The 144,179-nt window shown below is 36.1% G+C and overlaps 10 protein-coding genes, 1 non-coding gene and 2 pseudogenes across 19 annotated transcripts; 10 read left to right on the forward strand and 3 right to left on the reverse strand.

The window, feature by feature from the left end:
* Nucleotides 1-6,991: 6,991 nt before the first annotated feature.
* LOC121251253 (GDSL esterase/lipase At2g23540) lies at nt 6,992-9,248 on the reverse strand. Its single transcript, XM_041150628.1, has 5 exons — nt 8,891-9,248; nt 8,566-8,696; nt 8,231-8,479; nt 7,856-8,111; nt 6,992-7,430 (listed from the first exon to the last, which is right to left on the reverse strand). Exons 1-5 carry the CDS (start codon nt 9,156-9,158, stop codon nt 7,207-7,209), a joined length of 1,128 nt encoding a protein of 375 aa, XP_041006562.1. The 5' UTR covers nt 9,159-9,248; the 3' UTR covers nt 6,992-7,206.
* Nucleotides 9,249-10,604: 1,356 nt separating this feature from the next.
* On the forward strand, nt 10,605-14,739 carry LOC121242709. Its single transcript, XM_041140648.1, has 5 exons — nt 10,605-11,017; nt 11,329-11,565; nt 12,771-12,854; nt 13,484-13,613; nt 13,710-14,739. Exons 1-5 carry the CDS (start codon nt 10,728-10,730, stop codon nt 14,514-14,516), a joined length of 1,548 nt encoding a protein of 515 aa, XP_040996582.1. The 5' UTR covers nt 10,605-10,727; the 3' UTR covers nt 14,517-14,739.
* A 3,604-nt stretch (nt 14,740-18,343) lies between these two features.
* LOC121238725 (dipeptidyl aminopeptidase BI) lies at nt 18,344-23,915 on the reverse strand. Its single transcript, XM_041135732.1, is given in 12 exon segments — nt 18,344-18,809; nt 18,964-19,154; nt 19,490-19,706; nt 19,937-20,355; nt 21,529-21,620; nt 21,623-21,656; nt 21,788-21,919; nt 22,282-22,482; nt 22,577-22,718; nt 22,833-23,055; nt 23,222-23,400; nt 23,481-23,915. Coding segments are annotated over 12 exon segments (2,352 nt in total). The 5' UTR covers nt 23,825-23,915; the 3' UTR covers nt 18,344-18,631.
* Nucleotides 23,916-29,337: 5,422 nt separating this feature from the next.
* On the forward strand, nt 29,338-29,616 carry LOC121235838 (calcium load-activated calcium channel homolog). The gene has a single exon (XM_041132266.1). The coding sequence runs from the start codon at nt 29,338-29,340 to the stop codon at nt 29,614-29,616; it is 279 nt and encodes a 92-aa protein (XP_040988200.1).
* A 2,544-nt stretch (nt 29,617-32,160) lies between these two features.
* Nucleotides 32,161-35,481, forward strand: LOC121235873 (B3 domain-containing transcription factor VRN1-like). The gene is made up of 6 exons (XM_041132307.1): nt 32,161-32,460; nt 32,938-33,505; nt 33,602-33,783; nt 33,908-34,157; nt 34,358-34,563; nt 34,857-35,481. The coding sequence occupies exons 1-6, from the start codon at nt 32,356-32,358 to the stop codon at nt 35,157-35,159; spliced, it is 1,614 nt and encodes a 537-aa protein (XP_040988241.1). The 5' UTR covers nt 32,161-32,355; the 3' UTR covers nt 35,160-35,481.
* Nucleotides 35,482-58,220: 22,739 nt separating this feature from the next.
* On the forward strand, nt 58,221-61,275 carry LOC121248786 (B3 domain-containing transcription factor VRN1-like). 2 transcript variants are annotated; one of them, XM_041147366.1, is made up of 7 exons: nt 58,221-58,369; nt 58,840-59,407; nt 59,507-59,688; nt 59,886-60,135; nt 60,334-60,539; nt 60,694-60,940; nt 61,157-61,275. In XM_041147366.1, the coding sequence occupies exons 1-7, from the start codon at nt 58,265-58,267 to the stop codon at nt 61,183-61,185; spliced, it is 1,587 nt and encodes a 528-aa protein (XP_041003300.1). In that variant the 5' UTR covers nt 58,221-58,264; the 3' UTR covers nt 61,186-61,275. The 2 variants fall into 2 exon arrangements, with proteins under 2 accessions (XP_041003300.1, XP_041003291.1); XM_041147357.1 differs by lacking the exon at nt 61,157-61,275 and having other exon boundaries at nt 60,694-61,107.
* Nucleotides 61,276-61,425: 150 nt separating this feature from the next.
* Nucleotides 61,426-66,097, forward strand: LOC121261899 (B3 domain-containing protein At1g49475-like). Of its 6 annotated transcripts, none has more exons than XM_041164468.1 (11): nt 61,426-62,092; nt 62,244-62,427; nt 63,119-63,188; nt 63,222-63,719; nt 63,808-63,977; nt 64,181-64,447; nt 64,593-64,796; nt 64,885-65,054; nt 65,259-65,526; nt 65,627-65,869; nt 65,963-66,097. In XM_041164468.1, exons 2-6 carry the CDS (start codon nt 62,332-62,334, stop codon nt 64,349-64,351), a joined length of 1,005 nt encoding a protein of 334 aa, XP_041020402.1. In that variant the 5' UTR covers nt 61,426-62,092; nt 62,244-62,331; the 3' UTR covers nt 64,352-64,447; nt 64,593-64,796; nt 64,885-65,054; nt 65,259-65,526; nt 65,627-65,869; nt 65,963-66,097. The 6 variants fall into 6 exon arrangements, with proteins under 6 accessions (XP_041020402.1, XP_041020438.1, XP_041020474.1 ...); XM_041164344.1 differs by having other exon boundaries at nt 61,428-62,092; nt 64,548-64,796; XM_041164423.1 differs by having other exon boundaries at nt 61,428-62,092; nt 64,548-64,796; nt 65,672-65,869.
* On the forward strand, nt 64,550-67,640 carry LOC121236072 (B3 domain-containing protein REM16-like). The gene is made up of 6 exons (XM_041132567.1): nt 64,550-64,796; nt 64,885-65,054; nt 65,259-65,526; nt 65,627-65,771; nt 65,922-66,093; nt 67,380-67,640. Exons 1-6 carry the CDS (start codon nt 64,550-64,552, stop codon nt 67,638-67,640), a joined length of 1,263 nt encoding a protein of 420 aa, XP_040988501.1.
* Nucleotides 67,641-76,892: 9,252 nt separating this feature from the next.
* Nucleotides 76,893-79,240, forward strand: LOC121236152 (putative B3 domain-containing protein At5g66980). The gene is made up of 3 exons (XM_041132673.1): nt 76,893-76,988; nt 78,396-78,795; nt 79,176-79,240. The coding sequence occupies exons 1-3, from the start codon at nt 76,893-76,895 to the stop codon at nt 79,238-79,240; spliced, it is 561 nt and encodes a 186-aa protein (XP_040988607.1).
* A 10,379-nt stretch (nt 79,241-89,619) lies between these two features.
* LOC121234374 (cytochrome P450 CYP82D47-like) lies at nt 89,620-94,779 on the forward strand. 3 transcript variants are annotated; one of them, XM_041130312.1, is made up of 3 exons: nt 89,620-90,667; nt 91,038-91,396; nt 94,483-94,779. In XM_041130312.1, exons 1-3 carry the CDS (start codon nt 89,705-89,707, stop codon nt 94,748-94,750), a joined length of 1,590 nt encoding a protein of 529 aa, XP_040986246.1. In that variant the 5' UTR covers nt 89,620-89,704; the 3' UTR covers nt 94,751-94,779. The 3 variants fall into 3 exon arrangements, with proteins under 3 accessions (XP_040986246.1, XP_040986252.1, XP_040986237.1); XM_041130318.1 differs by having other exon boundaries at nt 89,621-90,667; nt 91,038-91,418; nt 94,505-94,779; XM_041130303.1 differs by lacking the exon at nt 94,483-94,779 and having other exon boundaries at nt 89,621-90,667; nt 91,038-91,779.
* Nucleotides 94,780-97,622: 2,843 nt separating this feature from the next.
* Nucleotides 97,623-118,585, forward strand: LOC121236373 (annotated as a pseudogene).
* LOC121243840 lies at nt 113,680-113,786 on the reverse strand. Its single transcript, XR_005936304.1, has one exon. It is a non-coding gene; the product is annotated as a small nucleolar RNA R71 (small nucleolar RNA).
* A 9,820-nt stretch (nt 118,586-128,405) lies between the features above and the next one.
* LOC121234394 lies at nt 128,406-129,504 on the forward strand (annotated as a pseudogene).
* Nucleotides 129,505-144,179: the final 14,675 nt, after the last annotated feature.

The raw sequence follows: 144,179 nt of genomic DNA on the forward strand, positions 1-144,179 counted from the left end.
AGTATCCTACAAAAAAAGTTCGAATTAAGTGTACGGACAGTTCACTCTCTCTGCCTGTTTAACATATTCTAAATTATCGTTACCATTCATTGAATTATAAGTACGTATGTGCATATACATAGAGTAATTTTACATCGTAAACTATGAATACGAAAATGTCACATAATCGATTTGAAAAAAAAATAGAATTTACTTTTAAAAAATTAATTTTTTTTATGTAAATCTTATATTTTATTAATTTTTTTAAAATAATTACGCGATAATTATATAATTTTTTATTGTAAATATTTTTTTTCTTATAATATATTATATTATACATATATATATATATATATATATATGTATAAGTGTGGTGTGGTGGTAATATTTAAGACCACAGATTGATGGTACAAAAGATCAGATGCGATATTGTAATCCCAGCCATCGATTCACTTAGCTGTTGCAAGTACTTCATGACGCAGCTCAATTAGAATGATAATAAGTATTAATGAGTCTTGCATAACTATAAACTAAAGGTACTAATGCATGCATGCATTTATTAGTCTTTTAAATATACAGTACTCACAACCATAGCTAGCTAGTGCTTTAGGATTCTTCCAATACGGTATCATTACAGGTCATGTTTGGATAATAAAATGGTCTCATCTCATTTTATCTTATCTCGTCTTATTTTATTTTAATATTTAAATACTACTTAAACATAAATACTTTTTAAATTCAAATCTTATATTTTTTATCTAATCATTATAACTTTTTAAAACTTCTAAATAAAACTTTAAAAATAATTCAATATTTTCAAATTTCAAAACAAAAATTATATTATATCAATATTTAAACTTTATAATATTTTTTAAACTTGTTTTGATCTCTACTTTCTTAAAACTCTACAAAACACTTTAACTCGAATCATTTCATTATTACTTACAATATATTTTATTACTATTCATAAGTTTATCATTTCATCTTGATGCGGAACTGATCTTAATTCTTTTAATGCATTTTTTTTTTTTTAAGGTAAGTTAATGTGTATGGGGGTAGCTGCATGCATGCTCTTCTGGCTTATAATCATTAATTTCATGCAATTGATTGTCTCGTGCATTTCAAATTTCACGACTTCTTTTGACCCCCTGTTTTTAGCCATTATAATTTTAGCTAGGAAGGAAATGATGTTATTGATCAATCCAATTATATCATATTTTTTATTTTGTTAAAGGCTTTATATGCGCCATCTTTTTTATAAATAAGGAACCTCTTTATTTTAATTAAAATATAGAGCAATATTTTGATCCATTCACTTATGAAAATATTCTTTAAAAACAATAATGACCAAAATATCATATACAATTTACCTTAAAAATAATGATATATTTCCTTTCAACTAATCTTTGGAATAGCCCTTGTTGCATGGATTTTGTTGCTTTCAAGAGCTAAAAGAAGCATAAATAATTAAAGAGAAATGATAGTTGCAGACGTGAATATTCAAGTACTGTATAATCATTTTGAAAAAATTGAAAAAATAAAAATTAATTTTTTAATAGTAGACCCTACTCTTTTTTAAAGTGACTACACGATGCTTACGTACTCTACGACTATATATAACATTATTTATAATTAAAACATGTTTTAATGTGGCAAAACTATTTGTGTTAAAAAAGCACTAAATGAATTATTACATATGAAAAAGTAGGCAAGCAAGAAATATTTTTTTATTACAATATATGAACTCGCAACAAATGATGTTAACACTAATCTCGATTCTTGGCATCCTTCATGTTGCCAGAAATAGTTTTTCCGGTAAGGTAAGCACGTGGGAAAAACTTTTGATATGACAAGAAAAATAAGAATTTCTTGGCAAGTGATCTTGTCAAAAATAATTATTTATGGTGATATTATTAGCCGATAAATATCATTTTCGAAGGATTATGTATGTTGCAAGTAATTAATTCTTGCGATATTAACACGTGTAAAATAACTATTTCCTGCCAAATATTTAGCAAGAAATACTTTTTTGGTAAGGTATGAATGCAGGAAAAACTTTTGATATGCAAAAAATAAAGAAAAAAAAAAAAGAATTTCTTGTGATATGTTTTTGTCAAAAATAGTTATTTATGGTGATATTATTAGCCCGTAAATAGCATTTTCGAAAGAATTATGTATGTCGCAAGTATGTAATTCTTGCGATATTAACTTGCGGAAAATAACTATTTTCTGCCAAATGTTTAGTAAGAAATATATTTTTAGTAAGGTAAGCACACAGGAAAAACTTGTTATCAATGAACATTTTGCTGGGTAGAAAACATTTCTTGCCATATTTATTGCATAAAATAAGCATTTTCGATGACATCATTCACCACAATAAACTTTACCCATGTTGACCAAGCTACACTCATGTATGACATATATCCCACGAAAACTTTATAATTTCAACTATTGTCATATGTCATAAATAATAGTATTTTGGACAATAATTAAATTCTTGGCTACTAGTAGTATCTATTGCCAGTTATTTCTAGAGAGTCTCCTACGAGTTGAAATGACAGGAAAAAGTCATTTTTGACAATAATGCTGAATATTTTGGACAAAGACTCTCTCAGGAAAAATGTATTTTTGTTGTAGCGACATGATTCTCTAGCTTTTCCATTCGCATTAAATTAATTTTTTGTGTGATCATCGAAGACTTGCGTGTAATTTAATATTATATATGTGTTAAGGACGTGTTTCATACCACCAACCACATGGATGGCATCTGCAACAATGAATAAACGGCACTAGTCACCCTATATAAACTCGAATGCATAAGTCAGTAATAATATAATAACAAATATAAAAAGTAGATATCATGATTGGAGATGTTACCTCTACCGAGTTATTTATAGAAGGATGCGGCGTAGTGGCGAATAACTCTCATCGCCAATCTTTCGTGATACATCATTTAGACGGAGAGGATATCTCCTATTTTGCAGGAGTTATCTCATACAAGATATTCGTACTCTGCTTTAGGCCTCATTCCCCACTTGTCGGGATTATCTCACCCGTAATTGTGGTTGTGAATCCTTTACCTATAGGGCTCTTAGCCTCAAGCCATCTACAAGTCTTCTTAGGCTTCTAGATGGACTCGACATGGACTTGGCCTTAGACGGGTTCTTAGTCCAGGGTCTAAGGCTTTGTTTGATAACTAAAATCATCTCAACTCATCATTATAATTTTTTCCAATCTTAACATAAAATATAATAAACAATTAAATTTTTTCAAATCTTAAAATAATAATTATATTAAAAAATAATATTCTAACAATATTTTATCATCTCAACTCAACTCAATTCAATTCAACATCCAAATGCCGCCTAAATATCCCCTCCAATATGCATGCATGATGTCGATCGTTGGTTAATTGAGTTCTTAGAAAAACGTTAAAATGATTTTATTTGATTCGGGAAACTAACGCTGCAAGGACAGGAGTTTGTGTGCACGCTTGTGCTCGATCGCATGAGTTTGTATACAAATAATAGATATATAATAATTTTTTTATAATTATACTTTAAATAAGATGAATTTTTGTAAAATAATTTATAAAAATGATAGCACTTTAAATAAATATTTTAATTTAAAATATAATTATATAAAAGATTATAAAAAGAAATTGTGCTGATATCGTTATTTATAAATTAATATGGCAAATAATTATTTTTTTCACTTTTTCTTACTTTTCATAATAATGTTAAGTATAAGTTCTACATATATAATCTGTATAAATTTTTTTTGTAAAAATAGACTCCACTTAAAAAAATAAACTTTTTTACGATAAAATTCACTATTTTATAAAGAACTTATACATTGTATTTAAATGTTAAACTGAGTTGAGTTTAGATAATAAAATATTATTTTTTAATATTATTATTATTTTAAGATTTGAAAAAATTAAATTATTTATTATATTTTATATTAAAATTTAAAAAAATTTTAATAATAAATTAAGATGAATTAAAATGAGTTTAGATTCAAACTCACCAAATTTATGCATTTAAAATTTGTATACATCATTTCTCTCATTTTTAACTTGCCTGCTACTGTAGTAGTATTGAGCGGCTAGCCAGGCGTAGTACGTGCAGTGCTGCTTTTGTTTTCGTTTCATTTTTCTATGGCAGTTGAGTTTATTGGATCGTAATGTGTCCATTTAATTGTTTATAAAATATATACATCAGCCGATAGGCAGTATTTATTTTCACACTCCAACAGTTTTTTATTTTTTATTTTTTATTCTTTTGTTTTTACGTCAGACCCGTACCTTCAACCCCTCTCTCCTCCTCGACCTCTCTCCATTCTCAAACTCTCTTAGCCCCCCCCCCCCCCCCCCCCCCATCTCTCTCTCTCTCCCCTCAAGCTCTTCTTGGCTACTCTCCCCAAGTTCCCCTCGGCCTCTTTCTCTTCGACCTCTCTCTACTCGAGCTCTCCGTTAAAAGAATAGTAGCCACATAGGAGGTAGAGTATATGATAATGAATGGTGACCAATGAAAAAGACTTTTTTTATTTTTTAATTGAATAATGATAGGATTATTATTTTTTTATAATTATTTTAAAATTTATTTTATTTTATTTTTAATTTTTTTCTTAATGATTAAATAAGTGATTATTATTAAAATTATATACTTTTAATTTTTTATAATTAAAAATATTAAAAAAGTATTTTAAAAAATAATAATTTTAAATATATTATAAAATAATAAAAAAATGATAGAGGATAGCATTATCTTTTCCTGTTATATAATATAATTATTTGAGCAGAGAACAACTAGTAATAACAGTGTTTTCAATTGCGACGAAAAGTACTATATCTCGACACCCTTTTCCACGACAAGTTTTCTCACATGATTTAATTGCCTCGATTTTCTCGTTGAAAATAACTTCTATTTTAGACAAAATTTTCCACAGGCGTTTATGTGCATGCATGTATGCCTATTTGCAGCGAGTTTAGGTAGCGTGAATATTTAAGAAGTGTTGAGAATGTTTATAAATAGTAATAAAAAAATAATAAAAAAATAATAATAAAATAATAAATAATAAGTAAAAAGTAATGAATAATAAAAAATAAGTGAAAAATAATAATAAAATAAAGAATAATAGTGAAAATACTTGAAGTATTTTTAGTATCCAAACGATTTAGATGGTGAGAATACTTGAGAAATGTTGAGAATGTTTGTGAATAGTAATGAAAAAGTAATGAAAAAGTAAGAATAAAATATTGAATAGTAATAAAAAGTAAGTGAAAAGTAATAAATAGTAAAAAATTATGTAAAAAATAATAATAAAATAAAAAATAATAATGAGAGTATCTCAAACTACCCAAACACACCCTTAATCACACAAGTTCATAAAAGATTTTTATTACGTATAAATCAGCAGGCCAGTAATCATCACTTTTTTATGGCGCCCATATATAACAATTGAAAGAAAAAAAAAAACTAACAACACAATTTATTTAAATGTTTATTAATATAGTATGCTTACAGTTTGGTAAGTTAATAAATAAATTTGTAAATAATGTTTTTAATAAATAAATTAAACACACGTACGTACTAGCCAATGTTGGCCCATTAATTAGTAGCTGCAGGTGCATATCCTATAAACTTCCTTACCTTTTTTTTATCTACTTCTACTAGGGTTGGGCGGCGAGCTCCCACAACCCAGCCTGTTTGCCTAATCTGCTCGTCTCGCTAGGGGACTGGTGGGCCGCCCGTCCGCCTCGAGTGTGAGTGTGGCGAGTTCCTCAATCAGAAAGGCGTATACGAGTATGGGGTGGAACCTATCTGCCTTTATACTTAAAAAGATTCTAATCATGAATGAGAAGTACTACATTCATAAATAAATTATATAAAAATAAATTCATAAATTAACGTATATGATTACTTTTTTAACTTCTCATAAAAAATTAAAACTCATCCAAACTTACTGCATACATTCAAACACATATTAATGAGAGTCACAAAATATTACTATTTACATATCAACTCCGATCATATAAGATCATCTCAGCATTCAAATGCAACCTACTTCTTCTCTCTCCTCTCATTCCTCTCACTGTCCTCGACTCATCTCCTCTCTCTCGAGTCCCTTCATTTCCTCTTCTATTCTCTCCCTTCATTTCATGCCTTAGTGGCTTCATAATTTCACCATCCTCTCTTCTTTCTCATTTCTCTCCTCCTCCTCTCATTCTGGCTTCTCTCTTTGTTGTCTTGGGTAAGACCACAGCTTGGCTGTGGGTCTCCACGACCCAAGAACATGGTCATCGTTGTGGATCTGTATGTTAAAGACCCATGACTACGATTGTGGGTCTACGAGTTTTATGGCCCATGGTCGCGACTGTGGGCCCTTGAGTTTTATGCGTATAGATCTGTATTTTTTGTGCACAAATCTTCAGATCTATTCACAAATATGAAAATCTATGCGATTTTGTGCGATTTGTTGCGACTTTTTGTTGGATTTATGAGATTTTTCTAATATATATGCGACTTTTTTGGATTTTCTTGTAAAAAATGTATGGTCAAACAGACGGGGTGGCTAGATGGTGGCGACATTAATCCACCCATCTAACATGTGGATCATGCAGACGGTCAAAGATATGGATGGGGATGAGGTGCAGGGATATGGGTGGCTGCCTACCCATATAGGGCGAGTGGCACCCTAATTAACTTCTAGATGATATAATTTATGTAATTTAATTTCGAAAGGCATATTTCATATTTCATACATTAACATTGATATACATATATATATGATTGTCAGTGAGACTTCTTCTTATTCCTTCTCTATATATAATAATTAATCCAAAGCCCCATAAGCTATTTGTATCTCATGTAAAGACATGTACATCGATCTTCAAGCTAGCAGTACTACCTATTTAATTGACTTAAAATTAGCTGGAATATCAACCACCTGCCTCAACTAACTCAAATCTACACCGCATGCACATTCGTGACAGTTGGAGATATCCCTTTCTTCTCATTAATTTAAACTTACTTGGAGAAATATTAATATTGCAAACACAATATTGTAAGAAACCAACAACAAAACTAAAGAAGAGAAGTAAAAAAGAGAGATAATATTGCGTGAAGTTTGAACTTTGAAGGCCAGAGATACTGCATGCATGCAAAGAGATCGGGGGTGGACGGACATCATCGAATATTGTTAATTTTCATGAAAATGAAAATGTCAGTGGTCTCGAAGTTGTTTGAGATTCATGGGAGAGATGCATTTGGTGTCTCCATACAGCAATTTCTTGGCGATAATAAGGTTGGCAGCCTCGCTCGGATGATAAGGATCCCAGAACACATGCTTGGATCGCTCCGCGCACATACTCGATGTTGGCCCGCACGGAATTATTCCTGCAAACTGGCCCCCGTTTCCACAGCATGCTCTACTAGCAGTTATAAATCCTGCGCGCATGAACACAAATTAATGCTCTTAATCTTTTATATATATATATTATCCTTATTCTCTTTGAAATCTAACAATAATCAAGAGATCTATGTCGTCGACCTCCAAACATCAAATCTGGCTCATGTAACAATTCAAGAAGGCACAAGCTAGATATATAGCCTGCCCATAATTAAAAAGGGCCGGCTAACAGAGTTTCAATTCCGGTCATGATCATTTGGAATTCATTATAAAAAATAAGAACGTATTTTCGAAGGAACAATGTAAGATCTCGTTCACTACCTGCATCTTATTATATTGAATTCGGAGTACTATAGCAAATGACCAAAGTCTATGGAACTATTGAAGACCATCTAACCATTTATACCCATATATAAGTACTATATATATAATATTCATATGTGTGGCCCATAAACATAATTACCATGTTGTTTGTAATTTGTGATGAGATCCAAAACCAGATCATAGACATTTGCATGAACAAACGTGGCTCCGGGGAGGTTTTCATTCAGTTGGGCGAGCAAATCCTTCAACCTGGCATTGTATCGAAGTGCTAGCTTGTTTGGCAATTCCACACACTCGTCTTCCTTTAATTGATTTATTGTCTTTTGATATGGTATGCAGCCTATCGGGCCGACATTCCCGATGACAAATTTCCTAGCATCAAGCTGGTACAACCTCTGCAACATATGAATGTAGTAATCATGTTTTCGAGAAACCCTCATGACATATATTAATGTACCCCATAATTTATTAGCAAGTTTTGAATTAAGATGCATGGTTAATGTAATTTACGTACTGTTAGTTGAGTCCTGAAGTGGGAGAGCATGTCATCGATAAAGGCATCTGGGCTTTCAGAAAGTCTTGCTCCAACGGAGAGGACAGGAAGCAGATAATTGTTTAGAAAATCATTTGCTCCAATTGTGATTGAAAAGATGGATTTCTTCATTATGTAATCTCTAGCCTTTGATGGACCTAACAATTTGTCAAACTGTTTTCTTGTAATGTTGAAGTAATCAATCTGGATATCCATTCCAAGTCGATTAACCTGCAAACATGTATATTGTAAATGAATTAGCTGGGAAATATTGAAATTTCGACTCAAAGATCATGATCAGTGTTCTAAGGGCTAACAAATATTCTTCCAGTTGCATTCATGATTCCTCCTCCTCCTGATGCGTAATTTACACCATATAATATAGCTTTCCCAGTAGAATTTGGTGACAAAAAAGGGACAGCATAGTTTGGTGCTCCCAGTTCTTCTCCTGAAAATCATTAAAACCCAATAAATTATTAACACAAAATATATATCATGTGAAAGAGAAGGTTAAATATTGCTAGCAGTTGCATGCATTTAGCAGCAAAACCCAACCACCCCATTAAACAAATATAGACAGATTAATTAATAAATCATGATAACCCACATAAAGAGATCATCAGAGCTGCCTAGCTAGCTTACCAACAATATCACCTATGGTTCTCCCATTGGTATAACGCCCTGTAGGAGTTCCTTTAGATGCCTTGAAATCAATTCCATTAGGTGCGATATTTGCCTTGGACAAGGTTGGCAAGTAGTTGTTATTCCCAGCATCAACCAGAGAATCACCAAAGATAAAAGAAGCCCCCAAGCCTTCTTGATCTTGATGATCAGCAGCCTTTCCAAAACAACACAAATTGAATAACAAAACAATCACCAAGGTAATACTGCAAGATTTCATGGCTCCCATGGCTTTCTAATATTCTGATCAGTCAGGAAGGACTAAAACACTATTAATGGCAAGCCACCGGCCAGTTCAGTACTGCAGATTACAAACATATATATATATATATATATATATATATATAAATATACCTTGTTGCTGTTCAGAAGATCAGAATTAAGAAGGAGAATCCATTGATGAAACTTGTTGATGTAATAATTAGTTGCATTTGGTTTGACCCCTTTTTGTAGAGGAGAGGACCAGTAGTACATGATGATAAAAGCTTCCATGTGGTAGTTCATCAACATGGGCGGGATTTTCTCAACGCGTTGGCCTGGAATTTGTACATTGATTTTGCTTCTGCAATAAGCAAGTGCCCCAAGGGCGCGCCATACACACACACACATATGAGGGTCAAAGAATGTGTACTAAATTGAAGTTTTATACTCTACATTAAGAAATTTATTTGGAGAACTTAGGTCATTAGGTGGTGTTTAGTTGAGACGTCGGAACACCAATCAGGTTTCTACAATTTCAAGAAATTTAATTGTTAATTCAAGCTTTTTTGAGATTTCCATGCTAAAGTGGCTTTTTTTTTTTTTTTTGAAAAAGGGGCCCTAGAAGTTGATGATATTATTTGGAATCTTAAAATCTAAAAAGTAATCATCTATGTACAACTTTTTATACAATAATGTTTTAAATTGAGAATATTTTTATAAAAGGATGTTAATCTTATATAATATTTTATGAAAATACCATTGATTTAAAATATGATCGTATAAAATGTTGTGAAAACGGTTATATTTGTATCATTTTTTAAATTTAAATTGTTTGAGAAATGCATGATTAAGTAGAAATCTTATACAATAAAACTTATACATTAACGTAATTTAATGTGATCTATTGGATTATAATTTTTTTTTATTCTAAAATAGATTGACGTATTATATTAAACAATTTCAAGATTTAAATTTTCTTGTACAAAACTTGCACGTAAACGCAACAAAATGATTAACTTTATATCACGTTGGATGGGTAAGAATCCTAAAAGATTGCTTAATTTCTTAAATGATTGTCTATGATAATTTGAATTTCTTCCCAATTTCCTTTAAATGGAAATGTGAAATGTCAATTTTCATTATTTAAAAACAGTTTTTCAATTTTAATTCTCTTTTTATATTGTTAGAGTGCGTTTAGATGTTAAATTAAGTTGAGTTGAATTGATAAAATATTATTTGAATATTATTTTTAATATTATTATTATTTTAAAATTTAAAAAAATTAAATTATTTATTATATTTTATATTAAAATTTAAAAAAATTATAATAATAAGTTAAAATGAATTAAATTTGATTTAAAAACTAAACGAATCCTTATTCTTAAAGAAACTCTAAAAAAGCATTTTTGAATTGTATTATATATTAAAAAAAGAAATATATTAATTAATCCCTGTCACCGAGTTGACAGCATCCCCCTAACTTTACTTTCCAGTTTCCCTCCCTTCCCCTGCTTGCCATAGTTCAGGACCCTTCGCTGGGCTGCAAACTCGACCGTTGGGATATTCAAATCTTGAGAGACAGATACCTTCTTCCACCATGCCCACCATTAGAAACCGAGCTCAAACTCTAGAGTCCCCTGCAAACTCTAGCCACAACATCCTCAATGGCCAAGCCCAGACAACCGAGACCCAGAACGTCTCGCTGTACGAGCAGTCCAGAGAGGAAAGGATCAAAGAAAATCGTGAAAGAATGCAGAAGCTTGGAATTTTTGACCTCTCTCTCAAGGTCAGCTCCGTCATCTCCACAAAGCGCACACCCAAAAACCGCAATACCACTCCGAGGCCCTCCCCTGCGCGGTCATCTGGACCGATTCGCCGCTCTTCCCGGTAACTTTTCGTAGCCCCTTCATGATACGGGTTCTAAAACCGTTTCTTGTTTAGTTTGGGGGAGAATATTTTATGAAGTTTCACGTTGTTCTTTTTATTTACATGTTTGGTCCTAAAGAAACCATCTGCAATCGACTAGGTTTGGGTTCACTATTTGGCTAACCTGAAGAATCTTTTTCCCATTTATGTGAAGTTTTAATTTTTAATATGTTATTTGTTGGTGTTTCTGGATGCTAAATGGGTCTCTCCGACGCTTTGATATTACTTTTCATTGGTTATTGTCTGATCTTAATTTGTAATTGCGGGAATAGGTTGCAAAATGTGACGCCGGTCACGTATGCTGAAATGCGTGTGGTGAAGAAAGGTAAGTCTTTGAAAGACGAGGATATTGTGCTGGAAGAAGGCTCAAAGCCGGAGTTATATACAGAAGAGCATGAGAAGCTGTTGGGTAACACTGAAAGGAGTTGGACACTATTTGTGGATGGTTGTGGGAAGGATGGAAAGAGAATCTATGACCCAGTTAGTGGAAAGACTTGTCATCAGTGCAGGTCTGGTGGTTTTCTGCATTGTCGTATGATTTTTCCCTGTTAACAATGTTGGTGTGGTTTTGAAGTACCTGAAAATTAAGCGTTTTGTTGTGGATTTTATGCTTGAAATGGCTTAATAGAGCTTGTTACAGATAATTTAATCAAAAAGTTCATTTTTAAGGCTTTTTAACCTTAAAAAATTACTTATAAAAATGTGTTTCTTGAAAAACTAAGTTTGTTTCTTGAAAAACTAATTTCTTGAAAAACTAAGTACCTGGCTTTCGGTTTTTAGCAAGTACAGCAAATATTTTCTTTATATCTGGAGGATTATTTCACTTTGTGATTAAAATAGCCTTTTCTGGGTAAGGCAACATTTAAGGTGGATCACCAAACGTATAGACCTCTTAGATTCTCGCTGCTTAAATCTCAGAAGTATCATGGTAGTCCTTTCCTGCTTTAATACTATTGGCTAAACATAAAATAAATATATGTGAAATGCATTTTCTAAGTTCTCTTTCATTTTGATATCTCTTTGTAACTTCGGCAGTGCTTTTCTCGCCTGAAATTGGTTGTCTGAAAATGATTTTGTATTTTCTGGTGTTTGGTACGTGTGGAAAATGCTGGTCCACGAAAAAATGAAACTTCTAAGGTGGAAAATGGCTTAATTCTCTAAGGAGGCATAAGCCATTTTTTGGACGCAATGTGGAAATGCTATTATGGGAAGAAAATCCAGATAAGTTCATAGCCAAAGATAGAAGAAATTAGGTTTCCTAGCACAAAGATGGAGGGGGAGGAGGAAGGAGGAAGAGGAGGAGACTAAGTTTCAATCAATGGCAATTTTGCATATAAAAAAAAATCTTTTTAAGACATAATGAATGGTTGTGAAAATATAGTGTTTATGGAGTGTCGGTTTTCGATGGATTACCGGTGGTGGTATGCTAATGATTTTCGGTCCAACCAAAGGTTTGAAAATACTTTTCTTAACATTTTTCGGATTCCGCCAAACAACAGAAAATGAGTTGTTTTCCCTGAAAGTATTTTCTCCTTTTTATCATTTTACACTGAAACAAACACAGCCTTCAATTATCATTTTCCCATCTAGTTGTTTGATTTCCTCGTGCATTTAATGTTCTTGTATTAATATGATTGATTCAATTTCTACCCTTGGCCTGAAATAGAGTTTGTGACGTTTCACTTATTCCTAAGATGGAAATCTTGTTTTTCAGGCAGAAAACTCTTGGCTATCGGACTCACTGTAGCGATTGCAACATGGTCCAAGGACAGTTTTGTGGAGATTGTTTGTATATGAGGTATTCTCTATTCAGCCTTATTCTATGCTCTAGACGTACCATCAAATATCAATGCCACCACCAAGTTTGCTTGTTTGAGCTGGTTATCAAGGTTGATTAGGAAGGATATATACGTAAATAGGTTAACAAGTCAAACCTAAGTCTTAGCTTGTAGATTGGTTATCAACCCCAAAAGTCCAACCACGTCCTGCTCGGAAGTACAGTTAGGCTTTGTCATTGTCATACACGTAGGTTAATTGAACAGCTAATGATAGTACATTATCCCAGAGGAAAGTGTCAACTTCTGCTTTCTATTGTTCCATTTTAAACATTAAGCAAGAAAGGTAATGGAAACCACATTATAGTTCATTTATGTATTCTGACTCCAGTTGTGTCTGTCCGTTTACCAAGACTATAATATTTTAGTTATCTGCTTTCACAGTTTTCTTAGATATAGTCCGTCTCCATTTTTTCTGTTTGTGAAGACTTACTCCTAACTTAATGCTTCATATGAAGGCCTTTCAAGTTGTTATCACTGTGAAGTGAAGTATTATGTGCATGCTAGAGATAGAGCCCTGCAGATACCTGATCACTTGCATGCGTTGTAAAATTTTAAAATCTGACAAGGGGTCTCTGATCTTCTTCTGCAGGTATGGAGAGCACGTACTTGAAGCTATACAGAACCCTAGTTGGATTTGCCCTGTCTGTCGTGGAATCTGCAACTGCAGTTTGTGCCGGCAAGCAAAAGGATGGCCTCCCACTGGTTCTCTTTATAGGAAGGTTATTCTTACAACTCTCTCTCTCTCTCTCTCTCTCTCTCTCTCTCTCTCCCCAGAAGTTGATATGGAGCTGAATTCAATTTTTGCCATGTTCCAGATATCAAAACTCAGCTACAAATCAGTTGCACACTATCTCATTCAAACTCGACGGTTGCAGACAGATTTAGATGAAAATGCGGAGATAACCAATCAAGTGTCTGCGAAGAGGTCACTGCCATTCTCAGATATCGAAGTACAGTCTGAGGGATCTCTTGAAGTTGATAGTATTCCACTTGTATCACCAAAGCCTCAATCTGAAGACAAAACTCAGGATGAGTTCAAGATTGAGAAAGAGAACGAGATGCCAAGTAGCCCAAATCCAGGTCCTAACAATCAAGTTTCGGCAAGGAGGTCATTACCCTTTTTAGATATAGGATCGCAGGCTGGGAATATGCAGTCTCTAGTGGTTGACCATGAGGGTGATGAATTTGATGAATTATCAAAGCCACAATCTGGAGAAGAGATAGATGATCAGTTCCAAGGTGACAAAGAGAAGGAACCAATTCCTATGGATAAAGAACATGGTATTAGCAATATTGTGATGGAAAGACACCTGAATCTTAAGAAGCGTGCACTCCCCATTGACCAAAGCCCAGACAGTATTTCTGGAAGATTGAGGCAGAGGGGTAGGAAAGGCAATGACCACAATGACAATGGGTTAGGTCGGGCAAATGAGAAGATTTCAGATGTCAAGGTGGCTATTATTTCATCCAGAAGCCATGCGGAGCAAGAGAATGAAGTGCATTCTGAAGAAATATACAAGAATGGTGATGATATTATTTCACCAAAGAGAACTCCAAAACTCAAAAAGAAGCCTGCTGCTGAACCAAGCCTAGACAGTATTGGTGGAAGATTTGAGGTCTAGACGTATAACAACATGAAGATAAGAGTTCTCCCCCTTTTGCAGGAACCTCCTCTCTAAGTTTTCTCCTCTCATTGCTAGAGAGTACTGGAGTTTACCTAAAACTGTAAGAAACAGAATTTTGACGTCTCAGTTCCGTTTGAGACTGAATTCAGTCTCAATTCTTCCTGTGGGAAAAATTAGACCAAGTTCTGTTCTATCAATGATACACCTGCTTATTTTGTCAGTATTATCAACTTTGAGATTATGGTTTAAAAAAAACTTGAGCAGCATCAGTGTGTTGGTGGGATTATCAACTTTGAGATCATGATACACCTCTTTGTTGGATCACAAGAGGATGATTTATATCTTTGAAGCTGTATAAAACTCGTTAAACCCGTGTGCTCTTCTCTTGTCAGACAGACATAAAACAATGGTGATGAAAGTTGTTACACTTGGCGATTCAAACAGGCTAGACTCGCAAAAGTAAATAGAGCCCAGAATCAAGAAGCCCAACCTGGGCCATAAACTGCCTAGAAGAATTGCAGAAAAAAGATTTCTCTATTTAATTAGAAATGGATGGTATATATTGAGCGATATGAGATATTTTGATTATTTTATGCTCTATTATAACAGCAAAATGATTAAGATTATGATATTTGACCTAAAATAGATAATAGATATTTTTGATTTGAAATGGAGAGAATTCTTAACATTAATTTTAAAGATTTCTTCGATGATAAAGATTTCCTAAGGCATTGAAATCGAAGGAAAATATCTCCAGAAAATATCTAGTATTTTATATTAGAGCAATTCTATGCATAAGTCTAATACATTTTCTTTATATTATCTTTCACGTGTAAGAAAAACCCTCCTCCCCGGGATGTGGATCAGCTGTCCAAGGGGCAAAGGGATCCCTGACTCGAGAATCCAAGCAATCCTGCAATTAAAATTCATGGACACGGCATTGTTGTTTGAAACATGTGGTCAAGAGGGGATAATTGCAACTTTGGATGCTCTTTTTCCCAAATTCTAAAAACAGGATGGCGAAGGTACTCCACTCCACTCCCATTACCACACAACAAAAGGACTTTCTGGGTGAGATTAGTACTTACCAAAAACAAAAGAAAGTAGCCCATGTCAAAGTTATGTAAACAAAGAAAAACATCCAAAAAGAAAAGAGGGTATATACATATTACAAAAAGAGAGGTACATCTCTGTGTGCTTTGAGGAACATAATTAGTTTAGTTTCTCTTCTTCGTGGGAGGGATGTGTTACAGACAATACAACTTAGAAGAAGCCTCAGTGATTAAAAAAAAAAAAATTATAGTTGACTAATCATGATGCAACCTAGTCCACCCTGGTGACTTTACCAGAGGGTGATTCGGCCATTACTGTATCCTTTATATTGTATTTGGTAAATGAAGTAGTTTTAAACGAGATTACTTCATCACGATTTATTACTATTGATAAACAGTTCACTACTATTTATTATTTTTTTAATATTATTCATAGAACATCTGAAATCAAACAAGATTGTATTGGTTTTACTCAAACATGATTGTATTGGCAGGGTTCAAATAGTCTACAGACTCTATATGGTAATGCCCGTGCTCCTCCATGAGCCTGACCCTCTCCCCAATAATTATGAAAAAAATTCTCTTACATTTAATTGTTTTTCAATTCCCCAATTAGTATATTAACGATTTGATTGTCCTAATCAAGACTAAAATTCTTGTTTGGCTAATGAGAGTATCTCAAGTATTCTCAAATACTCTCACTACTATTCTTTACTTTATTATTACTTTTCACTTATTTTTACTACTATTTATTACTTTTCACTTACTTTTTACTATTATTCAATATTCTATTATTACTTTTTCATTATTTTTTCACTATTATTCACAAACATTACCAACACTTTTCACGTATTCTTACTACCCAAACCCATGAATGATAGAATCATATAAATGCCATCTTATTCGACTAAAAATGTTCTTAAAATGTGTAATCAATTATCATTTTTACAGTTTTAAAATGTATAAGTCTCGCACAATTCTTTAGTTCCTTTAACCCAGAATTTCCAAGAGTAATATATTTAGGGTAGTGATAGGCTTACTACCCATCTACTACCTATTTACTATTTATAGTGTTTTTATTTTTTTATCATTTTATTTTAAGTATTTTTTTAACATCCTTGATCATTAAGAAAAAATTAAAAAAAATATATAAACTTACTACTAGTCACTTCCTTAACCATTAAGTAAAATAAAAAAATTTTAAAAAAATTAAATACAAAAAAAAAATAGTAAAAAAATAGTAACTCTAATATTTTCCATATAGTTAATGCTCATTGCATGGAAGTACAGAAGTAGGGTCAGCAAAATAAAATGACTTTATGCTCAGCTTTCTGCTTCTCAATATAGCCTTTAGACTTGTTAGTTAACTTTTACCTTTCAGAAAAGAAAAGTGGGTCTATAGATGGATGACCGACATGATGGAGGAAAGAGTGGGTTCATTCGGGTTGAGGTTGTTACAGCTTCTCTAGGCTTTCTAACTAACTTTGAGGACGTTTACAAGCTGTGGGCTTTTGTGGTCAAGTTTCTTAATCCGACATTCATCAGAGAGGGTGGGCTTCCAACAGTTGAAGAAGGATCTGAGACATGAGATCATTCCTGCTTTTGGCATGTAAAATCCTTCAGAGGGCTCTCAGTCACAGTGGAAGATTCAGAATCCGAAGAAAGAACGGGAAAACCTCAGCAAAGATGGGGGGAAGGTATTAATTTCTGCATGGCCAGATACCCTCCGAGCTCGAGCTCTTCCTTGGGACGAGTCATTGTATGAGGGTGAATTTGTTTATTCGTGTTTGTTATTGTTCGGAATTTCCTTTTTTTTTTTTTTTTTTTTTTTTGGGGTCTTCTCCTCCTGGGTTCCTGTAGAGTTTGCTTTAGAAACTGTCTTTCCGAGCAATGCTACATATAATTCCTATTTGAAAATTGCAATGCAAGTCTAGACAATTTTATCTTTAAAATTTTTTAAAATTACAAACACATTACTCTTAAAATGATACTTTTTCTTATTTAATAAAAAACCTGCACATACAATCTCCAAGTGGAGATTGCAAATAAAATTTGTCTATCTAAAAAGAAATGTTCTTTCATCTTAATTTTTGTTATTTCAATATGGCACATTTTAAGTAAAAGTAATTTCATATAAAATGTGCCACATCAGCATGTACTGGAATGATAAAATTAAGATGAGTATTACTGATCTTATCCCAAAAAAGTTGCTTCTCACAGGGCAAAAGAAAGAAAGAAGCGAAACAAGCAACCTACCTGGGCAAAGTTGCATTTTGCGATTAGAGCAGAGTAGAGAAAGAATGGTATAATCTTTTGACAAAACCATTTTGCGAGGAAGATGTTTTCTGAAGTGGATTTCACATTTTAGTTGGTGACAGCTATCCGTTGAAAAACTTAAGCAGATGGAAGATGCAGTTGGCTATGAGTAATGCTAGATACAAGCCTCAAATAGACAAGTTTCATACAAGTCTTTTGTAAAAAAGTGGGTCCCACTAATAAAGAATAAGTCTTTCACACCTTTTTAAGGTAGGGTCCACTTTTTCACAAGGGCTTGCATGGAGATTGTCTATTTGGAGTTGTAATTTAAGAAGTCATTGTCACATGATTAAAAGATAAGAACACCTTCAACTTCAAGAAATTGTTTTGTATTTCAGTTATAACCAATAGGTACATGAAAGTGTACATACAACAAACTTAGCGATCTCTTTTCTTTCTTTTTTGGTGTTTTTTTTTTTTTTTTTAAACAACCATAATCTAAGGTCTTTTTGGTCCACCTACTATAGAAAACCAACCTTTTTGTCTGGACCATAATCGAAGTTCAAGCAAACTGAACCATCAAGTTAGGCCAGATCCTCCACACCCCTAAAAAAAGTGGGCTTTACAGTTTACATGGCACTACAGCAACAAAAATGAATATTCAATAAACAACACATGCTCTGGATCCTGGTTTACTAACTAATGGACAGTTGGGATTTGAAAATTTGATTCCTGAAGAGATGTTTCTTCCCCATTGGTAGCATTTATGGCTTGCCAATATCAACAGATTTGGTGGTAGGAAATCTAAGATTCCATTACCTTGATAAGAAATGCAGTCTCTAATGCTGATTCCTTGCACTGCAGGTACCTGTTTTCCTCCACTATGTCTGTCGTTAAATTAAGCAGTATTGGACGTTTTGGATCATAGATTGCACGTTCACGGACACGTGCTACCCATTTTGCAGCTTCCCACACCCCAAATCTGAAATATGTCCAAAAATATAGTAAATGTCCTATATATTCAGTAGTCAGTACATTGGCTAATAAAAAACCAACCGTAGAAGGCTTTAAAAAGTTAAACATAAAGTCACGCTTTCACAAGTTAATGAACATATCGCAGGAAAACATAATGCTACCGTGTATTGAAAGATGAGGTAACCAAAACAGCCGGATAAAGAGCATCCTTCGGAATATTATCATAAGGAGAATATTTCTGTATGGCATGAAAATCATCAACATCTCCAGGGTACCCAAATTCTTCGTAGTCAACAGCTGTAAGTGGTAAAATGGGATAGAGAAGAGTGTTGGTTGGATCAAGAAATGGGACCTGAAACAGATACAGAAGATGGTGTGACTTGCAAAGTAGAATGCAATAAATGAATCCGGGTCTGTGAAAAGTTTATATACCCAATATCTAGAAACATATGGACATCTATGAAACAAATACAAGAAATTCACATTGCCTTCTTACAACTCTTTAAATCAAGTGCTGAACTTCAATGCCAAAAGCCACCTTTTGTTCATATGGTGAGAGTATAATAAGTGCCTCTTATACATAAGAACAGTGAACTCCATTTGTTCAAAGCATGCAGACAAAATGCCATACAACTAGAACAAGTGAGACTCTAAAGACATGTAGATAGACTCATCTCTCATGCATACCTCCAAAATTGCAGCACGGAATAAATCTGGGCAACAATTTATGGCTGAAGCAACCAAAAGTCCACCAGCACTATATCCCCAACCAGCAAGCTTGTTATCTTGGACAATCCCTTTCTCAATAAGGAATTTCGCACAGGAGATATAATCTTGAATAGAATTCTGCTTCCTTGTACGTCTGCCGTCATGATGCCACTTTTTACCCCAAACACCTCCACCCCTGGGACAGATCATTCGGACCATCCTGGTTAGCAATAGGTAGTAAAACTGCTCTGCAAACTCATAAGTTATCCCAAGCATCTGAAGTAAACAATTATTATCCAAAGGAGGACTTTGAACAGATAACAAGCCAGAGGAATCAAGAGGCAGCTCAGTGCACAGAATAACTAATTTCTTTGTGAGAAATAAAAAACCCAGCTAAACAAGAGGTTAGTAATTAATAAAACAAACCTAACATCAGCATAAGCAACAACCCAACCACGATCAAGAAGGCTTTTCAACTCACTGCGCCATCGTTTGTCTAGTAATTCACCATAAGCTCCATGTACATGAAGTAATCCAGGGTACTGATTCTCTTTCTTGTTTTTGCGTGAGTAAACAATAGTTAAAGGAACCACAACCCCATCGAAAGAAGAGACATCATAGTATTCACAAGCATAAAACTCAGAGAGTTCGTTCCACATGTGATGATCATCAACCATGTCTTTGTTCTTGTAGTTGGAGTTTTTGGTAGTTGAGTCACTTTCAACAATGCTTGCAGCAGAGGCTGTTCCATACAATATTCGTGTTCTTTCATGGAGAAAGTTTTGCTGCTGAATGATATTCCACTTTCTGTTTAAGAGGTCATAATCGACCACTGCATCCGGCATCTGAGAAAAATTCAAGAACATGTGTGATTAGATTGGAGGCGCACACTATCTCATAATAATGTGAAAAATAAAACAACTCATCATCATTACCTTTTAAATTAAAGAACATTAAGCTACCAAGTGAGTTACCCAAGGGTATGAATTCAGTAATTCATCAAGCTGGAGCATGTATGCTATGTATAATGAACCTAACATCAAAGCCTCAGCAGCTGAAAACTCAAAATTGAAATCAAGCAGGTGAAATTTAAGCACCAGGTTTTTTTTTTTTTTTTCAAAAATTTCAATCAGGTGAAATTGGTCCAGAAAATGTTCAAAGTCTGCTCGGTCATACAGGAAAATATTAATCTGCAGGGCCTACTTTGAAAGCCAGAAGCCTGAATTCTGGACGCTAAAAACATTTTTTCCTGTATAAGATATGTATCACCTATGGCGGTAACTCAATGCTGACCAATTTGATTTGAAAATACATAATAATATAAATAATTATATAATTTAATATATAAATGTAACTGAATTTATAATTTATTTATATATCAATATAATTCAATTGCCAACAAATGTTTGGTTCTTTTAACAAACTTTATGTTGATAAATTCATGGTTCTAGAAATTTATTTCAGATAATTGAGCGGAAATAGCCTAATGGTAGAGCATAGCCTTGCCAAGGCTGAGGTTGAGGGTTAATAGTAAGTAATCCAATGGCTCTTTGCCTTAATGACACTAACCCTGGTCCTTATGTACCGTGGGGTCCATGGTTGGGGGGTTGGGTCCCCAACTACAAGGGTTGATGTTCCTGAAAAAATTCCCAGAAGAAAAGTAATCCAAAAACATATTATGTGGTCCCTTAAGAGAACCATTGCAGAAACTTTTTCCCATGAACTAGTTTACAAATATATTTTTTTGATCGGTATATAAAAGTTTTATTGACGAGACCTAGGCATAGCCCTGGTACACGGGACAGCTAGCGTACAAATATTATAATGAAAACACATCATTCTCATAATAAGTTCCAAGATCCATTTTCCATTTTCCATTCACATCTTTCAACTTTGTTTTTATCAGGATTCATGAGCAAATTGTGGGCCATTACAGTTAGCTAAATATGATATCAAAATAGTTGATAATATTGCTTCCTAAACAAATTATCTGAAAAACACGATATTTAGTCACGTACCACAGGTGATGAGATTGTAAAGCGCATTGTTGATGAATAATAGTCATAATTAGGTCCAGGTGAAATTTGAGAAACATGTTGAGGAAGAGGAGGAAATACGGGTTAAGTTCTTTGAGATGCACAGCTCCCTGCCACAAGAGTGAACAAGATAAGAGTAAGAATGGTCAAGAGCATGAGATAATCATGTCTGTGGTGAAACAGTTGTTGGCAATGCATGATGCAAACAAACCCAGAATATATATGTATTTTGCGCACTTACCTTCCTAACAGGCAGAGGGAGACTAATTGAACAAATTCTGAATTTTCGACCTTCCCTTGTAATAAGAACCAAGTGTGTGTCACTGAAATCAACATCTTCAATGATCAAATCTTGGTCATCACTAAATACGTTCTGCAGTAAATAAGACCACGATTAGTAAACAATATATTAAATATTTGTCATCACTGGAATCTACATAAACAATCGCGAGCCATCAAGAAAAACTAAGCAGCCATAAGCACATAATTAATTAATGCTCATGATTGTTAAATTCTTACAAAAAAAAAGCTAATGATCTTTAAATGTGGGAAATTTCTAACAACATCATTTATTTGAAGAATTAAAAAAAAAAAAAAAAGCAAAGGAGAAATGCAGTACACCACATATATCTCAAGCAGATAAAGTATCTTACAAAAGATATAAAAAGAAAGCCAATAATCTTCATATGTAAGAAGGGAGGATTTTTGTTTTTATAGACATGGGTGACCACCAACCTCCCACTTTCTTGGACTGGAAGAAGCATCAACAGGACTACGAAGAAGATAATGATAATCAACTGATTGGCCCTGTTTGGCAGCGTCTGTAAATAAATAAAGGCACCCTTGATGATGCTCAACTATGCAGTGGGATAGACCTTCACACTCCCAAACTAATGTCATGCCAGACAATGGATCAGCTGCATTTATCACAAATACCTAAAATATGATCTCCATCATTATATCACTTCGTCATTAATCAATGCAATAAAAGATTCTTAGCTCGCCATGAAAGTGTATTGCATGGTGATACCTTGGAATAAGTAATAGAGAATGTATTTACAGTCACAAATCGGAAATCCTTTGTATGTCTTATGTTTACATGAACATTATCATCTGATTCTTCCAGAAGCAACACATCTTCATCAGTTGATCCAATCATGCTACAGTATATCCTGATCCGAAGAGAAAGAATGCCATCTCCATTATGTTAAACACAAAGGGCAACCAACAAAGCATATAGAAAAATGATTGAAACAGAATCATTATAAATTCTAAAAGCCACCCACCGGTATGGCCTCTTATTGTTATCTGTAAGGACATAGAGCAATGCCTGCCCATCCTTAGCCCATGCCAAATTCGAAACACGTCCAGCTTGAGGTTTACTACATAACGAACCAGAATTCAAATTCCTTACAGACAACTTGAAGTAGTCATTGTCCTTATCATACATAGTATATGCAAGAAATCGATGATCCGGAGACACTTCCGATAATTCTTCATAAGCATAACCTGTTAGTAACTGAGACTCAATAACCATCGACTTTGACATTAAAAAATTCCCAGTCGTTTTGCTATTTTTTATTTTATTGTACTTCTAAAAATTCACAATTAGGCTAAAGTTTATTAATTTCCATTAGAAAACTAATTATTACATAGAAAAGAAAAAGGGCAGCACCTCCAAATCTCTCGGCTTCCAGATTGTAATCAAGCAGCTTCTGCTCAATTCTTTTCCCCGAGGTAAAATCAAATCCAGCTGATGGAGATTTGTGAGAAATGAATTCCTCATTTAAGCTCGCCAATCTCCGACATAGAACTGGATACTGTTTTCCTTCTTCTATTCGCCGATAGTATAACCTGCGCGGCGACAGATATGTTATACCGACAACACATTCTTGAGAATATTGAGAATTGATTGACCATACTCACAGGCGTACCAAGGGCCCCAGCGGAGAGGAGGGGTGGAGAGTTCGAAGGCCAAGCGAGAAGCCATCTCGGACTGGAGCTTGGACTGGAGGCGCTCGGTCCCGGACATGACTGCCTCTTTGTACTTCTCTTCCTGCTCCATATACACGTCCATGTGACGCATGGCCACCTTGTCGCTCAGGCTCGACATCCAGCTGTACGGGTCCTCCCAGGTCGAGTCGTGGAATGTGAAGCTCTGGGGTTTCCTCGGGGGTTTGGGAGGCGTCGGTGGAGCCGGTGCGGTCGGAACTTTGAAGCGGGCCGACCGGAGTAGGAATAGCCGGCGGCACCGGAGTGGGGTCAAGAGGTGGCGCATGGCTGGGTTTTAAGTTCCAGGTTAGGAATTGGGAAATGCCTTAACCCCTAATCCTATTAGGGTTTAAGAGTCCACTACCACAAAGCCCATTGTTCACGGGCTGTATAATGTATTTTTATTTTTGATAAATTTATAAAAATGTCGTGTAAGTTGACCTACAATTTATAAGAAAAAATATTTATGGCAGCCTGTATGGGCAGCCGCAGCACACTTTATATTGCATTTAAAAAAAAAAAGAAAAAATTTTTATATGTGAATTGTATGGAGTTTGTGGCTGATATATAGTCACATTCTTATAAAAATATTATTTTGTCTCGTGAGTTTGACTGCTAATGTAAATATTATGAACAATTTTTTTTAAATATTTTTAAAAAATATTAAAAAGAAAAATATAATAAATTAACGAAGCCCAACAAAAAGAACTGGGCTATATAATAGCACGACCCTAAAATATAAGAGTAAACTATAAGAGTGCTAATACATTTACGGAAAATCTATTGGACTGTTCAAAATTTTATATTGTCTCGTGAATTTCTTGCGAAAGACTCCTTGTGAGATTTTCATTACTCAAACTATAATTCGAGACAACTTTTCTTTAAATTAAATTATATTGTGAAAATTGAAAAATGTCACTCTCATTGAGAGTAGCTATATTTTTTTACTTAATTATGAAGAAAGTGTTTTAAAATAGGTTTGTATTTTTTTAAAATAATTAAAAGGATTTAAATAATTAAAATGTGACATGTTTCTATATCAATGACTTTAGGTGTAAACAGTCTATAAATTATTGTGCTTCTAATGAGGTAGTGGATGGAAAATTATGGATATTTTGGAAGAAAGAAATGAATTTGATGGTGCAGGATATGAGAGATCAGTTCATGACGGTGCATATTTTAGAGAATTCGATTACTGTTAGTAGGACTATAATATATGCTAAATGTTTATATCAGGAACGACGTCGACTTTGACAAAGTTTGGAAGGTGCTATTGGGCAAAATATACCATGGTTCGTGGTTGGAGATTTCAATATCATACGTAAGGATAATGAAAGAAAAGGTGGTAGGCTGCGGCATGTTATGGCAATAGATGAATTTAATTGTTGCGTTGACGTGTGTGGCTTGTTGGAGATGCAGTTTAGTGGAAATTTATTTTCATGGTGAAATGGGCATAATAATTTTACCTGTAGTTGGGCTCGGTTAGATCGGGTGTTTCTGAATGTTTCGGCAAATAATGTATTTCCAGATGCCCAGTTGAGATATTTGCCAAGAATGACCTCGGATCATGCTCCTATACATGTGCGTTTGGCAAGGAATGACGTTCCTTATGGGTTTCCTTATTAAAGTTCTAGCAAATGTGGGTTTCCTATGATTTGTTTTTTGAATGTGTGGTGTAGGCTTGGAGGGGTGCCGATGTGAGTGTGGCTTTGCTTAGTCTTGCTGCGAAATTGAAGAGGTTAAAGTCGGCTTTACGTGTGTGGAATAAAACTATATTCGGAAGGACGGAAGTGAATATTCAAAGGCTTGAATCTCATATAGAGATCATTGAATAGAATCTTCAAGCTAGTTATTCTCATAAGGATAAGATGGATTTATTAGCAACACAGCTGGAGCTGAAAGTTTGGGTTCACAGAGAAGAGATTCGGTTTCTCAACAAGCCAAACAGTCTTGATTGTTCACAGGGGAAGCTAATGTTCAATTTTTCCGTTCGGTGAGTTGAAAACATCAAGCACGGGTTATGGAAATGAAGCTCCCTTATGGTACTAATTTATCTTCTCCTGAGCAGATACATAACGGTGCTATTAATTATTTCCACCAGTTTTTGGAAGCTAGGTCGAATACAAACTGCATAGATTTATCTGAATTGATGCAAGTGTTGGTGACTGAAAATGAGAATGTTGAACTTTGTCGAGAACCATCAGCATTGGAAATTTTTGAGGCTATTTGTTCCATCCCAGTAGATAGTAGTCCGGATCCTGATGGATCTGGTTCGGGGTTTTATAGATCTTTTTGGCACATTGTTCAACAGGATGTTGTTGATGCAGCCAAAGAATTTTTCAGTAGTGTGATGCTTCCGAGGTTCTATACGGCTTCTTCACTAGTGCTTATTCCGAAAATTCCAAATCCAGATAGTTTTGACAAGTTTAGGCTCATAAGCTTGTACTCGGTATTTTACAAGGTATGCTCTAAAATTTTGGTTGATCGTTTGTCGATAATCTTAGCCAAAATTATTTTGCCAGAACAAGGGGCTTTTATTAAGGGTAGCAACATTTTTGAAAATATTAGTCTTACACAAGAAATGATATATGGTTTGAATAAGAAGTCAAGGGGGAAATGTGATGATGAAGATCGATCTGGCTAAAGCTTATGATAGTATTAATTGGAGATTTCTCATGCATGTCTTAAGTTCCTTTGGTTTCTCGAATTGATTTTGTGGACTTATTAGACAATATATTACGACTCCATGGTTCTATGTAAATTTAAATGGTATTTCTAAAGGTTTTTTTAAAAGTGGACGTTAAGGGTGCAAATCAGTTGGTTCGGTCCGGCGATGGATTGAATATTTTCGATCCATCATTTTTCAGACCGAACACCCATAGGGACTATACTGGACTGGTAGCTATCGGTCCGGTCCGGTCCCGTTGATCCATTTGGTCCGGCCTTTTTTTTTTAAATCAATTAATAAAAAAATTTATTTAAAATATTAAATTAAACTAAGTGACTTATTAATGTGGATTATGTAACAAACTCAATAAAAAAATATTTTATATGGTCAATGATAATAAATTATATGAAAATCACATTATTAATTTATATAATTACTATATAATTAACTAATTGATATTATATATTAGTTAATTCATAGAATATTAATAAGTGTTAATAACATATTTAAAATTTTATATTGTTAATAATGATAGGTTTGATGAAGATATATATAAAATATTGTTAATTTATAGAATAGTAACAAGTATTAATAACATATTTAAAATTTTATATTGTTAATTGTATAATTATTATATAAATAATATATATAATATTTTTTTATTTTTATTTTTCATTTGGTTCAGTCCAATCCGGAAAAATCCTGGACCTTGGACCGGACCGAAACTTTTCGGTCCTTTAAAACGTGGACCGAGATCGAAGGATTTCAGTCTCGGTTCGGTCCGGATCGACCGTTTATCACCCCTAGTGGACGTGGTTTGCGGCAGAGTGATCCGTTATATACTTATTTATTCATTCTAGTGGAGGAAATATTATCTAGAATGTTAAAAAAACAAATGGTGTTGGGGAAGATTGCACCACTCTATCACCATAGAGGAGCTCCCATCATTTCTCATCTACTATATGCAGATGACATTGTCATCATCTTTGTGAATGGTGGTACAACTTCTTTAAAAGGTGTCAAACGTGTTAAAGGATTATGAAGATTGGTCTGGTCAAGTTGTAAACAAGACAAAATCTTCTATTTATTTTGCCAAGCAGATGACATTATCTAGATGCCAAAGGATTCTCCGTCTAACTGGTTTCACTGAGGGCGATTTTTCTTTCATTTACTTAGTTCCTATTGTTTCGGGTAGGCTACTTGCTGCTCATTTTGAGGGGTTGATTGATAAAGTGAGGTCTCGGCTGAAAGGGTGGAAGTCCAGAATTCTTTCTAATGGTGCTAGATTATTATTATTGAAACATGTCTTGCAGAGCATACCTATTCATAGACTTTCTAATTTAATAAACTAATGAGCACATTTTTCTGGGGTGTTCGGGATGGGAAGCCAAAGCAAAAATGGAAAAGCATGGGATGAAATATGTAGGCCGACTTTTGAGGGTGGTCTTGGCCTTTGAAATTTACAGGAGGTGCAATCTTCGCTTCATAAGAAATTGTCACGCAATCTACTTCAAGGTTAGTCGATTTGGTCTCAATTTTTCTTATCCAAATATGTTGATCAGAAACAAATTATTTTGGTGGATGCTAGAAAGGGATCAAAATTCTGGAAAGTGTTGATGATGAACATGCCGGTTGTGCATCGGAATTCAAAGTGAAATATTAAGGAGGGGAAGGTGTTTTTTTGGCATGATAAGTGGCTTAGTGATGGACCGATTATTTCTCAACAAGAAGTTAGGGAGTTACCAAACTTACTATGGATTGATTGTAAGAATGCTAGTGGTTGGAATGTAGAGGTGTTTGACAGATTGGTTGGGGTGGAAAAATCAGATCAAATAATGGAGGAATTGGGAAGAATTAAAGTAGGGGCGGATGTATTGATATGGTTGCCAAATGCTAATGGTATGTTTTCTACACGTAGTGCATTGGAGTGTTTTCGTGTTTGTGCTCCTAAAATACCTTGGATGCAGTGGGTGTGGCATCCCTCGGTGCCCAGGAAAATGTCAATTCTAATGTGGAAGGCAATGCATGGATGTCTTTCAGTTGATGATCGAATTCGTAGAGCTGGGATTAATCTATCCTCCAAGTGTCATTGTTGTAATTCAGGGGGTTATGAGGATCATAATCATGTCCTTTCTACGGGGTCTTTTGTTGAAAGGGTATGAGATTTTTGCTCTTTACAGGTGGGGATGCCCATTATGGAAGGTCGATCATGGAGAGAAAAACTGGAAGGGTGGTATAGACAGGCTAAACAATCAAACCAGGTGGGACAACTTATTGGAATACTACCGACTATTATATCCTTGAGGCTTTGGGGATGTCGATGTAAGGCGCGAATGGAGGGTAGTTATGAATCTGTGCATAATGTTTGGGGTTCCATTAAATATTGGTTGGCGATGGTGGTAGAAATCAAAAGAAATGCACACTTGAGTCGACATGATGAGGATATTCTGAAGAGTTTGTCCCTACCTATTAAACTGAGAAAGAAAGAGTCTATACAGGTTGTTAAATGGAATCCTCCTCCACCTGGTTGGTTAAAACTCAATGTCGACGGCAGCTCGTTGGGAAATCCAGGTGTATCTGGGGCTGGAGGAGCTATATGTGATTCAAAGGGGGAGTTGATTGTTGGGTTTGCGATTTTCACAGCCACTGGTACAAACAATTATGATGAGTTCATGGGATTGCTCCAAGGACTTTGGATAGCTCGGTTTCTTGGGTTACAACAGGTGGAAATTGAGATGGACTCCTTGTTAGTCTTTGATTGTTTAAGGAAGAAAATGTGTGATTTGTGGTACTTGGAGGATTATTGGGAGGAAATGCTTAGTCTCTTAGATGGGCTCTGTTATCGTCTCAAACATATACTCAAGGAAGGGAATTTTCTACTAGATGGTTTTGCTCGAATTGGGGCTGCTGGTTAGGGCTGTGCAAAAAACGTTAGAACTCGGCCCGTCCGTGCGGCCCTACCTGACCCGACCAAAAAAGCAGGTTGAAGTAAGTTGCGGGTCGAACCCACTGAAATCGATATTATCAGAAATCTCAGACTAAACTTAAGTCATTTAACCATTTGAACCCCGTAGAACTCTCTAGAAACACTTTCTCACCCTTTCCTATCTGCCAAACAACCACCTATTCCCATGGCCTTACCTCAGATCTTCTCTTCTTTCAAGTACTCCGATAGCCTCACCGTCGTGGCCATTTCGTTCTACACTGCCATAGTCTGCGAGGCTATCTCCTGGCTCATCATCTATTGCATCAACTCCTACAAGTCGAGGTCCTTAATTGACAAGGCTACCAAGAAGCTGGAGACGATGAAAACTGAGAGTCTCAAGGAGTCGAGCCGCAACCTCTCCCTTTTCAAGTTCAAGTCTGGCGCCGTTGTCGCCCTTGTCCTCCTTCGTCTTCTTCGGTCCTAGGGTTTTCACCACCACGCAGCGCCAGCTTCGACCTCTTCCCCATGCCAGATCCCAAAACCATTTGATCTGGTTCACTACTACTCTTCCTTTAAATTCACATTATGATTGTTATGTTCTAGATCATACGGAGTAAGATTTTGATCAGATTATATATGGATAGTGAGATTTGTAATTTTTGCCTAATTGTGCATTTATCCATGGATTCTCGAGAAAATGGGCTCTATTTGTATTGGATGATGCTAGGTTTTGATCGGATTGTATAGGGATAGTGGGATTTGTAAGGTGTTTTTTTGGATCCGTTTGTACACAATTTGGGTTCCCATTACCTGCTTCCAATCTCGGGTCGGGTCGGCCCATGTCGGTTTCGTTTGTTCTTGAGGCGGGTCGAGTCGGGCCCATATATGAGACGGGTTGGTCGGGTTGCAGCCCTACTGTTGGTGTATAGGACTTGGAGTGATAGTGTTAATCTCCCTCATGTTATTCAGGGCATTTCTCGTCTTTCATCAGAGCTTAGAGTTTTTTTCTAGTTAAGTTATCCGTAAATATTTTTGTCTTTGGTATTGGGGTGTCTTTTGGGAGGGTCATGGTTCTTTATTTGTTTCCCACGGCTTTTCCTCAGCCCTATGAAGATGAATAAATATGAAGGAGGCCTGACCTCCATTGTTTTAAAAAATTAAAAAAAAAAGAGTCTAAAACTTTCACAAATAGATTTATTCACTTATCATATATGCTTTCAATATTTTTGCTCTTCTACTCAATTTTAAAAACTATGGGTGCAAATAGCCTAAACTTTCTTTTTTATATGGGCCGTTCATACTTCCTTTCCTTTCCTTCTTTTTTTGGAACAAAGGATATGTGTAAACATATAAGAAAACCTTGATTTAAATCTATGGAGTGGATTAAATAAAATGGCAAGGGAAAAATAAATAAGAAGAGTAAGGGATCATTACTTGAGAAAATCACAGTACTATTATGCATCTAGAAGAAAATAAATAGAGAAGAACGATCCACGTTGAAAAAAAAAATACACACATATATATATATATATATATGGATAATGCACCTTTGACTTTTTTAAAACTTTTTTGATGGAGATTGTAGAAATCTAAAGATAATGAAAGTGATGCCTCTGCTATTGGTATTGGTTTCATTTTAGAGATAAATTTGATGTTTTATACAGATTCAAAACCTCTCTAACCATAACTCTATATTAGATTAGTTAAAATAATAATATAATATTATTTTTTTAGTAATAATATTATTTATTTTTTTTTATATTTTATAATTACACTAACTATATGTTAATTAATAATTTAATTTGATACTTAAATTATTGTTTCCCAACTTAAATATATTGTGGCTCAAAATTAGGAAACAGTAATATAAATAAATAAAATAATGGTTATAGAGTGTGAATAGTTAGTCTTCAAATTTGAAGATGAACTTAAATGTACTGTAGCTCAAAGTTGAAAATTTTAGTGTATGTTAAATCCAATGCAGTAATTTTAAACACAAATTCATCAAATTTTGAAGATGACACTCTTTTGATGAGTCTAATGCCAATGCTCTTAAAAAAATAGTGTAGTCATGTTTTATTTATAACTATATATATATATATATATATATATATATAAGTTGTACAATGGAAATAGAAATCTATGTAGATGCCATATTAAGATAACTATTGATTAATATCTTATTTGTTAGAAGAAGTCTCTTTATCACTTGGCTTTGTTGTATGTTTATCAGATGAGATTGATCTAAGCATGTTTTTATCTGCAACTCTAAGTAAAGATGTTTTGTATTTAATCACAATAGTAAAGATGTAGCCCATGAAATCTTTCTCCCTCTTTCTCTTCTCTCCTCCTCTTCTACATTTTCTCATTCTCTATTTTATGTAAATATGAATTTATGTTTTGTATTAATCACAATAGTAAAGATGTAGTGCCCCTCAAAATCTCCTCATTCTCTCCGCCTCTTCCCCATTTTCTCATTTTCTATTTTATTTGAATTTCTATCATTTTTGGCTTCATTCAAAGTACTCCTTTTGTTTTTGTTTTTGTTGGGAAACTTGGCAAGTCATTCTCATAATGAAAACTCAATCCCTGATATCATAAAAATGTCAATTTGATCTTGAACAACCCGAAAACTGGATTCTAATCCTCACTCTCGACTCTTCGACTCCTCCAATCTGTCATCCATTTACCCTGAACTTCAACGGTCTAATCCTTATCTCTAGAGTCCTAGACTATTGGAAGGTGTAAAACCCCATGCATTGAGTATACGTATTTTTTGAAACAGGAAACTCTGCTAAGGGGGACACTTTCTGCATCCAGGTGTTACATGAGAATCTGGTGAGGAACGAATGCCTGAATTCATAACAGAAACGTAAACAGTAAGGAAATGTTTTTCAACCCTTCATGTATATCTTACAAGATGTCAGGCAAAAGCAGACTCTCTCTGCAATTGGATTAATAGCTCTTCATCAGCCTTCGATGAACTCTGACCCTCCTATTTATTCCCCATCTGAAGCAAGTTAAAACAAATACCTTTACCAAGTAAAGAAGCTAGAAAGTAATTATGAACTGATTTGTGTCAGAATTCACATCTGTACCAATGAGGTAACAATAAATCTCTGTATTATTGAGCACAACGACCCAGCATGTTGGCACTGTTAATAGAAGCTCATGTTTTCACACTTTACTCTGATCCTTACTTGGGAAAACTTCAGGTTTAACTATGGCTTCTCAAGGCAAGAGAGACGATCGAAGTCCGGGAGTTGCGGTGAAAGCTCCACATTTTTTCAAGATAATTCTTGCTGATTCTTTACGACATGGGAAGCTTGTCAGCATATTCATTTCTGTTCATCTGATTCAAGAATTTGACACTGCTGTTTTGTGAAAAATAATCAAATAAAGAACTGTTTCTTTTGGTTTTGCTGTAAGATACTGAACACACAGAGAGCAGAGCGAGTCTAAAGCCATTAGGTTCTTAAACTTCGAAAGTTTATAAACTGTCATAACAACTAGTACTGGCTGAACTTAGACTAAACTATTTCCTGTATACTACAAAATAAACAAGGAAAATCCTTTTATTTGCTTCATTTCAGTTTGTAACTTTAGAGTAGTTCAGTTTGTTGGCCTCTAAAGAAACAGAGTGTTTTCTATCAAGTGACAGTAAAAGTAAGAAAGTCTCAAGTGTCAACCCAAATTTTAGGGTTTCAAATGCATGACAAGAACTGTGTGTCGTGTTTGATGTGTTCTGCTACATTTTTTTTTTTTTTTTTTTTTATATGTAAACTTAAACATAGATTCTTTACAGATGATTCCGAGAAGGTTTGTAAGGAAACATGGAGAAGGGTTGTCAAACCTAGCATTTCTTAATCTTCCAAATGGTGCTGAATGGAAATTAGAATTGACGAGATGTGATGGTGAAATCTGGTTACAGAAGGGTTGGCAAGAGTTCATGGAGTACTACTCTGTGAAGCCGGGACACTTTCTAGTTTTCAGATATGAAGGAAATTCTCGCTTTCATATACTCATATTTGATATGAGTGCAACAGAAATAGATTATCCCACCCACAGCTCCCAAGTTAAGGGGGGAAATTTTGGTGAAAAACTCCAAGTTTCACCAAAGGAAGAAACTGAAAATGATAGTTCTGTGGAGATATTAGATAGCTTTAGAACATACAAAAGAAGGGAGAAGTTGCCATGCGATCCAAGGCCTCAAAAGATGAAGAGAACGAATCCAAGTGCAAAAACTGAGAAAATCTCCAATCTACCTAAATGGGTTCCTCATTCTACACCAAACCGCACTCAACCTAAAGAGGTAAAACCTAAGAAGCTAAAAGCACAAGGAAATCTGCATCCGACCAAGCAAGAGTTTGAAGGTCCGGAATCTTATATATTACAGTTAATTTGATTTCTCTGATCTTCGGGTTAAAGTTTTTAATTATGTCACCTTATCATTTGATTGTCAACAAAAGCTGTTGAAGGCATTTCTACCAACGAAGTTGGATGTCCAAAGTCGGAGGTTCTTACAAGGACTCGACCATTGACTTTGATTGAAAAAGCAAGAGCTCTTAAGAAAGCAAGTGGATTCAAACGCGAAAACCCATATTTTATGGTTGTCATGCAACCATCATATGTGCAATTTGGATGGTGTTTGGTAAGCTTTAAATTTGAAACCCACTTCATCATCACAAGTTCTAGCACCTTCAAATCTTTTCAGTTCTGTACTCAATTACGAGGATTTTATTAACCTTTCTAAGTTTTCTTCTTCTTACTCTCAGAATATACCATCAAAATTTGCAAAGACTTATTTGAATATGACTTTTGGTGATGTGGTCCTTCGGGTTTCGGATGGCAGAAACTGGTTTGTTAAGTACAGTGCAGGCAAATTTTTATGTTGGAAGGAATTCTCACTGGACAATAATCTGAAAGTAGGCGACGTTTGTGCGTTTGAACTGATTAAGGGCATTAAAGTTTCTTTCAAAGTTATAATTTTCCGTGCAAATGAAGAACAATGCCCTCTATTTCCAGGTAAGAACTTGTTTAGAGCACGATTATATCTGGAGAACATCAGATATGAAGGGAAACATGTTTTTCACCTACTTTCACACAAAGGTTAATTTGAAGGCAAAAGATCTTGAATATGTTTTGCATATGTTCTGTAGGCAGGTCAAACTATCAAGTTGATATCTGCTGATTCAAGTTTTTTCGTGTATGTTGATCTGGGACAGGGGGACTTTATTTTTCTTCTAAAGGAGAAGGTGGAAGCATGCCTAAATCTCCCATCATGTGCTTTCAATCTCATATTTTTAGGAATAAAAAACGGACAGCTACTGAAAAAGCTAGGGCTCTTGAGAGTGCTATTGCTTTCAATTCTCAAAATCCATTTTTTATGGTCTCCATGGGCACACTATACGCCTACGGCAAATGCAACTTGGTAAACTTTCCGTTCAAAGCATGTTGAAGCATCGCAACCTTTGTCAACTTCAATTTAAACAGATAACATGCATTAATTACATATTCAAGAAATGATATTTACAGTTATAGTGAGCAAAGATGAGATCTACATTAGAAAATTTAATTTTTTAATGATTGATTCTACTCTTTTTTTAAAGGAGTATACGGTACTTGCACAATCCATAACTATATCTAGAATTATTCATTGAATAGATTTCAATTAGTTGAAGATTTTTCTTTCCTAATTGCTTTTTCCTTTACTCAACCCTTCAGAACATACCACGCAAGTTTGCAGAGAAATATTTGAGTGATCAGAAGCCTGGCAATGTCATCCTCCTGGTTTCAGGTGGGAAAACTTGGCATGTCCAATACATTTCTAGAGATTTAGGCAGTCGTAGAAAAACTGAACTTTCTATCGGTTGGAGAGCATTTGCCCGGGATAATAAATTAGAAGAAGGTGATGTTTGTGTATTTGAGTTGATGAAGGGCATTGGAATTACAAATAGCCATCAATCTCATGGTAAGAGATCTGAGTGTACCGGCATCAGTAAACAGCAAATACTCAAGTTAATCTAGCAAATTAAGCTAATTTTGAATACTATGATCTGTGAAAAGACAGTGTTCTGTGTTGTGTACTTTTGAACATCTGTTTTTTGTGCGGACTGTAGTAGAAAGAGTTTTCAAGAGTAGTGATGCTTGAGCAGGTTGGGGATAAGTCGTGGGTAGTGAAATTCTTGAGTTACAACCACAAGTTAAGTAGATGTTTTTGTCTTTTTGTATGCTGAAAAGTCCCCATTTTGAGATGCCTCAGTCAAGTTGTCATGTTTAATTTAGAAAATTAGTGAATTTGTTGTTTTATGATGTGCAATTCTCGTTTTAGGATACTTAATTTATGTTTAATGCTGTTTGTAAAATACATGTTTTAAGTTCTTGTTTGAAGTTGAGCATTTCAAGTGGCAAAATACATAAAGTATGTCCTACAATATTTATTATTGTCTGTATAAATAGTTCGGACAATATTAAATAAACATAAATATTATAGGACTCTTAAATTCAGTTAAATAACTTGAGAGGATGTTTATTTCCTTACATTTTCCTTATTCTAATAATAAATCACCATTTTATTTACTAATATAAAGTTATATTCCCATATTAAATGAAGCAAAACTTTCAGCTTATATTATATTAAATCATATATTAATTTTAGATTATTTTAATGCTCAGACTCGACATCCAGTTATACAGGTCATCCCAAGTCGAGTCGTGGAATGTGAAGCTCTGGGACTTTCTCAGGGGTTTGGGAGGCGTCGGTGGAGCTAATGTGGTCGGAACTCTGAAGCGGGCTGACCGGAGTAGGAATAGCCGGCGGCATCGGAGTGGGATTAAGAGGTAGCGCATGGCTGGGGTTTAGGTTCCAGAGTAGGAATTGAGAAATGCCTTGACCCCTATTAGAGTTTAAGAGTCCACCACCACAAAGCCCATTGTTCAGTGGCTGTTTTTTTATTTGTTATTCTGGTTCGTGGGCTTTTTAAGTCAAGAGCAGTACATCCTCCAAGGATGTAAAACGAAACCGGTCTCGAGAAGGATAATATAAATAATAATAATAATAATAATAATAATAATAATAATAATAATAATTTCATTTTTTATATTCTTAAATTTTTTACAATATCACTAAAAACTACTTCGTTAATTATTAAATAATAAAAAAAATTTCATCGGACTCCAATCGGGACCCAAATGTGGGTGACTCTAGCATTTTTCTTAAGTCAAAGCTCCATAATGCATTTTTAGTTTTGATAAATTTATAAAAATGTCGTGAAAGTTGACCTATAATTTATAAAAATAAAAATGATAGACCTATTACTTGTTAACAATTTGTTTGCAAGTATGAATTAAAATAATATATTTTTGATAAATTCATAAATCGTTTTTTTTAAATATTATAAAAAGTAGAAGAAACAAACGATCAAACTCAACAATAAGAACGGCCGTATAACAGTACGGCCCTAAAAATATAAGAATAAACTAAAAGAGTGGTAATCAAAGTTTTGAATACCGTATTGGACACCGTATCGATTAAGGCATTGAAACAAAATATTTCAGTACTGGTACTGTTTCATATACTATTTCAAGATAGTCAATATATGAATAAATTATATATATAAATATATATAAAATTTATATTCTAAAATAATAGTCTATATATGAATAAATTATATATAAACACACACATATAAATTATAAGTAGCCTAGTCAGAATTAAGAGTAAAAAAATGAGTTTGTAGTTTGAAAAAATAGAAAAAAAAAAAAAGAAGAAAAAATTAAAGGCCGAAATATCGGCCGATACTCTCGGTATTTGGGCTGGTACGAAATATATGTAATACATATACCGGATAAGTGGCTGGTACCGGCCGGTATTTAAAACAATGGTGGTAATGAGTAATACTATATACTACACCACCATCCCATTTCATTTCACTATGTAAGATGTGACATATTTATCATCATTAGATGATAAAGAATATTTTAATATAAGATCATCTAATGGTGATAAATGTGCCACATCTTATATAGTGGGATGAAAGTAAGATGGTAGTGTGGTGTTTAGAATTTTTTAATGATAATACATTTACGAGAAATCTTTGAGACAATGCGAATTTTTATACTGTCTTGTGGATTTCCCCTAAAAGACTCATTGTGAGATTTTCATTACTCAAACTATAATTCGATACAACTTCTCTTCAAATTAAATTGTATTGTGGAAATGCCACTTTCATCTAGAGTAGTTATCCAAAAAATATACTGATTACTTTTTTTTTTACTTAATTGTTAAGGAAGTATTTTCAAATACGTTTGTAATTTTTTTGAAATGTTTAAAAGGAATTAAAAAATATATTTTTTTTAAAAATGCAATCCTCAATACAAAAATTGGGTAGAGTTCTTGGTGGCCTATATTATATAGAGGAAATATATTTGCAATCGTGAATTGTGCAACCACCGCGTAATCGTTCTGAAAAAAGTGAATAAAACATGAGACCCATATAAAAAAAAAATTAATAGTAGAATCCACTCTTTTTCAAAGCGATTACGCAGCGTTTACGTAGTTCACAGTTGTATATAGAATTACTCTATTCTATATACTTTTTTGGAGTACTTTTGATGCTTTCAAGGGGCTATTATAATAATAAAATAAGTTAGAAATTTAAATACTTTTTAATACTATCAATTATTAAATGTGACATATTTCTATATCAATTTTAGAAGAATAATGTTATATGCAGTCGTGGAGTGCCCAAGCGTCGTATAGTCGTTTTGAAAAAGAGTGATGTCCACTATTAAAAATTTAATTTATTTTATGTGGATCCTGTATATATTCATTTTTTTTCAAAGTGATTATATGATACTTGCAAACTCATGACTACAACTATTATTTTTCATGTTTAGAAACTACGAGTGCAAATAGCCTAAACTTTCTTTCTTATATGGGGCCCGTTGATACTTCCTATCCTTCCTATAAGGGAATTTTCCCCTTAAGGCCCAAAAGGCCCTATCAAGCTCGGCCCAGTACAGAAAGCCATGAATCCGGCCTATTAAGAGAATTCTTTGTACATGACCTGTAGGAGGGATGGTGCTGCAGGGGATGAGACTCATTGATCTGAGGCCCTAAATTAGTGGACAACTTCGGCGAGCTAGCCAGACTGTTACTAACCCAATTCATGTCTAGTTGAAGGAGGCGGCGCCCGACTGCATACCTCCTCACTATTAAACAGACAAAAGATGAAAGCCTGAAGTCCTACATGGCTTGGTTCAACAGAGAGCGCATGATCACCGACGACCAAGACGAGAAGATAACTTTGGTGGTGCTCCTAGGAGACTTCTGGCCACGCTCCCAATTCATGGCAGAACTGGCCGGGCGGACTCCCGCGAAGTTGCGGGAATTCATGGACTAGGCAGACAACTCCATCAACGTGGAAGACACTATCCGGGCATTGGCAGAGTTGCAAAGAAAGGAAATGGAGCGCACGAAGAGGAAGGAGAATGCCCCAACCAAGACCAAGCCCCATGAGAAAGGGGAAAAGGGCTTCAAGGAGAAACAACGAGAGGAAGTTCTGGCAAAGGGACTCGGACCATTGTATGACTAGCCCACGTTCACCATTCAAAAGGAGGACGATCGGGGAACAGTGTGCCGCTACTGCACGTACCATTAGTCTACCTTGAACAACATCGAAGACTGTTTCTTCTCAGGAGGAAGAAATGAATATTTGGAACAGTAGAGACGCCTCTGCTCCCTGGCCAGAAGACAAGAGCAAGGGACAAGGGGAAGATCGAGGAAAAGGAGCCAGGATCGAGGTGGTTGGCACATTAGTGACTAGCATTAAGAGGGCCAATGCCAGATCGCCCCCATCCACCACCAAGGTAGCAACTCCCATTAGGGAGATTTGAACCATGGTTGGAGGGTTCGCAAGTGGGGGCATCACCTCTTCAGGAAGGGAAGCACATGTCAGGCGGACCTGATACTACGAGGTATACTCGGCTGAGTATCATCCTGCCAAACAACGAAGGGGTGACCCCACTCTAGTCATCTCGTTCACGGAGGCTGATGAAGAAGCCATAGCGATGCCCTAGTGGTCACAATACTCGTCGCCAATTTCACCACATGCAGAATCTTCATCGACAACGGGAGCTTCGCAGACATCTTGTTTTGGGAAGCATTTGTCCAGATGGGTATTGAGGCCTCCCTGCTACTGCCCACCCCCATGCCCTTAAAATGTTTCTTTGGAAGCATTGTCCAGCCTGTGGGAACCATCACGCTATCCGTCCTGGTGGGAAGTATGGTCGACTTCCTGGTGGTGAAAACTCCGTCAGCATACAATACCATCATCGGGAGGCCCACGTCGACCTACTACCTCAAAATGAAGTTCCCAACCCCCTAGGGAGTGGGGGGGAGTCCGAGGGAAGCAAGTGTCAGCGAGGGAATGCTACGTACAGGAGCTGAAGTAGATGGATGAAGGGTCAGCCTTGGACAACACCAAAAGGACAAAATAGGCCGGGCACTACCGAAGAAATTACGGCAAGCCTCCATCTACAATTTGCCCTGCCAGTTTCTAGACAGGAAAGGATGGTGAGTTGATTTGGAGAAGAGGATGGTCGACGACCTTCCCAGACAGGGATTCCGAGTCCCCTAAATTTTGTAACATCTCTTCACCGAGCTTGTACATTCCATTTTATTTAATAAAACACAACTTTTCAGTACAATGCAAATATCTGCTACACGCTCTCATATTATCAGTAAGGCACCAACAATAAAAGCACGGCTAACGAAATCTACGGTGACAAGGTCATCAACAACTTACCTCCTCGCAGGTCACCATAGAGAAAGGTAGGCTCAAGGGTTACCTTATCCCTCTCGCGGCAGAGTGCGGGTCAGCCAATGGCGGCCCGAAGATAAAAATTTACCTTCCTAGCAGACGTCAACAGGCGGGTATGAGTCTAGTAACAAACGACCCTAAAAATTACCTCCCTGCTGGACACTATAGGGAAAGGTCGGCCTAAGGGTGGCCTTATCCCTCCTGTAGAGGAGAGTAGGATTGGCCCCATGGCCCTCCCAAATAAATTACCCCGACCTCCATTGCAACGAAGAGTGAGATCAACACCAGCCTAACCCAACACTTACCTTTCTTGTGATATCAACGAGCGAAAGTAGGTTCAGTAACAGACTGTCCGAACAACTTACCTCCCTGCAAGACTCAACAGGGAAAGGTCGGCCTTAAGGTGACCTTATTCCTCCCTTAAAGGAGAGCGGATCCTGCCTTTAAGGCGACCTGAACAACTTACCCCGACTCCTATCACGGCAAAGAGCGGTCATCCAAATTACTGTCCAAACTTATCTGTGATGCCCCGACTCCCACGTACAAAACAAACATGGGAATCGTGACGTCGGGATGATGATAACACGGTCACGCATCCCAACGAAATGTGCTCAAGTGTGTACAACATGCAAATGTGCACAATAAAAGTCGCAGCGGATATTATAATAGTCAACTAAGTACCAGAATTTTAAATACAAATATTCAAAACAAATTATCCGTAAAAAGTTATACAGTCATCCCAAATATATTACAAAGGTAATACATAAATAATTGATTAAAACGAATCTTGATAAACAGGAGCAATCCCAAATCACTCTGCCAACGGAGCCAAGCTAAGGCTCGTCATCCTCATCTGCATCAAAATCTACGATACCATAAAATGGTACCACAGGTAAGTATAAACCAAACAACTCTCGGGATAAAAACATATTGATGCAACCAACATGCATGCATATGATGAAATATGCATCAAATCCAAAATATCATTTTCTCCGAAAATGGATATTTTCCAACACATGCTAAAATCCCATTTTGGCCCAAAAATAGTAATCCATTATTTTCCCAGAAAATGACCCAAATCAATAAAGCATCATTTTCCCAGAAAATGAATCACATACAAATCCTTTTATTCAACACATGCTATTTTTCCAGAAAATAGCCCATCAATCCATTAACCATATGCACCATGATCTCCCCTAGGGACCATCCGCACGTTTTGGCTCCGTAGCGATGCCCAGTTCCGCACCCAGCACGTTCGTGGCCAAGCACCCACTACGCAACAAGCGATGCCCAGTTCCGCGCCCAGCGCGTTCGTGGTCAAGCATCCTCTAGCCCCCGCCAGCAGAGGGGCCACAGAGTCGGCACGAGACCATCTCGTCCGATCCCGTTGTCGCCCAGCGACAACTCAGGGGACGTCACTCAGTATATTCCACTCCCGAGTGACCAGAGGAGCTCCACTGAGATAATGCCCCATCTCGACTTGGAGTCGTGATACACACGCACCCAAAATCCATTCTCACATAAAAATCTAGTTTCCATAAAACACATGAACATGAATGCATGTACACGAAAACCCAGTTTCATTTACAAACATGATCATGCGTGCAATATGCCATGTACATGAACAATGCCATACCAACAACCAATAATTCACAATGCAAACCAAACACACAACTCCGTCCACAATCCATCCGACCCCCGAACTCCTCGGACTCAGTCCGGCATAACCAACCAGAACACAGTAATATGGGTTAGTGCAAAAATATATTTAAATCACGATAGTTCTTTAGAAAAATACTTACAGTGCTATATAATGATTTTCGAAGGATTACGAAACTGCAAGAAGTGGCGGCTCAACAACGTAACAGTGTAAAATACAATGTGGCCGTGGGTCTCAAAAATTCACTTTTGAACGGGGACAAACCAAGACCCGAAATTGATAGGATAGGGGTTAGAGAGGTTGGTGAAGCCAATGGTGGTGGTGGTTTGCCGTGGGTGGCGGCGTAGATGGTGGTTTTAGGCAAAAAATACCCAAATCGGAGATGGAGATAGATAGGCTTCACTGGTGGTAGATCGGAGCTGGGGTTGGGTCCATTGGGTTGCTATGAGGTCGAGGATGAAATGGTGAAGAAATGGTGGCTGGAGGTGGTGCGATGGCGGCGCTGGAGTGAAGAGAGCGCCGCGGCTTGGTGTTGTGCGTGGGGAGAAACGGCAGCGAGTTAGGGGCTTAGATTGATGGGGATGATGGCCGGCAGGAGGGGAACTTGTGGCGGTGGGCGGTGTCGGTCACCGACGACTCACGGCGGCGGGCTGGGTGGAGGAGAAAAATGCACGGGAAGAGAGAAGGAGATGGGTGTCGAGCGGGAAAGCAGAGAAAGAAGGAATAAAAAAGAAGAAAAGAAAAGAAAAGAAGAAAGAAAAAGAGAGGAAAGAGAAAATTGAGGGAAAGAAATGAGGTCCAATCCTCACATTTTGGGTCACGAAAATGATCCAATGAAAACGATTTTAAAACAGCAAGTTAAATAAAATAATTTAAACGTAATGATAAAATGAAGATAAAATAATTAAATCCAACAATCAATTAATTTAAAATAAAGAACAATTTAAATGCATCACAATTATAAATATTAAGAAAACATAACAAATTAATTTTCACAATTTAAAGATCATAAAATAAACCATTTAAAATATCCGATAATTTTAAAACAAGAGAATAAATTTTTGAATTAATAAAAATAATTTTTCAATAAAAATACACTAAAATGCGGGTTGTTACATTCTCCCCCCTTAAGAAAAATTTCGTTCTCAAAATTTGTAAGGCCATACATCACGCTAAAACAGGATACATGATACAACCAAAACACGCTTGAGACAACATACCATCACCAACGCCCAAAAGCGTAAGTAATGCTCTCTCAAGTCTACTCCCATAGGCAATTCCATCATACTCACATTAGACTTCCAATGGCATCTCCCATCCAGTATTTTTAAGATGTTATCCAAAATCTCATTTCCTCAATAACCTTAATACAACATCCAATAAATTCTAATGATTAATAGCTCCGTACAATAATCTGTGCTAACCTCAATCGACTCCTATGCTATAATTTCTAATCCTTCATTGTATTCTACATTTGGTAACCTAATGGACACTTCCAAAGTTAACCATCAATAAAAAATTTTGCACAACCAAATGATTAATCTCCAATTACAAGTATCGTCTCAAAAATTCAAGTCACCACTAATTCCTCAAGATCAGCACAAAATCCGAACTCCTAACTATAACCACAAATTTCACGCTTCTGCTGCGCACTCTGATAATTCGCCACATGCATAAAATTTATGTCTTCATAAAAAGACACTATCGAGTACAAGGTGGCTCCATACCTACTAATCAGAAAACTCTTACCACCTTTTGGTAGAAAATACTCTCTTTCCCAAAACCAGGAGTTATCACTCATATTCCTTAATTAACTCCCACTGCCTTGATCAAAATCAATATTCTGCAAAATACATCCATGATCATTGACAGGAAACCAATATCAATCAACCTCAACATCCCAAATTGCAAACAAGTAACATTACCCCAAAATACGCCCATCTCATCTAAGATAAGGAGCATACCTTAAAAGGCTCGATTCCAACTCGGCCAACCAATAAGAGCGCCTATAACCTCTACCCGACAACTTAAACCCAAAAGCTCGTCACCTACATTCAGAATAACATCTAATCTAGCGGTGACTAAACTCATTACGAACCATCATTGACTTCACCAAAACATTATCAAAACCTTCTTGGTAACTTGCCCACCTACTTCTACTCCTATAAGCTAGTATTAGTACGACTAGTTCCTTTAATAGCACATCACTACTAAACCTCAAGGCAAGCCATACTGTTCAAATCATCAATCCACCAAAAGCCAAAGCAAAGCACCCAAGGATCCTAATGCTTTATTAACTCACATACTTGATCATATCATCCACCATTGATGCCTAAACTTCAACTTCCAAGATCTTATCCTCCCCCATACATGACGACCCATCCATCTCTGTTCAAGTTAAATAACAATCTCCTTAATTCAACCAATTGGATGCTCAATCTCCAAAGAAAGTATAACCTCAAAATTTAAACTCCTAGGTAACCTCAAGTCACAATTAATTCCTGTAGATAATCACAATAATTATTACCAACCATCATTCCATTGAGTAACCCACTTCGACTGCACACTTCGATCGACTCATAAAAAAAAACTCTAAGCCAAAATCACTTGAATTTAATACTATTGTATTTATTCATCTTCAACATCTACCTAAGACACTTCTTCCAAGCCAAAAATGAGACAAGGACCCCCCTGTACTCTCCGAAATGCATACACACTCACCACTACTACACATCGATCTCATGCACCCTTAGTCAAAACTAAAAAGCCTCCAAACATGCAAGTGATCCATCGTTACCATTTTCATCATTTGGACCTATATCCTCGAAATCAACAAGAATCATTTCCTAAATCCGCACTATCTATTATCCTTAAAATTGATATGGATTAAATCTTTAACCCGTTACTGTAACCTCGAGCTAAAAACAATCATTTTTTTTTTAACAAGATCAACATCTTCAATCCCTAGAAAATACATGAACTAGATCATTTCCTTCTATCTCCAAAGAAATTCTCTCCTGAAAAATTTTTATATCAGTAACTCAACTCTGATCAATCCTATTTTAATGGTTACCAACTATTCAATCGCCAGAAAAGATCAAGCTAGCGTACCAAGTCTACAAAACTAAGAACTCAAATCCAATTATAATTCAGCCCTTCAACACTGCAATTCTAAAACCATAAACCAGATAAGAATCATTTGCCGAAATCCTCAAGATCAATGACCTTCAATCTAAAACATTCACCTTATAAAGCTTGTAAATTCTAAAGCCCCAAATGTTATAAAACTGCTTATCAAAGTCGACAAGATCGAAAACTTCTAATCTAAGTAATCTCTCAATTGCTTGTTGAACCTACCACCTTAAATCCCATAAACTTATTTCCTAAAAATTATAAGATCTCAAACCTTAGATGAACTTCTCATAAATCTAACCTTGAAGTTCGTTGAACTTACAACCTCCTACTCCATAAACTCACTACATAATTTCTACTGAGGCTACAACCTCAATTAACCTAAGCGATTTAAAACTATTTCCCTCCTCAGTTGCGACTTGAGTTCCTACTCCATAGAGTTCACCCAGACCATGTCGTTCGAGCCTCGATATTAAAAACAAACCAATCGCCAAGAGTTCAGGCCTACTACACTAAATGTTTAAGCTTAACAATAACATTCTCGATCGTATCATCTTCCTGCCATAGCGTAACCCTTAACCCCACTTTCAACTCAAGCAAATTAAAATACGACTGTAGCAAAATAAATTAAAATATGACAATACAACATAAAATAAAATAGAATAAAACCAACAATAAAATATCATAAGACAAAATGAAGAAAACGATGAAGCAGTACACAATAAAATAATTAAAAAATAAATAAAATAACCTGCCATAAAATAAAACAAAAAAATATAAAATAAACAAACAAGTAGAATACAATAAAATAAATAAAACCAATAAAAACAACATACTTTAAATTAAATAATTTAACTTACAACTTTAAAAAAATAAAAATTTCTGGTACTTCACCTAAGGGACATGTGAGTTTACCCAGAGCCGAACTGCTCTGATACCACCTGTGATACCCTGACTCCCACGTACAAAAAAAATACTGGAATCATGAAGTCGGGATGATGACAACACGGTCACGCATCCCAAAGAAATGTACTCAAGTGTGTGCAACAAGCAAATGTGCACAATAAAAGTCGCAGCGGATATTATAATAGTCAACTAAGTACCAGAATTTTAAATACAAATATTCAAAACAAATTATCCTTAAAAAGTTATACAGTCATCCCAAATATATTACAAAGGTAATACATAAATAATTGATAAAAACGAATCTCGATAAACATGAGCAATCCCAGATCACTCTGCCAATGGAGCCAAGCTAAGGCTCGTCATTCTCATCTGCATCACACCATAAAATGGTACCACAGGTAAGTATAAACCAAACAACTCTCGGGATAAAAACATATTGATGCAACCAACATGCATGCATATGATGAAATATGCATCAAATCCAAAATATCATTTTCCCCGAAAATGGATATTTTCCAACACACGCAAAAATCCAATTTTGGCCCAAAAATAGTAATCCGTTATTTTTCCAGAAAATGACCCAAATCAATAAAACATCATTTTCCCAGAAAATGAATCACATACAAATCCTTTTATTCAACACACGCTATTTTCCCAGAAAATAACCCATCAATCCATTAACCATATGCACCATGATCTTCCCTAGAGACCATCCGCACGTCCTGGTTTCGTAGCGATGCCCAGTTCCGCTCCCAGCGCGTTCGTGGCAAGCATCCTCTAGCCCCCGCCAGTAGAGGGGCCACAGAGTCGGCACGAGACCATCTCATCCAATCCCGTTGTCGCCCAGCGACAACCCAGGGGACGTCACTCAGTATATTCCGCTCCCGAGGGACCAGAGGAGCTCCACTGAGATAATGCCCCATCTCGACTTGGGGTCGTGATACACACGCACCCAAAATCCATTCTCACATGAAAACCCAGTTTCCATAAAACACATGAATATGAATGCATGTACACGAAAACTCAGTTTCATTTACAAACATGATCATGCGTGCAATATGCTATGTACATGAACAACGCCATACCAACAACCAACAATTCACAATGCAAACCAAACACACAACTCCGTCCACAATCTATCTGACCCCCGAACTCCTCAGACTCAGTCCGGCATAACCAACCAAAACACAATAATATGGGTTAGTGCAAAAATATATTTAAATCACGACAGTCTTTGGAAAAATACGTACAGTGCTATATAATGATTTTCGAAGGATCACGAAACTGCAAGAAGTGGCGGCTCAGCAACGTAACAGTGTAAAATACATTGTGGCCGTGGGTCTCAAAAATCTACTTTTGAACGGGGACAAACCAAGACCCGAAATTGATAGGATAGGGCTTAGAGAGGTCGGTGAAACCAATGGTGGTGGTGGTTTGCCGTGGGTGGCGGCATAGAGGGTGGTTTTAGGCAAAAAATGCCCAAATCGGAGATGGGGATAGATAGGCTCACCGGTGGTAGATCGGAGCTGGGGTTGGGTCCATTGGGTTTCTATGAGGTCGATGATGAAGTGGTCAAGAAATGGTGGCTGGAGGTGGTGTGACGGCGGCGCTGGAGTGAAGGGAGCGCCGCGGCTTGGTGTTGTGCGTGGGGAGAAACGACAGCGAGTTAGGGGCTTAGATTGATGGGGGATGATGGCCGGCGGGAAGGGAACTTGTGGCGGTGGGTGGTGTCGGTCACGGGCGGCGGGCTGGGTGAAGAAGAAAAACGCATAGGAAGAGAGAGGGAGATGGGTGTCGAGCGGGAAAGCAGAGGAAGAAGGAAGCAAAAAGAAGAAAAAAGAAGAAAAGAAAAGAAAAGAAGAAAGAAAAAGAGATGAAAGAGAAAATTGAGGGAAATAAATGATGTCCAATCCTCACATCTTGAGTCACGAAAATGATCCAACGAAAACGATTTTAAAACAGCAAGTTAAATAAATAATTTAAACGTAATGATAAAATGAAGATAAAATAATTAAATCCAACAATTAATTAATTTAAAATAAAGAACAATCTAAATGCATCACAATAATAAATATAAAGAAAATATAACAAATTAATTTTCACAATTTAAAGATCATAAAATAAACCATTTAAAATATCTGATAATTTCAAAACAAGAGAATAAATTTTTGAATTAATAAAAATAATCTTTCAATAAAAATACACTAAAATGCGGGGTGTTACATTATCTCCCTGTGGGATACAAGGGGAAGGGTAGGCCTGAAAGATTGCCTTGTCCTCCTAGCGGAGGAGAGCGGGTTTGGCCCTTGTGACAACTCAAAAACTTACCCCGACCTCCACTACGAGTGAAGAATGGGTCTAGACAAGCCTGATTGAAAGTGTTACCTTTCCTTTTGATGTCAACGAGCCGGAGCGGGTCCAGTAACAGACTGCGCAAACAACTTACCTCCCTGAGAGACTCAAAAGGGAAAAGCCGGCCTAAAGACAGCCTTACCCCTCTCGCAGAGGAGAGCGGGCTCCGCCCTCGAGGCGACCCGAAGAACTTACCCAACCTCCTATCATGGTGAAAGAGTTGACTGCTATAATGGCAGCCCAAAGATGTTACCTCCTTGGAGAACCAAAAAGGGGTGAGCTTGAGGTAGCTTGAACCCTCCCCAATGGAGTACGGGTTTAAGTCTTACGACTGCCTGAAGAAAGAAGAATCTATAGAAAGGAAGCAAAGTACCGCACAAAGCATCAGTAAGCAAGGAACGGGTCAAGGTTATAAACTCTCTAAATGCCAAGGCAAAATATACAAGCATGAACAGTAGCGGCACACAATGAAAGGTAATAAGTGCAAAAAAAGGGAGGGGGAGTATAGGAATAAATACAACAAGGAAAATGTGAAAGAAATACAGCGAGGAAAATGTGGAAACAATGTAGTAAGAAAATGCAGAGACAGTACAGTCAGATACACAAAGTCATTTTATTAATTATGCATGATTACAAAAAAAAAAAGAAAAAAGAATTACATCATGAAGTCGTAAAGCTACAAGGAACAAATCACATCATGTAGCAGCAGAACTACAAGGAATAAGTTGCATCATAAGGCCACATAAGACCGTATGGGCTACAAGGAGGAAAAGTGCTCTAGTGCCCGATCTAAACTGGAAAACGGCCAAGGACAATCTTAAAGTTCCTGAAGACTTCACTGTTGTCGGGCCCAAGGAAACCAAAAGGTAAGTTGCAGACCATGTTTTTGGGTGAAAGAAATGAGTTCAGGGTCAGATAGCGACAACCACCACAGCACCATAGCAACAAAAGCCCTTATCCACTGAAACCATGGAGAAGAGTTTTGAAGTCGAGTCTCGTAAGCAAAAGGACAAGAAAGAGGAAGCACAATAAGCAAAAGGACAAGAATGAGAACGAAGGGTCTGGGACCCCAACAACGAAGGATGGGCATTTCCACCTTCTGATGCTCAAACTGCCACAACCAGCAGCGACCTGAGTGCCACCATAGGACCTGTCGCCCACTAGAGTGTGAAGGATCCAACAAAACCATGAAAGATAGAAAAACAAAACAAAGGAACTTCGGAAGAAAAAGTAAAGGAAAGTAAAAGAACTAGAAACTCAAGTAGCAAAACAAGAGTCACAGAATAAAAGAGAAAGATCGAAGTGAGTATAATCGAATTTCTAACTGGTAGATTATATAGGTAGGGTAAATGCTTGGCCTGCCAAGGCATCATAACTCCACGAATCACCATAAGTCGCCACGTGTTTTCCCCAGAGAACCAAAATCCCTTGATTATTGCAACCGCTGCAAAGTATATCTGCTAATACAATATGCGGAGTTAATGCCAATAAAGAACGGAGCCATGATGTGGAAATCGAAGGGAAGCCATTTAATGGAGAAATATAATTGGCATTGTATTGTGTTGCCATGTATACAAAATGTGAACGGTTACTCAGCATGCGACTAGGAAGGCCAGAAACTTGACAGGGCGTGAATGAAGGAGGAGATAAGAAGAATTCTTCTTGGACTCATTTAGAAAGAATTAACGGGGTAATTATAAGGGATTTATTCCTTTTACTTAGAACTCGCTGGGTTTCTAAACATTATCCGGCCCAAAGGTACCGAATAGTCAACAAAGCAGGTCAACCTAACAATCGGTGGCTGCTTTCAGAACCCAGGAATCAAAGTTAAAAGGAAAAAAAAAAAAGCAAAGGAAGCCAGCGGGGTAGACCGAGAAACTTCAAAGGCCAAAGTAGCAAGTCGGGTTGAAAAGATTAAACTAGACGCTAGTAGGGTAGGCCGGGAAAACTTCAAAAGTATGGCCGGACATGGCCACCCAAATAATGACTAAAACGATAGCCACATTCCGGGAACAACTATCCATAGAAAATAAACAAACGCAACGTGACCGGCCAGCGGGATATGTAAGAGCTCTGCGAACCCCTTTACCCTGATTTTCTAGGCCGGCCATACCACAACAAAAGAAGAAAGGAAAAATAGGCAAAGGCGAAAGCATGGCGAGTAAGGATATGTGCATTAATGAGTATATATACATGTTGTTGAACAACAAAATGCGAATACATGTGCAAAAAAAAAAAAAAAAAAGAGTACAATGAAACAAATAAAGTCTTTAAGTGTTGGCTCTAGGAGCATCACCCTCAGCAGAAACAGGAGCAAGGGTGGTCATCTCAGCAGTCGCAAGAGCAAGGTTGGTTGGCTCAACGACAGCAGGAACGAGGCTAGCCAGCTCTACTAATGCCAGCACAGGTACGGCTGCATCAGGAAAAGCATTTGGCATCTCATTCCTTCCCAGATCGCGGTTGGTTTCAAAGGATGCCTTGTTAGTAGGGATATCACCAAGCACAAGCCGCTGAAGGTAATTGGTGAAAGGTCTCGAGCACAGCTTCAGACTCCCCAAAAGAAATGACTGCATTGATTTGCAGCCTTCAGCGACCTTGTGTCCACACACCTTGTCACAAAGTGTCGGGAACCACTTTAGCTGCCTTTGTAAAGATAGGGTGGCGTCCTGAAGATTTTGGTTCAGCTACTCCAACTGGACCTTCTCTTCCCACACTTGGGCGACTTGAAGACTCTGGTTCAGCAGCTCCAACCGCCTCTTCTCCTCCCTTTCTCGGGATAGGTCGTCTTGAAGACTTTGGTTGAGCCGCTCCAGTTGGGTCTTCTCCTCTTCCCATGTCTGCTTATGCTTCCATTGGTGACGCTCTAACTTCTTCGATCTCTTGTGCTCGTCCGACAGGCCGAATCTCGTCTTCTCGAGTTTGAGCTTCAGCTGCTCCCTCTCCGCTCTGTCTCCTCGAGCATGGTTCAAGCTCTCTTGAGCGGCTGCCTCCTGATCGTCCATGATAAAAGCCACAAGCTGAGAAGTACCCTAGTGATGAAAAAGAAAGATTGAGAAAAATGGAGAAGGAAGGAAAAGAAAAGTAAAAGGCGGGAAAGGGACGATCATACCTTGTGGAAGAAACCCCGACAAGCATTTAACAATCCGGCCAATAGCTTCTTCTCAGCTCCCCTCCATGGGTAGCTGGGACAAAGAAGGAAGGGCTTTTGCAAGACTTGTAAATTCAAGAAGTCCCCTGGAAACCACGGGAGGAGCAGGCAGGTCCTCATGGTAACCCCCCGGGAAGGGGCCGATCGCGACATCTGGAGGAAAGTCGTCCACTAATAGATACTCAGTCCGGGCAAATGGTTAGTCATGCAGACCCTTATCGGTTATATCACATATAGAACTGCCACCTTTGAGAGACTCTACCTGGACGAGTGGATCAATGACTGAACTCCTTAAACCATCGTCGGCCTGAACAAGAGAATCTGTAGCAAGATTCATTATGCTCCCGAGGACTGTTACGTTTGGAGGAGATTTACCTCCTGAGTAATCTTCTGCCTCCGCACGGTTGTTGGAAGAAACTTCCACCCCCTCATTGGTCGCCTCAAGAGAGTGACTCCAGACAGCCGAACGAGATGAGGAAGGATGAGAGATCCATGAAGAAGAATGTTGTCCCTCATTAGGAGTGGAAGATGTGAAAATACTTTGGAGGAGGGTGCCCATCTCGACCTCAACCCCAGGCGCCTCACCAATCGCTGCAGGAAGAGGCACCATGGGAAAACTACTCATCAGTTCACCCCCCACAACCGGCGTTGGGACCGCCACAGTAATCAGATGGCTAGCCTCTAAAGTAATTGGTTCCCACAGTAAAGGGTCCTAAACTCCGGGAAGTAGTCTGTCCTCGGCCTAAACGCTCTCCTGACTGGTTTTTTTCCCCCGTATCTGGCAGAGGAAGGTCCGAGGAACGCTTCCGAAGCGGAGCAACTTAGGACTGCTTAACAACCAGCCTATCATCAGAGGGAAGGTGGCCCAAGGGAGGAAGAGAACTCCTCAAACTCTCCTCAGAAAGGAGGACATTGGAAAAAAAACACTGTCGGGATGGTTTTGCCCCATTTTTGCACGATTTTAAGATGTTTCGCTTCATAAGGAGTGGTCGTCAAATGCACAACTTTATCTTCCAGAACTTTTTCCCAGTCTGTCCGTATGGGGAGCTCTTAGCGATTCGCCTGACCCACCGAAAACTCCCAACTGCAGCTAGATATAAAGAAGAACTTGGGGGACCAGTCTTTTACCTTGCGGTATCACGGCTCCAAGGTGACTAGGGCATGAGACGCCTTGAAATTGCATACGTTCTCCTATAGGCATAGCACCTTGTGAGCAAGAAAAAACTCGAGGCTAGTAAGGTCCGCATCATCCGTATAGGATTCCAACAAAATCCGTCACCAGATAATGCTGCAGTAAATCAATAACTGCCAGGCATTCGGGTGCAGTTGGGAAGGGGCCAGGCCGAGATGGTCCAGAAGGTCACAGATAGGGCGAGGAAATTGCAATCTCAAGCCACATGAAAACATGGAAGGATATAGGGCTAACTTATTGGAATTACCCTTTGCATCAATGGCGCCCTCGTCAGGGCTAGAAACTTCAAAGGAAACAGACTCTAGTACTTGATTGGTGAGACCTAAAGAGGCTAGCATTGGTTTGTCAGTAGTCGAGCACCATCTGCTACCCAAAAATATTGGCCCAGCATTGGTAAGCGTAGAACCCCCACCGAAAACATTGGGTTGAACAGATTTTTCAGAAGCCATCACTGCCAGAACACGAAGTAATGGAGAAGAATGGAAGAAGAAAACAAAAATCAAGAAAACAAAAATGGTGGGACAATCACAATGTAGTGGGCAGAAGTCAGGTCGCACTCTCGCGTTTTATAAAAGGAGGTGACGATTAGACTCTTATACACCATGGCAACAAGGATACTTGCCCTTTCGGTTTCATGGAATGTGGTTTACGAAGCGATGCCAGCACGAAAAGCCGCCTGACACCCTTTCGTTAATTAGTTTAAAAAGATGTAACGAAAATGTGAGCCTATCATGGAAGATAAGAACGCCGTCAGAAGTGCCAACCCGCAGAGGCTTCCCAGACCTTAGAAAACCTAAATGGAGTGCCCAACCATGGTAGGAAGGCGGGATCGAATCATGATAAATTCCCACCGTACTCGTTCGGTGAGAATTAGTGGGGTAACAATAAGGGAATTTTCCCCTCAAGGCCCAAAAGACCCTATCAAGCCCAGCCCAGGACAAAAAGTCACAAACCCAACCCACTAGGAGAATTTTCTGCACATGACCTGTAGGAAGGAGAGTGCTGCAGGGGATGAGACTCATCGATTTGAGGCCCCCTCGGATGGTCCAGTCACCGAGTGTCCGCCTACATGGCAGGCGTGACATACAGAGAACCGTTGATCTAGTGACAGAAAAGGCATGAATGGACTAGGAGAAATGCAGACTAAGAGCAGAAGGTTGGAGAATCACGCTGCATTAATGGCTCCGCCACCCGGACAACACGTCACATTAATGACGCTGTCGCAGAGCCGTGCCACAATAATGAGGCCATCGCAAAGCCATGCCGCATTTAAAGATTCAGACAAAAGGAATAGTACAGGGAACCTAGACTTCATGAAAGCATGCATGATCTATTTTTTAGACCTATAGTATAAATAGTTGATCCCAGGTAAGAGGATACTCTCTCTGATCCCTAAACTCTCTTACTTATTTACTACACTCCAAAAATATTTACTAACTTTGGTATCAGAAGTTCCCCAGCCACAAGGCCGCCCTTTTTGAGCCGCAGTATATTCTACCTTGTGCAGGGCTCATTTTTTAAGACCTGAGTTATCAAAACTTGGCCTAAAAGTATGCGAAACACGACGTTAATATTTTTTTTTCTTGGAACAAAGGATATGTGTAAATATATAAGAAAACCTTGATTTAAATCTATGGAGTGGATTAAGACCCTATTTGGATATAGAGATGGTTTCATCTCATCTCATCTCATCTCATTTTATAACTACAACTTTTCTAAATTTTCAAATAAAATATAATAAATAATTTAACTTTTTTCAAATCTCAAAATAGTAATAATATTAAAAAATAATATTCTAATAATATTTTATTCAATTCATCTAAACCATCTCATCTCATCTCATCTCACTATCCAAATAAACAATAAACAAAATAACAATGGACAAATAAATAAGAAGAGTAAGGGATCATTACTTGAGAAAATCACAGTACCATTATGCGTCTAGAAGAAAATAAATAGAGAAGAACAATCTGCATTGAAAAAAAAAAAAGAAATATGGATAATGCACTTTTGATTGGAAAATAATGATCGACTTTTGACTTTTTTTAAACTTTTTTGATGGAGATTGTAGGAATCTAAAGATGAATGAAAGTGATACCTCACAAAACATAGTGCAGTCATCTTTTTATAACTATATATATGTCGTACAATGAAAATAGAAATCTATGTAGATATCATATTAAGATAGCTATTGATTAATATCTTATTTGTTAGAAGAAGTCTTTTTATCTTTTTTTTTGAGGTAGAACAAATTTCATTAATTCAGAATGAGATATTACAACTTTGACCTAAGATATATAGAATTCAAGTTAACTACTGCTTTTAAGGCTCCCCAATACACATATTTTTTTGTGACTGACATGGTTTATTCCATTACTGTAACTCTCTACAAACAAATTACTGTCTGAGAGACATCACTCTGTCTTAAGATAGATTTAACAAACCCCACAGTCTGTCCTAAGACAGAATTAACCAACCCCACACTCTGTGTAAGACTGTTTTTTTTTTTTTTACCTTAACCAAATGAAATAACAGAAAACATAAAAGATACATGAGAAAATAGTGAATTACAGTTTGGAAAGCTGTAGATCCGCATTTTCAACCTTCGAGGAAATAAAAAATGTCAACACCGAGATTGTGGCCTCCCTGGCAGTACGGCAAAACATCAGGTCTGAAGAAACTGATGGCCTTGGTCCCAGAAAAGCCGCGCGTGGCGGCAGTAGAGCTCCCATTGTGGTGGCATGTGGATGTTGCATGCGCACTTTGGGCTGTGCGTGTGGCTCACGCGCCACTCCGTTCGACGAGATTTCTCATCCATCTGAAGGATTGATGCCTTGGGAATCCTTGTTAGGGACCTCGGTCTTGTCCCTAACTCTAAGGACCAGGAGCTTGTCTTGGTGAGGATGATGACCAAGTGACCTCGCCAACTTGCTTGGCCTTCAACAAAGGAATGGTGTTTGAGTGATGAAATGATAGAGATGATGATGAACTCGGGTAGGCTAGGTGTTGATTATGAGTGTTTGATGCAATGTGGGTGGCTTGAAGGGTGCCCTTGATATTTGGGCCACTTGGATGGTGATTAGGGTTGGTATGGTGAAGTGTACCTAGGGTTTTGTGAGGTGGCTAGGGTGGATTTCGAGATTTGGAAGAGTTGGCTTAGGGTTGGAGTTTAGGATGATGCTAGGGTTTGGGAATGAGGTGGAAGAGTGAGGCTAGGGTTTGGTGGTTGAATGAGTCTAGGGTTGCTCCTTGACTTTAGGGATTGATTAAAGATAAGATGAGGAAAATAGGATTTGGATAAGATAAGTGGATGAAGATGGATGGTGTTTGAAGGAGTCTAAGGTTGTTCCTAGAGTTTAGGGATTGACTAGGATAAAATTAAGGAAATATTCCTAAGTGGTAGGAATCTCTTTAGGTAAGTGTTGGATTTGGTATTGGCTAAGGTGGACGGATTGGGGTTGACTTGGTCTTTGGAAGATTGACTAGATTTGGTTGGTTTATAAATGAATATTGAAAGTTTGTAAGATGGAGGGAATCTTTGAGGGAATAGGAAAATTTGAACTAAGATGGCAAGTCAATTGTTGACTAGAGAGATTGTACAAAAAGTGATTTAAGGAATTGAATGTGATTATCAATTCCTTAAATTAAGGGATTTGAAATGGAAGGAAGTCAAAACTTCTAAAAGGAAACAATTACCTTATAGGGACTTGAGGTGGACGGCTAGGGTTTTATGGAGGGAAGGATTTATGATGTGGCCGAATATGGTAATTGTTTGTATGAAAAGATGGAAAGTAATTAGGGATTCAGCTAGGTCAAAGTATGTGATGGATGAAGGGTAATTATGGTAAGGGTTCACTTATGGAAAGTAGGACAATATTAGGGTTGGTTGAGTGGTGTATGTGGGAAGATAAAAATGGATGGATGGATAGGGTTGTGGCCGTGTATGGTAAGTGGGAAATACGGCTAAGGCGACTTGGATGATGGGAACAATTTATGGAAAGTGGCAAATACTTTAATGGTCGAGAATAAGGGTATGGAAAGATTGGAAAAGCAATTGAAGAATGAACACCAAGAACAAAATGATGAACACTCAAGAACAAAGTGAAATACTTAAGAACTTGAATGAACAAAAGATAACAAATCAACTAATGATTCACGGATTGCACAATAGTTGAAATAAACCTCATGAATTGATAACTTGATAAAAACAAGGATAACATAACTTGGATTCACGAATTGCACCAAGTTGCAAGAACAAGATAAATGAACCACACCTATTCACGAATTGCAAGGTGTGATCCTCTATTTGGGATTCACGAATTGCACCCAAAAATCCCAAGTGCCTAGTACTGATTGTTGATCTCCTAAACAAAATAAGCCTCCTATAGGGAATTTGCCAAAAGATGTAAATGGAAATACTAAGGGTTCTATTTATAAGGATTACAACTTGAAAATCCTCAATAGGTCCCTTGAAAAATAAATAATTAAATAAAATAAACAATAGCAATAACATAGTTGGCATAAGCCAAGTTGAGCCATGGCATGCATGAGTCCATGGGTGGGCTAGGCTGGCCCATGGCATGGGCTATGGGTATGGTTGACATTGCTGGCCTGGCTGGTATAGCTAGTGGCTTGGCTATGGGCCACAAAGCATGGGGTCCTACCAATCCTGCGGTGAGGCGTGTGGTAGTCGCCTGGCTTCGGAGGACAACAGATCTACATTTTGTCCTACTATGAACGAGAAAACAAACAAAACCAGAAAAATAAAATAAAAACTAGAGAGAAGAGGGAGGAGGGATGAGGGAGGAAGGGAGGAGGGAGGGTGGAGCCACAGCTCCAACCCCCCTCTTCTGATTTAAGTTTTTTTAGAGGGCGGCTGTGTAAAGAGAAAAGGGAGAGAGCAAGAATAGCGAGATAAAGATTATTGATCTAAGCATGTTTTTAACAGCAACTCTAAGTAAAGATGTTTTTTATTTAATCACAATAGTAAAGATGTAGTCTTCGAAGTCTTTCTCCGTCGTTCTCTTCTCTCCTCCTCTTTTACATTTTCTCATTCTCTATTTTATGTAAATATGAATTTATGTTTTGTATTTAATCACAATAGTAAAGATGTAGCGCCCCTCAAAATCTTCTCTCTTTCGCTCCTCCTTTTCCCATTTTCTCATTTTCTATTTTATGTCAATTTCTATCATTTTTGGCTTCATTCAAAGTACACTTTATGTTTTATTTTGTTGGGAAACTTGGCAAGTCATTCTCATAATGAAAACTCAATCCCTGATATCAGAAAAATGTCAATTTGATCTTGAACAACCCGAAAACTGGATTCTAATCCTCACTCTCGACTCCTCCAATCTGTCATCTATTTTCCCTGAACTTCAACGGTCTAATCCTTTCTCTAGAGTCCTACTGTCCTAGACTATTGGAAGGCGTAAAACCCCATGCATTGTTCACATGGAGCATACGTCTTTTTTGAAACGGGAAACTCAGATAATGGGGGACTTTCTGCATTCAGGTGTTACATGAGAGAATCTGGTGAGAAATGAATGCCTGAATTCATAACAGAAAACGTAAACAGTAAGGAAATGTTTTTCAACCCTTCATGTATATCTTACAAGATGCCAGGCAAAAGCTGACTTTCTCTCTGCAATTGGATTAATAGCTCTTCATCAGCCTTCGATGAACTCTGACCCTCCTATTTATTCCCCATCTGAAGCAAGTTAAAACAAATACCTTTACCAAGTAAAGAAGCTAGAAAGTAATATTTGTGAACTGATTTGTGTCAGAATTCACGTCTGTACCAACGAGATAACAATAAATCTATGTATTATTGAGGACAACCACCCAGCATGTTGGCACTGTTAATAGAAGCTGTTTTCACACTTACTCTGATCCTTACTTGGGAAAACTTCAGGTTTAACTATGGCTTCTCAAGGCCAGAGAGACGATCACAGTCCGGGAGTTGAGGTGAAAGCTCCACATTTTTTCAAGATAATTCTTGCTGATTCTCTACGACATGGGAAGCTTGTAAGCATATTCATTTCTATTCATCTGATTCAAGAATTTGACACTGCTGTTTTGTGAAAAATAATCAAATAAAGAACTCTTTCTTTTGGTTTTGCTGTAAGATGGTGAACACACAGAGAGCAGAGCGAGTCTAAAGCCATTAGGTTCTTAAACTTCGAAAGTTTATAAACTGTCATAACAACTAGTACTGGCTGAACTTACTCTAAACTATTTCCTGTGTACTACAAAATAAACAAGGAAAATCCTTTTATTTGCTTCAGTTCAGTTTGTAACTTTAGAGTAGTTCAGTTTGTTGGCCTCTAAAGAAACAAAGTGTTTTCTATCAAGTGACAGTAAAAGTAAGAAAGTCTCAAGTGTCAACCCAAATTCAAGGGTTTCAAATGCATGACAAGAATTGTGTACGTGTTTGATGTATTCTGCTGCATTTTTTTTTTTTTTTTAATGTAAACTTAACCATAGATTCTTTACAGATGATTCCGAGAAGGTTTGTAAGGAAACATGGAGAAGGGTTGTCAAACCTAGCATTTCTTAATCTTCCAAATGGTGCAGAATGGAAATTAGAATTGACGAGATGTGATGGTGAAATCTGGTTACAGAAGGGTTGGCAAGAGTTCTTGGAGTATTACTCTGTGAAGCCGGGGCACTTTCTAGTTTTCAGATATGAAGGAAATTCTTGCTTTCATGTGCTCATATTTGATATGAGCGCAACAGAAATAGATTATCCCACCCACAGCTCCCAAGTTAAGGGGAAAAATTTTGGTGAAAAACTCCAAGTTTCACCAAAGGAAGAAACTGAAAATGATAGTTCTGTGGAGATATTAGATAGCTTTAGAACATACAAAAGAAGGGAGAAGTTGCTATGCGATCCAAGGCCTCAAAAGATGAAGAGAACGAATCCAAGTGCTAAAACTGAGAAAATCTCCAATCTACCTAAATGGGTTCCTCATTCTACACCAAACCGCACTCAATCTAAAGAGGTAAAGCCTAAGAAGCTAAAAGCACAAGGAAATCTGCATCCGACCAAGCAAGAGTTTGAAGGTCTGGAATCTTATATAATATTACAGTTAATTTGATTTCTCTGATCTTCGGGTTAAAGTTTTTAATTATGTCACCTTATCATTTGATTGTCTACAAAAGGTGTTGAAGGCATTTCTACCAACGAAGTTGGATGTCCAAAATCTGAGGTTCTTACAAGGACTCGACCATTGACTTTGATTGAAAAAGCTAGAGCTCTTAAGAAAGCAAGTGGATTCAAACGCGAAAACCCATATTTTATGGTTGTCATGCAACCATCATATGTGCAATTTGGATGGTGTTTGGTAAGCTTTAAATTTGAAACCCACTTCATCATCACAAGTACTAGCACCTTCAATTTGCAGATGATTTACTATTAAAAGATAGAACCAATTTGTGTAGAGATGCTTCGTTTCTGAACAACACCGCAAATCTTTTCAGTTCTGTACTAAATTACGAGGATTTTATTAATCTTTCTAAGTTTCCTTCTTCTTACTCTCAGAATATACCATCAAAATTTGCAAAGACATATTTGAATAAGACGCTTGGTGATGTGGTCCTTCGGGTTTCAGATTGCAGAAACTGGTTTGTTAAGTACAGTGCAGGCAAAATTTTATGTTGGAAGCAATTCTCACTGGACAATAATCTGAAAGTAGGTGACGTTTGTGCGTTTGAACTGATTAAGGGCATTAAAGTTTCTTTCAAAGTTGTAATTTTCCGTGCAAATGAAGAACAATGCCCTCTATCGCCAGGTAAGAACTTGTTTAGAGCACGATTATATATGGAGAACATCAGATATAAAGGGAAACATGTTTTCACCAACTTTCACGCAAGGTTCATTTGAAGGCAAAAGATCTTCATTATGTTTTGCATATGTTCTGTAGGCAGGTCAAACTATCAAGTTGATATCTGCTGATTTAAGTTTTTTCCTGTATGTTGATCTGGGACAGGGGGACTTTATTTTTCTTCTAAAGGAGAAGGTGGAAGCATGCCTAAATCTCCCATCATGTGCTTTCAATCTCATATTTTTAGGAGTAAAAACCGGACAGCTACTGAAAAAGCTAGGGCTCTTGAGAGAGCTATTGCTTTCAATTCTCAAAATCCATTTTTTATGGTCTCCATGGGCACACTATACGCCTACGGCAGAAGCAACTTGGTAAGCTTTCCGTTCAAAGCATGTCGGAGCATCGCAACCTTTGTCAACTTCAATTTGCATAGTTAACATGTATTAATTACATATTGAATAGATTTCAATTAGTTGAAGATGTTTCTTTCCTAATTGTTTTTTCGTTTACTGATCAACCCTTCAGCATATACCATGCAAGTTTGCTGAGAAATATTTGAGTGATCAGAAGCCTGGCAATGTCATCCTCGTGGTTTCAGGTGGGAAAACTTGGCCTGTCCAATACATTTCTAGAGATTTTGGCAGTCATAGAAATACTGAACTTTCTATCGGTTGGAGAGCATTTGCCCGGGATAATAAATTGGAAGAAGGTGATGTTTGTGTATTTGAGTTGATGAAGACAATTGGAGTTACAAATAGCCATCAATCTCTTGGTAAGAGATCTGAGTGTACCAGCATCAGTAAACAGCAAATACTCAAGTATATCTAGCAAATTAAGCCGATTTTGAATACTATGATCTGTGAAAGACAGTGTTCTGTGTTGTGTTTTACTCAGTCTTTCATCTTAGAGTGCACAAGAGAGTGTTTTTATCATTAATTGAGTGGGGATTTATGCTGATGGTACTTTTGAACATCTGTTTTTTGTGCAGGCTGTAGCAGAAAGAGTTTTCAAGAGTAGTGATGCTTGAGCAGGTTGGGGATAAATCGTGGGTAGTGAAATTCTTGAGTTACAACCACAAGTTAAGTAAATGTTTTTGTCTTTTTGTATGCTGGAAAATCCCCATTTTGAGATGCCTCAGTCAAGTTGTCATGTTTAATTTAGAAAATTAGTGAATTTGTTGTTTTATGAGGTGTAATTCTCGTTTTAGGATACTTAATTTATGTTTAATGCTGTTTGTAAAAAAAAAAATGTCTTTAAGTTCTTGTTTGAAGTTGAGCATTTCAAGTGGCAAAATACATAAAGTATGTCTTACAATATTTCTTTCAATTAAATGCATGTTTGTTGTATGTCACCACCAATCAGCTTCTTAGATCAATCCGGACGATTCTGTGCAAAAACCCCCGTTTTGACACGCTATTTCTTCCACTCACTTCAAGTGCTCGTTTTTGCTTTGACTCAGTCCAACACGTCCAGCCCATCATTGACTAAAGTAAAAATATAAAATAAAATATCTTAATGTTTGAAAGCCGCATAATCTCTTTAAAAATATAAAATAATCTAAAACTTACATGAAAATAGAAATATTTTTTTAAAAGAGATGATATTACAGTGAACCATAAATGGTGCATCCATAAACAGCAACAACGCTTGTTATGTTGTCATTGTTATGAATCCTCACACCAAATCCATGGGACGTGCATAAACTTGTTGTGATCCACATTACAAAATAAACATACTGCTGCAACTTTTTTGCCTTTAAATCCATTCTGAGCCATTAGATTTCAACGTTCAGATCAAGTAGAAAATACATACGTACAAAAGAAAGAGCCCAAAACAACAATGGCGATCTCTCCAAACAGTAAAAACACACACGCGCACACTTTCTAGCGTTTCCATAAGCTTACTGTTCTCTTATAGTTGAGAGGTTCGAGGCTTTGTATTCGTAGATTCATTAAAAATCTGTTCTTTTTTTTTTTTTATTGAAATAAGGCGTTATGATCTTAAAGATGTTAACTTGGGTAAATTCAAGTCTAGTTTGGAATTGTATTGACAACTCTTTTTTCACACCATTACAGTGACAGGGTGTATGTTCATGGAACACAACCACTCAAAAGTGCAGGCGCTAGCGCAAAAGCTACTGTTTCAGCTGTTGGAAGTTCAACCATGACTTCCCAAGGCCGGAGAGAAGAGCACAGTCCAGTGAAATCTCCACATTTCTTCAAGATAATTCTCCCTGACTCTCTGCGAGATGGGAAGCTGGTAAGCATATTCATTCATCTCTCTCTTATTTGAGAATTTAACACCACTCTTTTTTCTCCCTTTTGCAAAACTAATCAGATAACAAACAATTTGTTTGAATCCTACTGAATGATAGTTTGCTTTTAAGTAAAATTGGTTTTTCCGGGACTTTATTTTTGCTCGTTTTAAAACTTCCGGTCTTATTTGATTCCTTAAAGCATGATACTGGCATTATCAAAGACCCATATCAGAAAAACCAAAATGGGCAAAAGAAGGAAGCCTCAGATTTTTCAACTGAGAACGAAGTACTTTATGCAGTTATCTTGAATGGGCAGGGCTGTTCTGTGCATTGCATTGCACGGTCTTTCTAGGTCATGTCAAAGGTAAACGCTTTCCTAGCAGCAAATGATTAAACTTAGACTGATATCTTTAGTTTGGAGTCTTTGGACCACCGGAACAGAAAAACCCTCAATTTGGTTGGGGACTTTTAAGAGGACTTCAGTATCTATACTTCTGACTAAATTTATTTCGACCAGAAGCAATTTTTAATCAGGAAGACCCTTCCTCGAGGTTTCCGTGTTTTTGTAGGCCTCTTAGGAGAATATTTTAAGGGTCTTATTTGAACAATAAGAACAGTGTGTATGTATGTGTGTTTTTTCACTTTACTAAAATTTCTGATTTTTATGTAAACTTAACTGTAGATTCTTTACAGAGGATTCCAACAAGGTTTATAAGGAGATATGGAGAAAGCCTGTCAAACCTAGCATTGATTAAGCTTCCAAATGGCGCAGAATGGAAACAATCAAAGCTTCCAAATGGCGCAGAATGGAAACTAGAGTTGGCGAAATGTGATGGTGAGGTTTGGTTAAAGAAGGGCTGGCGCGAATTCATGGAGTATAGTTCTCTAAAGCTGGGGCACTTTCTGGTTTTCAGATATGAAGGAAAGTCTCACTTTTATGTTCTTGTGTTTGATGAGAGTGCAACAGAAATAGATTATCCATTTAATAACTCCCCTGGTGAGGACCTGAAAATTCATGAAAAGCTTCCAGTTTCTAGGATGGAAGAAATGGAGAGTGACAGTTCTGTTGAAATATTGGATGACTGTCCAGCATACCCAAAAGCAAGGGAGAAATCACCATTGTCATGTCCTCGTCCTCACAAGATGATGAGGACAAATTCAAGTGCTCAGATTGGGAGTACTGCCAATCTTTCAAGGTTGGTTCCTCACTCTACAAAAAATAAATCTAAAGAGGCAAACCTCAAGAAATCAAAAGGGCAAGCGAAATTTCATTCCACCATGCAGGAATTTGAAGGTGTGGAATCTTTAGGTTTCTGTTTATACTATTTCTTTGGGTCAAAGTTTCTAATATTGTCTCATTATTATTTGATTGTAAACAAAAGGTGTTGAAGGTACCACCAAGAAATCCCCAAAATCTGAGGTTCTTAGAAGGATTCCAAAAATGACTGCTGATGAAAAAGCCAAAGATCTTCAGAAAGCAAGAGGCGTTAAACCTGAAAATCCTCATTTCAATGTTGTCATGCAAGCCTCATATGTTCGTTTTGGGTGCGTGGTAAGCTTTTAATTTAAAGCCTACTGGATCATCACGATTTGTAAGAAGTTCAAATTGCAGATGATATACTATAGAAGAGAAAACAAAATTTGTGCAGAGATGCTGTCTTTCAGAACAGCATTGTATTTATTTTCAGTTCTATCTTGACTAAACCTGGAAAGTTTTCTACCTTTTTTGTTTTTTTTTTTCCCCGGTTTCTTCAGAGTATACCATCAGGCTTTGCAAAGAGACATTTAAATAAGAAATTGGATGATATCATCCTTTGGTTTCAGATGGGAGAAGATGGTCTGTTAGGTACAAGTTCAACAGGCGTGCTGCATGCCAATTTGGAGGTGGTTGGAAGGAATTTGTACAAGACAATAATCTGGACGTAGGTGACGTTTGTTCATTTGAACTTATTAAGGGCATTAAAATTTCTTTCCAAGTGGTGATTTTCCGTGCCACTGAAGAACATTGCCCAAAATTGCCAAGTGAGGAAGCTGCTCTTTCTTTTTTAAATAAATTATTAACCAATTTTGTCTGCCGAGCTTCATATATATTCTTTGTTTTTCCCTGTTTTCCGAATGGAAGAAATGGAGAGTGATAGTTCTATCGAAATCTTGGATGTCTTTCCAGCATACCCAAAAGCAAGGGAGAAATCACCATTGTCATGTCCTCATCCTCACAAGACGATGAGGACAAATTCAAGTGCTCAGATTGGGAGTACTGCCAATCTTTCAAGGTTGGTTCCTCACTCTACTAAAAATAAATCGAAAGAGGCAAACCTCAAGAAATCAAAAGGGCAAGCGAAATTTCATTCCACCATGCAGGAATTTGAAGGTGTGGAATCTTTAGGATTCTGTTTATATTATTTCTTTGGGTCAAAGTTTCTAATATTGTCTCATTATTATTTGATTGTAAACAAAAGGTGTTGAAGGTACCACCAAGAAATCCCCAAAATCTGAGGTTCTTAGAAGGATTCCAAAAATGACTGCTGATGAAAAAGCCAAAGATCTTCAGAAAGCAAGAGGCGTTAAACCTGAAAATCCTCATTTCGATGTTGTCATGCATGCCTCATATGTTCGTTTTGGATGCGTGGTAAGCTTTTAATTTAAAGCCTACTTGATCATCACGATTTGTAAGAAGTTCAAATTGCAGATGATATACTGTAGAAGAGAAAACAAAATTTGTGCAGAGATGCTTTCTTTCAGAGCAGCATTGTATATATTTTCAGTTCTATCTTGACTAAACCTGGAAAGTTTTCTACCTTTTTCGTTTTTTTTTTTTTCCCGCTTTCTTCAGAGTATACCATCAGGCTTTGCAAAGAGACATTTAAATAAGAAATTGGATGATATCATCCTTTGGCTTTCAGATGGGAGAAGATGGTCTGTTAGGTACAAGTTCAACAGGCGTGCTGCATGCCAATTTGGAGCTGGTTGGAAGGAATTTTTACAAGACAATAATCTGGATGTAGGTGACGTTTGTTCATTTGAACTTATTAAGGGCATTAAAATTTCTTTCCAAGTGGTGATTTTCTGTGCCACTGAAGAACATTGCCCAAAATTGCCAAGTGAGGAAGCTGCTCTTTCTTTTTTAAATAAATTATTAACCAATTTTGTCTGCCAAGCTTCATATATATTCTTTGTTTTTCCCTGTTTTCCGAATGGAAGAATCTGAGAGTGATAGTTCTGTCAAAATCTTGGATGACTTTCCAGCATACCCAAAAATGAGGGAGAAATCACCGCTATCATGTCCTCGGCCCCACAAGATGACGAGGATGAATCCAAGTGCTAAGACTGGGAATACTCTGTCAAGGTTGGTCCCTCATTGTACACAAAATCAATGCAAAGAGGCAAAGCTTGACAAGTTTTAAGGACAATCAAATTTGCATTCTACCAAGCAAGATTGTGAAGGTGTGAAACTTTTTATGTTTCTGTTTATGTTGTTTGTTTCTTTTGGCTAAAGTTTTTACCGCTATCTCATTATCATTTGCTTGTCGATAAAAGGTGTAGAAGTCGTTTCTGCCACCAGTCGATGCCCAGAATCTAAGGTTCCTAGAAGGACTCAAACGGTCAATGAAAAATCTAGTGCTCTTCAGAAAGCAAGTGGCTCTAAATCTGAAAATCCTTATTTCTTGGTTGTCATGCTGTTAGGGTCTCACAAGGAGATGGGGTAAGGAGCGGCGATGGGGGACACAGAGAGATGCAAGTATCGAAGGAAGTAGATGGAACTGAAGTGAAGAGTTAGGGATTTTAAGGGGAACTCGCAACACAGCGTTTAAGAAGGAAGGATGAAGCTCACCGTTTCAGGGGATGACCAGCACGACGTCGTATGAAGATGGGGAACGTAGTGAAGGGCTATCTCGCAGGCTACTTGCCGTTCAAAGTCCATTGAGTCTTAGTATTGTCGTATTAGTCTATTTTTGCATTCTGTTTTCAATTCTGTTTTACTTTACACGTGTTGCAATTTCCTTTGTCAAGTTTGTTATTCCTGCAAGGATATGTAGTGGAACGAACGTCTGAACAAGGACTGGAAAATCATTATTAAGAAACATCTAGAATTTGGAGGTTAAGGGCCCTCGAAGAACCCTTTGGCAATCTGATTCCTCAGTTGCTTTTTTTATCAACAGTTATCTTGCTAGTTCTTTAAGTGAGAATCCATTTACATTACCTTCTCCATTCTGAAATCCTGCACTACAACCCAGAAAATTGCCTACATCCACTCATACACTCAGAGAACCCTTACACATGCAGCCGTCATATTTGCGTTGCGCATTAAAATTGGTAAGCTTTTAAGAAATTTTGAATCAAAATAATTAAATCCTAGAGAATTTTACTTCTTAAAACAAATTCCAAGAGAATCTCAAAATCAAATCAGCAATTGATTATATGCAATTATAAACATAATAGTACTAATTATCTGAATTTGGCGAAGGCAAATTCAAATGGTTGATATGTAAAGAGAGTATCTGCGACCATGATACTCAAAAGAATCCCCTCTTTAAATATTTATACAGAAGCTTGTGAGAAGTATGGTGCTTTTGTAAGGTTATGCACATTCTCTCAGCTACATTTGAAGCACTTATATGAAAGATATCCTTTAACTTTCCCTAGGAGACCATCCATTGGACCACAAGCAAGAGACTTGTTACTTGATATAGAAAGTAAAGCGATAAAGTGTTACCTTGAACAATACATACCAGTGCTGTGATGTATAAAACATAGAAAGAGGAAAGGCTAAAACATGATAAGCAAAAACACATCTTCAGCTATATCTCTTATGATGCATGTGAAGGTTCAATATATAGATCATTTGTCTAGTGAATGGTACCAACTCAAAACTGGGATTTATATAAAAGAATCTTAATCAGTGATTAGTGGAAGATTTATGCTGACAGTAACATCGAATATCTCTCCTGTGCAGGCTGTACTAAGTAGCTTTCTCAACATTAAAGGTGGACAGAGAGTGATGCTTCAGGTTGGGGAAAAATCATGGCCAGTGAAGTTTAATAGCTATCCACATTTGTCATACGCTGTCTTGTCTGCTGGTTGGCGTACCTTTGTGAAGGATAACAGTCTGCAAGTGGGAGATGTTTGTGTCTTTGAGCTGATTAAGAGTGATGATGTTATGCTGAAAGTCTCCATTTTTAGATGCCCCAGTAATCCTTTTGGGGCCTTATACTGATTCGTGGTAGTTATTTTCAGATCTCTTCTTCTGCTTTTTAGTGTAGATAGTTTTCTTGTTGTCTGTTGTTTCAAGGGCTCGTGGCCCTCCCAACCTGAGACTTCTATTATCTGTCAATAGTTAAAACTTAAACCAATTAAGTTCTTTTCCAAAATGATTTTCCTCAAGGTAGATTGGGAATCTTTTGGACTGTAATTCCATAGTTTTTGGAAGAATTTTGACAGATTTGGAATCGATGATTGCCTTGGGTGACCACTGCAATGTCAGGCTTGTATGCCCTTCTCAGAACACAACATTTAATGCATACTTCTTTTAGAAATCTCTGGTTTCGTAATAAGAAAGCATAGACATGCAGGGCCTGATGTTTTGGAGCTCAGAGGGTAGGGGAAGAAATTAGTTGGGTCTGCCGTGAGTCATTATATGTCTAGCGGAGTCCTTATCTGTATTGGCTAATCATTCGGAATTCTAGCTAGTTATTAAATTTGGTGGACAAGCAGATCAGCTGAGTACCCAACACATTCCTTTTTCTAATCTTCTGATAAATACAGCAGCACGAAAGTCTCCAAAATAGGCTAACCAAAATTCACCAGACCCAGTTGGATTATAAAGCCATTTGGAATATGCAGAAAACATCCAATCTCTCAATATTCGTAGCATTATCACACTATAACAAACGTAACACCTGACCATTGACACCACAAAGGACGACATGTAATAAAAAGTTTCCCGTTGTCATGATTACCATGAAAGTTCCAGCTCGATGGCTTCTTGGCACTTCGCGTGCAGGCCAGGATGTATCATGCATGTATATATATGTGCATGATGCAATGAATTACACATTTATAACATATATATATTGGCGGATGCCACTATTATTAAGGCATCACCAACGCAACTAACAGAGTCCACAACAACAGAGCACTAAGTGGAATGAATACTGCTGTGTAACAATCCTCTACTGTGTAATATTCTAGAATTCTGCTATGTAACAGAATGGACAGATGTCATGTATTAAATGGAAAGAATATTCTGGGTTGTTACTCACTGCTTCTATAAATAGAGGCCTATCGTGTATATGTCGAGATGCTGAAAACAGTGAATTAATTGAAGGTACTCTGTGTATGGCCTTTTTACAAACAGCTGGTGTGTTGTTGTATTCTTTATGGTAATCAGAGCCAGAAAGGACTAACGTCCCTTCTACAATGGCGACTTCCGCTAAATCCACTTCCTCCTCTGTAAGTTCGTCTATTGTTACTGCAGCCACACACCTTGTTGACCTCAAACTCACCATAGAAAACTATCCTCTATGGAAAGCTCAAATAGTTCCGTTTCTAAAAGGTCATAAACTGTATGAGCATGTTGATGGCTCTTACCCGATTCCTGAACCTCTTCTTGATAACAAACCCAACCCTGCCCATGATCAATGGCTACTTCAAGAGCAACTCATTATCTCAGCCATTAATTCCTCCCTCTCCGAATCTGTCCTTACTCAAGTTCTTGACTGTACCACCTCAAAACAAGTATGGTCAACTCTCCAAAATTTGTTCTCAGCACAATCTTCTGCACATCTCATGAACACTCAATTCCAACTTGCTACACTTAAGAAGGGAGCCGAATCTATTACGGAATATTACAACAAAGCAAAACATCTCTCCTCTCAACTAGGTGCTGCAGGTCGTTCCCTCTCAGATTCAGAATTTATTGTCTTCCTTCTAGCAGGGCTGGAGCAGATTATGAGTCATTAGTCACCTCCTTAACCACTCGTCCAGACCCACTCACTCCTCACCAACTCTATAGCTATCTCCTAAATCATGAGTCAAGACTCTCCCATCAAACCAACTCCCTTCTCTCGGGTACATCCCTTTCAGCCAACAACACTACCATTCGACCCCCTTCTTCATCTGGACATGGCCGTCATAATAATTACCCTGGTGGTCGGAGAGGACGTGGTTTTGGTCGAGGAAACAACTTCTCTTGTGGCTCAAGTCCTTCTTCCAACGTTTTCACCAATCAGTCTGATACTCGTCCTCAATGTCAGGTCTGTCATAAACCAGGGCACACTGCTCTCCTCTGTTATCATCGTTTCAATCAATCTTACTAGGCATCACCACCACCAATCTCAATCTTGACTCTGTCTCTTATCAAGGCTTTGACCAGGTCAGCATCAGAGATGGCTCTTCACTGCCTATTCAAAACATCGGTTCCGCTCAACTTCACTCCTTTACTGGCAATTTTCTCTTAACTCAACTTCTCCATGTTCCTTCCATATCTAAGAATTTACCGTCTGTTCGACAATTTTGTCAAGATAATAACGTTTTCTTTGAATTTTACTGTGATCATTTTGTTGTGAAGGATTCTCGCACCCGGGTAACGCTGCTTCAGGGTCCCGTTGAAGAAGGCTTGTACGTCTTTCCTTCATCCACCATTGCTACTGCTTCCTCTTCCCCACCTCAAGCACTACTCAGCACAAAAACAACAAATCAACTTTGGCATCTTAGGCTCGGTCACCCTTCCTCCAGGATTACAGCTCTTACTCTGAATCGGTTTCATCTTCCCACCTCCAACCATGGTCATCTTCTCTGCTCTGCGTGTGTACAGGCTAAGGATGTACCCGAGAGAAGGGAGTTGGTTTGATGGGAGAGTCTTGACTCATGATTTAGGAGATAGCTATAGAGTTGGTGAGGAGTGAGTGGGTCTGGACGAGTGGTTAAGGATGTGACTAATGACTCATAATCTGCTCCCAGCCCTGCTAGAAGGAAGACAGTAAATTCTGAATCTGAGAGGGAATGACCTGCAGCACCTAGTTGAGAGGAGAGATGTTTTGCTTTGTTGTAATATTCCGTAATAGATTCGGCTCCCTTCTTAAGTGTAGCAAGTTGGAATTGAATGTTCATGAGATGTGCAGAAGATTGTGCTGAGAACAAATTTTGGAGAGTTGACCATACTTGTTTTAAGATGGTACAGTCAAGAACTTGAGTAAGGACAGATTCGGAGAGGGAGGAATTAATGGCTGAGATAATGAGTTGGTCTTGAAGTAGCCATTGATCATGGGCAGGGTTGGGTTTGTTATCAAGAAGAGGTTCAGGAATCGGGTAAGAGCCATCAACATGCCCATATAGTTTATGACCTTTTAGAAACAGAACTATTTGAGGTTTCCATAGAGGATAGTTTTCTATGGTGAGTTTGAGGTTAACAAGGTGTGTGGCTGCAGTAACAATAGACGAACTTACAGAGGAGGAAGTGGATTTAGCAGCAGTCGCCATTGTAGAAGGGACGTTAGTCCTTTCTGGCTCTGATACCATAAAGAATACAACAACACACCAGCTGTTTGTAAAAAAGGCCATACACAGAGTACCTTCAATTAATTCACTGTTTTCAGCATCTCGACATATACACGATAGGCCTATATTTATAGAAGCAGTGAGTAACAACCCAGAATATTCTTTCCATTTAATACATGACATCTGTCCATTCTGTTACATAGCAGAATTCTAGAATATTACACAGCAGAGGGTTGTTACACAGCAGTATTCATTCCACTTAGTGCTCTGTTGTTATGGACTCTGTTAGTTGCGTTGGTGATGCCTTAATAACTATTAATTCATGCTAATTAGATTAAAATATTTTCTTGCAAACCGATAATGCAAGCTTTATAATATTATATATATATATATATATCTCTATTCTAAGATCACACATAATTGAATAATTATGTCACATAATAATCCAAAAAGGAAAACACAAGAGTCATAGAAAGAAAGATCTTCTAGCTAGTTTCTACGTCTCCCTTTCCCAAAAATATAAGCTTGTTTTATTCGATTTTTTTTTTTTAATATATTCTCCTATATTTTCCTATTCCCTAATACAATAATATAACAAGTTGATATGACCCTAAAATAAAGGAGCCCTTTTCGGTATCCCTTTCCTACTTCTTTTGCGAAAAGATTTAGGAGGTTCAACATTAATGGGTGCTATCATATTCTCTTGGTCTCTACTTTCTGGGCAAAATTGGAGTACACTTCCATTAGCTGTCACTACTTGTGAGATCGTCAATACCTCATGAGTTCTTGCACATCCATCTGCCACCTTGGTTAAATCCTGCATCATACTTTTGGCCTGCAATAAATAATTATTTACGTAAGTGAGATTACAAAAGCAAGCAAATCTTTCTTGGAAAATATTCAGTTTAAAAATATATAACAAAAAATCAGTGAAAAATAATTAAAAAGTGATGATCTTATGTACGTACTTTGCATGCGAGTGAACAAAATCTGAAAGAATTTCTTTTCTTGCACGAAGCAGACTTGGATGACTTGATCTGGAATTCGTAGCTACATACTTCGCACTTGTGAGCAGCGTTAGCGCGCATGACTTGCATTTGGTTCTTTTTTCTTGGATGAAGAAAGACTATAGGGTAAGAATTAATGCTGTAAGGATGGATCTCGGAGATTTCGAATAATAAACGAATGTCTTCAATCCGAAGAACAGCTTGATGCGAAGCTTTGTAGACCTAAAAGAGTACAAAAACCTTAATGAATTTAATTACAAAGACCGAAGAAGCGAGAAAACCATATATTTGATGAGAAAATTAAAAAGGAATTTAAATTTAATTACCTGTTGAACTACGTGATCTGCATGCATGATGCCGGGCTGAGTTTTGCAACTTTTACAGAACACTTTGCCATCACAATCCAAGCAGAATAAAGTATATTCTTTATCTTTGTGTTCTTTGCATGGGTTGTGAAAGTTGGCATCCAATATAGATGTTAACCACTGCGGAACTTGGGCTGCCATAATCGCATATGATATATATGGATGCTTCTCCCTCAAAAGTGGCCCCTGCGCGCTAATATCAAAAGCTAGATCTCTTTGATCTGATGCTGAGTTGCGTATGTACTCTTCGAAGAAATATTGCTCAACTTAATCGATCTAAATTTGCTTAATGCAGAAATATATGATCATATATATAAATAGTGATTGGGTTCTTCAGTCCAAGTTATATTCTAAGACGTTCTTCTCGCAGATCAATTTGATACAAATACTGATTGATCAGTTCTTCAGTACTTCAAGCTGTTATAATCTATGTTATTCGAATCCTAATTCGATTAGGAGGTGGAAATTATGAAGAGTCCTACATGGCGCTAAATTCAGTTGATATGGATTAACTGATCCTCCATTTTTTTGCGGAATATTTATAGTGTAGCTCTATATTTTCTTTAATTTGGATTAAATGGATTTCATTGATAATGTTGAGGTATTTTCAATAATTAATTCACATATCTTGCTGATTTATTTTTTTCTTTTCTGGTTCCTGCATTGAGATTTATAATGATAGTTGACTACAATTGGGTCTATACACCTTTTAGAGCCAATGTTAATTACCGGAGGGTAGATAGAGGATAATGTTGTATTCGGGATAAAATAAGCACGTGGTCAAGATCATGAGAAGATCGTGACCAAGCAAGGATGTAGAAGATCACAACGTGTCAAGAGATAAAGGAATACAGCTGGTGGCCTTACATTTAAGTGAAGTAAAGAAAGTGGAATGCATCGACTAAATATGTGGGTTAAAGCATAAAGTTAAGGAGATGAGTTCAAGGGCAATAAATGAGATTGAAAAAGTCTACATAGCCTCTTACTATTTACACAATTTCTATATGTCATATTTTTTTAATTTTTATTATTTTTTTCAATAAATATTTAATATATGAATAATTAATAGAAGAATTGAATTAATTTAAAAAGAATAAACTCAAAAAAAATTTAACAAAAATATTAAAAAATTTAAAATTTTAAAAAAATGTGGTTTGTGAAGGTTGAGGAGGTTGTGTAACATTGCTCGAATGAGAGAGATAAAAGACTATCTTCTGCACAAAAGTATCTTCTTCGTCCTCTCAAAAACTTTTCACCATTATACAGATAGAACCGCTTTGGAGTAGTCTGACTGTTTTTAAGAAAATACCAGCCACTAATTATAAGCTGCCATATTAGCGATTTCACAAAATTAGCATGAGGATCAACACATTCGCAAATGCCCCAGTCGAATGGCCCTGCCAAAACGCCTTTTGAAAACCAACCTAGTCGAAGGAACGCCCCCTTCACAAACTTCAGATCAATCGGACGCCCCAGTCCTATGTCGTCAACCAGTCACCTTCGAACGGCCCAGTCCAATCCCTCAGTTGAATACCCCAGTGCCATCAAACGCCCCAACAATTCCGTCGGCCACTAGTTTTGGCGCCACCATCTCCGTCGCACCCACCATCTCTTTCGCCCATACAACATCAAAAGAACTTTGCCAGTAGTTGGAGATATTTGGTTTGCATTTTGTTGGTTCTTTGAAGACCCATTTATGACACTTATTAGATGCAACTTTCCCCATCAACATGTTGGAATCAATATCTCACCCAATCAGGCCCTATATGATAAAAAGACTCTTCACCTTTTACATCTCTCTACTTTCCATGTTACCTCAAGATTATGGTTAAGAGAGAGAGAGACAAGAGAGAGAGAGAGGGAGAGAGGATCGAAACCACAACACAAACACAAACACCTACCCAGTACCCACCCTTCTCCATAATTATATAACTGAATGGACATCTTGCTGAAAGATCTCCTGATAGGATCTTTGCCACCATCAATCTCTTCCAAACAATCGCCAGAATATCCTATCAGGAGATTCTTTAGCAAGATGTCCATTCAGTTATATAATTATGGAGAAGGGTAAATACTGGGTAGGTGTTTGTGTTGTGGTTTCGATCCTCTCTCCCTCTCTCTCTTATCTCTCTCTTTTAACTAAAATCCTGAGGTAACATGGAAAGTAGAGAGATAAAAGGTGAAGAGTCTTCTTATCATATGGGGGCTGATTGGTGAGATATTGATTCCAACAAGTTGATGGGGAAAGTTGCATTTGATAAATGTCATAAATGGGTCTTCAAAGAACCAACAATATGCAAACCAAATATCTCCAACTACTGATAGAGTTCTTTTGATGTTGTATGGGTGAAAGAGATGGTGGGCAACAAAGATGGTGGGTGCGACAGAGATAGTGGCGCCAAAATTAGTGGCCGATGGAACTGTTGGGGCGTTTGATGGCACTGAGGCATTCGACTGAGGGAACTAGACTGGGTCGTTTGACGGTGACTGGTTGACGGCACTGGACTAGGGCGTTCAATTGATCTGAAGTTTGTGAATGAGGCGATCCTTCGACTAGGTTGAGTTTCAAGAGGTGTTTTGGTAGGGCCGTTTGACTGGGGTGTTCGGGAATGTGATGATCCTCATGTTAATTGTGTGAAATCGCTAATGTGGCAGCTTATAATTAATAGATGGCATTCCCTTAAAAACAATCGAACTGCACCAAAGTTGTTCTGTCAAAAGATATGTGAGCGTGTAGGCCTTAGACATCGTTTGATTTTACAGATGGGTCTTAACTTATTTTATCATATCTCATATCATCTCAACATCAAAATGCAATTTAAATATAAACACTTTTCAATTTTAAATTTTCAACTTTTTCATATAATTATTACCTAATTATTATAAAATTTTCAAACCTCTAAACAAGGCACCAAAAAACAAAAACAAAAAGAATCAAATTTTCAAATCTCAAAATAAAAATTATATTATATTAATATTATAATTTAATTTTTTTCCTCATTTCTTAAAACTTTATAAAACATTTTAACTCAAACCGTTTCACTATTATTCACAAACTATCTCACTGTTATTTACAAATTTTTCATTTCATCTCATCCCATCTGTGTAACCAAACGAAGTCATAATGTCGAATTACATAAATCTTTGTCTCTTTATTCATATTATCTACATTTTTTTACTGTTTAATTCATGAATGAGCATCCAAAAGCCAAACTATTGTCCAAGAACTACTATGGACCATTCGACCATATTATAAATAATAAAGTCTACATACAATCCTTAAATGGGGATTGTTCATCCAATTCCATACAGTTATGTTTAAAAAAATATAAAATTATAATAATATCCTTTTTAAAATTATGATTTTTCCCTTTTATCCATATTCATCAATTTGATTATACACGCAATCATCCATTTAAGACTACAAATAAAATTTCTTATTATTTATATTCGATCTTGATGAAAAATTATATCAACATTATTTAAATAGCAGTATTCAGGCAGCATAGGTATATTTTTGTTGGCAAATATTTTAATTCTTTTTAAAAAATAGGTAAATCTTGAATCTTACGTAAAAAAAGAAAATTTTAATAACAAGGATCCACTATTTTTAAAAAAGTGTAGACCCTTAAGAATGTTGGAAACTCGTACTCATTTTTGTTAGGAATCACAGCCCACAATTTCATGGCCATATATAAACTGAAAGCAGTAATAGCGGATTCAATTTAATTAAATTTTGGCTAAAGTTTAATAGATTGTATAAAAATTTACTATAATGGACTCAATGAATGAACAATAATTTTAGTCTAAGATTTATTTACTGGCCAAAGTAAATATTATTTTAACCAGAAAACACTCTCTTCTTGCTACCTATTGTTCCTCCCGCGCAAAAATATAGCCGTTAGAAAAAATAAAGAAGTAAAAAATATATCAGTTAGAAATATATAATCATTGAAAAAATATGACATTTGAAAAAATATAAATATTAAAGAAATATAACCGTTAAAAAAATATATCAATTGAAGAAATATAGCCGTTGAAAATAAAGTCATTGGCAAAAATACTATAGAAAAAAATATCCATTATAAATATATGACCGTTGGAAAAATATGGCCATTAAAAAAATATATCAGTTAAAAGAATATGACAGTTGTAAAAAAAAAAAAGATTGTTAGAAAATTATATCCATTAAAAATAATATGAACATTAAAAAATTAATGTGTACTTTTTCAATAACGAATAAATATTTAAATTACAATTAGATTTAAAATAAATAAAAAATTTAAAATCAATATTTTAATAAAATAATAATAAATTTAAAGAACCTATTATTTAATATTATTAAAAAATGACTATTTAAATTTATAATAAATTCTTTAAAAAAAATTTATAAAAATAAGCTCTTTAACCAAATTTTGAGTCACTGCTGCTGAAGTTAACCAAGTGAGGCGCGAGAGAGCGAACGTAAAAAGAAACGTGTGAGGCACCGAGTCTGAGGACAGAGTTTGTACGAAAACTTCCTTTTCAATCCGATTCTGAATGATATCATTGGGTTTCCACGAGGGAACTAGAAAACACAGAGAGAATGCCGAAACAACAATGCCGTTGTTTCGAGGACGGAGACAACCCTATTTCCCTGAAGACGGCCCCGAGTTCTTCAAAGTTTTCCTTCCCTTTACCTGCTCTCACGAAATGGTACTCTCTCTCTCTCTCTCTCTCTCTCCCCCCTTGCCATAAAGCTCACTGTTTCTAGGAGTTGGTGGATATGAGACTTTGTTTTTCAGCCATTCAAGATTTCGGTGTTTGCTTTGAATCAAACTGATAAAGTACCCTTTTCTTTTGCTCTCATAGATTCATAAAATTCTTTTCTGGTCTATTGTTTTACCGGATTCTTAAAATCCTGCTGCTCTGTTTTGTTACAAGCGAAATCAAGTAAAACAAAAGGCATAGTTTTCGGTGTCAGGGATTTGAGAATTTCCCATATGTCCAAGATAAGAAAAGGGTCTACTTGACCCTACTTGTGACTTGCTAGAGTGTTGTCTATGATATTGATATTCTTGAAGTTTCCTAACTTTGCGTTTTATTTTGTGACGTTTTACGAAGGGATTTAATTTTTGGCAGCCACCCTTTCCATCTTTGTTAAGTTATACCCTTGTTTCCACAACCATTTCGTATTTATAATGTTCTTTTATACTTCTGTTTTTGTAAATTAAGAAATAAAGAGAACAGTGTGTTACTTCTTGAAGTAATAGAAATAAAGCTGTTCACTGTGAAAAATGTATGAGCCAACGTAATTTTAACATCTTTCTGGAGCATTTTGCTCCTTTGCACTCCTTTGCCCTCCTTTCCCTCCAATACATATATGTATGTATTGATGTATGCAGTAACAGGTTAAGGATTTTCTGAAGGAAAATACTCTTTTATCAGGGCGTTTGATTTTTGGATTTCTTTCTCAAGTATTGATAAACACTATATTCCATTTATATATATATATATGTTTATATATATGTTTCTATATGTTCTTTCTAGAACCTAAATGGTTCATTGCACTTTTCATGTTTGATATGTATATACTAAAACACCATCTATACTCAAAAGGAAAAATGTTGTTAAGTATTGTGATAGTAGAGATACAAATATAACCCTTTTTACCACCTTATTTTTACTACTTTGTTTTAAATGGAGAGTAGCTGCGTAAAATACGCTCGAGGGTATCGTTATTTTACAAAAATATCCTCTATTTAAAGCGAAGTTGTAAAAGAGTTGTCAAAAAGGTTCTATCTTTTTCTTTATATATAAGTAAAACTTTATTGATAGTAAATGGAATAGCCCAAGTACACAAGAAGTATACACAAAATACACCTCATAACCACTAAAAACTAGTGAGGGATACAAGCAAATTATGAAAGCTATCCCCATTGCAAACAATGATGAAGCCCAGGGAAATAAATGTGTTAAAAAAGAATCTCTTCAACTCTTCCGAAAAAAGGTTCTATCTTTATCATCATGCAAAAGACAATAGATAGGAATGGGTATCATTTGTGGTGTTTTTGAATTTAGATGGACTGTTAATTATCTGATGAAATCTCAATCTATTTGCAGTCCATACCACCTGCATTTATCAAGCACTTCACTAGAAACACACCAAAGAAGGCCATTCTCATTGATCATACTGGAAACTCTTGGCCTGTTGAACTGGACCAAATTGGCCAAATTGGCAGCCGCTTGTGTTTTAAGTGTGGCTGGCAACAGTTTGCAAGTGATCATTGTCTGGAATTTGGGGACTTTCTAATTTTCAAATACAATAGAAGTAATGTGTTTAAAGTCAATATATTCAATAAAACTGGATGCATGAAGTACGAAGCTGAAGCTATGGGCAGGACTCTTCCATGTCTGAACCCTGAAGAAGATTCTACAGCAGAGCAGACTTGTAGTAGATTGACTCGTGGTGGCAAACGAAAGCTTTTGCAGATAGGTTTCAAGACCAATGAAGAGGCAGGAGGTGAGTTGTACTTAACACTTATTACTCTCAACTAGTTGCTTTTGTTGAATAATAAATTTAAATAAAATTATTTTTTAGTATATTCATGAACTAAAGTCTAGGTTCATCTTGAAAGAAGTAATTCATGTATTTGGAGATTCATGTATTTAGAGATTCATGTATTTGAGATATTCATGTACTTGGGTATTTGTGTACTAGGGAAGTTCATGTATTAGAATAAATGCTAGGTGAATCTACAAGCCTATAAATACCCATGTATGCATTGGCACAAAGCAAGCCACTTGAGAAGTAATTCACTTAGAGAAATTTCAGAAATAGTCTCTCCTCTCTTCTCTCTAGAATAGAATATCAGTTTTTCTCCTCCAACAAACTGGTATCAGAGCGCCAGTCTTTTCTAGATCCTGAAGGGCCAACTCAACGTTTCCGTTTCAATTTCCGCATTTGACAAAGGAGAATTATGAGAATTGGTGCATTCGAATGAGGGCTTTGCTTGGATCTCGAGATGCATGGGAGATCGTAGAGAAAGGCTATGAGGAGCCTAGAGATGAAGCTTCGTTGAGTCCTAATCAAAAGGAGGCTCTGCAAAAGTTGCGGAAGAAGGACCAACAAGCTCTTACGCTCATCCATCAATGTTTGGATGAAGCAATGTTCGAGAAAGTAGCCAATGCCACTACTTCCAAGCAAGCATGGGAGATCTTACAAAACTCCTATCAAGGAGTTGATAAAGTGAAGAAGGTACGGCTCCAAACGCTACGAGGTGAGTTCGAAGTCCTCCGTATGCAAGAATTTGAGACCATTGCAGATTATTTTTCAAAATTGTTGGCCATTGTGAATCAAATGAGGAGATATGGAGAAAAGCTGGAGGATGTCCGGGTGGTTGAGAAGATTATTCGCTCGTTGCATTCAAAGTTCGATTATATTGTGGTGGCTATCGAAGAGTCAAAAGACTTGGAGACGATGACGGTTGATCAACTCATGGGATCTCTTCAAGCTCATGAAGAGAGACTCAAGAAGAAGAAGGAAGAACCTATTGAGCAGGTTCTCGCCACAAAGCTCTCTGTAAAAGAGAATGAATGAGAGCATGATAAAAGTCAACGAGGAAGAGGACGCGGACATGGACTAGGAAGAGGAAGAAGAGGACGAGGACGAGGAAGAGGCGAACAAAACAATCAAAACGTCAACCATGAAGAAAGAGGTCAATCCTCAAGAGGTCGTGGAAGAGGAAATTACTCAAGGCAGAATGGGAGACAATATGATAAGTCTAAAATCAAATGCTACAATTGTCAAAAGTATGGCCACTATGCTTCAGAATGCTGGAGTTCTCCTAGCAATGCTGAAGAAAAGGCGAATCACGTTGAAAATGAAGAAGCGGAACCCACTTTGCTACTAGCTTACAAAGGAGAAGAAACTAACAAATCGAATTTGTGGTATCTTGATAATGCTGCAAGCAATCATATGTGCGGAGACAAAAGCAAGTTTGTAGAGCTTGACGAATCAGTGAGCGGGAATGTCACTTTTGGAGATATGTCAAAAGTTCCCATCAAAGGGAAAGGTACGATTCTAATTCGGTTAAAAAATGGGAGCCATCAATTTATGTCAAATGTTTATTATGTTCCAAATATGAAAAGTAACATTTTGAGTTTGGGGCAACTCTTGGAAAAGGACTAGGAGATTGAAATGAAAAATCGTAGTCTTTTTCTAAGAGATAACAAGAAGAATTTGATTGCTAAAGTGTCCATGACAAGCAACAGAATGTTTTTGCTTGATATTCAAACTGATGTGGCTAAGTGCCTCAAAGCTTGTGTGAAAGATACGTCTTGGCTTTGGCATTTGAGGCTTGGGCATGTGAATTTTGGTGGATTGAAGTTGTTGGCTCAAAAGGAGATGGTGAAAGGCTTGCCACCTATTGATCAATCTGATCAACTTTGCGAAGGGTGTCTTGTTGGCAAACAATTCCGAAAGAGCTTTCCAAAAGAATCATTTACAAGAGCAAGTGAGCCGCTCCAACTTGTTCATACGGATGTTTGTGGACCGATCAAGTCTTCTTCATTTGGTAAAAATCGATACTTCCTCCACTTTATTGATGACTTAAGTAGAAAAACATGGGTATATTTTTTGAAAGAAAAATCTGAAGTGTTTGGTGTTTTCAAAAAATTCAAAGCACTTGTTGAAAAACAAAGTGGTTATGAGATTAAGGCTTTGAGATCAGATAGAGGGGGTGAATTTACATCTAATGAATTTAATGAGTTTTGTGAAGCACATGGGATTCGTCGGGCTTTGACGGTTCCGAGATCACCTCAACAAAATGGGGTGGTTGAAAGAAAGAACAGAACGATTCTCAATATGGCTCGAAGCATGTTGAAGACGAAGATGATGCCTAAAGAGTTTTGGGCGGAAGCGGTTGATTGTGCTGTTTACTTATCAAACCGTTGTCCTACAAGAAGTGTAGAGAACTCAACTCCCCAAGAAGCATGGAGTGGAAGAAAGCCAAGTGTTTCCCATTTAAAAGTTTTCGGAAGTATTGGCTATGTGCATGTGCCCGATGAAGAAAGATCCAAGCTTGATGATAAAAGCAAGAAGCACATCTTCATCGGTTATGATCAAAGATCCAAAGGCTACAAGCTTTATAATCCAAGTACTAAGAAGATGGTCATTAGTAGAGATGTGAAATTTGACGAAGAAGATTTGTGGGATTGGAGTGATCAAGAAAATGAAAGATATGATTTCTTTCATTTCCCTGAAGATGAAGATCAAGGAAATGATGTACAAGAACTCACGACACCTCCTCAATCACCAACAATTCCTAGTACTCCTTCATCATCTTCTTATGAAGGAAGTTCTAGTGAAAGGCAATCCCGAATGAGAAGTCTTCAAGATCTTTATGAGGTAACGGAGAATTTAAGTGATAATCTAACTCTTTTTTGTCACTTTGCCGATTGTGAACCAATAGGTTTTGAAGAAGCTGTACAAGAGAAAATGTGGAGAATTGCCATGGATGAGGAGATCAAATCAATCAAGAAGAATGATACTTGGGAATTGGCGACTTTACCAGAGGGACAAAAGCCCATTGGTGTGAAGTGGGTTTTCAAAGTAAAGAAGAATGCAAAGGGAGAAGTAGAAAGATTCAAGGCGAGATTGGTGGTCAAGGGATATAGCCAACGTCCCGGTATTGATTATGGAGAAGTCTTTGCCCCTGTTGCACGATTAGAGACGATTCGGATGATTATTTCTCTTGCAGCTCAAAAGAAGTGGAGGATTTATCAAATGGATGTCAAATCGGCTTTCCTGAATGGAATCCTTGAGGAAGAAGTTTATGTAGAGCAACCTATGGGTTATGTGGTCAAAGGGCAAGAAGATAAAGTGCTAAAGTTAAAGAAAGCCTTGTATGGCTTAAAACAAGCGCCAAGGGCATGGAATAGTCGAATTGACAAATATTTTCAGGAGAATGGATTCGCCAAGTGCCCGCATGAATATGCACTCTATGCTAAGGTGCGTGAAAATGGAGACATTTTGCTTGTTTGCATATATGTTGATGATTTAATTTTTACTGGAAGCAATTCAAGCATGTTTGGAGAATTTAAGAAAGCTATGACGAGAGAATTTGAAATGACTGATATTGGTCTTATGTCTTATTATCTTGGCATTGAGATCAAACAAATGGAGGATGGAATTTTTATCTCTCAAGAAGGTTTTGCAAAGGAAATTCTCAAAAGATTCAAGATGGAAGATAGTCAATCCGTGAACACCCCAGTTGAATGTGGAGCGAAATTGTCCAAGCATGAAGAAGGAGAGAAGGTAGACCCCACAATATTCAAGAGTCTTGTTGGAAGTTTGAGATACTTGACTTGCACAAGACCCGATATACTTTATGGAGTTGGACTTGTTAGCCGATATATGGAGTCACCAAGCACAATGCATTTCAAAGCGGCTAAAAGGATTCTACGTTATCTAAAAGGTACTATTGATTATGGACTTCTTTATTCATTTTCTAATGAATTTAAGCTTGTGGGGTATAGTGATAGTGATTGGGCCGGAGATTTGGATGATCGGAAGAGTACTACTGGTTTTGTGTTTTATTTGGGAAATGCAGCATTTACTTGGAGTTCTAAGAAACAACCAATTGTAACGCTCTCCACATGTGAAGCTGAATATGTTGCTGCAACATCTTGTGTTTGTCATGCAATTTGGCTGAGAAGGTTATTGAAGGAACTACTCATGCCACAAGAGGAAGCCACAGAGATTTATGTTGATAACAAGTCGGCACTTGCATTGGCGAAAAATCCGGTCTTTCATGATAGAAGCAAGCATATTGATACAAGATTTCATTTTCTTCGAGAATGTATTGTCAAGAATGAAGTACAAGTCAAATTTGTGAAGACTCATGATCAAGTTGCAGATATTTTTACGAAGCCTATCAAGTATGATACTTTCAACAAGTTGCGGATGCTACTCGGAGTTACCAAGAATTAAGTTTAAAGGCGGGTGTTGAATAATAAACTTAAAATAAAATTATTTTTTCGTATATTCATGAACTAAAGTCTAGGTTCATCTTGAAAGAAGTAATTCATGTATTTGGAGATTCATGTATTTAGAGATTCATGTATTTGAGATATTCATGTACTTGGGTATTTGTGTACTAGGGAAGTTCATGTATTAGAGTAAATGCTAGGTGAATCTACAAGCCTATAAATACCCATGTATGCATTGGCACAAAGCAAGCCACTTGAGAAGTAATTCACTTAGAGAAATTTCAGAAATAGTCTCTCCTCTCTTCTCTCTAGAATAGAATATCAGTTTTTCTCCTCCAACAGCTTTCTCCCATTTTTTTTTTGTTTTTGAATACAAATTATGTATTTAGAAATTGTATGCTTGCAGTTTCATCAAAAGCTAATCGACATAAATCAAGAAGAATTGCTGAAGCAAATCTTGAACAAAACAAGAGCCCTAAAGTTGCCCGAGTTGTTGCACCAAAGAATCCATATTTCGTTACATCCATTTCTAAATTTATGCGATATACCTTGGTGAGTTTTCTGGTCTTGTATTTTCAGTGTTTATATATTGTCTTTTTGCAATGTCCATATGGTACATTGGGATTTTGATATATGGAGAGGTGAGGGTTCAAAATGGTTTTCAGATGATATTTTTTGGGTGCAAGGATCAACGATAGAGTGCACTGCCTAGGAGATGCATATATACTTTTTCTGAACTATTGAGGTATTTTTATTTGGAAATTGGAGGAAGTGTGAGAAGGTTTTCGGGATTTTGGTTGTGGATCATAAGATTAGATGTGGAGAGTATCGTTTTATTTGAGTCAAATTGGTATCACAATGATATTATTTGGTGTTTGTTCACTTTTTAATTACTTGGAAATGTATTAGGTGTCCCTTTCCTTAAAATTGGTGTCTCCCTTTGTATACATAAGACCTATGTCCCACATCGGGGAATCGCCCACATATAATGGGACCAATGGGTAGGTTGTAAAGGTAGTCAGCGAGTCCCACATTGCTTATTTACTAGGTAAAACTGGGCTTTATAAGAGATTCCAGGGAAGTATTAATTGGACTTGTTCTTTTGAGTTATAGTGCTGATGTGGCTATTGCTTTTCCCGGGTTGTTTATGGTATCAAAGTCATCTAGAAAGGCCAGCCATGTGAAACTGTTGTGCTGCACGACATGGCCCGCATGTGGACATTGGGAAGTTAAAAAGGGGGGGGGGGAAGTTTGTAACACCTTATTCCCACATTGTGAATATATATAACCTACCTTAAAGGTAGTCATGGGTACTAAATCCCACATTGGCTACTTTCTAGGTGAAACTAGGTTATACCTAATTTTAGGGAAGCTTCAAATTGACTGTCTTTCAGCGGTTAAAGCTCAAATATGGTTAGTGCTTTCCCTGGATCGTTACAGTATATCCCTAGTGTACTTATATTGGGTGTTATACTTCTAGGATACTTTAAATTTAGGAACATTTGGCGGTGTCATCTTGATTGAGTGGAGTAGAAACTGAGCTGGATGTAACATGAATACTCATTATTTGTTATTGTTACATCTGATTCATCTTTTTTGGAAGGCAGAAACTAGTCATTTTTTAAAATTGTCGGAGAGAACCAAAATTGATTTCTTTTCTTGCAATATACTCATTTGTATCATAACCTCCAAATTCATAATTATTTTTTAATTCATCATTGCCATATATGTTGTTTGTATCAAATAATTCTCTTGCTATTGCGAGTTAACTAGTTATGTCAGGTCCATATGCTTTCTGTAAATGTTTGAAAGAATAGATTTCTCATGACATTGGTTATGGCTGCAGTGTGTTCGTAGATCAGTGGTGAATGCATATAACATTAAGCTGAAGCAAGAAGTGGTAATTCGCGGTCCGAATGAAGAGAAGTGCCCTGTGAAAATTGTTGAAAGGTCGAATGGTCGAATCATGATTGCTAATGGGTGGTTTTATTTCATAGAGAAGAATGCTGTACAACCTAAAGACCAATTTGTGTTTGAGTTTATCCTCGAAAGAGGAAATACATGCAAAGAAATAAACGTTCAAATTCTTCGTGGAAATGCAAGATTCAAGAAGTTACCTAAGGATTGGCATTTGTACAGGAAGAAGGCATGATATACAAAAAATCCACCCCCACCGCCCAAGTGCGGCCCATCTTCGTGGTGAAAATGCAAACCCAACAGTGCTTGTTCTCATGGCACGAGACAACTTTTCTCAATTCCGCTTTGCAACACATACCTGGTTAGGTTATAGTTCTTTGTACTATTTTATCCACATAGGAGTAAGTTAGGCACTTCTGTAAATCCTTAATCATTCTTGCTGTGGACTTGAAATTGGCTTCTTTTTATTCATTTACTTATTTTTATCATGAAATGAATTGTGGTTTCTTGTCTCGTCTTGCATTTTGGTCAGGTTATAACTGTCGTTAGGGGTGTAAATTTAAATCGGAAAACCGGACCGGACCGGACCGGTTGGTCCGGTTTTGAACCGTCCAGTCCTGAACCGGTCCTGTCCGGTCTGGAACCGGTTCCTATATTATGAAAACCGCCGGAACCGGTCCTGTTTCGGTTCCGTAGTTTCCGAGACCGGACCGAACCGGACCGGTGGCAAAAAATATATATATATAAATTAATTTTATATATTATACAAAATATTTATATATATAAGTTTTATATATAATATATAATTACATATTAAATTTTTATATATAATATATAATTATACATCATATATGAAATAATTTCATATTATAATTTATAAATTATAACATAAAATGTTAATCTTAAATATGAACATTTATAATTTTTTTGATCATATGTTATTAATATAATTATATATAAGATAATTTTATTATAAGTTATAAAATAAAAGTTTAATCTTAAGGATGAAAATTTAATTGATTATATGCTTTAAACATAATATATATATATTAAATTATTAATAACATTTTATTATAAGAAGTAACACTTTATTATATATTTTTTACATTTTAAAAAAAGGGGACCAGACCGGACCGAAAACCGGTAAAATCGGATGTACCGGTTTAGGAGGGTAACCGGGACGTAATCGGTTTTAAAAAATAAAAAATCGGTACATACCGGTTCGGTCCTAAATTTTGTCTAAAACCGGAAAAGACCGGACCGGTTACAGTTATAACTATCGTTATAAGCATGTTTTGTTCCTCCAAATGGAATGGATACCTTGGGAATCTCTTCATTTTGTTGACATTGTGTAATTTGTGTTTGGGCCACAAGAATCATTCATGCCATCTCAGAATCAATTGCATTGTGCACAATACATATATTTCGAGCTAGCAGTGGAAGTAGGGAGTTCACACACATTGCTGGACTAGACGAATGCGAGAAATACGGTAATAATATTTGCCTCTAATTTGCCTTGTTTCTTCTTCCTTGACAGTTGACACTCTCTGGCCGCTTATCCAAGCCACCATGAATGTTCCTTCAAGATTTTGGGTTTGGAAGGTGGCATTTCCGCAGAAATCTCTTCTTTTAGCCCACCAACAAATGCTCCAATTTAAGCCCTTTGTGGCCAATAGACAACTCCTTTAGTAAGTCTTTCGAATTCATAATATCATTCTCTAAATGTTCCTTTCTACCTGATGCGTGAGGGATCTTTTTCAAAATTTGCATGTTCTATAGAACTAAACTGTACTGCATATGCTCCAATTAAACCCCTTCCTCCCTCCTTCATTAAGGATTTTGGTAATGGTGGAAATTATACTGTCATTAACTAGCAAAAGAAAAAATGAGGTACGATTTTCACCAGGGAGAGAGAGAGAGTTTCCAATACCTCATACATCTGATTGACCTTTCTTTGTTTTGTTTTTTTTTTTTGGGTGGAAGAAAAAGAACAATCGGATTGGATTGACCTAGCTGATGACATCTTCTCAGTTTTTAGCTATGATGGATTGGCGTCAGAGGTTCAATTGAAAAGCCTTAGGCTGCGTTTGGATGTTGAACTGAGTTGAGTTGAGTTGAGATGAGATGAAAGTTGAAAGTTGAATAAGATATTGTTAGAATATCATTTTTTAATAATATTATTATTATTTTGGGATTTGAAAAAGTTGTAATGATTAGATAAGATAAGTTAAGATGAGTTTGAGATCCAAACCTACATGTTGGTTGTGACAACTAACCAAAGCCAATTTCAAAATAGGGGAGCTTAAAGTTTTTGCTGAAGCCGAAGTGCGATGAATATGGCAGTCATCTAACTTATTTGTGATAATTTATGGGCATGATCTCAAAAAGTCACATATTCTGATCTTCTTAAGAATATGACAATCATGAGAAGAACCATATGAAAGTCAAAGATCCCTCTAAATTTACATGTTCACTAAAAACCCATTCCTACTCCACCATATGAGCTGTAACAAGCCATTCTCCTCTACTTGTTGTTCACTGAGTCTGAGCTCAAGCCTTTTTGCCCTCCTAGCTAGTTTGTATCTTTTGTAACCACCAAAAGATACGAACTGTTAATGAGAAAAAGACCTGCAGTGCTCCTCAAGTGGGTGGCGGGTGGCCTATTATCAGCCATATGCACCTCCTAGGCAGACGCAACTCACCTAAGAAAAATTGGTTGCCATGGCTAACAAGTACGATGGATTGGTACTTTCTTGGTAGAGCAAACTTATCCTAACGAACCACGATGGATCGGTACCAGTGAGTGGAGAAGACGAGAGTTGAGACACCAATTGATGCAAATGAGATTCGTATTACGAGTCAGGGAAGGATGCGCAACTATATCACCTATGCTATGAGCTTGCTTCAAGTGGAAAACAGTTCAAGTGAAATTGTATTCAAGGCAATGGGAAGAGCCATCAACAAGACGGTGAAAATTATGGAGTTAATTAAGAGAAGAATTGTTGGCCTTCATCAGAATACCTCAATTAGATCCACCGATATAACTGATACATGGGAGCCCCAAGAGGAAGGCCTCCTTCCATTGGAAACCACAAGGCATGTGTCATTGATAACAATGAGGCTACGTTTGGATGTTGAACTAAGTTAAGCTGAGTTGAGATGATAAAATATTGTTAGAATATTATTTTTTTAATATTATTATTTTGAAAATTTGAAAAAGTTGAATTGTTTATTATATTTTGTGTTGGAATTTGAAAAAGTTATAATGATAAGTTGAGAGAAGTTTAGGATCCAAACGTACCCTAACCCTTTCAAAGAAGGAATTGAATGCATCCTTGTTGGGTACCAACCTCCATTACCCACAAAGCAGGTGAAGCCATCTACAGAGTTTGATTATGATGGAGAGGGTTCACCTAAGTCGAGGTTAGGGCCGTGGTGGCAAAGGAAGGGCAAAAGCTAGAGGGAATGGTTTTGTGGCAGCTGATTATGAGGATGGAGGTTGGGACCGCAGTCGAGGCAATGCAAGGGGTAGGGGTCATGGAAGAGGATGTGGTTTCCGTGGCCATGGAAGGGATAGTGGACCTCAAGTTGATACACAGAAAGAGGAAGGATACCATCGAGAAGCACCTGTTCAAGGCCGTGGACGAGGCTGTGGGAGGGGAAATTGTGGAAGGGGCCGTGGCTTTAGATCCAATGGACTGATCCCGTCAACTGCATGAGACATTGAGTGGGCTTCCACAGGCACGATGGAAATGACTCAAGTTATGGAATTTTCCCATCTATGTTTCATTATCTCTTGTTAGTACCATCAATGGTCCCGTGCTAGTACTTATTGTAGGTCATATTCATATGGTAGTGCTGTAGACATATAAGTTTGGAATTGCTCCCAAATGAGGTTTGGCAAACCCTTTTTGTGGGTGACATGCTTGGATAGTTGTACTTTTCCATTTTGACTGAGCCGCATTCTTTTATTTTTGTTTGGAGAATTTTTGGTGTGGAATGAAAAAAAATAGTACGGATCCTTTGAAACCCAAGCATCCTTTGAAAAAAATGAGCGTTTCCAAGCAACAAGACAAATTACCAGATATTACAAAATTGTTGTTTGAAATTGTTTAGCAATCGGTCATGGAATTGCCGTAGTTCTGATTTTGACAGTTTGAACTTTGAATATAGGCGAGTTACAAGTGGTGGGATTAGGTAACTTAGGTTGAGTCTTCATAGGCTGGCAACAAGAACTCATTTTCTTCGCAATAGAAAATGATAATAATAATAATAAATAAATAAATAAAATTTTCTGGAGTGCATTGAACATGTCAACGGACATTTTTTTTTTCTTATTTGAGAAAATGGCAACAAGACCTCAGAAGTCGGCTATTCTTTTTTCAAAAAAAAGAAGAAGTCGACTATTCTTATCTTCCAAACAAATGACAAACATCAGAAGAAAACAACATTATAAATGAGGATATCTAAAGTTACTTAATTCGACAAAACCTGTCGTGTTAGTGAGACTCTCAGCCCTAACAATGGATCCTCTACTCCAATTCCTATTGACTCTGTTGTCTTGCCTCTTTGCTTTGCTAGTATGTATCTGTTTTCAGTACTTGAGAAGCCAAATTATTCGTGAGAAAACGAAAAAGACCTGTACTGCGCCTCAAGCTGGTGGCGCTTGGCCTATTATAGGCCATATGCACCTACTCGGCGGCCGGCAACTGACCCACAAAACACTGGGTGCCATGGCTGACAAATACGGCCCAGTTTTTACTATTAGGTTGGGTTCTCACAGAGTTTTGGTTCTGAATAGTTGGGAAATGGCCAGAGAGTGTTTCACTGTCCATGACAAGGTTTTCTCCACCAGACCGAGCATTGCAGCCTCAAAGTTGTTAGGATATGACTATGCTATGTTTGGGTTTGCTCCATATGGATCATACTGGCGTGAGATGCGCAAGATAGCTACAGTTGAGCTTTTGTCGAATCATCGGCTTGATATGCTGAAGCATATACGAGCTTCAGAGGTGGGAACTGCGATCAAGGAATTGTACCAGTTCTGGGTTAGCAAAGGCAGTGCAGAAAGTGGAGTTCTTGTGGACATGAAGCAATGGTTTGGGGATTTGACACAGAATCTTGCTTTAAGAATCGTTGGAGGTAAGCGATACTTCGGAACCAATGCTGATTTTGATGAAGATGAGGCACGTCGCTTTCAGAAAGTGATGAGGGAATTTTTTCATCTGTTTGGTGTGTTTGTGTTGTCTGATGCAATACCGTTTCTGGGGTGGTTGGATTTAAATAGATATGAGAAAAGGATGAAGAGAACTGCAAAACAATTGGACGCTCTAGTTGGAGGGTGGCTGGAGGACCATAAACAGAAGAAGTTGTCAGATGGGAAGAGAATAGAAGAGCAGGATTTTATGGATGTGATGCTCAACACCCTCGAAGATGCCCAGATTTCAGGATTTGATGCTGACACCATCAACAAGGCTACTTCCCTGGTAAGTTCTTCGTGACTTTCATCTCTTTCACGAGTCCCAAGGTAAAAACTTGACGGGTGATAGCTAAACCAACCAAAACAAACAGAAAATAGAGAAACATAGTAAGAAATCCTGAAAAATATGAATATAATTCAATACTCAAGGGATCAAAACATTTTTTTTTTTTTTTTTGTCGCATAAAGTTTTCACTTTCAAGGCTTTATCGAGGAATCCTTAGGGACTGACTCAACTGTTAAGGGCTTTGGTCTTGGGGATGTGCCCCAAGTTTAAGGGTTGGATCATTGATACCAAAAAAAAAAAAAAAAAAAAAAAAATTCATCAGAAAAAGGTGGATGATTTATTGTTTAGTCATGAGCTATTATTTTGGCAGAATCTAATCTTAGCAGGAAGTGACACCACAATGGTCACTCTCACATGGGCTCTGTCTTTGCTACTCAACAATAGCGATGCACTAAAGAAGGCCTGTGATGAGCTAGACATAAACGTTGGCAAGGATAGACACGTCGAAGAATCCGACATAAAAGACTTGGTCTATCTCCAAGCCATTGTCAAGGAAACACTGCGCCTATACCCACCTAGTCCGATCATTGGTCTTCGTGCTGCCATGGAAGACTGCACCCTCTCAGCCGGTTATCACATTCCGGCCGACACACGGTTAATGGTGAATGCCTGGAAAATTCACCGAGACGAGAACATTTGGCCCAACCCTCACGAATTCAGACCAGAGAGATTCTTGACTACTCACAGGGACATGGACCTGAGAGGTCAGAATTTTGAGCTCATTCCTTTCGGCTCAGGAAGGCGAGCTTGTCCAGGGGTCTCCCTAGCTCTTCAAGTGGTGCATTTGACGCTCGCTAGCTTCTTACACAGTTTCAACATTTCTAAGCCATTTAATGAAGATGTGGATATGACAGAGAGCGTTGGCTTGACAAACTTGAAGGCAACCCCACTTGAAGTTCTTCTCTATCCACGTCTTAATTCTCATCTCCTTGCGTAAAAATGCTACTCTTTTTATCTTAAACTTTGTCATCTTCCATCGCATTTATTGATATGATGTATTTTAAATAATTTTATGTCTAATACTTAAATGGACAATCACTTAAAATGTGTTATATTAACAAGCATGAACAACAGTAATTGTTTAAGTTTTTTTTTTTTTTTTTAAAACATGTATTTGTGGTCACCAATAATATTTGATGAGTGCATCTCTGCCCCGTTAGAAGACAAAAACTGTTTTATTTCATCTCATCGTTATACAAAATATAATAAACAATTCAATATTTTTAAATTTTAAAACAACAATAATATAAAAAAATAATATTTTATTTAACTTTCAACTTTTATCTAAAATCATCTCATCTTATCTCAATATCTAAATAAGTTGTTACCGTGCTGGTCTATCCCAATGTCGAAAGCTTCATCCTCTGAAGCTCAAACCAACGTAGATAAACATGCATCAGGTTTAATGATTTCCCTGCTGCTACTATTTCTATAAATCTCTTGAGAAAACTTGGGCCGAAGTATTAAAAACAACATTTTATTGTCCATTTTCTAAATTTGAATGCCCAAGAAAAGTCTCAAAGAGTCTTAAAAAAGAAAAGAAAAAAAACATCTAGAGGAGAGGAGCTAGCATCTTAAAAAAAGTAGCAATTTAAAATTTTAATTAGTCATTAACAAATAAAATGAAAAATAATTAAATGGTTGAAAGACTTCAATATTATTTAAATGAATAGTCATAAAATGAATTAAGATATTACTGGTAAAACAAAAAAAAAAAAAAAAAAAAAAAAAACAATCCACTAAATTTGACCAAGAAAAGTCTCAAACAGTCTTAAAAAAGAAAAAAAAAAAAATACATCTAGAGGAGAGGAGCTAGCATCTTAAAAGAAGTAGCAGCATATATTTTGTTTTTTGAGTAAGGTGGCAATTTAAAATTTTAATTGGTCATTAAAAAATAAAATGAAAAATAATTACATGGTTGAAAGACTTCAATATTATTTAAATGAATAGTCATAAAATGAATTAAGATATTACTGGTAAAACAAATAAAAATAAAAAAAACAACCCACTAAATTTGACCAAGAAAAGTCTCAAACAGTCTTAAAAAGAAAAAAAAAAACATCTAGAGGAGAGGAGCTAGCATCTCAAAAAAAGTAGCAGCATATATTTCTTTTTTTGAGTAAGGTGGCAATTTAAAATTTTAATTGGTCATTAAAAAATAAAATGAAAAATAATTAAATGGTTGAAAGACTTCAATATTATTTAAATGCATAGTCATAAAATGAATTAAGATATTATCTGATGTGGTACAACAAATAAAAAAAATGCCTCGATCACTGACTATAATAAGTTATCATACAAAAAGTATATGAAGTATTATAGAGAGGAACAGAAGACTTCAAATTCTAAATTGTTTAATAATTATTGACATGAATTTTAAATTATTCTAAACTTAAAATGCAGAGAGGAGACGCAAAATGCAAAAAGGGATGTAGAGTATAAAGAAAAGATTTTTGTTGTGCGCCGTCTCTTCTCATTCTTCTGTTTTTTCTTCTATTGGATTTTTCGTTTGCAGTTTTTTGGGGTTGGAGATGATTTTATTTCCTTAATAGTAGAGATTCTGAAATTTTATTGGCAGTTTTGTGATGCACAGAGCACTCGTTTATGAGTTTGAGTTTAATTGTTTTATTTTCTATTTCCTTGAGAGAATGATGTTAGGCTAAGTTTACAGCTTGAGCTACAAGATATGGATTCTCTTGCACTAAACTACTTATTAGAGTGATTCTGATATGATAAAAATCTATTTTATAGTTTTGCAAGTTGATTTTGTTGAGATAAGTCAAAACCAAAAACTCTTGTTCTTGTTCTACTGTTGACGTAAGGCACAACAGAAACTTGGTAATATTTTCAAGATTTTTCATCGTTAGTTTTTATAGTAAATTTATTTGCACTCTATAGATACTTTATACTGGAGATAAAATGCTGGGCTGAAGACACTTGTAGCCCAAGTGTTTGACATATTGTGTCACTTTCTTTGATATTACTGCAATCTCTACATTACTTGCACTCAATTATCTAGTATTCAATTTCTTTTCTCATTTCTTTCTGTTTCCATTATTTTTAAGTCTACAAGCATTCAGAAAATTATTCAAAAAATACAGAAAAGATCCCAACCACTCTTCATTAATACACTTCAAATCAGTACATAAATATATTTTTCTTGTTTCTTTTCTTTGTTGCATAAATAGCCCTTTCACCAACAAGCTCCTCACACAAAATACACTTCATTATATGCTTGCTCAGCATGAATACTATTGTCCCTGTGGAATGACCATGGAACTCATCCATGTACTACTTTGATAGCTTCAGCACTTGGAAGACATATTTAGAAAGCCATCAAGTTTTTGGCGCCGTTACCGGGGACAACTGGTGTTTATCAAAGCATTCTCAAATTGTTGAGAAGACGTTTGTAGTGCTGTGAACCTCTTCACAGCTTGGGTGACATTCTTCTTTATTTTGTTTTACTTTATTTTTTTTCTTCTGTTTGTCTTGCATATTTTTTTATTTTCTGTTCTTGTTTGTACGACTGGTTGGACTAGGGACCATACTTCTCGGTTGGTTAGGACAGAATCACAAGCGTCTTTTACCTCATAATCACTTTCTATTGAGTCATCTTCTGACACTAAGAGCACCATGGCTGAAAATAAGAATCATGATAGGGAAGTAGTAAATCAGAACAAGACACTTAGAGATTATTTACAACCTATCAGAACTAGCACACCCTCATGCATAATACAACCTATCAGACCAGAGAGATTCTTGACTACTCACAGGGACATGGACCTGAGAGGTCAGAATTTTGAGCTCATTCCTTTCGGCTCAGGAAGGCGAGCTTGTCCAGGGGTCTCCCTAGCTCTTCAAGTGGTGCATTTGACGCTCGCTAGCTTCTTACACAGTTTCAACATTTCTAAGCCATTTAATGAAGATGTGGATATGACAGAGAGCGTTGGCTTGACAAACTTGAAGGCAACCCCGCTTGAAGTTCTCGTCTCTCCACGTCTTAATTTTCATCTCCTTGCGTAAAAATGCTACTCTTTTTATCTTAAACTTTGTCATCTTCCATCGCATTTATTGATACGATGTATTTTAAATAATTTTATGTCTAATACTTAAATGGACAATCACTTAAAATGTGTTATATTAACAAGCATGAACAACAGTAATTGTTTAAGTTTTTTTTTTTTTTTTAAACATGTATTTGTGGTCATCAATAATATTTGATGAGTGCATCTCTGCCCTGTTAGAAGACAAAAACTGTTTTATTTCATCTCATCGTTACACAAAATATAATAAACAATTCAATTTTTTTAAGTTCTAAAACAATAATAATATAAAAAAATAATATTTTATTTAACTTTCAACTTTTATCTAAAATAATCTCATTTAATCTTACTATCTAAATAAGTTGTTACCGTGCTGGTCTATCCCAAAGTCGAAAGCTTCATCCTCTGAAGCTCAAACCAACGTAGATAAACATGCATAAGGTTTAATGATTTCCCTGCTGCTACTATTTCTATAAATCTCTTGAGAAAACTTGGGCCGAAGTATTAAAAACAACATTTTATTGTCCATTTTCTAAATTTGAATACCCAAGAAAAGTCTCAAAGAGTCTTAAAAAAAGAAAAGAAAAAAAACATCTAGAGGAGAGGAGCTAGCATCTTAAAAAAAGTAGCAATTTAAAATTTTAATTAGTCATTAAAAAATAAAATGAAAAATAATTAAATGGTTGAAAGACTTCAATATTATTTAAATGAATAGTCATAAAATGAATTAAGATATTACTGGTAAAACAAATAAAAATAAAAATAAAACAACCCACTAAATTTGACCAAGAAAAGTCTCAAACAGTCTTAAAAAAGAAAAAAAAAAAAACATCTGGAGGAGAGGAGCTAGCATCTTAAAAGAAGTAGCAGCATATATTTCTTTTTTTGAGTAAGGTGGCAATTTAAAATTTTAATTGGTCATTAAAAAATAAAATGAAAAATAATTACATGGTTGAAAGACTTCAATATTATTTAAATGCATAGTCATAAAATGAATTAAGTATATGAAGTATTATAGAGACGAACAGAAGTATTAAAGACTTCAAATTCTAAATTGTTTTTATAATTATTGACATGAATTTTAAATTATTCTAAACTTAAATCATAATTAAATACATGGTCATTTAGTATAGGAGTGGATAATGTAGCTCATGGTGGGCAACAGATTCACATCACAAAATGTGCTGCATTAAGCAATAGACAACACAAAGAGGTGCTTTATTGCCACTTAATAGCCACTACTTTTCTGCTTACATTGAATGGAAGAAGAATGATTGAAGCCTCACTTTAGTTTCTTAGTAAGTGAAATTGGCTTTGCAATGGTTTCAAGAAAGTTGAACTTTTTGTTACCTTGATAGAATGAAAAGATTACTATTCATGAGAATCTGATCATTCTTTTAGTTTAGTTTGTACATGATGTAACTAGAGGGTTCAACAATCATTTACATAAATATCAAAATCAGGGCTTTGACTTCCTTGAGTGAGCGAAGCGAGCTTTGAGTGTTGTAGGAAGTTTGGGAATGTGCCCCTTGAAACAATTAAAGCAAGGAGTTCGAGTTCTAGTGTTTTCAACGCAAGTAACCAAAGCTGAAAGTTGGAGCTGTTTGTTGTTGTATCTTCCCTCAAGGAAAACGAGAATAGCAATGAGAAGGAAACACAAAGAGTGTACTAGCTTCTTATATTTTGGAAAATAAGTTGCTCAACTATTTTTTTTTTTTTTTTTTCTTATGGTTATACTATGCTTCCAATTTTAAGCCTTTTTTTTTAATTAAAATACCAAGAGAGGTTTTTAAAGCTCACTGTTTCTAGTAGTTGGTGAATATGAGACTTTGTTTTTCAGCCATTGAAGATTTCGGTGTTTGCTTTGAATCAAACGTATAAAGAACCCTTTTCTTTTGCTCTCATAGATTCATAAAATTCTTTTCTGGTCTATTGTTTTACCGGATTCTTAAAATCCTGCTGCTTTGTTCTGTTACAAGCGAAATCAAGTAAAATAAAAGGCATAGTTTTAGGGGTCAGGGATTTGAGAATTTCCCTGTTACTGTATTGATGTATGCAGTAACAGGTTAAGAATTTTCTGAAGGAAAATACTCTTTTTTCAGGGCGTTTGATTTTTGGATTTCTTTCTCAAGTATTGATAAACAATATCTTCCATTTATATATATATATATATATATATATATATATATATATATATGTTTCTATATGTTCTTTCTAGAACCTAAATGGTTCATTGCACTTTTCATGTTTGATATGTATAATACTAAAACACCATCTATACTCAAAAGGAAAAATGTTGTTAAGTATTGTGATAGTAGAGACACAAATGTAACCCTTTTTACCACCTTTTTTTACTACTTTGTTTTAAATGGAGAGTAACTGCGTAAAATAAGCTCTAAAGTTGTTATAAGAGTATGGTTATTTTACAAAATTATCCCCTATTTAAAGCGAAGTTGTAAAAGAGTTGTCAAAAAGGTTCCATCTTTTTCTTTATATATAAGTAAAAGTAAAACTTTATTGATAGTAAAAGGAATTGCCCAAGTACACAAAGAAGTATACACAAAATACACCTAATAATCTAATTATCTGAAGAAATCTCAATCTATTTGCAGTCCATACCACCCGCATTTATCAAGCACTTTACTGGAAACATACCAAAGAAGGCCATTCTCATTGATCATACTGGAAACTCTTGGCCTGTTGAGCTGGACCAAATTGGCAGCCGCTTGTGTTTTAAGTGTGGCTGGCAACAGTTTGCAAGTGATCATTCTCTGGAATTTGGGGACTTTCTAATTTTCAAATTCAATAGAAGTAATGTGTTTAAAGTCAAGATATTCAATATAACTGGATGCATGAAGTACGAAGCTGAAGCTACGGGCAAGACTCTTCCATGTCTGACCCCTGATGAAGATTCTACAGCAGAGCAGACTTGTGGTAGATTGACTCGTGGTGGCAAACGAAAGCTTTTGCAGATAGGTCTCAAGACCAATGAAGAGGCAGGAGGTGAGTTGTACTTAACACTTATTACTCTCAACTAGTTGCTTTCTCCCATTGTTTTTTTTGTTTTTGAATACAAATTATGTATTTAGAAATTGTATGCTTGCAGTTTCATCAAAAGCTAATCGACATAAAATCAAGAAGAATTGCTTAAGCAAATCTTGAACAAAACAAGTGCCCTAAAGTTGCCCAAGTTGTTGCACCAAAGAATCCATATTTCGTTACATCCATTTCTAAATTTATGCGATATACCTTGGTGAGTTTTCTGGTCTTGTATTTGCAATGTCCATATGGTACATTGGGATTTTGATATATGGAGAGGTGAGGGTTCAGAATGGTTTTCAGATGATATATTTTGGGTGCAAGGATCAACGATGGAGTGCACTGCCTAGGAGATGCATATATACTTTTTTCTGAATTATTGAGGTATTTTTATTTGGAAATTGGAGGAAGAGTGAGAAGGTTATTGGGATTTTGGTTGTGGATCATAAGATTAGATGTGGAAAGTATCGTTTTATTTGAGTCAAATTGGTATCACAATGATATTATTTGGTGTTTGTTCACTTTTTAATTACTTGGAAATCTATTCACTACAACAGAAATGGTCTTTTGGGACGAAAATTTTCGTCCCAAAAAAATTTTTGGGACGAAAAAAATTCATCCCAAAGTCGTTCCAATATCACTGTGCCAAAAGGTATTTTGGGACGAAAATCACCATTTCATCCCAAAAAATTTCTTTTGGGACGAAATTGAAGGAAACCGTTCGAACACGTTCGAACGAAAATTTTTTTTGTCACGGTTTAAATTCGTCCTAGAAAATAATTCGAACGGAAAAAATTTTAAGTTCGAACAGTAGTGACGTGTTTGAACGATTTCGAAATATGTTCGAACACACATGAATTCGTTCGAACGTTATGAATTGTCTTTGTGTTTGAACGTTAAATGGTCAGGTCGAACGGTATATAAGTTCGAACGGTATAGGCTATGTTCGAACACGACTGAAATTATTTACGTTCGAACGTTGTGTGATTGTTCGAACTCTACGAACATAAATTTCGTTCGAACATTACGTTTACGTTCGAACGCTATTGTCGTTACATAGAGTTCGAACGTTTTACGTTCGTTCGAACGATGTCTCTTTAATTTAAATCAATAATAGAAAACCAAATAGACATTTATACTATTTGAAAAAATACATTAGAAACTGTTTAACACTCACAAAAGTGTTAAAATAAGCGCAAACTAAATAAATAACAGTCGAGACGGGCATTGTTCGTACATAAATAGATAATCCCAAAATCCATCAGTTGCTTGGAGGCCTGTACTGTTGCATAAGCTGCTGCATTTGGAGTTGCATCTATCTTCTGAACTCTTCTTGTTCTTCTTCATGTTGTTTGAGGCGCATCTCCATATCTGCTTGTTTTGCCAATTGAGCCTCTAACTCATGCTGTCTTGCAGTCAATTCTTCGATTCTGGAATTCGCATTCTCTAGCGCTATAGAAGTCATAGATGCATTCCCAGAAGAAGAGGAAGAGGGACCAGGCTTTACACAACGACCCAAACCCCTCAAATATCCCGAACGTTGACCCAGGACTTGTGTAAAAATCTCAATATCACTTGTTGAGGAATTTTGATCTGACGCAGATTCAGCACGTAGGGCAATCATTTTATCCTAGCCATATATAAGATAAAGAATTAATATCGTCATAAATATTCTAATATATTTAATTAAAACAGGTTATAAAACTTACATAATTTTCACGGGCATCAGGATGAGTCCACTCTCCATTACGATCAGTGTGCGATGTAGCATATAATTTTGTCAGATCATAATTAGTATCTGAATCTTGCTACAATAAATGTGTTAAGATATAAAGTCATTATGATTCATCCAAATAATTAACTATATCCAATAAAAAAAATAGCAATACAAATTTCTTAGAAAGGCGATGGAAAGATCTTGAGCCTGCATGATGATTAATCTTCAATTTTGATCTATTTGTTTTGTTTATAGAACTTCGCTCCTGCAAAGAAATTGAAAATATGATGAAGCGAAATGACAGATAGGACAAGTAAAATAATTAAATTTCATTATACCTGATATGATGGATCCTCAAACATGTCACAAAGTTTTTCCCACTCAGAAGGTCGGACATCCTGGAAAGGATGTTGGCGTGCATCTTCCTTCTTCTCAAACTTATTATAATACTCATGACACCTCGCCTTATATTTGCGGAATGCATTACCCATAAGCTCTTCCACAGTCTTACGCTCTTCTCTCCGACCAAAATTTAATTCGAAATCATCCTTAAAAAAATAGTCACAAACACATTATCATTTATAATATTCTAAATTTAAGTAAAATATAGAAATTTATTCTACTAAATCAATGTTTTAAACATTACCAAACAACGCTTCTTGATAAGCTCTTTAACATATTGGGGGACTTTCTTCCATGAAGTCGTTGCCAAAGGTGCGTAAGTTCGTGTAAGAGCACCCACATGTGATGCAAGCCAAGCTGCTGGTTGTTCTTCGCCCCCAGTATGTTCGTCAGGAATGTTAACCTTGATCTTACCCACCTTCCGATATTTTTCCAACGTCACTCCTCTAGTGGTGCCTCGAACTTGACGAGATTGTACTGTAAATTCTATAAAATATAACATTGTAATCAATTTCATTTATATCTCGATTATAGGACCTTAATTAATAGCTTTTATGAGTATTAGATTTTTACCTTGTTCTGTAAAATCAATCTCTAATAATCTCTAATGGTGACAATGAAGGAGAGCTAGGAACAGGTGGAGATGGGTTGCGAACTTCCTTCCTCTTTGGCGGCATAATTTCAAACTACTGATACATTCAATAAGTAAAATATTTGTCATCAAGTGTAATGTTAACACATAATTGGTCAATCAGAATCTGTATCAGTTTCATTTGACAATTCGCTCTCATCATCTGTATATACTTAAGATGATTCAACATTTTCCTCAACTGTCGCATCAACAATTTCAGCCTCAATATCTTCTCTATTTAATGGAATCATCTCATACTGGCTCAAATCCACAAACAAATTTAAGGCTGGTTGACTCTCTTGGTATGCTTCTTGAGTAGAAGAGTCATCTTCTTCTTCATCTTGTCCTTCCGCCTGAGGGATAACATCATATATATTTCTTGGAGAATATTTTTGAACTACTCGCCATTGATTTCCTAACTTCGGGTCATCTAAGTAGAATACTTGAGATGCTTGAGAAGCCAAAATAAAAGGATCATCTTCATACCATTTTTTTGATGTATTAACACTCAAAAAATATTCATCATCACGGACTCCAGTACGAGGATTGCTTAAATCCCACCAATCACACTTAAACAGATACACCGCAAGCTCTCCCAAATATTTCATTCCAATTATATCGACAATAACCCCATAGAAATCAATATTTTCTCCATCATGACTTCCTTCGACTAGGACACCACTATTTTGGGTTTTCCTATAACAATCTCGATCCAGTGTGTGATACCTACTTCCCCGAGAAATACATGCAGAAAATCGAGCAGCGCATCTCGATGGGCCACGCGCCAATGCATACAGTTCATCAGATATATCATTTGGATTATTCGCATGCAATTGTACAACCTACATATTGAGTAAAACGTATACTATATCAAAGTTGAAATTAATAATTTTTCATTTGTTATTGAGTAACGCATATGTAATTTCATTACCCGTTCTTCAAACCATCTTGGCAACTCCTCTTCATGTTTTTGGTTTATATCATTTACTCCTAGTTCCTTGAGCACGTTAATATGATCACTGAAATTGATGATTACCACAAATATTTTATATTTTGTATTTTTTTAAAATTAATGAGGCAATTTAAATTAAGAAAAAGTTATAACTTACTTCAAGTAGTTCTCTATCTCAGGGCAATTGTTCAACACGTACCACTGAGCTTTCTCGAACTCTCTTCCACACAATTCATAACCACGCACTGCACCAATTGGACGAACTTGTTGGGAAAACACAGAAAATATATTCCGTTGTCTTGCTCGGTCAACGTCAAAGTTTCTTTCTGGCCGATCAAACCGAGTGTCAACTCCATGGAAATATTTGGAACAGAAGGTATGCCACTCATCGTCAATATATGCTTCTGCAATTGATCCTTCTGGACGGGCCTTGTTACCCACTGTACGTTTCAACTTTCCAAGAAATCGTTCAATGGGATACATCCATCTATATTGAACTGGTCCTACAAGTCGAGCCTCAAGTGGCAAATGAACGGCTAGGTGAACCATGACATCGAAGAATGACGGTGGATAAATATTTTCTAGCTTACACAATATTATGACAATTTCTCGTTCCATTCGATCCAAAGCTTCTACATTCAACGTCCTAGCACATAAGTATTTAAAAAATGCACCCAACTCAGTCAAAGCCACGCGCACATCTCTGGTCAAGTACCCACGGATACCAATCGGCAAGATATGCTGTAAGAAAACATGATAATCATGACTTTTTAATCCAGTTATTTTCTAATCATTTGTTCTCACACACCTTGTTAGATTCGAGGCATAACCGTTCAGTAATTTGATCTTCATTAGCCACTCACAAAATGTAACCCTTTCATTCCTTGATAATGTATACCACCCAATCGGCATGTAGACAGACGAACCATTTTCTTGCAACTGCATTTCCCGTCTTATTCCCAACCACTTCAAATCCTTCCTTGAGTTTATTGTATCCTTTGTTTTTCCTTCAATTGACATCAATGTTCCCACTACGGATTCGCAAATATTTTTTTCAATATGCATAACATCAAGGCTATGTCGCAATTTTAACTTCGACCAGTACGGGAGTTCGAAAAATATACTCTTCTTTGTCCAATTCAACTCATTCGTAGCTCGTTTTCTCTTTCGTTGTTTTTTACCAAATTCATTACAACCAACATTTATAAATTGTGCAAGTACATCTTCGCCAGACAAATATGGTGGAGGTTGGCCCCATTCAACAGTTCCATCAAACATTCTAGAATTTCCACGCCATCTATGGTCACCAGGTAAAAATCGACGATGACCCATGAAACATAATTTCCTCCCGTACGTAAGCCATTCAGATTTGGTATATTTGTCACAAGTTAGACATGCCATTTTCCCCTTAGTACTCCAACCTGACAAATTCCCATAAGCTGGAAAATCATTTATTGTCCACAACACCGCAGCATGCATCTTGAACGACTTGCCTGTTGACGAATCAAATGTGACAACCCCATTCTCCCACAAATCTTTCAATTCTGCAATCAATGGCTGTAAGTGTATGTCTATATCATTTCCCGGTGACCTCGGACCTGGGATGAGCAAACTCATCATGAAATATGGATCTTTCATACACTTCCACGGTGGTAGATTATACGGCATAAGTACAACTGGCCAAGTACTATGACTAGTACTCATGTTCCCAAAAGGATTAAATCCATCTGTTGCCAACCCAAGTCTTACGTTACGCAGTTCTTTAGCAAACCATGGGTGTTCCTGATCAAATTCCTTCCACACCTGGGAGTCAGCAAGATGTGACAAAATATTATCGTTCCTTACTCTGTCTGATGAGTGCCATGTCATATCTACAGCCGTTGCGCGTGACATAAATAATCGTTGTAATCTAGGTATCAATGGAAAGTGGCGTATGACCTTTTGCGGAACATTTGCCTTGTCCGATGTCCATCTTGACTCGTGGCATATAGGACACTCGTTCAACTGCTCATTCTCTCGCCAAAATAATATGCAGTCATTCTTACATGCATGTATTATATTGTAATCAAATCCGAGTCCTCGTTTCAACTTTTTTGCTTCATAGAAGTTACGAGGTAAAGTATTGTCTGTTGGCAGTGCCTCTTTAAACAGCTCAAGTAACATATTGACTGCCTTAATAGATAATCGACACATTGATTTTATGTGAAGCAATCTTACGGTAAACGACAACTTACTATGTCTTATGCATCCTGGATATAGCTCACGCTGTGAATCATTCCACAAGCGTGCAAAAGTGTTATGGCCCTCATCATTTGAGCTTGATGTGTCCGTGTCACCTTCATTCATAAACATTCCCGCACCGATGTCACCTAACATTTCCTCCATATCCTCATCGTAATCATCTCCAACAATCTCTGGTTATACATCTTCATCGATCTCTTCTTCTTCATGTGGAGCTTCAAATGAAGTTGGATATGGTTCACCGTGTAAGACCCAATCAGTATAACCCTTATCAATACCTTTGACAGACAGATGCCCTCTCACCAAGTCTATCTTATGAGAACGCAAATTCCTGTATTCTCTGCATGGCATATGATACGTCCATCACTATCACATGTACCCAATGCAAACTCCAAGAATTTCTTAACACCTTCAGCATATACATTGTAATTCTGACCCAATCGATCGCTAACTCTCATCCAACTCTTATCCATGCCGACTATATTCATTACAAACAATATTGTAATGCATCAGCAAACAACTATGTATCATGTACCAATTAATGAGTATGCCACCTTTTACTGGGTAGTTGGTCCTATCCCGTTCGGTATTGTAAGATCATAGTCGCCATCCTATGATCTATTATCTGTCACGTCCAACAAAATTTCGGCAGTATCTCCCCATAGTTCTCCAAATATGCTCGTTTGGTTGTGTGCACTGACGATTAACACGTCGTTGCACCATCACCGAAACTGCATATCCAGAGAACAATGGATGAATCTACCAAAATCATAATGTTGGACGACAACAGATATAGTTCTATAGTTTGCGAGAATGATCTTACAATCCCAAACTGTCCACTCTGGACAATTCAAGAGTTATCAATCAAGCATGCATCCGGATTGATAATTCTCGAACGGGTCTAAGGTTTATTTTGATGAACAAACAATGTAAAATATGCTAATATATGTCAAACAATAACAACATATTATTTATACAACAATACAATAAAAACTTAATTAGTAGGTATTATTAAATCTTAACTATTTATATTTTAATTTAAAGATTTAGTAGTATTTTAATTTGAATATTAATTTTATTAATTTATATTTAAGTATTTAAGTATTATTAAATCTTAACTATTTATATTTTAATTTAAAGATTTAGTAGTATTTTAATTTGAATATTAATTTTATTAATTTATCTTTACGTATTTAAGTATTATTAAATCTTAACTATTTCTATTTTAATTTAAAGATTTAGTAGTATTTTAATTTGAATATTAAACTTATTAATTTATCTTTAAGTATTTAAGTATTATTAAATCTTAACTATTTATATTTTAATTTAAAGATTTAGTAGTATTTTAATTTGAATATTAATTTTATTAATTTATCTTTAAGTATTTAAGTATTATTAAATCTAACTATTTCTATTTTAATTTAAAGATTTAGTAGTATTTTAATTTGAATATTAAACTTATTAATTTATCTTTAAGTATTTAAGTATTATTAAATCTTAACTATTTCTATTTTAATTTAAAGATTTAGTAGTATTTTAATTTGAATATTAAACTTATTAATTTATCTTTAAGTATTTAAGTATTATTAAATCTTAACTATTTATATTTTAATTTAATGATTTAGTAGTATTTTAATTTGAATATTAATTTTATTAATTTATCTTTAAGTATTTAAGTATTATTAAATCTTAACTATTTCTATTTTAATTTAAAGATTTAGTAGTATTTTAATTTGAATATTAAACTTATTAATTTATCTTTAAGTATTTAAGTATTATTAAATCTTAACTATTTCTATTTTAATTTAAAGATTTAGTAGTATTTTAATTTGAATATCAAACTTATTAATTTATCTTTAAGTATTTAAGTATTATTAAATCTTAACTAATTCTATTTTAATTTAAAAATTTAGTAGTATTTTAATTTGAATATTAATTTTATTTATTTAGAATTAACAATATTAAATGGTAGTTGGTCCTAATTATTTGTGATTTAGTAGTACATATAATTTATAACCATACCAAACCTAACGTATTCTGTATACGTTATTGATGTAATGTCATTATCCGTTCGAACTATGAGAACCTATGTTCGAACAAAATTAATACGTTCGAACGGTAATCCGAACCCGTTCGAACGTATTCATTCCAGATTCCAGTCGCCTTCAACAACGCCGAAAACTCCATTAATCCCAAACTCTAACAAACACAAACAACAATCTCAAAGCATACAACTTTCTAACATTGCAAAATATTAAGTTCAAACCATACATTTCTATTTTAAAAGAAATACCTAAATTTTTGAAGATGAAAAGGAAATAATCCGAGAATAATCACAAACTATCCTACAAGTAATAATCCGAGAATAATGGAGTGAGATGAACAATTTTTTTGAGCTTAAGGGCTAGTTTGAGAAAAAATACCTCTGATATGCGAAGGGGTAATCTTCGGGCAACCACACGGAGCGACCGCAGGAGGAGAGAAACAGAATTGTGAGGTTCTGTCGTGTTTTTGAAGAACATTTCATGTTCGAGCGGTTATTTACTAACCGTTCGAACGTGAAAATATTAAGCATGAGAAAATTCCCTCCTAATTTTCACGTTCGAACGTAACAAAAGTATGTTCGAACGTTATTGATTTATTACCGCTCGAAAATTAACAGTTCGAACTTTAATTTCTAACTGTTCAAACGGTATTGTAAATGTTTATTTATATTTTTTTTCATTACACCTTTTGAATAAAAGAACAACATTAATATATAGACATATTAGATGATACTATAGTTTAATTGGCGGGATATTTTCCCACCACTGCAATAATCCGTTCGAACTATAACAAATTACGTTCGAACGGTAATCCAGCTGTCTTGTTTTTGGCGGGATGTTTTCCCGCCATTTGCCTTGTCCATTTGAATGTTTTTTTACATTCAAACGTTAACATATGTGTTCGAACGGTTTACGAGTACCGTTTGAACACATATCCTTTATGTTTAAATATAACTTTTTTCATCATTAAATGAAAAGTACTATAACATCATATGTATTAGTTATATATACTATCATATATAATGTAATATATACTATCATATATATAGTAATCTATACTAAATATATAGTATATATATATAGTAATATATATTATCATATATGTAGTGACCTATACTATCATATGTATTATTAAGATCATATGTATTAGTAATATATACTCACATATATATAGCCTCAAATATACTAAGGTCATATAATAAAGTGTAGAGAAATTTATAAGATGATAGTATATTAGTAAGCTATACTCTATATATATATGTTGTATAATATCATATATAACTTTAGTTGGTAAAGTATAATGGAATATATAATATGACATATATTAGTTAAGTATAAACTCATACCATATAGCACTACATGCTATTATATGGTACTATATACAAATTAATATCTCATATATAACACTTTGATAGTAAAGTATTATGATATATTACTATTATACTATAAAAAAATATTTTATAAGTTATTATGCTTTCATTTAAAGTATTCTACTATCATAATATATATTATAATATTACATATATATTACAGTATATATAATCTACTATAATAGTATATATATTATAACAATTTATAGGAATATAAATATAGTATACATTTAATATATTTTTAATAAACTTACAAAACTTCTGTTCGAACGTGAAATAGTAATGGTCGAACGGTTTTATATTAACGTTCGAACTTTAACTATTAACGTTCGAACGGTTATGCACGTATAAGTTATCGCAGGCAGCTCCTTCTCATGCCGCCGTCGACACCGTTTGAAAAAGCGAGAAAACGTTTGAACGCACTACATTCACCACCGTCTGCCGTCGTGATCAGCACATACGTCAATCACTTTTCCTCCCAAGTAAAGGTATGTATTTTCAAACTCATTTTACCGTTTATTTTATAATTTTATGGTTTTATTTGTTTTTTTTTTAAAATTGCATTTTTTTCATCAATAATTACCGTAGAACATCATAAATCTATCGTAGGATGTTTAGAAATGAAGAGTACTTTGTTTTTAGTCGAAGAAACCACGGAATCGATTAATTTTTGAGTATTTTCATGGCCACTGAGTTGACTCAGCCATGGCCGAGTTAGATCTGTTTTACGTTCGAACGGTATTAACCAATCCGTTCGAACGGGTAAACCTGTACGTTCGAACTTGATCGACACGTTCGAACGTTTTTAATTGTCCGTTCGACCATATATTTAGACGTTCGAACGCTAATTATTAAATTCATTCCATAACATGTTATTAGCTTATTAAATTGTTTTCATCGTTTAATTGATTATATGTTCTATCAATTAATTTATTAAATTGCTATTAGTATATAATTTTGTAAATATTTTAGTCGTAATTAGATTTTATCACTAATCTTGAATGTATATTTTATTTTTAAAATTTCAGGATCATAATAATGTCTTATCGGGGCCGTAAACGTGGTAGATCAGGAGAACCTTCCATCCAAACAGTTCGAGAGCGGACCGTTTTACTTGAGCGACAGGTAAAACTGTCTGATTTTGTCGCTCTTATATGGGAGGGTCATTCCCTCCCATCAGTATTCAATGATCGTGGTTGGGCACCAATCTTAAATCAGCGAGAAGAAGGAATGGAGCTCGTTTCCTTCATTGAGATCGTTACTGAGTTCTATAAAGAGCTCGGTGCTGCTAGCCCAGACGATGGAGGGGCATATAGGATCTGTGTCCGAGGAGCTCCTGTTATATTTTCAGCAGACGGACTCACTGTATATCTGGGTATTCCTAGGCTTCTTGATGCCTATCCAAACCTGCCGCCTAGAGAGTCTGGTCCTTCAGGTGATGCAGCTATGTCTCAGGACGAGGGACTAGATTACACAGATGAGATCGATACACTTGCTGATCACGAGGTCAGGGACTTGATTGTTGGTCCAGATGCTCCAGTGTACGATGGCTCCAAGAGTATTAGGCAGGCAGATTTATCTTCTTTCTTCAAGATTATGAATTTGATCATTGCCAATAATATTGACCCACAGCAGCACAAGACGGAGGTCGGCATGGATCGAGCGAGATTTATGATACGGGTCGCTCGTGGCATCCCGATCGACCTCGTTGGTTATATATTTGAGAGAATCCAATCAGAGGCACGGTTCATTACGACAGATATACTTCCGTTTGGGATCCTCATCACTCGATTTTTGCTACATGCCGGGATTGTGTCCGAACCTGCCGAGCGTTCCCGATTTCCGATGGCACCGATCAACAGCACCACCCTATCACGGAGCACGGGACACTCTAGATTTCATTTTCGTGGGGCTGTTCCTGACAGGGCTGAGATTCAGAGAGATGCGCAGCCGGGAGATACTGGAGTATCGGCTTGTGAGACATCTACACAGGCTGAGACATCACGCACATATATTCGCGGGGAGATGGCTGACATATTGCTTGCTGAGATCAGCGTACACACATCAGCAGTGATTGATGCAGTGCATACTGCAGTGCATACTGCCATGTCTGAGTTGCGTACAGAGATTATGGCTACCGTCTCTGGGTTACGTACAGAGGTTAATGAGTTACGTACAGTGATTAATGCCAATAATGCAACTCAGGTCACAGTTAGTGCTCGACTGACACAGGTAGAGACACAATTAGCTGCAGTCGAGGATGTGTGTAGAGACCTCGCATCACAATAGTTTTTATCTTTTATTCGTATTTTCTTTTGTTGTAATTATGAACAATATATATGGCATTTTGATAATTTGCTTTATTTGGTCGATTAATATATATGTGGTTGATAATATTTATTTAACTAAAAATCTTATTTAACGTAAAAGAAATTATTAAAATATTTTAAAAATAATTACATAAAATTAATTAATGAATTTGTATATATGATATATATTTTTTATATTTTGAGTTTCGTACCGAGATTAATATTATACCTTCGAATGTATAAATGTGGTGCTTGAATATGTTCTAACTAAATATATTCCGTTCGAACGGTTTAGAAACCTTCCCGCCAGGATTTACCACCAAATATTTTCCGTTCGAACACAACAAATTCTCGTTCGAACGTTTTTGAACTTTCCCCGCCATAATAAAGTAATTATCTGCCAAATTTTACTGTTCGAACGTATTTTTTCACTTTCGAACGGAAAAATTTTTTTGGGACGATTTAATTCGTCACAGAAAATACTGTTCGAACGGTTATTTTGACGTTCAAACGATTTTCTAAATTCATCGATTTTTTGGGACGAAATTTAAATTTCGTCTCAAAAAATGACTTTTAGAGATGAAAAAAAATTTCGTCCCTAAATAATTTCATCCCAAAATCTCAAATTTGTTGTAGTGATTGGCTGTCCCTTTCCTTATTCCCACATTGTGAATATATATAACCTACATTAAAGGTAGTCATGTGTGCAAAATCCCACATTGGCTACTTTCTAGGTGAAACTAGGTTTATACCTAATTTTAGGGAAGCTTCAAATTGACTGTCTTTCTGGGGTTAAAGCTCAAATATGGTTAGTGCTTTCCCTGGATCGTTACAGTATATCCCTAGTGTACTTATGTTGTGCTTCTAGTGCTTTTTGATAAAATGTGATATCTTTACATACCAAAAGAGAAAATATAATAAATGTATTAGGTGTAATGCTTATAGGATACTTTAAATTTAGGAACATTTGGCGGTGTCATCTTGATTGAGTGGAGTAGAAGCTGAGCTGGATGTAACATGAATGCTCATTATTTGTTATTGTTTCATCTGATTCATCTTTTTTGGAAGGCAGGAACTAGTCATTTTTTAAAATTGTCGGAGAGAACCAAAATTGATTTCTTTTCTTGGAATATACTCATATTTGTATCAGAACCTCCAAATTCATAATTATTTTTTAATTCATCATTGCCATATATGTTGTTTATATCAAATAATTCTCTTGCTATTGCGAGTTAACTAGTTATGTCAGGTCCACATGCTTTCTGTAAATGTTTGAAAGAATAGATTTCTCATGACATTGGTTATGGCTGCAGTGTGTTCGTAGATCAGTGGTGAATGCATATAACATTAAGTTGAAGCAAGAAGTCGTAATTCGCGGTCCGAATGAAGAGAAGTGCCCTATGAAAATTGTTGAAAGATCGAATGGTCGAATCATGATTGCTAATGGGTGGTCTTATTTTGTAGAGAAGAATGCTGTACAACCTAAAGACCAATGTGTGTTTGAGTTTATCCTCGAAAGAGGAAATACATGCAAAGAAATGAACGTTCAAATTCTTCGTGGAAATGCAAGATTCAAGAAGTTACCAAAGGATTGGCGTTTGTACAGGAAGAAGGCATGATATACAAAAAATCCACCCCCACCGCCCAAGTGCGGCCCAACTTCGTGGTGGAAATGCAAACCCAACAGTGCTTGTTCTCATGGCACGAGACAACTTTTCTCAATTCCGCTTTGCAACACATACCTGGTTAGGTTATAGTTCTTTGTACTATTTTATCCACATAGGAGTTAGTTAGGCACTTCTGTAAATCCTTAATCATTCTTGCTGTGGACTTGAAATTAGCTTCTTTTTATTCATTTACTTATTTTTATCATGAAATGAATTGTGGTTTCTTGTCTCGTCTTGCATTTTTGTCAGGTTATTGATAAAGTGTCAAAAACTATATGATTAAGCTGCTAAAGTGAATGAATTGTTTAACCAAAATAGGAATTAAGCACTTAATTATGTAGTAATTTTGACTCAATGTTAAATTTTGGTATTTTGCACTTGAAAAGAGTTGTATTGCTGTTAGTCCACACCAAAATTAAGACCACAAAATTTTACTTCTCTCACATCTTATTTATGTTGCACGATATTAAGGGAAAGATGTTAAAACACATGGGTATTCTTGGAATTACCCAACTGGCACGGCAACATCCAAAAGAAGGCACTAGAAACTCACACACGGGACTGAGGTGCAGAGCAGTGCACTGCAGAGGAAAAGATTGGAGACGTGCAACGCATGGACCTAGATCGAGCAGCTCAAGAAGACACACTGCAGGGGGAATCATGCGAGACAGCAGGGGCTGGAGATATGGGCTGAAGACGCGGGCAGGAGCTGACGATTCGAACTGCAGGACCTTGAATGGACGCACACTGTAGGGACACGGTAATGAGTTACAGAGAGGTATCATGGCCTCACAGCAGGGCGACTCAAAATGCATGGTTGGAGACGCGAAACAGGAAGGCTGAAACGGGGACCTCAAGGGCGCAACTTCACACACACGGGCAGACCCACTCACACGAACACTGGGTAAAATGTAGAGAGGAGACGCAAAATGCAAAAAGGGATGTAGAGTATAAAGAAAAGATTTTTGTTGTGCGCCGTCTCTTCTCATTCTTCTATTTTTTCTTCTAGTGGATTTTTCGTTTGCAGTTTTTTGGGGTTGGAGATGATTTTATTTCCTTAATAGTAGAGATTCTGAAATTTTATTGGCAGTTTTGTGATGCACAGAGCACTCGTTTATGAGTTTGAGTTTAATTGTTTTATTTTCTATTTCCTTGAGAGAATGATGTTAGGCTAAGTTTACAGCTTGAGCTACAAGATATGGATTCTCTTGCACTAAACTACTTATTAGAGTGATTCTGATATGATAAAAATCTATTTTATAGTTTTGCAAGTTGATTTTGTTGAGATAAGTCAAAACCAAAAACTCTTGTTCCTGTTGACGTAAGGCACAACAGAAAGTTGGTAATATTTTCAAGATTTTTCATCGTTAGTTTTTATAGTAAATTTATTTGCACTCTATAGATACTTTATACTGGAGATAAAATGCTGGGCTGAAGACACTTGTAGCCCAAGTGTTTGACATATTGTGTCACTTTCTTTGATATTACTGCAATCTCTACATTACTTGCACTCAATTATCTAGTATTCAATTTCTTTTCTCATTTCTTTCTATTTCCATTATTTTTAAGTCTACAAGCATTCAGAAAATTATTCAACAAATACAGAAAAGATCCCAACCACTCTTCATTAATACACTTCAAATCAGTACATAAATATATTTTTCTTGTTTCTTTTCTTTGTTGCATAAATAGCCCTTTCACCAACAAGCTCCTCACACAAAATACACTTCATTATATGCTTGCTCAGCATGAATACTATTGTCCCTGTGGAATGACCATGGAACTCATCCATGTACTACTTTGATAGCTTCTGCACTTGGAAGACATATTTAGAAAGCCATCAAGTTTTTGGCGCCGTTACCGGGGACAACTGGTGTTTATCAAAGCATTCTCAAATTGTTGAGAAGACGTTTGTAGTGCTGAGAACCTCTTCACAGCTTGGGTGACATTCTTCTTTATTTTATTTTACTTTATTTTTTTTCTTCTGTTTGTCTTGCATATTCTTTTATTTTCTGTTCTTGTTTGTACGACTGGTTGGACTAGGGACCATACTTCTCGGTTGGTTAGGACAGAATCACAAGCGTCTTTTACCTCATAATCACTTTCTATTGAGTCATCTTCTGACACTAATAGCACCATGGCTGAAAATAAGAATCATGATAGGGAAGTAGTAAATCAGAACAAGACACTTAGAGATTATTTACAACCTATCAGAACTAGCACACCCTCATGCATAATACAACATTTGAATGTAAATGCCTTTAATTTCAAACCTGGAATGATTCCATTAATTCCACATTTTCATGGCATGGAATCTGAGAACCCTTACCTTCATATCAAAGAGTTTGAAGAGGTTTGTTCTACATTCATGGATCGGACATGCACTGAAGAGGTTGTTAGACTAAAGTTGTTTCCATTTTCTTTGAAAGATAAGGCTAAAACGTGGCTAAATTCATTGAAACCTAGAACCATAGGCACATGGCAGGAAATGCAAACTGAATTTTTGAAGAAATTCTTTCCAATACATAGGACAAATGCACTCAAAAGACAAATCATGAACTTTACCCAAAAAGATTCTGAAACTTTTTATCAAAGTTGGGAAAGGTTCAAAGATCTTTTGAATGCTTTTCCCCATCATGGTTATGAAAATTGTCGTGTGATAAGTTTTTTTTATGAAAGTTTGACACCTAAAATGTGCCAATTTGTACAAACCATATGTAATGTAGAATTTTTCGACAAAGAGCCGAAGCATTTGAATATTTTGATTACCTTGCTAAAAATGCTCAATCTTGGGACACAACTAATGTGCATGACAGGTCTAGGCAAGTTGAGCCTGGTCATGGAAAATATACTTTAAAGGAAGATGATGATTTGCATGCTAAATTAACCTTGTTGTCTAGAAAAATGAAAGCCATGGAATTGAAAAAGGTGAATGAAGTGCATGCTGTCCATAAAAATTCTGAGAAGTGTGGCATATGTGAGGATCATGGGCATTCAACTAATGAGTGTCTCATGATCCCCGCATTCAAAGAGGTGTTGTAGGATCAATCTAATGCTGTAAATATGCTACATAAACCGTATTCTGGTTCTTACTCTAATTCTTACGATTCAGGATGGAGAAACCACCCAAATTTTGGGTGGAGGAATGACCAGCAAGTAGATCCAGCAGCCTTGGCTTCGGGACCCTCTCAACTCACAATTCAAGCACCTCCAATGCAAATGAAAGGACTTGAGGAGACGGTACAACAATTGTCAAACACCTTGCAGCAGTTTATGCAAGGTCAAGCAACAATCAACAATCAAAACTCTCAAGCGATAAATGACATTCGGAGCACACTTACAAAGATGACTATGGCATGGAGCTCTCAAGAAAAAGGAAAATTTCCTGCACAACCTCAACCCAATCCACAAAGTCAGCCACCTCAAAGAGCGGTTGAGAGTTCAAATGTTAGGCAAGTGAAGGCAGTCACTACTTTGAGAAATGGTAGCGTGGTGAACATTCCAACTCAATGTTCAGACAAGACTGGTAAGGCCTCTAAACCTGTACAAAATGAGGCTGAAAAGTGTGAGTTTGAATAAAGTGAAACTGAAAATGAAACTGAAAAGATTTCATGTCCTGTACCTACTCCTTTTCCTCAAACATTGGTTCCTCTGCACAAAGACAAACACCAATTTGAAATTTTAGAAATACTCAAGTAAGTTAGGATTAACATCCCTTTGTTGGATGCTATTCAACAAATTCCTACATATGCTAAGTTTCTAAAAGATTTGTGTATGGTTAAAAAGAAATTAAATGTGCAAAAGAAAGCTTTTCTTACTGAGCAGATCAGTACCATAATTCAAAGTAATACCCCACCAAATATAAAGACCCCGGTTCACCAACAATTGCTTGTATTATAGGAAGTTCAAAAATTGGTCAAGCATTGTTAGATCTAGGTTCAAGTGTGAATTTACTGCCTTATAATGTTTATGAGCAATTTGGTTTAGAGGAATTAAAACCAACTCCTATCATTTTACAACTAGCGGACATGTCTATTAAAATGCCAAGAGGAGTTGTTGAGGATGTCTTAGTTCAAGTGGATAAATTTTTTTACCCCGTAGATTTTGTTGTGTTGAATGTTCACTTGACACCAAAATCTTCTTTTCAAGCACCTGTGATTCTTGGGGGACATTTTCTTACTACTTCAAATGCATTAATAAATTGTAGGAGTGGTGTTTTAAAGCTGAGTTTTGGGAACTTGACCCTTGAACTAAACATTTTTAATATTTGTAGGCAACCTTAAGACTTGGAAGATGTACAAGAAGTAAATTTGTTGGAAAGCATCCTTGAGGAAGAGGCTTATTTGGCATACCAGCCCACTAACCTGCTGTTTGAGTTAGAAAATATTTGTGATCTCATCACTGATGATACCCCCATTGATGTTTCTCCTATTTTTAATGCAGAAAATAAATTTGAGACTAGATGGAGGCCAAAAATTGAGCAGCTTCCACCATTGACAGTAAGTTTGAAGCCTTCAGCAAATGAAATCCCAACACTAGAGCTGAAGCCATTGTCGAATGACCTGAAATATGCATTTTTGGGTTCGGACAGCACATTCCCAGTGGTGATTTCCGCCCAACTCACTCATGATCAACAAGGGAGACTAATGTGAGTCTTAAAGCAGCACAAAGGTGCTATTGGGTGGACAATCGCAGATATAAAAGGTATAAACCCTCTTGTGTGCACTCATAGGATTTATTTAGAAGAAAATGTTAAAGTCTCTAGGGAGATGCAAATGAGACTAAATCCTACCATGAAAGAGGTAGTAAAAATAGAGGTTTTGAAACTACTTGATGTGGGGATCGTCTACCCTATTGCAGACAGCAAGTGGGTAAGTCCCATTCATGTAATCCCAAAAAAATTTGGGTTTACCATTGTGAAAAATGAAAAAGATGAACTAATTCCTACTAGGATTTCTACTGGTTGGCGAATGTGTATAGATTATAGGAAGTTGAATACCGCCACTAGGAAAGATCATTTCCCTTTGCCATTTCTTGATCAAGTGTTAGAAAAAGTTGCTGGCCATGATTTCTATTTTTTTTTTTGGTGGATTTTCTAATTTTTACCAAGTAGAAATAGCACCTGAAGATCAAGAGAAAACAACTTTTACTTGCCCGTTTGGCACTTTTACATTTAGAAGAATGCCTTTTGGACTATGTAATGCACCAGCTACTTTCCAAAGATGTATGCTTAGTATTTTCAGCGACATAATTAAAAATTGTTTGAAAGTATTCATGGATGATTTTTCAGTGTTTGGTAGTTCTTTTGATGCATGTTTGACTAACTTACAAGATGTTTTTGCTAGGTGTGAAGAGAAGCATTTGCTTCTCAATTGGGAAAAGTGTTATTTCATGGTTCAACAAGGCATAGTTCTTGGTCACATAGTCTCATCACGAGGCATTAAGGTTGATAAAGCTAAGATCGAGCTTATCTCCAAGCTTCCTATACCCAAAACAGTAAAAGAAATCAGATCATTTCTTGGGCATGCTGGGTTTTATAGGAGATTCATTCAAAATTTTAGTTCAATTTCTAAACCCTTGTGTGAGTTACTTATGCATGATATTGCTTTTGAATGGACCTCTTCTTGTCAAAATGCTTTTGATAAGCTGAAAATTTTGCTCACTACAGCCCCTATCATGCAACCTCCTGTTTGATCTATTCCTTTTGAGATAATGTGTGATGCTAGCGATGTAGCCATAGGAGCTATTCTTGGACAGCGTAGAAATAAGTTCCCACATGTCATTTCTTATGCAAGTAGAACTCTAAATGGAGCCCAAAGAAATTATTCTACCACAGAAAAGGAATTGCTTGCTGTAGTTTTTGCATTAGACAAGTTTCGAACTTATATTTTTGGTTCTCCTGTGGTTGTTTTCACTGACCATGCAGTGTTAAAGTACTTATTGTCGAAGAAGGATGTTAAACCACGTTTAATCCGATAGATTGTTCTTCTCCAAGAATTCGACCTTATCATCAAAGACAAGAAGGGTGCTGAAAACGTAGTCGCCGACCACTTGTCTCGGCTTACATTTGCTGAAAATGAGCACACTGTCCCTATCCTTGACTCTTTTCTTGATGAACAATTAATGTCAGTAGAAAATTTACCTTGATTTGTTGACATAGTTAATTTTTTGATGACATGACAAACTCCACCCCATTGGAATGCTCAAGACATACGAAAATTCAAGCATGAGGTAAAGTCATTCTTCTATGACGATCTTTATTTGTTTAAATATTATTCTAACCAAATCATAAGGAAATGTGTGCCTGATCATGAAATACAAGTTGTTCTTTCTTTTTGTCATAATCAGGCTTGTGGGGGACATTTTTTTTGCACATAAAACCGTTGCAAAAATTTTACAAAGTAGGTTTTATTGGCCGCATACGTTTAAGGATGCGTAGAGTTTTTGCAAAACTTGTGAACCATGTCAAAAATTAGGCACAATCACTAAGAGAAACATGATGCCTTTATAACCCATTTTGGTCATTGAGATTTTTTATTGTTGGGGGATTGATTTTATGGGGTCATTTCCATCTTCGTTTGGTTATTTGTATATCCTCGTGGCTGTTGATTATGTTTCAATGTGGGTTGAAGCCATCCCATGTAAAACAAATGACCATAAGGTTGTGCTTAAGTTCTTGAAAGAAAACATTTTTACTAGATTTGACATGCCTAGAGCTATCATTAGTGATAATGGAACTCATTTTTGCAACAAACCATTTGCTGCCTTCATGAAAAAATATGGTATACACCATAAGGTTTCCACTCCATATCACCCTCAAACGAATGGGCAAACTGAATTAGCTAATAGAGAACTTAAGCACATCTTAGAAAAACAGTCAACCCAACAGAAAAGATTGGTCTTTAAGGCTGACTGATGCAATTTGGGCCTATAAGACAACCTTTAAAACCTCTCTTAACATGTCCCCTTACTGCTTGGTATATGGAAAAGCATGTCATCTTCCCGTTGAGCTTGAACATAAGGCATATTGGGCTGTTAAACAATTTAATTTTTCCATTGACCATGCTGGTTCTGTGAGGAAATTTCAGATTTCAGAATTGAATGAGCTTAGGCGAGATGCATATTACAATTCTAAATTGTCAAAGGAGCGCATGAAGGTGTTACATGACAAGCACATCCAGAAAAAGAATTTTGAGCCCAATGAACAAGTCTTACTTTACAATTCTCGCCTCCATCTATTTCCAGGCAAATTAAGATCGAGGTGGAGTGGTCCTTATGTAGTTAAGGCTGTGTTTTCATATGGAACTGTTGAGATTACTAATCCTCAAAATGGAAATACTTTCAAAGTCAATGGCCAACGACTTAAACATTTTTTGGCAAAACTTTCACATGAGGATACTTCAATTCTTTTGGAAGATACAACTTATTCTCATGATCATTAGCTCATTTTTTAGTTTTGCTTTAATTTTTTTTTCCTTTTTTTTTCTGCTTTTATTTGTTTCACTTCTATGTTTTGTTCTTTCCTTTTTATTTCTCTTCAGTATATCTTTTCAGGTTCAGCATTGTTTATTTTTTTTTCTGGTTTCATTTTTACGTTCATGATCACTTCAGCCATCTCAGGTATTTTCCTTCGGCCCTATTTTCTTTCATGCCTTGTTTTATTCATGATTTGCAGTGAGGACACTGCTCATTTTTAGTTGGGAGTAAGGAGAGTCTTCTACCATTAGTCTCTCACGATTTATAATTGTGGGGTCTGAATTTTTTTTTTTGCTGCCAAGTTACTATTTTCACACTTCTCTACTTAAGATCAGATAGTTGCAATCTTGGGCTACACTAATTCTCATTGGTTTAGGTTTAAGTTCAACACTAGACATTATGATAAGTCTTAGCAACTCAAATTTGGGAAATTTATTTCAAAGCTATTGATTGATGACCTTAATTGACACAAGCAAATACTTTTTGTTGTTTGTTTGATGACAACCAGTGGTTTCTTCTAAGCAATTAGTAAGAACTACAATGAACCATATCTTAATGGCCTAGGAAAAGTGTGATACATATATATAAAAAAAAAATGGTTATGAAAATACATGAGAAAAGGGACAGGCTAGAGATCCTGCACACAAAAAAAAAAAAAAAATGGTGCAAGTACATTGGAAAATGTTGCCTATCACCGGGATCTATTAAAAAAAAATGTGATAGCGTGAAAGCCGCCAATGTAATGGTTTTGAATTGTAGTAAAGACCTTTTAGTTTTTCTTGAAAAAGTTGCTAGGCTGAAACTATTGTGAGGAATCTTGAAACTAATAAATGGCAATCCGTTCACACACTTGATGCACTCAAAGATCTTCAACATAAGTATATTTCCCTTGTTTGAGCTCTTGAGAATTTTATAAGCTTTTGTGTTAAGCTATGACCTGACCTGTCTACATTTTAATGCCCAGGATTTCAATAAGATAGATCTTTTGTAGAGATTTTTGAGTTCAGTGGCTCACTCTTGGATCCTACAATATTTTTATCGCATTATTTGCTAGAGACTAGCAAAAAGCTAGTTGGGGGGGTGATAAAGTATCAAAAACTACATGATTAAGCTGATAAAGTGAATGAATTATTTAACCAAAAAATGAATTAAACACTTAATTATGCAATAATTTTTAGTACTTGACTCAATGTTAAATTTTGGTATTTTCCACTTGAAAAGAGTTATAATGCAGTTAGTCAACACCAAAATTAATACCCCAAAATTTTACTCCTCACATCTTATTTATGTTACAGGATATCATGGGAAAGATATTACAACACATGGGTATTCTTGGAATTACCCAACTGGCACGACAACATTCAAAAGAAGGCACTAAAAACTCACCCACACGGGACTGAGGTGCAGAATAGTGCACTACAGAGGAAAAGAATGGAGACGTGCAACGCATGGACCTGATCAAGCGGCTCAAGAAGACGAACTCCAGGGGAATCACGCGAGACAGCAGGGGCTGGAGATAAAACACTGGGCTGAAGACGCGGGCAGGAGCTGACGATGCGAACTGCAGGACCTGGAACGGACGCACTGCAGGGATACGGTAATGCGTTGCAGAGAGGGATCGTGGCCTCATAGCAGGGCGACTCAAAATGCATGGTTGGAGACGCAAAACGGGAAGGCTGAAACGGGGACCTCAAGGGTGCAGCTTCATGCACACGAGCAAACCCACTCACACGAACGCTGGAGAAATGCAGAGAGGAGATGCAAAACGCAAAAAGGGACGTAGAGTATAAAAGAAAGATTTTTCTTGTGCGCCGTCTCTTCTTCTTCTTCTAGTGGATTTTTCGGCTGCAGTTTTTTTGGGTTGGAGATGATTTTATTTTCTTAGTAGTAGAGATTCTGAAATTTTATTGGCAGTTTTGTGATGCACAGACCACTTGTTTTAATTTCTATTTCCTTGAGAGAATGATGTTAGGCTAAGTTTACAGCTTGAGCTACAAGATATGGATTCTCTTGCACTAAACTATTCATTAGAGTGATTCTGATATGATAAAAATCCATTTTATAGTTTTGCAAGTTGATTTTGTCGAGATAAGTCAAAACCAGAAACTCTTATTCTTGTTCTACAGTTGAGGTAAGGCACAGCAGAAACTTGGTAATATTTTCAAGGTTTTTCATGGTTAGTTTTTATAATAAATTTATTCGCACTCTATAGATACTTTAGACCAGAAATCTGGTTTTAAATCTTCATTTTCTGATTGTTAATACTTAGACAAGATTGACAATTGAGTTATAGAGTTAGACCTCTTAATCAGAGTTTGGAAAAGGAGGAAACATTCTTGTAGCCCAAGTGTTTGACATATTGTGTCACTTGTTTTGATATTACTGCAACCTCTACATTACTTGCACTCAATTCTCTAGCATTCAATTTCTTTTCTCATTTCTTTCTATTTCCATTATTTTTAAGTCTACAAGCATTTAGAAAATTATTCAAAAAATACAGAAAAGATCCAAACCGCTCTTCATTAATACACTTCAAATCAGTACATAAATATATTTTTCTTGTTTCTTTTCTTTGTTGCATAAATAGCCCTTTCACCAACAAGCTCCTCACACAAAATACACTTCATTATATACTTGCTCAGCATGAATACTATTGTCCCTATGGAAATGACCATAGAACTCATCCATGTACTACTTTGATAGCTTCTGCACTTGGAAGACAGATTTAGAAAGCCATCAGTTATAACTATCGTTATAAGCATGTTTTGTTCCTCCAAGTGGAATGGATACCTTGGGAATCTCTTCATTTTGTTGACATTGTGAAATTTGTGTTTGGGCCACGAGAATCATTCATGCCATCTCAGAATCAATTGCATTGTGCACAATACATATATTTCTAGCTAGCAGTGGAAGTAGGGAGTTCACACACATTGCTGGACTAGACGAATGCGAGAAATACGGTAATAATATTTGCCTCTAATTTGCCTTGTTTCTTCTTCCTTGACAGTTGACACTCTCTGGCCGCTTATCCAAGCGACCATGAATGTTCCTTCAAGATTTTTGGTTTGGAAGGTGGCATTTCCGCAGAAATCTTTTCTTTTAGCCCACCAACAAATGCTCCAATTTAAGCCCTTTGTGGCCAATAGACAACTCCTTTAGTAAGTCTTTCGAATTCATAATATCATTCTCTAAATGTTCCTTTCTACCTGATGCGTGAGGGATCTTTTTCAAAATTTGCATGTTCTATAGAACCAAACTGTACTGCATATGCTCCAATTAAACCCCTTCCTCCCTCCTTCATTAAGGATTTTGGTAATGGGGGAAATTATACTGTCATTAACTAGCAAAAGAAAAAATGAGGTACAGTTTTCACCAGGGGGAGAGAGAGAGTTTCCAATACCTCATACATCCGATTGACCTTTCTTTGTTTTTTTTTTTTTTTTTGGGTGGAAGAAAAAGAACAATCGGATTGGATTGACCTAGCCAATGACATCTTCTCAGTTTTTAGCTATGATTGATTGGGGTCAGAGGTTCAATTGAAAAGCCTTAGGCTGCGTTTGGATGTTGAGCTGAGTTGAGTTGAGTTGAGATGAAAGTTAAAAATTGAATAAGATATTATTAGAATATCATTTTTTAATAATATTATTATTATTTTGGGATTTGAAAAAGTTGAATTGTTTATTATATTTTGTGTTAGAATTTGAGAAAGTTGTAATGATTAGATAAGATAAGTTAAGATGAGTTGAGATGAGTTTGAGATCCAAACCTACATGTTGGTTGTGACAACTAACAAAAGCCAATTTCAAAATAGGGGAGCTTAAAGTTTTTGCTTAAGCCGAAGTGCGATGAATATGGCAGTCATCTAACTTATTTGTGATAATTTATGGGCATGATCTCAAAAAGTCACATATTCTGATCTTCTTAAGAATATGACAATCATGAGAAGAACCATATGAAAGTCAAAGATCCCTCTAAATTTACATGTTCACTAAAACCCATTCCTACTCCACCATATGAGCTGTAACAAGCCATTCTCCTCTACTTGTTGTTCACTGAGTCTGAGCTCAAGCTTCTTTGCCCTCCTAGCTAGTTTGTATCTTTTGTAACCACCAAAAGATACGAATTGTTAATGAGCAAAAGACCTGCAGTACTCCTCAAATGGGTGGCGGGTGGCCTATTATCAGCCATATGCACCTCCTAGGCAAACGCAACTCACCTAAGAAAAACCGGTTGCCATGGCTAACAAGTACGATGGATCGGTACTTTCTTGGTAGAGCAAACTTATCCTAACGAACCACGATGGATCGGTACCAGTGAGTGGAGAAGCCGAGAGTTGAGACACCAATTGATGCGAATGAGATTCGTATTACGAGTCAAGGAAGGATGCGCAACCATATCACCTATGCCCTGAGCTTGCTTCAAGAGGAAAACGGTTCAAGTGAAATTGTATTCAAGGCAATGGGAAGAGCCATCAACAAGACGGTGACAATTGTGGAGTTAATTAAGAGAATAATTGTTGGCCTTCATCAGAATACTTCAATTGGATCCACCGATATAACTGATACATGGGAGCCCCTAGAGGAAGGCCTTCAATGATAACAATAAGGCTACGTTTGGATGTTGAACTGAGTTAATTTGAGTTGAGATGATAAAATATTGTTAGAATATTATTTTTTTAATGTTATTATTAATTTGAAAATTTAAAAAAAGTTGAATTGTTTATTATATTTTATGTTGGAATTTGAAAAAGTTGTAATGATGAGTTAATATAAGTTGAGAGGAGTTTAGGATCCAAACGTATCCTAACCCTTTCAAAGAAGGAACTGAATACATCCTCTGTTGGGTACCAACCTCTATTACCCACAGAGCAGGTGAAGCCAGCTACAGAGTTTGATTATGATATAGAGGGTTCACCTAAGTCATGGTTGGGGCTGTGGTGGCAAAGGAAGGGCAAAAGCTAGAGGGAATGGTTTTGTGGCAGCTGATTATGAGGATGGAGGTTGGGACCGCAGTCGAGGCAATGCAAGGGGTAAGGGTTGTGGAAGAGGACGTGGTTTTCGTGGCCGTGGAAGGGGATGGTATAGTGGACCTCAAGTTGATACATAGAAAGAGGGAGGATACCATCGAGAAGCACCTGTTCAAGGCCGTGGACGAGGCCGTGGGAGGGGAAATCGTGGAAGGGGCCGTGGCTTTAGATCCAATGGACTGATCCCGTCAACTGCATGAGACATTGAGTAGGCTTCCACAGGCACGATGGAAATGACTCGAGTTATGGAACTTTTCGATTTATGTTTCATTCTCTCTTGTTAGTACCATTTATGGTCCCGTGCTAGTACTTATTGTAGGTCATGTTCATATGGTAGTGCTGTAGACATATAGCATGGATCAGCTTTAGAAACCCAAGCATCCTTTGAAAAAAATGAGCGTTTCCAAGCAACAAGACAAATTACCAGATATTACAAGATTGTTGTTTGAAATTGTTTAGCAATCGGTCATGGAATTAGGGCTGTACAGAAAATTGCAAAACTGGCCGAGACCGACTCAGACCGAAAGCCGGAGCTCAGAACCGACCAAAACCGACAGGGAACCGGTCGGCCGTCGGTGATAAATCATCAAAACCGGCGTCGGCCGTTTCGGTTACGGTTTGAACCAACCAAAAACTGAAAAACCGGCCGACGCCGTATATATATATATATTTTTTAAATATATTCATTTTTTAAACGACGCCGTTTCACTTAAATAAGTGAAACGACATCGTTTTCATCTTAAAGTTAGAAAAAAAAAAATAAAGTGAGTGGCGCCGTTTCAGCCCTAGGGCATATTGTCCCCGAGCTGGCCCCAGCCCCCAGCCTCCCAAGTCCCAGGTCCATTTCTACCTCTCTCAGACTCTCATTCCGTCATTTCTCAGTTCGTGAGACTGTGAGTCCGTGAGTCCATTTCGAAGATTTCGGCAATCGGCGCTACTTCAGTGACTCAGTCCGTGAGTCCGTGACGCCGCATCGCTGTCCACGACTCCAGCCACTCACGGCTCACCGACGCCCAGCGGTCCACCGTCCAGCAGCGGCGAGACTTCCTCCGGCAAACCATAAGGAACCTGAGAGCCTCCACTCCATTGTTGTTTTTAGGTATGATTTTGAGATTTATTTATTTATTTATTTATTTATTTATAAGTATTTTGTGTTTTTTTATTTAGAACCCGAGGATCAATTTTTGGATTAGGGTTTTTGTTTTCTGATTTGGTATTTCAATCTAGGGTTAGGGATTGTGTTTGCTTTGTTTGAGATGATTGAAATAGTGAATATCATTTTGATGAAGAATTTTGATTGATTTTCGTCGGCAGTGTGCATTGCCATTCATGGATTGGAATTTGGATGTAATTTTGTTGAAAAAAAAATAATTTGTGATGTTTATTAAAAGTAAAATTTATGATGTGTTTATGTTATAAATAATTTGTGATGTTTATTGAAAGTAAAATAATTTGTGAGATTTATGAGCGATCTAAAATGTAGATTAGAATCTTAGATTTGTGATGTTTGCCACGTTGCAAACTAGCTACTGTATAATTAACAATTGTTGTGATTTTTTATTCTTTCTTGTTTTTACATGTTAGATGGATTCTTCGTCAAGTCCAATTGATCTTGATTCGAACTCCCAAATACCAAAACCCTCGACTTCAAGTGCCCCTAATAGTAGTAATTGTCCACTTCCTAAGAAACGGAAGGGGAAGGATCCGTCAATTGTTTGGGATCATTTTACAAAAGTTGAGGGTTGTTCCGTAGATGATCCTAAGGCCAAGTGTAATTATTGTGGCAAGATATACGCTTGCCACTCGAAGAGGAACGGACCTTCAACTATGCAAAACCATCTACTTTCATGTCTCAAAAATCCTTATAAGCGTGGGCTTTTAGATAAATACCAAACAACATTGGCAGGTGAGGTATCCTCGGAGGGTTTGGAGAGAGTGATAATTCTTTAAGAAATCTTGTAACTCATAAATATAGTGAGAAGGATATGAGGATGGCGCTTGCGGAGATGGTAATTCTCGATGAATTACCATTTAGAATTATTGAAGGGCAATGATTTAAGAAGATGGTTTGGTTGCTTGAACCTAGATTTAAAGTGCCATGTCGAGTGACGGTTGCAAGAGATTGTATGAAACTATTTGCATCTGAAAAAGCCAAACTTAAAAAGTTATTCAAAGATGGGAGAATGAGGATTTCATTAACTACCGATACGTGGACATCGGTACAAAATCTTAATTATATGTGTCTAACTGCCCATTTCATTGATAGTGATTGGAAATTACAGAAGAAAATTATAAATTTTTGTTTAATCCCTAATCATCGAGGGGATACCATTGGGAAATATGTTGAATCGTGCCTCTTTCATTGGGGCATTGATAAGATATTTACTGTTACTGTTGATAATGCTAGCTCAAATGATACTGCAAATGCATATTTGAGACATTTTTTGACGGAAAATATGTTGGAAGGGAAGTATATGCACATGAGATGTTGTGCTTATATTCTAAATCTTGTCGTGAATGAGGGTCTTAAAGAGTGTGATGATGCCATTACAATGGTTAGAAATGCTGTTAGATATGTGCGCTCCTCCCCTGTAAGATTAGACAAGTTTAAGAGATGTGCAGAAAAGGAAAAAATTGATTGTAAAAAAATGTTGTGCCTTGATGTACAAACTCGATGGAATTCAACTTACATGATGTTGGAGGCTGCTGAGAAATTTGAAAAGGCTTTTAGGCAAATGGAGAGTGAGGACTACAATTTTCTTTCTTACTTTAAGGATGGAAACATTGGGCCTCCTAGAGCTGACGAGTGGGAGACAGTGCGGGTTTTTGTAAAATTTTTTAAAATGTTTTATGATGCCACTTGTCGATTTTCTGGTTCTTTATATGTCACGGCAAACACAAGTTTTTTGGAGATTTGTAGGCTCCAAAAAGAGTTGGTTAGACTGTGTGAGAGTCAGAATACTTGTTTGATGAGCATGGCCATAAGCATGAGAATGAAATTTGATAAGTATTGGGTTCATTGGATAGACTGAATTTGTTGTTGTTGATTGCAGTTCTCCTTGATCCACTTAGTAAGTTGGGCTTCTTACTTTTCACTTGAAAAAAATTTATGATCATAATTGGACTGAAGATTTACTGTCGATGGTGAGACAATTATTATCAGACATGTATAAGGAGTATAATGCTACGTTCGGTTCTTCCTCGAGTAGCAGAGAACATGTTTCCCCTCCGTCATCTGCACCTCCAGATGATGTTGAAGACAATCTCGAGTCACAACTTTTTTATGAGTGGTTGCAAGCATCGACTGCCTCTGGATCTACATCTACCAAAACAAAGATTGATCGGTATTTATCAAATGGTTGTGAGGCATTCAGTCAATCTTTTGATTTGTTGAATTGGTGGAAAGTGAATGAGCCTAATTATCCTATACTTGCGAGAATTGCACGAGACGCGTTAGCCATGCCTGTTTTCACGGTTGCATCAGAGTCCGCATTTAGTACGGAGGTCGGGTACTTGATCCTTTTCGGAGTTCCTTGGCTCCAAGAACTGTTGAGGCACTTATTTGTACTCAGAATTGGTTGCGACATCCGTCAACGCCAATTGATATTCGAGACTCCATGGATAATGTTGAGAGCTTTGTAGTAGAATCTGGTAATGTGTTTTTAACTTTTTCTCATTCAATTCCATATTCATTTAGTTTTATTATTTAATTTAATTTGTTTTCATTATCCTAATTTATTAATATTAATAATTTGATTATTTGGTGTTTTCTTATAGAGTTAGGAGCATCATACATCACAACTATTGATGATTGAAGAGTCGAAGACTGCAGACTGAAGAATGAAGATTTTTTGGGTTTTATTCAAAAACAATTGTTATTTGTTGCTTAAGACAATTTAATTTTGTTTGTAATGTGTATTAAACATCTAGTCGAGTTTTTATTATTTATCTAGTAATTAATAAATTAGTATATAAGATAATAAGACTATAAAATATAAGTAGTATATATGTAGTAGTTACTAGTTAAAAGTTATTAGTTACTAATAATATATGCATGCATGATTAAAATTAAAAAGAAATTGATTAAATTAATTAATTTTAAAAATTCTGGAAAAAAAAAAAGTCTTTGTAGTAAATGATTTTGAATAACAAAATGAGTTCAGAAAGAGGTTGAATTGGGTCTTAAAATGGCCCAAACAGTGCCAAAACCGGCCCAAACACAGTGGCCCAAACCGGCCCAAACCGACAAACCGACCATGAACCGGCCGGTAATCGAACCGGTCAGTTTTCATACCCTGATTCGGTCGGTTTCGGCCGATTTTGAAGCTCTAACAAAACCGACCGGTCGGTCTCGGTTTGGGCTCAAAACCGAACCGACCGGTCGGTTTCAGCCCTGCATGGAATTGCCGTAGTTCTAATTTTGACAGTTTGAACTTTGAATATAGGCCAGTTACAAGTGGTGGGATTAGGTAACTTAGGTTGAGTCTCCATTGGCTGGCGACAAGCACTCATTTTCTTCGTAATAGAAAATAATAATAATAATAAATAAATAAATAAATAAAATTTTTTGGAGTGCATTGAACATGTCAACGGACATTTTTTTTTCTTATTTGAGAAAATGGCAACAAGACCACAGAAGTCGGCTATTCTTTTTTCAAAAAAAAGAAGAAGTCGACTATTCTTATCTTCCAAAGAAATGACAAACATCAGAAGAAAACAACATTATAAATGAGGATATCTAAAGTTACTTAATTCAAACAAAACCTGTCGAGTTAGTGAGACTCTCAGCCCTAACAATGGATCCTCTACTCCAATTCCTATTGACTCTGTTGTCTTGCCTCTTTGCTTTGCTAGTATGTATCTGTTTTCAGTACTTGAGAAGCCAAATTATTCGTGAGAAAACGAAAAAGACCTGTACTGCGCCTCAAGCTGGTGGCGCTTGGCCTATTATAGGCCATATGCACCTACTCGGCGGCCGGCAACTGATCCACAAAACACTGGGTGCCATGGCTGACAAATACGGACCAGTTTTTACTATTAGGTTGGGTTCTCACAGAGTTTTGGTTCTGAATAGTTGGAAATGGCCAGAGAGTGTTTCACTGTCCATGACAAGTTTTCTCCACCAGACCGAGCATTGCAGCCTCAAAGTTGTTGGATATGACTATGCTATGTTTGGGTTTGCTCCATATGGATCATACTGGCGTGAGATGCGCAAGATAGCTACAGTTGAGCTTTTGTCGAATCATCGGCTTGATATGCTGAAGCATATACGAGCTTCAGAGGTGGAACTGCGATCAAGGAATTGTACCAGTTCTGGGTTAGCAAAGGCAGTGCAGAAAGTGGAGTTCTTGTGGACATGAAGCAATGGTTTGGGGATTTGACACAGAATCTTGCTTTAAGAATCGTTGGAGGAAAGCGATACTTCGGAACCAATGCTGATTTTGATGAAGATGAGGCACGTCGCTTTCAGAAAGTGATGAGGGAATTTTTTCATCTGTTTGGTGTGTTTGTGTTGTCTGATGCAATACCGTTTCTGGGGTGGTTGGATTTAAATAGATATGAGAAAAGGATGAAGAGAACTGCAAAACAATTGAACGCTCTAGTTGGAGGGTGGCTGGAGGAGCATAAACAGAAGAAGTTGTGTGATGGGAAGAGAGTAGAAGAGCAGGATTTTATGGATGTGATGCTCAACACCCTCGAAGATGCCCAGATTTCAGGATTTGATGCTGACACCATCAACAAGGCTACTTCCCTGGTAAGTTCTTCGTGACTTTCATCTCTTTCACAACGAGTCCCAAGGTAAAAACTTGACGGGTGATAGCTAAACCAACCAAAACAAACAGAAAATAGAGAAACACAGTAAGAAATCCTGAAAAATATGAATATAATTCAATACTCAAGGATCAAAACATTTTTTTTTTTTTTTTGTCGCATAAAGTTTTCACTTTCAAGGCTATATCGAGGAATCCTTAGGGACTGGCTCAACTGTTAAGGCTTTGGTCTTGGGGATATGCCCCAAGTTTAAGGTTTGGATCATTGATACCAAAAAAAAAAAAAAAAAAATTCATCAGAAAAAGGTGGATGATTTATTGTTTAGTCATGAGCTATTATTTTGGCAGAATCTAATCTTAGCAGGAAGTGACACCACAATGGTGAATGGTGAATGCCTGGAAAATTCACCGAGACGAGAACATTTGGCCCAACCCTCACGAATTTAGACCAGAGAGATTCTTGACTACTCACAGGGACATGGACCTGAGAGGTCAGAATTTTGAGCTCATTCCTTTCGGCTCAGGAAGGCGAGCTTGTCCAGGGTCTCCCTAGCTCTTCAAGTGGTGCATTTGACGCTCGCTAGCTTCTTACACAGTTTCAACATTTCTAAGCCATTTAATGAAGATGTGGATATGACAGAGAGCGTTGGCTTGACAAACTTGAAGGCAACCCCGCTTGAAGTTCTCGTCTCTCCACGTCTTAATTTTCATCTCCTTGCGTAAAAATGCTACTCTTTTTATCTTAAACTTTGTCATCTTCCATCGCATTTATTGATACGATGTATTTTAAATAATTTTATGTCTAATACTTAAATAATTTTATGTCTAATACTTAAAATGTGTTATATTAACAAGCATGAACAACAGTAATTGTTTAAGTTTTTTTTTTTTTTTAAACATGTATTTGTGGTCATCAATAATATTTGATGAGTGCATCTATGCCCCGTTAGAAGACAAAACTGTTTTATTTCATCTCATCGTTACACAAAATATAATAAACAATTCAATTTTTTAAATTCTAAAACAACAATAATATAAAAAAAATAATATTTTATTTAACTTTCAACTTTTATCTAAAATTATCTCATCTAATCTTACTATCTAAATAAGTTGTTACCGTGCCGGTCTATCCCAAAGTCGAAAGCTTCATCCTCTGAAGCTCAAACCAACGTAGATAAACATGCATAAGGTTTAATGATTTCCCTGCTGCTACTATTTCTATAAATCTCTTGAGAAAACTTGGGCCGAAGTATTAAAAACAACATTTTATTGTCCATTTTCTAAATTTGAATACCCAAGAAAAGTCTCAAAGAGTCTTAAAAAAAGAAAGAAAAAAAACATCTAGAGGAGAGGAGCTAGCATCTTATAAAAAGTAGCAATTTAAAATTTTAATTAATCATTAAAAAATAAAATGAAAAATAATTAAATGGTTGAAAGACTTCAATATTATTTAAATGAATAGTCATAAAATGAATTAAGATATTACTGGTAAAACAAATAAAAATAAAAATAAAACAACCCACTAAATTTGACCAAGAAAAGTCTCAAACAGTCTTAAAAAAGAAAAAAAAAAAAAACATCTGGAGGAGAGGAGCTAGCATCTTAAAAGAAGTAGCAGCATATATTTCTTTTTTGAGTAAGGTGGCAATTTAAAATTTTAATTGGTCATTAAAAAATAAAATGAAAAATAATTACATGGTTGAAAGACTTCAATATTATTTAAATGCATAGTCATAAAATGAATTAAGTATATGAAGTATTATAGAGACGAACAGAAGTATTAAAGACTTCAAATTCTAAATTGTTTTTATAATTATTGACATGAATTTTAAATTATTCTAAACTTAAATCATAATTAAATACATGGTCATTTAGTATAGGAGTGGATAATGTAGCTCATGGTGGCAACAGATTCACATCACAAAATGTGCTGCATTAAGCAATAGACAACACAAAGAGGTGCTTTATTGCCACTTAATAGCCACTACTTTTCTGCTTACATTGAATGGAAGAAGAATGATTGAAGCCTCACTTTAGTTTCTTAGTAGTGAAATTGGCTTTGCAATGGTTTCAAGAAAGTTGAACTTTTTGTTACCTTGATAGAATGAAAAGATTACTATTCATGAGAATCTGATCATTCTTTTAGTTTAGTTTGTACATGATGTAACTAGAGGGTTCAACAATCATTTACATAAATATCAAAATCAGGGCTTTGACTTCCTTGAGTGAGCGAAGCGAGCTTTGAGTGTTGTAGGAAGTTTGGGAATGTGCCCCTTGAAACAATTAAAGCAAGGAGTTCGAGTTCTAGTGTTTTCAACGCAAGTAACCAAAGCTGAAAGTTGGAGCTGTTTGTTGTTGTATCTTCCCTCAAGGAAAACGAGCATAGCAATGTGAAGGAAACACAAAGAGTGTACTAGCTTCTTATATTTTGGAAAATAAGTTGCTCAACTATTTTTTTTTTTTTTCTTATGGTTATACTATGCTTCCAATTTTAAGCCTTTTTTTTTAATTAAAATACCAAGAGAGGTTTTTAAAGCTCACTGTTCTAGTAGTTGGTGAATATGAGACTTTGTTTTTCAGCCATTGAAGATTTCGGTGTTTGCTTTGAATCAAACGTATAAAGAACCCTTTTCTTTTGCTCTCATAGATTCATAAAATTCTTTTCTGGTCTATTGTTTTACCGGATTCTTAAAATCCTGCTGCTTTGTTCTGTTACAAGCGAAATCAAGTAAAATAAAAGGCATAGTTTTAGGGGTCAGGGATTTGAGAATTTCCCTGTTACTGTATTGATGTATGCAGTAACAGGTTAAGAATTTTCTGAAGGAAAATACTCTTTTTTCAGGGCGTTTGATTTTTGGATTTCTTTCTCAAGTATTGATAAACAATATCTTCCATTTATATATATATATATATATATATATATATATGTTTCTATATGTTCTTTCTAGAACCTAAATGGTTCATTGCACTTTTCATGTTTGATATGTATAATACTAAAACACCATCTATACTCAAAAGGAAAAATGTTGTTAAGTATTGTGATAGTAGAGACACAAATGTAACCCTTTTTACCACCTTTTTTTACTACTTTGTTTTAAATGGAGAGTAACTGCGTAAAATAAGCTCTAAAGTTGTTATAAGAGTATGGTTATTTTACAAAATTATCCCCTATTTAAAGCGAAGTTGTAAAAGAGTTGTCAAAAACGTTCTATATTTTTCTTTATATATAAGTAAAAGTAAAACTTTATTGATAGTAAAAGGAATTGCCCAAGTACACAAAGAAGTATACACAAAATACACCTAATAATCTAATTATCTGAAGAAATCTCAATCTATTTGCAGTCCATACCACCCGCATTTATCAAGCACTTTACTGGAAACATACCAAAGAAGGCCATTCTCATTGATCATACTGGAAACTCTTGGCCTGTTGAGCTGGACCAAATTGGCAGCCGCTTGTGTTTTAAGTGTGGCTGGCAACAGTTTGCAAGTGATCATTCTCTGGAATTTGGGGACTTTCTAATTTTCAAATTCAATAGAAGTAATGTGTTTAAAGTCAAGATATTCAATATAACTGGATGCATGAAGTACGAAGCTGAAGCTACGGGCAAGACTCTTCCATGTCTGACCCCTGATGAAGATTCTACAGCAGAGCAGACTTGTGGTAGATTGACTCGTGGTGGCAAACGAAAGCTTTTGCAGATAGGTCTCAAGACCAATGAAGAGGCAGGAGGTGAGTTGTACTTAACACTTATTACTCTCAACTAGTTGCTTTCTCCCATTGTTTTTTTTGTTTTTGAATACAAATTATGTATTTAGAAATTGTATGCTTGCAGTTTCATCAAAAGCTAATCGACATAAAATCAAGAAGAATTGCTTAAGCAAATCTTGAACAAAACAAGTGCCCTAAAGTTGCCCAAGTTGTTGCACCAAAGAATCCATATTTCGTTACATCCATTTCTAAATTTATGCGATATACCTTGGTGAGTTTTCTGGTCTTGTATTTGCAATGTCCATATGGTACATTGGGATTTTGATATATGGAGAGGTGAGGTTCAGAATGGTTTTCAGACGATATATTTTGGGTGCAAGGATCAACGATGGAGTGCACTGCCTAGGAGATGCATATATACTTTTTTCTGAATTATTGAGGTATTTTTATTTGGAAATTGGAGGAAGAGTGAGAAGGTTATTGGATTTTGGTTGTGGATCATAAGATTAGATTTGGAGAGTATCGTTTTATTTGAGTCAAATTGGTATCACAATGATATTATTTGGTGTTTGTTCACTTTTTAATTACTTGGAAATCTATTCACTACAACAGAAATGGTCTTTTGGGACGAAAATTTTCGTCCCAAAAGACCCAATTTCGTCCAAAAAAATTTTTGGGATGAAAAAAATTCGTCCCAAAGTCGTTCCAATATCACTGTGCCAAAAGGTATTTTGGGACGAAAATCACCATTTCATCCCAAAAATTTTCTTTTGGACGAAATTGATGGAAACCGTTCGAACACGTTCGAACGAAAATTTTTTTGTCACGGTTTAAATTCGTCCTAGAAAATAGTTCGAACGGAAAAAATTTTAAGTTCGAACAGTAGTGACGTGTTTGAATGATTTCGAAATATGTTCGAACACACATGAATTCGTTCGAACGTTATGAATTGTCTTTGTGTTCGAACGTTAAATGGTCAGGTCGAACGTATATAAGTTCGAACGGTATAGGCTATGTTCGAACACGACTGAAATTATTTACGTTCGAACGTTGTGTGATAGTTCGAACTCTACGAACATAAATTTCGTTCGAACATTACGTTTACGTTCGAACGCTATTGTCGTTACATAGAGTTCGAACGTTTACGTTCGTTCGAACGATGTCTTTTGAATTTAAATCAATAATAGAAAACCAAATAGACATTCATACTATTTGAAAAAATACATTAGAAACTGTTTAACACTCACAAAAGTGTTAAAATAAGCACAAACTAAATAAATAACAGTCGAGACGGGCATTGTTCATACATAAATAGATAATCCCAAAATCCATCAGTTGCTTGGAGGCCTGTACTGTTGCATAAGCTGCTGCATTTGGAGTTGCATCTGTCTTCTGAACTCTTCTTGTTGTTCTTCATGTTGTTTGAGGCGCATCTCCATATCTGCTTGTTTTGCCAATTGAGCCTCTAACTCATGCTGTCTTGCAGTCAATTCTTCGATTCTGGAATTCGCATTCTCTAGCGCTATAGAAGTCATAGATGCATTCCTAGAAGAAGAGGAAGAGGGACCAGGCTTTACACAACGACCCAAACCCCTCAAATATCCCGAACGTTGACCAGGACTTATGTAAAAATCTCAATATCACTTGTTGAGGAATTTTGATCTGACGCAGATTCAGCACGTAGGGCAATCATTTTATCCTAGCCATATATAAGATAAAGAATTAATATCGTCATAAATATTCTAATATATTTAATTAAAACAGGTTATAAAACTTACATAATTTTCACGGGCATCAGGATGAGTCCACTCTCCATTACGATCAGTGTGCGATGTAGCATATAATTTTGTCAGATCATAATTAGTATCTGAATCTTGCTACAATAAATGTGTTAAGATATAAAGTCATTATGATTCATCCAAATAATTAACTATATCCAATAAAAAAAATAGCAATACAAATTTCTTAGAAATGCGATGGAAAGATCTTGAGCCTGCATGATGATTAATCTTCAATTTTGATCTATTTGTTTTGTTTATAGAACTTCGCTCCTGCAAAGAAATTGAAAATATGATGAAGCGAAATGACAGATAGGACAAGTAAAATAATTAAATTTCATTATACCTGATATGATGGATCCTCAAACATGTCACAAAGTTTTTCCCACTCAGAAGGTCGGACATCCTGGAAAGGATGTTGGCGTGCATCTTCCTTCTTCTCAAACTTATTATAATACTCATGACACCTCGCCTTATATTTGCGAATACATTACCATAAGCTCTTCCACAGTCTTACGCTCTTCTCTCCGACCAAAATTTAATTCGAAATCATCCTTAAAAAAATAGTCACAAACACATTATCATTTATAATATTCTAAATTTAAGTAAAATATAGAAATTTATTCTACTAAATCAATGTTCTAAACATTACCAAACAACGCTTCTTGATAAGCTCTTTAACATATTGGGGACTTTCTTCCATGAAGTCGTTGCCAAAGGTGCGTAAGTTCGTGTAAGAGCACCACATGTGATGCAAGCCAAGCTGCTGGTTGTTCTTCGCCCCAGTATGTTCGTCAGGAATGTTAACCTTGATCTTACCCACCTTCCGATATTTTTCCAACGTCACCCTCTAGTGGTGCCTCGACTTGACGAGATTGTACTGTAATTCTATAAAATATAACATTGTAATCAATTCATTTATATTCTATTATAGGACCTTAATTAATAGCTTTTATGAGTATTAGATTTTTACCTTGTTCTGTAAAATCAATCTCTAATAATCTTAATGGTGACAATGAAGGAGAGCTAGGAACAGGTGGAGATGGGTTGCGAACTTCCTTCCTCTTTGGCGGCATAATTTCAAACTACTGATACATTCAATAAGTAAAATATTTGTCATCAAGTGTAATGTTAACACATAATTGGTCAATCAGAATCTGTATCAGTTTCATTTGACAATTCGCTCTCATCATCTGTAGATACTTAAGATGATTCAACATTTTCCTCAACTGTCGCATCAACAATTTCAGCCTCAATATCTTCTCTATTTAATGGAATCATCTCATACTGGCTCAAATCCACAAACAAATTTAAGGCGTGGTTGACTCTCTTGGTATGCTTCTTGAGTAGAATAGTCATCTTCTTCTTCATCTTGTCCTTCCGCCTGAGGGATAACATCATATATATTTCTTGGAGAATATTTTTTGAACTACTCGCCATTGATTTCCTAACTTCGGGTCATCTAAGTAGAATACTTGAGATGCTTGAGAAGCCAAAATAAAAGGATCATCTTCATACCATTTTTTTGATGTATTAACACTCAAAAATATTCATCATCACGGACTCCAGTACGAGGATTGCTTAAATCCCACCAATCACACTTAAACAATACACCGCAAGCTCTCCCAAATATTTCATTCCAATTATATCGACAATAACCCCATAGAAATCAATATTTTCTCCATCATGACTTCCTTCGACTAGGACACCACTATTTTGGGTTTTTCCTATAACAATCTCGATCCAGTGTGTGATACCTACTTCCCCGAGAAATACATGCAGAAAATCGAGCAGCGCATCTCGATGGGCCACGCGCCAATGCATACAGTTCATCAGATATATCATTTGGATTATTCGCATGCAATTGTACAACCTACATATTGAGTAAAACGTATACTATATCAAAGTTGAAATTAATAATTTTTCATTTGTTATTGAGTAACGCATATGTAATTTCATTACCCGTTCTTCAAACCATCTTGGAACTCCTCTTCATGTTTTTGGTTTATATCATTTACTCCTAGTTCCTTGAGCACGTTAATATGATCACTGAAATTGATGATTACCACAAATATTTTATATTTTGTATTTTTTTAAAATTAATGAGGCAATTTAAATTAAGAAAAATTTATAACTTACTTCAAGTAGTTCTCTATCTCAGGGCAATTGTTCAACACGTACCACTGAGCTTTCTCGAACTCTCTTCCACACAATTCATAACCACGCACATGCACCAATTGGACGAACTTGTTGGGAAAACACAGAAAATATATTCCGTGTCTTGCTCGGTCAACGTCAAAGTTTCTTTCTGGCCGATCAAACCGAGTGTCAACTCCATGGAAATATTTGAACAGAAGGTATGCCACTCATCGTCAATATATGCTTCTGCAATTGATCCTTCTGACGGGCCTTGTTACCCACTGTACGTTTCAACTTTCCAAGAAATCGTTCAATGGGATACATCCATCTATATTGAACTGGTCCTACAAGTCGAGCCTCAAGTGGCAAATGAACGGCTAGGTGAACCATGACATCGAAGAATGACGGTGGATAAATATTTTCTAGCTTACACAATATTATGACAATTTCTCGTTCCATTCGATCCAAAGCTTCTACATTCAACGTCCTAGCACATAAGTATTTAAAAAATGCACCCAACTCAGTCAAAGCCACGCGCACATCTCTGGTCAAGTACCCACGGATACCAATCGGCAAGATATGCTGTAAGAAAACATGATAATCATGACTTTTTAATCCAGTTATTTTCTAATCATTTGTTCTCACACACCTTGTTAGATTCGAGGCATAACCGTTCAGTAATTTGATCTTCATTAGCCACTCACAAAATGTAACCCTTTCATTCCTTGATAATGTATACCACCCAATCGGCATGTAGACAGACGAACCATTTTCTTGCAACTGCATTTCCCGTCTTATTCCCAACCACTTCAAATCCTTCCTTGAGTTTATTGTATCCTTTGTTTTTCCTTCAATTGACATCAATGTTCCCACTACGGATTCGGCAAATATTTTTTTCAATATGCATAACATCAAGGCTATGTCGCAATTTTAACTTCGACCAGTACGGGAGTTCGAAAATATACTCTTCTTTGTCCAATTCAACTCATTCGTAGCTCGTTTTCTCTTTCGTTGTTTTTTACCAAATTCATTACAACCAACATTATAAATTGTGCAAGTACATCTTCGCCAGACAAATATGGTGGAGGTTGGCCCCATTCAACAGTTCCATCAAACATTCTAGAATTTCCACGCCATCTATGGTCACAGGTAAAAAATCGACGATGACCCATGAAACATAATTTCCTCCCGTACGTAAGCCATTCAGATTTGGTATATTTGTCACAAGTTAGACATGCCATTTTCCCCTTAGTACTCCAACCTGACAAATTCCCATAAGCTGGAAAATCATTTATTGTCCACAACACCGCAGCATGCATCTTGAACGACTTGCCTGTGACGAATCAAATGTGACAACCCCATTCTCCCACAAATCTTTCAATTCTGCAATCAATGGCTGTAAGTGTATGTCTATATCATTTCCCGGTGACCTCGGACCTGGGATGAGCAAACTCATCATGAAATATGGATCTTTCATACACTTCCACGGTGGTAGATTATACGGCATAAGTACAACTGGCCAAGTACTATGACTAGTACTCATGTTCCCAAAAGGATTAAATCCATCTGTTGCCAACCCAAGTCTTACGTTACGCAGTTCTTTAGCAAACCATGGGTGTTCCTGATCAAATTCCTTCCACACCTGGGAGTCAGCAAGATGTGACAAAATATTATCGTTCCTTACTCTGTCTGATGAGTGCCATGTCATATCTACAGCCGTTGCGCGTGACATAAATAATCGTTGTAATCTAGGTATCAATGGAAAGTGGCGTATGACCTTTTGCGGAACATTTGCCTTGTCGATGTCCATCTTGACTCGTGCATATAGGACACTCGTTCAACTGCTCATTCTCTCGCCAAAATAATATGCAGTCATTCTTACATGCATGTATTATATTGTAATCAAATCCGAGTCCTCGTTTCAACTTTTTTGCTTCATAGAAGTTACGAGGTAAAGTATTGTCTGTTGGCAGTGCCTCTTTAAACAGCTCAAGTAACATATTGACTGCCTTAATAGATAATCGACACATTGATTTTATGTGAAGCAATCTTACGGTAAACGACAACTTACTATGTCTTATGCATCCTGGATATAGCTCACGCTGTGAATCATTCCACAAGCGTGCAAAAGTGTTATGGCCCTCATCATTTTGAGCTTGATGTGTCCGTGTCACCTTCATTCATAACATTCCCGCACCGATGTCACCTAACATTTCCTCCATATCCTCATCGTAATCATCTCCAACAATCTCTGGTTATACATCTTCATCGATCTCTTCTTCTTCATGTGGAGCTTCAAATGAAGTTGGATATGGTTCACCGTGTAAGACCCAATCAGTATAACCCTTATCAATACCTTTGACAGACAGATGCCCTCTCACCAAGTCTATCTTATGAGAACGCAAATTCCTGTATTCTCTGCATGGCATATGATACGTCCATCACTATCACATGTACCCAATGCAAACTCCAAGAATTTCTTAACACCTTCAGCATATACATTGTAATTCTGACCCAATCGATCGCTAACTCTCATCCAACTCTTATCCATGCCGACTATATTCATTACAAACAATATTGTAATGCATCAGCAAACAACTATGTATCATGTACCAATTAATGAGTATGCCACCTTTTACTGGGTAGTTGGTCCTATCCCGTTCGGTATTGTAAGATCATAGTCGCCATCCTATGATCTATTATCTGTCACGTCCAACAAAATTTCGGCAGTATCTCCCCATAGTTCTCCAAATATGCTCGTTGGTTGTGTGCACTGACGATTAACACGTCGTTGCACCATCACCGAAACTGCATATCCAGAGAACAATGGATGAATCTACCAAAATCATAATGTTGGACGACAACAGATATAGTTCTATAGTTTGCGAGAATGATCTTACAATCCCAACTGTCCACTCTGGACAATTCAAGAGTTATCAATCAAGCATGCATCCGGATTGATAATTCTCGAACGGGTCTAAGGTTTATTTTGATGAACAAACAATGTAAAATATGCTAATATATGTCAAACAATAACAACATATTATTTATACAACAATACAATAAAAACTTAATTAGTAGGTATTATTAAATCTTAACTATTTATATTTTAATTTAAAGATTTAGTAGTATTTTAATTTGAATATTAATTTTATTAATTTATATTTAAGTATTTAAGTATTATTAAATCTTAACTATTTATATTTTAATTTAAAAATTTAGTAGTATTTTAATTTGAATATTAATTTTATTAATTTATCTTTACGTATTTAAGTATTATTAAATCTTAACTATTTCTATTTAATTTAAAGATTTAGTAGTATTTTAATTTGAATATTAAACTTATTAATTTATCTTTAAGTATTTAAGTATTATTAAATCTTAACTATTTATATTTTAATTTAAAGATTTAGTAGTATTTTAATTTGAATATTAATTTTATTAATTTATCTTTAAGTATTTAAGTATTATTAAATCTAACTATTTCTATTTTAATTTAAAGATTTAGTAGTATTTTAATTTGAATATTAAACTTATTAATTTATCTTTAAGTATTTAAGTATTATTAAATCTTAACTATTTCTATTTTAATTTAAAGATTTAGTAGTATTTTAATTTGAATATTAAACTTATTAATTATCTTTAAGTATTTAAGTATTATTAAATCTTAACTATTTATATTTTAATTTAATGATTTAGTAGTATTTTTAATTTGAATATTAATTTTATTAATTTATCTTTAAGTATTTAAGTATTATTAAATCTTAACTATTTCTATTTTAATTTAAAGATTTAGTAGTATTTTAATTTGAATATTAAACTTATTAATTTATCTTTAAGTATTTAAGTATTATTAAATCTTAACTATTTCTATTTTAATTTAAAGATTTAGTAGTATTTTAATTTGAATATCAAACTTATTAATTTATCTTTAAGTATTTAAGTATTATTAAATCTTAACTAATTCTATTTTAATTTAAAAATTTAGTAGTATTTAATTTGAATATTAATTTTATTTATTTAGAATTAACAATATTAAATGGTAGTTGGTCCTAATTATTTGTGATTTAGTAGTACATATAATTTATAACCATACCAAACCTAACGTATTCTGTATACGTTATTGATGTAATGTCATTATCCGTTCGAACTATGAGAACCTATGTTCGAACAAAATTAATACGTTCGAACGGTAATCCGAACCCGTTCGAACGTATTCATTCCAGATTCCAGTCGCCTTCAACAACGCCGAAAACTCCATTAATCCCAAACTCTAACAAACACAAACAACAATCTCAAAGCATACAACTTTCTAACATTGCAAAATATTAAGTTCAAACCATACATTTCTATTTTAAAAGAAATACCTAAATTTTTGAAGATGAAAAGGAAATAATCCGAGAATAATCACAAACTATCCTACAAGTAATAATCCGAGAATAATGGAGTGAGATGAACAATTTTTTTGAGCTTAAGGGCTAGTTTGAGAAAAAATACCTCTGATATGCGAAGGGGTAATCTTCGGGCAACCACACGGAGCGACCGCAGGAGGAGAGAAACAGAATTGTGAGGTTCTGTCGTGTTTTTGAAGAACATTTCATGTTCGAGCGGTTATTTACTAACCGTTCGAACGTGAAAATATTAAGCATGAGAAAATTCCCTCCTAATTTTCACGTTCGAACGTAACAAAAGTATGTTCGAACGTTATTGATTTATTACCGCTCGAAAATTAACAGTTCGAACTTTAATTTCTAACTGTTCAAACGGTATTGTAAATGTTTATTTATATTTTTTTTCATTACACCTTTTGAATAAAAGAACAACATTAATATATAGACATATTAGATGATACTATAGTTTAATTGGCGGGATATTTTCCCACCACTGCAATAATCCGTTCGAACTATAACAAATTACGTTCGAACGGTAATCCAGCTGTCTTGTTTTTGGCGGATGTTTTCCCGCCATTTGCCTTGTCCATTTGAATGTTTTTTTACATTCAAACGTTAACATATGTGTTCGAACGGTTTACGAGTACCGTTTGAACACATATCCTTTATGTTTAAATATAACTTTTTTCATCATTAAATGAAAAGTACTATAACATCATATGTATTAGTTATATATACTATCATATATAATGTAATATATACTATCATATATATAGTAATCTATACTAAATATATAGTATATATATATAGTAATATATATTATCATATATGTAGTGACCTATACTATCATATGTATTATTAAGATCATATGTATTAGTAATATATACTCACATATATATAGCCTCAAATATACTAAGGTCATATAATAAAGTGTAGAGAAATTTATAAGATGATAGTATATTAGTAAGCTATACTCTATATATATATGTTGTATAATATCATATATAACTTTAGTTGGTAAAGTATAATGGAATATATAATATGACATATATTAGTTAAGTATAAACTCATACCATATAGCACTACATGCTATTATATGGTACTATATACAAATTAATATCTCATATATAACACTTTGATAGTAAAGTATTATGATATATTACTATTATACTATAAAAAAATATTTTATAAGTTATTATGCTTTCATTTAAAGTATTCTACTATCATAATATATATTATAATATTACATATATATTACAGTATATATAATCTACTATAATAGTATATATATTATAACAATTTATAGGAATATAAATATAGTATACATTTAATATATTTTTTAATAAACTTACAAAACTTCTGTTCGAACGTGAAATAGTAATGGTCGAACGGTTTTATATTAACGTTCGAACTTTAACTATTAACGTTCGAACGGTTATGCACGTATAAGTTATCGCAGGCAGCTCCTTCTCATGCCGCCGTCGACACCGTTTGAAAAAGCGAGAAAACGTTTGAACGCACTACATTCACCACCGTCTGCCGTCGTGATCAGCACATACGTCAATCACTTTTCCTCCAAGTAAAGGTATGTATTTTCAAACTCATTTTACCGTTTATTTTATAATTTTATGTTTTATTTGTTTTTTTTTTAAAATTGCATTTTTTTCATCAATAATTACCGTAGAACATCATAAATCTATCGTAGGATGTTTAGAAATGAAGAGTACTTTGTTTTTAGTCGAAGAAACCACGGAATCGATTAATTTTTGAGTATTTTCATGGCCACTGAGTTGACTCAGCCATGGCCGAGTTAGATCTGTTTTACGTTCGAACGGTATTAACCAATCCGTTCGAACGGGTAAACCTGTACGTTCGAACTTGATCGACACGTTCGAACGTTTTTAATTGTCCGTTCGACCATATATTTAGACGTTTCGAACGCTAATTATTAAATTCATTCCATAACATGTTATTAGCTTATTAAATTGTTTTCATCGTTTAATTGATTATATGTTCTATCAATTAATTTATTAAATTGCTATTAGTATATAATTTTGTAAATATTTTAGTCGTAATTAGATTTTATCACTAATCTTGAATGTATATTTTATTTTTAAAATTTCAGGATCATAATAATGTCTTATCGGGGCCGTAAACGTGGTAGATCAGGAGAACCTTCCATCCAAACAGTTCGAGAGCGGACCGTTTTACTTGAGCGACAGGTAAAACTGTCTGATTTTGTCGCTCTTATATGGAGGGTCATTCCCTCCCATCAGTATTCAATGATCGTGGTTGGGCACCAATCTTAAATCAGCGAGAAGAAGGAATGGAGCTCGTTTCCTTCATTGAGATCGTTACTGAGTTCTATAAAGAGCTCGGTGCTGCTAGCCCAGACGATGGAGGGGCATATAGGATCTGTGTCCGAGGAGCTCCTGTTATATTTTCAGCAGACGGACTCACTGTATATCTGGGTATTCCTAGGCTTCTTGATGCCTATCCAAACCTGCCGCCTAGAGAGTCTGGTCCTTCAGGTGATGCAGCTATGTCTCAGGACGAGGGACTAGATTACACAGATGAGATCGATACACTTGCTGATCACGAGGTCAGGGACTTGATTGTTGGTCCAGATGCTCCAGTGTACGATGGCTCCAAGAGTATTAGGCAGGCAGATTTATCTTCTTTCTTCAAGATTATGAATTTGATCATTGCCAATAATATTGACCCACAGCAGCACAAGACGGAG

The sequence above is a fragment of the Juglans microcarpa x Juglans regia genome, chromosome 1D (genome assembly GCF_004785595.1).
Source record: "Juglans microcarpa x Juglans regia isolate MS1-56 chromosome 1D, Jm3101_v1.0, whole genome shotgun sequence".
Lineage (NCBI taxonomy): Eukaryota > Viridiplantae > Streptophyta > Magnoliopsida > Fagales > Juglandaceae > Juglans > Juglans microcarpa x Juglans regia.

Excerpts from the sequence above, each read along its gene's own strand:
- LOC121251253 (XM_041150628.1), bottom strand. The coding sequence starts at position 9,158 with ATGGGAGCCATGAAATCTTGCAGTATTACCTTGGTGATTGTTTTGTTA. Across the intron at positions 8,697-8,890 it reads AACCATAGGTGATATTGTTG|GAGAAGAACTGGGAGCACCA; the intron begins GTAAGCTAGCTA and ends AATGATTTTCAG. Across the intron at positions 8,112-8,230 it reads ACTTCAGGACTCAACTAACA|AGGTTGTACCAGCTTGATGC; the intron begins GTACGTAAATTA and ends CATATGTTGCAG.
- LOC121242709 (XM_041140648.1), top strand. The coding sequence starts at position 10,728 with ATGCCCACCATTAGAAACCGAGCTCAAACTCTAGAGTCCCCTGCAAAC. Across the intron at positions 11,018-11,328 it reads CCGATTCGCCGCTCTTCCCG|GTTGCAAAATGTGACGCCGG; the intron begins GTAACTTTTCGT and ends TTGCGGGAATAG. Across the intron at positions 12,855-13,483 it reads GGAGATTGTTTGTATATGAG|GTATGGAGAGCACGTACTTG; the intron begins GTATTCTCTATT and ends CTTCTTCTGCAG.
- LOC121235838 (XM_041132266.1), top strand. The coding sequence starts at position 29,338 with ATGGCCTTACCTCAGATCTTCTCTTCTTTCAAGTACTCCGATAGCCTC.
- LOC121235873 (XM_041132307.1), top strand. The coding sequence starts at position 32,356 with ATGGCTTCTCAAGGCAAGAGAGACGATCGAAGTCCGGGAGTTGCGGTG. Across the intron at positions 32,461-32,937 it reads CTTTACGACATGGGAAGCTT|ATGATTCCGAGAAGGTTTGT; the intron begins GTCAGCATATTC and ends GATTCTTTACAG. Across the intron at positions 34,158-34,357 it reads ACAATGCCCTCTATTTCCAG|GGGGACTTTATTTTTCTTCT; the intron begins GTAAGAACTTGT and ends GATCTGGGACAG.
- LOC121248786 (XM_041147357.1), top strand. The coding sequence starts at position 58,265 with ATGGCTTCTCAAGGCCAGAGAGACGATCACAGTCCGGGAGTTGAGGTG. Across the intron at positions 59,408-59,506 it reads GACCAAGCAAGAGTTTGAAG|GTGTTGAAGGCATTTCTACC; the intron begins GTCTGGAATCTT and ends TGTCTACAAAAG. Across the intron at positions 59,689-59,885 it reads TGCAATTTGGATGGTGTTTG|AATATACCATCAAAATTTGC; the intron begins GTAAGCTTTAAA and ends TCTTACTCTCAG.
- LOC121261899 (XM_041164468.1), top strand. The coding sequence starts at position 62,332 with ATGACTTCCCAAGGCCGGAGAGAAGAGCACAGTCCAGTGAAATCTCCA. Across the intron at positions 62,428-63,118 it reads CTCTGCGAGATGGGAAGCTG|AGGATTCCAACAAGGTTTAT; the intron begins GTAAGCATATTC and ends GATTCTTTACAG. Across the intron at positions 63,720-63,807 it reads CACCATGCAGGAATTTGAAG|GTGTTGAAGGTACCACCAAG; the intron begins GTGTGGAATCTT and ends TGTAAACAAAAG.
- LOC121236072 (XM_041132567.1), top strand. The coding sequence starts at position 64,550 with ATGGAGAGTGATAGTTCTATCGAAATCTTGGATGTCTTTCCAGCATAC. Across the intron at positions 65,055-65,258 it reads ATGTTCGTTTTGGATGCGTG|AGTATACCATCAGGCTTTGC; the intron begins GTAAGCTTTTAA and ends CGCTTTCTTCAG. Across the intron at positions 65,527-65,626 it reads ACATTGCCCAAAATTGCCAA|AATCTGAGAGTGATAGTTCT; the intron begins GTGAGGAAGCTG and ends TCCGAATGGAAG.
- LOC121236152 (XM_041132673.1), top strand. The coding sequence starts at position 76,893 with ATGCCGTTGTTTCGAGGACGGAGACAACCCTATTTCCCTGAAGACGGC. Across the intron at positions 76,989-78,395 it reads TTACCTGCTCTCACGAAATG|TCCATACCACCTGCATTTAT; the intron begins GTACTCTCTCTC and ends ATCTATTTGCAG. Across the intron at positions 78,796-79,175 it reads GACCAATGAAGAGGCAGGAG|AGCGCCAGTCTTTTCTAGAT; the intron begins GTGAGTTGTACT and ends AACTGGTATCAG.
- LOC121234374 (XM_041130312.1), top strand. The coding sequence starts at position 89,705 with ATGGATCCTCTACTCCAATTCCTATTGACTCTGTTGTCTTGCCTCTTT. Across the intron at positions 90,668-91,037 it reads TCAACAAGGCTACTTCCCTG|AATCTAATCTTAGCAGGAAG; the intron begins GTAAGTTCTTCG and ends TTATTTTGGCAG. Across the intron at positions 91,397-94,482 it reads CACGAATTCAGACCAGAGAG|ATTCTTGACTACTCACAGGG; the intron begins ATTCTTGACTAC and ends CAGACCAGAGAG.